This window comes from Dermacentor albipictus, unplaced genomic scaffold, assembly GCF_038994185.2.
Source record: "Dermacentor albipictus isolate Rhodes 1998 colony unplaced genomic scaffold, USDA_Dalb.pri_finalv2 scaffold_15, whole genome shotgun sequence".
Lineage (NCBI taxonomy): Eukaryota > Metazoa > Arthropoda > Arachnida > Ixodida > Ixodidae > Dermacentor > Dermacentor albipictus.
The window spans coordinates 14,952,418-15,096,596 of record NW_027225569.1 but is presented as its reverse complement, the minus strand read 5'-3'; the positions used below and the strand labels follow the sequence as shown (position 1 = coordinate 15,096,596).

The following is a 144,179-nucleotide window of genomic DNA, read 5'->3' as shown; positions in this document are numbered from 1 at the left end:
CCTGAAAGCCATAAAAAACCAAAGCAGGAAGCAGTTCTACAAAATAATGTTTGTGGATGAAAAATGCACCTGATAATTGGTTTGCACATTTACTTGTCAGTTAGCAAAACATGTGTTACACTGAAACATTTCTCCTACAATTTGGCAATTCTGTGGACTTTGTTTATTGCTCGGGTCAGTTGGTTGCTGTTGTTACTGCTGTTAGTGTACGGTGAAGTGTAATGTAGATGGGCAAGTGTTGCTGACAACTATGAAAATTGGCAAATTGTGCTGCACCACGATAATGCACGCATTGTCCTGCTGCAGTGAAACTTTCAAGTGAACTTTCACAGTTGTCTGTAGCACTTTCCCACCTGTCTCGCCTCACACTGTTCCATCTATTGCTTCACCATACTGTAATATGCACTACCAACTGATGCAAAATTCTTCCCTTCTGAAGCACTTACTGCTACTTCGAACTCGTCACATTCAGGCCGCCAGCCGTACTGAGCCCAATGTAGTATAACTGCATGGACTGGCAGCTCCTGTCATGGATTTATTCTGGTGTAAAGGCACCACAGAAGCAAACAAGGACAAAGACATGCAGGGCACAAGCGCCTCACCTCAACTCTGGCTTTAATAAGAAAACAGACATTACATACAACACGCAGTGACATGAAGTGACGTCATTATTTCAAAAACAAATTCTTCGTGCAATGTAACTGAGAATGACTGATGCATTTGTCCTATTCGTGCTAATCTTCCAAAGCTTAATTATCTCATGTACGTCTGCTCATAATTTCTGGCTACGAGTTTTGAAGAACACAGGAACGAACCAATCTATCTTGCAGTGCATCACAATGTGCGGATGAGAGCTGTTGCACACAAACTTCATTAGCCTCAATCTCAAATTATTACAATGTGTCTCTATGCAACGCAAGCGTGACTGGACGAGAATGGCAAACTGTACATAACCTCCGTTGCACAGTGCACCGCCTGCAAATTGTGCTGCACGCAACAAACAAATTGATTTGTTTTCCTGGCTTCAGTCTTTTCTTCTCATCAGAGCAAATCTCTCCACATGTTTCATACAGAAAAAATTTCGCCCATAGGGACCAGCTACACAATTACCCATGCAAATTAAAAATGCATACGAAACAACTGCAACCACATTTTTACTTCATCATCTCATTCATTATATTCCATATTCATGCCTAATTTAGTTGCGCAAATCATTGTTTTCTCAGGCCCTTGCTAGGAGAGTTTTGAGCTGTAACAAAAGGCAGAAGCCAAAAAAAAAGGAAAAGGTTGGTTGTGGCTTGAAGCACAATATGCATCTAGTGAGCTAGGCCGCAAGCGTTGTGTAGTCTGCTACCATCATAAGGCCGTGCCTGCATCGGACAGATGGGATGCTCTATTAATGCGAAATGAAGGAGATTGAGGGAGTATGAGTCATCTGTGTGAAACAACCCTCCTTCACACAATGTTAGATACTGCAAAGAATGTGACTGCAGTCCTGTGTTCCACAAAACTTGCGTTGTAACCAGGTATTACAACCTGACAACATGAAAGGTAATTGTGGCTTGCAACATTTAAAAAGAAGGACAATTGAATCACTGATCCATTAGTTGCACTGCATAAAGAATTTCTTTTAACAGGTATTATCACATCATGTCTCCACCTTTTACTAAATATTGCCTGTTTCCTTATGTTAAAGCTTCAAGTGAGATCCGGTGCTTCTGTCGTTTGCGTACATATCTTTCTTCATTTACTTTTTGTCGTGTCATTACACCAGAATTTGCATAATCAAATGGCCACACACTGCTTTTGTCACGTTATAGTGGTGCTTGCAAAGCCTCGCAAACAGCAGCCTATGTGGTCAAAACATGCTTTTGTACGTATGCTTTTCCAAAAAGAAAGCTGCCAAGAAGGTAACAAGTATCAAGAGCATTAGGTTAAATCCACTACAATGCTTTGCTTTTTTGCCTTTATTCCTTACACCTAAGTGGATAAGCCAGAGTGTGAATGTTGCAGAAATGGTCCAAATGAGTTGTTAAAATTATGCGAAAATGTTAACGCAACTAAGCGCAGATTTATGTGTAATAATAGGCACGAGTCTCAGTTTCTTTCCTTCTGACACAAACATAGTATATCTTATTCCTTTGGCATGAAGAAAAGCATATGTAGAGCAGACAAGTCTATATTTGAATGAGCCTTAACGATTAAGCACCGCTATAATGTGACCATTACGGTACATACACTATAAACGGTGCAGATGACGGCCCGAATTTCACAAGTGCAACATCTTAGCAAAAGCAGTAACCATTAACCCAGAAACTAACCAAAACCCACAAAATAACAACAAAAAAAGACGAATGCGTCAGCACAGCACCTGTTTTTTGAAGTTACAGGAAAGTGGCATGCTTGTTAACAAACCTACAAACACGGCACATTTGTATGTGACCACCTCCTGCCTCTTTATGTGCTTTCGTGCCTTTGACAAGGCGTTACTGGACATTTATTTGCTTGTCTGTTGCAAAAACACATCAATTATCTGTCAGTTCACAGTGCACCATGCCATTTATCTATGTGGACTCACTTTGTGTCCTTAGCGTTCGTCTTACCTGTTCAGAACTAAGAATCGCAAAAAGACTTGTTCTACTGAAATCTACATGCCTGAACATGTGGGTTCTGCAGTTGAAATAGGGTAATTATAAGTAAAACGAATGACGTGTTTTGAAGAACTTTGTTTTCATAAACTAATTGTTTATTTGGGCACGTAACCAGTCAGATCATTCATACTGAAACAAGAAAACAAATTCAACACACTCTTTTATACCGGTTGGTGCTCTATTGACTTCAGTACACACATTGAACAAACGACAGGCAGTGAGAAATGCCAGCCGCCAATAACTTCCAGACGGCATTAGTGGTCACATGTGCGCATGATGTAGCTATAAAAACCCAAACAAAAGTAAACAAAGAAAAAAGTTCATTTTAACATAAAAAGAAGAAGACAAAACAAAGAAAACTTCTTTTGGAAGCTGAGTCACAATCAAGGTGCAAATGACAACTATAGTTTGGCAAGCACACATTTAGTTATTTTGCTCAGTCTCTCGATATCACAATTTCTTGTTTGACAGCAACACCAAAGGGACATCTACGCACATCTTTATTCAACATGCCATTTTTGCTCGCTCCAAAATCCTTTTGTGGTTATTCATTTAGTACCTGCTTCGCCTGTCCTGGCATTGCAGGGGGGTGTACATTCTGTGTAATGTAACTTACATTGAAATCAAGCACAAAAAGCAGGGAGGGAATTATCTTAAAAACTATGCAAACATTTGCAGGCGGAAAAACCTTGCAGTCACTTTGGTCCAAGGAAAAAACAAATGTGAGGCATCACCTATAAGTAAAAGGAAATTAATAAACCTGTTTAGTCTAATCTCTCTCTTGTGAGGTATGATGATAGCCTGATATGAATTTCTCTCTCTACATGTTTTGAACAGTATATGCTGTGAAATGACTTTAACTGAAGAGATTCCCTAGTCTTTTAAATCCTGCCACTGCAGCTTACTCTTACTATCACTAATACAAAGCTTTTTAGAATGACTTCCTATTACAAATCTAACTGCCATATTTTGAACATTTTCAAGCATACCAGCTAACTCAATAATATGGGGATCCTAGCAAACACATACTTATTTGATTAGTGAATGCACATAAGCAAAATACAGCTGTTCTTTGACGTTTTCGGGTCGCCGACAAAATGTGTATGGGTGGACACACGACAGCTACTACACCGATAAACATCGTGGCCAACCAAAATTAAGTTTATTCCTACACGGGCGGGCGCGGCGGAGTGTGAGCAGAAGATGGTCGGCTTTTTCTGGAGGCATTTACAAAGGAAACCCAACATAACGAATCCACTAAAATCAGCAATTTGGTTTGTTGTACTGTGATTCCACCTTTTAGTCAAATAAGTACATTTGCAAATGGATTGTTTTCCCATGAAAAGGGCTGCAGTGAGAAAAATGAAACCTGAATGAGAAAAAGAATTTTTGAATTTTAGATTCAGCGACCAAACATATGGTTTCACGGTGTGTCAACGATACCTTCGCATAGGTAGTATGAAGCAAACCTAGCCTTGCTTTTGCATCTACTCTGTCCTCTTTGATACTGCCACGTGCAATGGGACGACACCATCATGAAAAGTGGTGGCAGTGGAGGCGAACGCTTTGTCTGTCTCTCACTTCAATGCATCTCCGAAACTACAGATTATGCATCCCCCAGTACTAAACACGTGGGAAGACTGTGCACATAGTACCACGCCATATCAGCACGTCCACCCTTTCCACACGCCGCAGTTCACCTATAGAACAGGGTGCGCAGGCTGCAGATGTTCTCAGCTGTACTCACAGCCATGTGCAGCAACGACTGCGCTAGAGAAAAAGACACGCACGGACTGGGCTCCTCTGAGGGCCCCCTTAAAAGCTGTTCGTCATTTTTGTTTCTGTAATAGGCTAGTGCAAAAAGTGAATTCGCTTCATTCCTATTAAGAAATTTTGTACTCATGGTAGAAAAATTATGAAAGTAGAACTATTTAATTCTTTTCACCCCTCTCAGATGGAATATCGTACAAATGCATAAGCAGCCATTTTTGCCTTATGATCTTTTTTCATGCTGAAAGAAAGGCATGTGTTTAAAAAATGGGCTTGGTTGCAATATGTAAAGAAATTCTGTAATGTCACAAGAGTTGCTGAAATGAAAACATATTCGTGATTTCCTTGCAACTGAAACACTCGAAAGGAAAACGACCTCTTAAACAGACTAAAATATAAGCCACAGCACATGCACCCATACTAAGCCAGGGACTGTATCAAGCTGATATGAGAAGACTTCTAAGAAAGAATCTTTCCCTGTTTGATAAAATTTTTACACAATAGTTAACACCTGGCCCACGCCTTAAATCTAGAAGGAATGAAGTTCTTAAGTTACTCTGTGTTCTTTCTTGAATCCAACAAATGTGCCTAGAAAAATGGGCCAAGTCTACATGTGCGGCAAGGCGTGAACAAGAAACTCGCTTTAGCTGGCTGCAGTGCTCCCTGCGATGAATATTCAGGCAGAAAATTGTTACCCCAAATATGACTGTGCCCCCAAGAAAACCAAATCTGGTAGACTACATCAATGCATATGGAAAAATCTTTAGTCCATGCTTGCTGGCACCCTGTGTCTGTATTGGCCTCTAGGAGAATTGTGGCCCCCACATGCTGGAATCTTTCTGTGGCATAGAAAACAACATTGTTATACCAGCTGTGAAGTGGTATTCAGTTTAATCAGCAGTTTAATCACAGTTAATTCCAAGTGTTTGCATGTTTCAAGCATTGCTTGTGGGCATCTTGGCTACAAAGCAAACTAGACCTTACATCCCCGTCTGGTGTGTAGCGTAACAAAGGCTTTTATTGGAGCAACTTGATGCTTTTATATTGGTTATTCAGTTGGCATGATCTTTCACAAAAGAGCTATAGGCAATTTTGCTGCAATAACAGTACCGTTTTTATAGCATTCGTCGTGGGCAGTGCGGCATGCCGCTTTTGCGAGAGTTCTTGCTGAACGACGATTTATTATCGGTCTCTTATATATGGAACTTGAACAGCTTATATTTTTGTCTCCTCAATCCACACTTCCGCTGCACTTCTGCGAGCATCTCTACACAGGGTGTTTTGACTGATGCCCTACCAAGTGAGCATGCTACAAGCCTTGTGTGCATCGTTTTCATGACTCTTTCGATGACCAAATTTCATTTTCAGTGACTTTATCAACTAAGTATCCAGTGGCAGCTTGAACATGGGTAGTCATGAGAATTCGCACCAGGCTTGGTCGAATATGTCCAGCACTGCGGCACTGAGTAGTGAACCATGCTGTAAGAGTTGGCAACTAAATTGACACCTTGGAATTGAAACGTTTCAGCCTTACAATCAAGGCTTCAATTGCCCAGCCAGCGAGCTGCAGCAAAGGTGTGAACTATAGTTTTCTGATGTCACATAATATGTCATAGCAATAGCAGCTGATCCCTGCAGTGGTGGCCCTCAAGGCCAACAGGCATCCCTTTCTGTGCACATGCTTGTGTAGGACTAGGCAGATGGTGCCAGTTTGTTCTTCAGCATTAACACTATATTCACGCTGTATCGGTAACACATTTTCTTACTCAGTGCGATAGCTTTGAACCTACATAATTGCCACCAAGAGTCCTTATTCCGCCAACCTTTCCTTTGCCATGTCATTTGCTTCTGCCTTGATGTCATGGAGCAACTTCAGCTATATGAAGCAATGATGGTGTTTGAGTATCCACGCAGCCTTGCAGTTTTCCAACCTGAACCTTGGTTCATTAAAAGCTGACATGATTTGGTCTCAGCTGACAGATCAGAGTTAAAAAAGAACTCTCAGACACTTCTTTCAATGTCATTCTAACCTTGAAAATATTCCCGTGCCTTTTGATGTGTTATTCAACATTGTCCAAAGCAAGTTGGCCCCTAAAAATCAAGATAACTTTGCGAGGCCAGCTATTAGGCTACCACTGTCTCTTCAGCCAGCCTGAAGTGTCTCGCAGCCATCAAAGCAGGAGTGCAAAAAAACGACAAAGAATAGCGTGGCAGACAAAACGTTCATGGAAATCCATAGGTTTATGGAGTGTTACACTGACTGAAAAAGATGATGGCTTCCCAATACAGTCTTGAAGTACGTAGTTGTTTCAGTCAAGAACAAAGACCCAGTTGCCCAGTCCTGCACAAGCACAGTGTACAGATGCTTATAGATTAAAATTCGTTGTGTGTGCATGTGGTGCAGTGTACCACATATCACTTTCCTGAGGCTGCAGTACACTGGGAAGACTGGTTGCTACTTCAATAGTAGGCTCTTAGAGTATTGCAGCCCTTTGTTCACATTTTGCTGCAGATTGTATCAAATGTGAATGCACTGTTTTGCAGGACATGTCAGTTCAGTTCAAGCAATTAGAGTAACCCAAGAAATAGTTTAAGCCTCCAAAACGTCTTAATGCAGTCCCTAGTTTAGTACAGGTTTTCGCCTGTTTCGGCTTCTTCCATGGTATAATGCTGTTGCTTGCTAGGTAACGGTGGTTTGACGAGCACACTCTCTTGTGTTGCTATAATGACAACTTGTGACAAAGATTTTCCTTCCTAACAAACGTTTGGATACAGTGCCTCTCAGCTCATCTTTTAACCTGTTTTTCATTCGATCTGTGCACTTACATCGAACGTAAACTACAAAATATCACTACTGAGAATCACAAAAAACACACCTGTGTAACGATTCTGCCGAGATCATTGGAGTGGTCAGCCACAGGATGCAACGCAGGTGGAAAGGGATCCTCAGTTAAAGCAAAACAACAATCATTGTAAGATGAGGGTAAAAATTTTATTCTGTGAGGCTTTTGGCATGTATACTAATTACCAGATTTGTATGTAAAATAGTTTTCCATAATAGCGGAGCAAGGTTAACGTCTTGCCCTGTGACTGTCAGCCAGTGCTACTCATGGCAATGGTGGCAAATATGGCAGATCCTTTCAAATGGAACTTTTGTGGGTTACATGAATTCAAAAGAACTTAGGTTCACATAATGCATGACATCTGGGGTTAGAAGCATGTGTTGCATGCAGCACCAATGCCATGAGTGGCACTGCCTAACACTTCCATGGCCAGACTTAGTATATAAACAATACAAATGTGCAATAAAGTGAACAGGTGGATAGCTGCTGCTATAACTCAAAGATTGCATGCATCATGCAGATGTGAAGGCAGCTCCCATAAGGAGCGACTTGCCCTTTGGTGCACTTCACTTCTCTTCGTCTTTTGCCTTCATTGCATGCTGGTGCCATATGGTAATACTGAACAAAAATTAAGCACCTCAGTTCCCATTCTTGTTTTACTACATGCTGTAAAGTCATCCAAATGCACTTAAGACTCTTAAGGATGTACTTCAGCCATTTTGTCTTAACAATATTTTTCGCTTGGCTTCACTACACCTTAATGTAGCGCAAATTCTAGACAATGCTTATAAAAAAACCTACTCCACACAATAACACATTCAATTAAGATTACACAGTCTATGGCTTCGAGATGTGTACATACATACTTTATACATCGTTGCAATGAAAATATAAGCGACTGTTTTAATACACACACTTGGCATACTGCATAACAGTCACCTGGTTCCAAAATGGTTTCTTGTTATCACACATAGGACGGCCACAACTATAAATTTAATTCTGGCAGTGACTTAAGTCACGGCCAAAACTTTCACAGCGCAATCAATAAAAATTTTCGAATTTAGAGCAGCTAGACATAAACAGGGCAAATAATGTTAAATAATGAACTGTTATGGAATGTGGCGCTAGAAAGCCATGCGCCTGAAAGATAGGTACTGTTTATTATATAAGCACATTCTTATATATTTGCTTACTTTCCTAGGGATCACATCAAACAGTTTGCTTATGTGTAAATTTTGCTACATGGCTGTATCGTATTAGCCCTTATCTTTTCCCATTTGGCTTACTACCGCTTTATGCGCATGCAAATGGGCCACTACTACCTTCAGCTGAAGGCCAAACACTACGCTGTCCAACAAACATGCCTTTTACAACACCGAACAGTAGACTTAGAGAATGAGCAACTCTTATAAAAAGTGCACTTCTTTGGACACAGATTGATATATATCTGTAAAACAATAATTTTTGCTAAAATGATAACTTAATCTAATTCGTACTGAGCATAATACATCATGCATGAAACTTGCATTTACCGGACACCACTATAGATGCTGCGACCTCTGCGGCTTCTCCACAATCTGGCATAATGTACTCAAGTTGCCTGTAAACCCTGGAAGGTGCCTGTGATACTTTAAGAAGCTCAGCAAACATGAGAAGGACCTAAAATGAAGGTCAGAGAAGCAAGGCAAATTTTTACCCATTCCTCTCTATGTTGCTATGAATGTGAAGGTGCTACCAAATGATGTATTTGAACTGTACCTTTAATCGTGCAATAGTAGAGAGCACATTCTTGAAATAATTATGTCATAGAGAAGAATGACAGAAATCAATCTAATTAATATTTTTCTAAACTTGCATGAAGTTTTCGTCATTATGCTGATGCGCACACCTGCATACCTCTACTGTGAAGTCTTGTTTCAGTTTCTTATTTTATTGTTACATAGTAATTTACATCATACACTTGTCCTAAAATACATCACTTTCGGCTCCTTCAGTATTTTTCTTTCTTACTCGAACACACATGCCTATACAGGGCAAGCAGTCAAATATGTGCAAAACTGCCACGGGACTGGCCACTCGAGGTCGACATGATTGTGCAGCGCAAAACACGAGGTCTGAAGGAAGAACACAACACAGGCGCTGTCATACACACTCAAGGCACTTTGCGAGATTCTCAGGCTTCTTTCATGCTCCTAAAAACATTATGTAGCACATATTGAGCCACAGAAAGCTGTACTGAGAAATTTTCACGTTGCTCTACAATTTTATAATTGAGACTTCTTATCTAATTATAATATTTGATAAGTTTATTAATTGATCAGTGCTAATTAGGTAATTAGGCAAAATGCAGAAAATCCAAGCATTTCCAGGAGACAGGAAACAGCATTACCTAGGTTCTGTGCAGCTAGGTGGCATTTGCATATTTTTATAGGTTTCCTAAAGTTACATGGCATAACCTGCACACGTCCCATGGAACAGGTGTCACACCAATCACTCTAAGTGATGCCACTAAACTAGCCATTGCACGTAAAACATACAGGGTAAAAAAAGTTAACTCTAGGTAAGAGCATACCAAGGCCTCTATTGCTGAAAAGGGAAACTGATTGGAGGCGTCTGATCTCCCGCTATGAAGCTGCTTCATCCTCACAGCTGGCAATGAAACGGCCGCAGCCGCAGTCCTGAAATAAAATAGAAAAATTTGACACTACAATGATCACACAGAATACGAAAAAGCTGGTTGCAAGTTTATCTTGGAGAACATCTGCTGCTACATTAGGTTTTATATATTGGTCAGCTTATTGTTAAACTAAGCTTGCCAAAATTTTATATCTTAATGGCTTTGCTCTTTAAAAAGTAAAAGCTTTGCCCAACTCACGCACTACTTAAGCTATTAGATGTTTACTGATCCCTTACAATGAATGCCTTCTAAGACAAATTATTTCACACAAAAGGATGCATAACTTATGAGTGTTACTGACATTAAACACCAAGGTAGTATCTCTTTACAATAGATAATGGTGGACATCAAGCACATTTTTCTCACAGATACAGGTTGATCGGTCTGCCTTAATTTTTCACCAGCAGCAGAAATTTTGTTATTAATACTCGTGCAAGATAGGATGACGCTGTGATGTGTGATATGATCCTGAGTTGATATGATATGATTTGATATGATCCTGATTTGGCACCTAGAATTCAAAACTGAATATCTGTACCCAATACGCAATGGCAAAGCAGCAAAGTAATTAAACATTAAACAAGTCCAGGTATCCAGTGCACAGCGCCAGCTGTTGAATACCAACATTGCACAAGCATCGACTATATAGATATATCGTAGTATGTGCACGGCAGGCGTAGTGGCGGCCTCAGCAAAGAACACAGCCATGGAGCGACGCGCCCGTATGAGCCATTGCCGGCAATTCTATCGCGTAAATTGATATATCTAGTCACGGCACAGGCATCGTTTTCTGGCCGCCGAGGTGCCGGCCCCACTGATACTCACCTGCTCCGGCCGTCGCCGTTCAAGTGACGGCGTATCCAGTAATCTGAACCCAAGCAGGACACCTGTTACCGCCAAGCAGTACGCTAACAATAAAGAGGTTCTTATACTCTGACCGGCAGCTCATGCGGCGTTGACCCATAGTGCCGTTGGAAGCTCACCACACGCTTTTAATACCAAAAACGCGCAGCCGACATTTGACGCCCGCAGATCAAAGTCGACGGGCGCAGGCTCTACATGCTACGCGCGGCAGTCGCGCACTGCCTGCACAATCAGCGATCTGGGCGCGAAGAGACACAGACGATAGCGCAGAGCGTACTGGCAAATCTGCACAATGCGCGCTCAGATAGCGACCTACTGCACACAATCGCGCGAGCTAGGGGATTGGCGCCACGTACGCGCCAGCTAGCAGCTACCGCGCACAAAGAAGCGCCGCCGGTACTCGCTCAAATGATCGCTGTACTAACACTCACACACGCGCACCGCAGTAAACCCTTAACGAGCAGCCACATTTTTCAGGCCGCGGTTAGGCGGCGAAGCTTAGCTCACCTCGCACTGCACGTAACTATTATGGTAGTGGCTTGCGCTTCGGGGAACATGTCGAATGCTCACATCCACCCAATTAAAGACGCGGCAAAGCCCGTCATCATGTAAAATACCCATTTTCAAGTACACTCGCTTGACTCTAAGCACTCAAGTCGCCTCGATTACGACAAAGCTCGAAGAAACACAGTGATCGTGCAAAATGGTTCTGGACGGCCACCTGTCGCGCCATGTTGTACTGAGACCTTCAATGAGTCATATCAGCGCATCTCCTCACTTTGAATACATGCACACTCATAGAACGTGTAATAATCGTTCGATGTCACTTACCGTGGAGTCTTGGGGGTTCAAATCTGTGAGAAACAACAACCACGGTAGAAGAATGCGCCGTCGCTGACAATGGTTGTTGCTTTGCGGCTTTCAACGCACGCGCGCGCGCTCCGAAGGCTTGTGCTCCTCTGCGCGTAGTTCCGACCGTTCCGACTTTCGGCGTCCTGTGCAGCGCCAAGGCGCGGCTACTCCGAACAGAAAAACAGCGCCGACACACATTGCGCCGGACATTTCGAATCTGACTGCAGAAATAATCCTACAGAAATTGTCGCTCGGCTCACTGTCTTGTTGGTCACGGCTGAGTTATTCTTTTCTCTATTTGGCTCGTCTCAGATATGGGTGTATTTCAACACTCCCACATTCCCGTACGCCACCGTTATTCCTTGAAAACCCCCATTTTACAACCGCAATGCCCCTGCAAATTGGGTCGGGGGTATAATAATGGTTCTAGCTTATTTTACTTATTCTCGTGGGAGTACTCATTTTAGGCTAGGGGAAAAAAATGGCATACCAACTGTTAAAACGCCAACATGGGCTCATTTGTGTTTACAGTGTACAATTGACACCGTAGTTTCATCACAACTACCGTTTTTGTCTCGAAAACCAAGTACAAATTTCCGTCGTTTCCATAGGCTTCCATTGCTGAATCGTTAACCATTCTGGGAATAAAATTCTTGCTTGCAACAGCGTGACCACTGCATTTGGCTCGCGTGGATTGTCTTCCAGAACATGTCTCTCACCAGCCTTTTTCAATAATTGGCCTCCACCTCTTTTTATTTGAGAAAAACCCGCTCGTTCCATTGAAAACGGGCTAACTTCGTGCCGGGGCGGCTTGGGGTGCTAGTGGCGCTGGTTGGTACATTCGCTCACAAAATATTGTGAGGCGCGCAAGCCCGTGGCGAAACGGAACTCCTCCGCTTCTAGAGGCCGACCCCAGGTCCGGTGTGCTTCCTTCTTCGTTCGTTGTCGTGTGCGCGGTTACATTGTGCATTAAAATGCCGAGACTGACGCCTGCGCCCATGCGCGTCCCTCCGAGACTGCAAGGGTGCATGTTTCTGAGGTTCCTCCTTGCGCGCCGGCGATAACCAAGTGCAGCCGCGAGGTGTCCCTCTTGCGATTGGCGCTGTGGCGGCTTGGACGGGCAAAACTTCGTTTATGTAAAACGGAAATCAAGAGTTCATTTTCGTCTTGCCTGTCTCCTTCTATAGAGCGCGTTTTCCGCCACGCTCTCCTGCGGGAGAACAACCTGTTCATAAAAAGAAACAACGAAGATTGGATACGAAAAAGTGTACGGCAGAAAAAAAATGACGCGTTCGCCACCGGGCCCTATGCGTCAGCGCTTGCGGCTCTAAAGTTGCTTCACATGTTTAGAGCCGCCGCTGTGGCGAAGCCGCCACAGCGCCAATCGCAAGAGGGGCACATCGCGGCTACATTAGGATATCGCCGGCGCGCAAGGAGGAAGCGCGAAAACATGCACGCTTGCATTCTCACGGTACGCGCATGTGCGCAGGCGTCGGGCTCTAGAGGATGGGTGCGCCGTTAAAAGTAAAGCAGGGCCGTTTCTCCACGCGCTCGCACGCTCCGCAATATTTTGTGGGCGAGTGTACGCGTCCAGAAAAGCTAAATATGAGAAAGATTAGAAGATTTATAACATCACAATATAACTGGTAGCATGGTTTAATCCCTAATGGGTTAAAAAAACGTTTCAACCATAGTTGCAGACAGGTATGTTCATATTGTCATGAATAGGTGACAAGGATAAAAACAAAATCAACAAAAGAATCAAGATAATGGGAGGGTGGTATTTACACTTGTATCTGAACAGGTAGACCCCAATCCAGGATCTCTTTCTTTCATTTTCTTAATTGACTGTTGTTCCTTCGAGATGAAGCAATAGTCATTCTGAATGTGTCTTCTTTTGTATCTTTTGTATGCTAAACTGTAGTTAAAAAAGAATAACCACAGACGCATCAGTTAACCTGAGGTTCACGCATCCTTAGTTTAGTGCATATTGGCAATAATAAAATGAAGCATGTCAGTGCAATGCTCTGTATAGGTTTCTACATTTTTGAAAGAAACAGCGACCACCAACATGAAGTAGTGTCTCTTTGTTGTGTGCAGGTGCATGTGGGTGTTGCGTACGTGTTGTGTGTATGTGTGTGTTTGGCACGTGCAGTATGCGTGTGTGTTGCGTGTGCGAGAGGCGTACATTTTGTCCCATGGTGAGTGATGTTTCCTTCAAAGTGCATCCGGTGCCACTTACCAGCCACGCATTAATACTGTGCAGTTAAATGAAACGAAGTAGTCGTCTGGCTGGTATACACATTATTTGGTCGTGGCCTCCCACCCGTATATTAAAGCACCGCTGTTGTTTTTCAGGTCAGTCGCTGCATGACGCCCTGAGAGAGGAAACAAGGTGCAGCGCCCAAGCGAGTAGCACGGCCTTACACCAAAAGTTCTCTCCATAACGAGGGGCGCTATAACGTAAAACTATTCAAAACTTCTCTATTCAAATTGTGCAATCAGCCCTTCGCGATTCATCAAAAACATTTTGGACCACCCCACTTCACCTGTATGTCCCACGACGTCACGAAAACCGCGATAGCTCGCCATATGATATGACGCGTACACAATGATTATGCGTATGTCCGAAGAAAAGAAAAATTGTTATTTCTTATTCGACGCCTTTTCGCCATTAGCCCTCGGCTATTAGTCAAAAGTTTTCTGGCTGCACCCACTTCACCTGCCTGTCACGCGACGTCAGAAAACCGCGAAAACTCCCCGCGTAAAAGTTACCTGTATGCGTTAAAGATGCATTAATATGCCGAACAAAACTGAATTTCCTTAGGAATAGCCGCAGGCTGCCCCGATCACTGGCTACCATCGATCGCTCAGGCACTGGCTACTCGCACCTGCCGGAGAGCATGGGTTTATTTGCGTGTATTAAAACTTTCTGCGTGGCGTGTAACGTTTTCGACCACTTCCGGCACGCCTACCAAGTCTTCTTTGCTTAGGATCCGTTTTAACGTCATTGTTAAGCTTCCGTTGCATGCTGCCGCAATTTTCGAGCAGCCACCGCCAGCTAAGTAAGGGAAAGTGGACCAATCGCAGACGCCGGCACCACCTTCTTCATCCGGCTATCCATTTTCAGTCCAGTGGCTCAGCCCCGTCGTGTCCCTCATCACTTGAGCGGGTTCCTCGCGTCTTATAAGCTGATTAGATAAGACAAACCGCTAAGTGTAGGCAATGTTATTCGTTTTTCAAGCAAACAATTATGACCTCCTATGAATGTGGAGAGCGTTTGATTGGTCTGTTCAGACAACCTTGCGGATGACCGCCCGATGCCTACGTCGGCAGTTACGCATATTTGACGTCAGCTGATTGGAATAAAAACATATCGGAATAGTTCTACGTTATAGAGCTCCAGATTTGCTATTTTATCAGTCAGCTACGATGGCTAAACCAATTTCTGACTTTACACAACAGTTCCTTTTTACACCAAAAAAGCATTCCATTGTATCTGCATTTTGAACATTCGCATATCCCCTCAATCTGTACTTCACATTATCTGGACAGTGGCATAATACATAATGCACGCCTACCATGATGCCTCATACACACTGATACCCACCTGGATGTTATTGTGTGTTGAAAATTCGTACATGAATACATGCCATGACTAATTCAAAACAAATTTACTTACAAGGACGGTTGAGTTGTGTAAATTGGCGATCAGTGACAATTGTACATAAATATGGGTGTATTTATTTACTTCGGTCGCCTTTCTTTGAGAGGGCATGTATTGTCTCCTGTTTTTCCTTATTTACGTACGCGTGTGATCCATGCCAAGCGGTAGCTTATCTACGGCGGGGGAAATTGACCTTTAAACTTTTATAACACCTGGAGGAAAAGCGACGCTGCTTGCTTTCAAAACCTATGGCGCATAACGACTTCTATTAATATTCCCATTTTCATATTTATCTGTCCAGTGATCTTCTGATGTATAATAAAACAAAACTTCATTTTGTTCTACAATTTCCTAAACTACTAGTAATTTCTTACAACCACTGAGAGAAAATGTAGTGAGCATATTTAACAGCCACGCAAAAACAAAAAAAAACAAAAAAAGACGACTAAACAAAAATGGAGACACACTCGAGGGTTACGAGTGGCCTTTGTCTTGTTGCGATACAGTTCCACATATTTAGCTTTGGCTACGCATCCTAATTTCCGTTTTGATACCAGCTGCATATTGCATAATATTTGTTATCTTATAGTGATTATGTGAGACACGATAGAAAACTCAAACAGGACAGAAGTTCACATTGTAATGAAGAGGAGGACGAAGAAGACGGCTCTTGTGCTGCTGTGCTCGCGATCAGCGTTCGTGTACTCAGAGGGCGACTAGGCTGTGCCTAGTGTCTCGTAATTAATCCACATATTACATTTGGTGGAGGTGCTGCACTTCCCGACCTCATCCTGGAACTTGGCAGCCAAACTATGACACCTCCTTCAGCCACTACCATGAACGAGGCTCCCTACAATCCGCTTGGAGCATCCGCCGCTCCTATCATGTGCGGCGCCGTGCAGCGGCAGCGGAACCCTCCTGTTTTTAGCGGATCAGGTGAGACTGACGTCGAAGATTGGCTCTCTACCTACGAGCGCGTCAGTGACCGCAACAAGTGGGATGACCCGACGAAACTACGTACGGTCATCTTCTATCTTGCTGACGTAGCGAATATCTGGTTCCACAATCATGAAAGGGAACTTCAAACTTGGTCCGCTTTCACAACAGCATTCGGGAAAGTCTTTGGTCACCCAGCCTTGCGAAAACTCCGGGCTGAACAGCGCCTACGCCAGCGCACTCAACAGCTCGGAGAGACTTACACCAGCTACATAGAGGATGCCATGGATATTTGCGCCCGCGTCAATTCCACCATGAGTGAAACAGACAAGGTGACGCACATCCTCAAAGGCATCGAGGACGACGCATTTCAAGTGCTCCAGGCGCGAAACTCTCCTTTTGTCGCTGCTGTCGTCACTCTTTGCCAGAGCTTCGATGAGCTGCGTCGACAGAGGGTCCTTGCGAGCAGCGCTGTTACACCTGGCGACTCTCTCTCTCTCGGGCCTCGCGCTTCGCTCCAACTTCACGCCAGCAGCATAGCTCTCTGTTGAGATTAAAGATTTTATTCGTGAGGAGGTGGCGCGCCAACTGTCTATGCTGCCTCTCAACAATTGACCTCCCCAGCCTGACACATCTCTGGCTGCTCCCATTAGGCGGACCATTCGCGAGGAACTTGCTGGGTCTTTACCTTTAGTTTAACTCTGCCCGCCCGTGGCTGCACCTCTGACCTATGCCGAAGTCGCCGCGCGACCTGCGCATCTGACGTTCGCATTTCCTGCGCCAATGCGACTGAAAGCTGCACCTCCTCCAGCGCCGCCCCCAATTTTGTCACGACGCCCACTTCAGACCCCATGGCGTACACGCGACAACCGGTCCATATGCTTCGCTTGCAGTATCGCCGGCCATATCGCGCGCTTCTGCCATCGTCGCATGCCACCAGCTAACACTGCTGTCGCAACGCCTGGATATGGCTATTCCGATGATACTACCGGGCATGCGATGCTTCCCAACCTAGAGTTCTCGCCGCCTCCACGACGCCATGTCAGCACCCATCGGTCGCCATCACCGCGTCGTCGCTCGCTTTCCCCTTACGTCGCCGCCAGTCACCTAGCGTGGGAAAGTAGTTGCTGCAGCTCCACAGACACAAACTTCAAGCTTCGGGACTTCTACAAGGCCTGCACAGTCACCACGCAATTTATTGGACGTTTTGGTTGAAGGAACAGCCGCAATTGCGCCTTTTGATGTGGTGGCTGCAGTTTCTGTTATCGACGAAAAGCTTTGTCGTAACCTCCACAAGGTCACAACGCCGTTGTCTATGCACCGTATGCTTCTATGCACCGCGTCTGCGCAGCATATAGCCCCGCTTGCTCAATGTACTGCAAGGCTGGTCATAGACGGAATTGCCTATGTTGTTGAATTTTTCGTGCTGTCTTCATGTTCACATGACATAAATCTTGGCTGGGGCTTATTTTCTCACCATCGCGCCATCATCGACTGTGCCCGGGCCGAAGTGGCGCTTTTCCCGCTTGCCGATTCCCAGCTGCCTGACCCTTCTGAAGACAAAGCCTCCAAGCTCACCGTTGTATCCGATACGGACATACCACCCGAACTTTCTGTGCTTGTGCCCGTCTGTTGCTCTACCACGCCAAACGCTGCAGTACTTTTTACACCATCGCCTATTTTTCTACGTCGCCAGGCCCTACCTTTCCCGTTTCCTGTCCTCACCGCTGTATCTGGATTATACTCTATGCTTGTGTGTAACCCGTCTCACTACCCTGTGACCTTACTGCGCAGCGAATCACTCGGTCGTGTTCAGCCCCTTGACCCGCTTCACACTCTCGACGCTTCCCACGACACGGCCTTTTATGAGCTCGACGCCCTCACTTCTCCTGTGCTGTGCATGTCATCATCATCATTTGTGTCGCCGTCGTCAGACGTTCTTGAATCTGTCGTAGACGCTGATCTGCCAACTCCGTATCGCCACCAAGTCCTCGCGCTTCAGAATTTTCGCTCGTCGGTTGATTGTCTACAACCATCTCTGGGGCGTACGCCAACCGTCACTCACAGTGTCCGCACTTGTTCCCGTCCTCCTTTATGCCAGCGACCATACCGCGTGTCGGCAGCCGAGCGACAGACAATCAACGAGCAAGTCGACGATATGCTGCACCGTGGCGTCATTCGCCCTTCCCACAGTCCTTGGGTGTCTCCTGTAGTATTAGTGCGCAAGAAGGACGGGTCAATACGCTTCTGTGTGGATTACCGTCGACTCAATAAGATCACTCGTAAATATATCCGCTGCGTGGGATAGATGATGCTCTCGGCTCCTTACAAGGTGCGGAGTACTTCTCATCTTTGGATCTTCGCTCCGGCTATTGGCAAGTGCCGATGGCAGAAGATGACTGTAAGAAGACAGCTTTCATCACGCCCGATGGTTTGTGCGAATTCACCGTAATGCCATTTGGACTCTGCAACGCACTCGCTACTTTCGAGCGTATGATGGACACCATCCTTCGTAACTACAAGTGGAATAAATGCCTGTGCTACCTTGACGATATCGTGGTATTTTCGCCAGATTTCCCGACGCACCTCGTTCGCTTGCGCGACATCCTGACCTGCCTCACCTGTGCTGGCCTCCAACTCAACATCAAAAAAGTGCCGTTTTGATGCCCGCAAGTTAACAATATTGGGACACGTTGTATCGAAGGACGGTGTGCTTCCTGACCCAGCCAAGCTTCGCGCGGTCGCAGAGTTTCCGATTACCACTACTATTAAGGCACTCTGCAGCTTTATAGGGCTCTGCTCTTACTTTCGACATTTTGTGCGCAATTTTGCAACTATCATCGCACCACTGACGAATTTGCTTACCGCTACCAACGGCATCTCCGCGTGGTCTACTTCCTGTGACGAAGCCTTCAAGCAACTACGTCGCCTACTTACTTCGCCACCGATTCTTCGGAACTACGATCCCACAGCACCTACAGAGGTACACACGGACGCCAGCGGCATCGGACATGGTGCAGTCCTCGCAGAAATGAAAGACGGCTATGACGAGTACGTGGTGGCGTATGCGAGCCGCACATTAAAGAAGGAAGCAGCCAACTACTCTGTAACAGAAAAGGAGTGATTGGCCATTATTTAGGCTCTCGTCGAATTTCGCCCATACCTCTATAGTTGCCCTTTTGATATTGTCACCTACCACCATTCCCTTTGCTGGCTGTCTTTGCTGATTCGTCAGGTCGTCTAGGCCGATAGGCACTTCGCTTACAAGACCATGACATCCGGGTTGTCTACCGATCGGGCACAAAGCACCCTGACGCCGATGCGCTTTCCCGATCACCGCTATCTTCTGATGTGGCTTCACTGTCCCCGCTCTTCGCATCCACGTCAGCCTTCAACGTCGCGGATATGCCGGACGAGCAACGTAAGGATTTTCCGCTTTCAACTATGCTGAATTTTTTCGACGACCCACCCACCACACCCTCTTCTCGAACACTTCGTCGCCAAGCCACTCACGTTGCGGTAGGCGACAGCGTCCTATACCACAGAAATTATTTACCTGATGGTCGCAAATGGCTCCTCGTGATACCACGACACATGGGTTGTGACATATGCGCTTATTTTCTTGCTGCTCTTCATAATTGTCACGCCGGTGTTCTGAAAACTTATACTCGGCTAAGGCAGCGTTTCTACTGGCACGGTATGTATAACTTCGTCCGCCGGTACCTACGCGCTTGCACGTCGTGCCAACGACGTAAAATTACACAGCGCCCTCCTGGTGAGCTACAGCCGCTGCCCTGCCCGTCTCGGCCCTTCGACCGCGTCGGCGTAGACCTATTGGGCCACTTCCATGCAGCTCCCCGGGAACCGTTGGATAATTGTAGGTGTTGACCACTTGACGCGCTACGCCGAGACTGCCGCACTCCCGGCAGCCTCTGCGCGCGAAGTTGCGTTTTTGAGCTTGCGGAACTTCGTGCTTCGACATGGTGCACCACGCGAACTGTTCAGCGACGGGGGACGTGTCTTCTTGTCCGAAGTAATACAAGCCCTTCTCGCTGCATGCAGCATCGTTCACCGCAAGTCTACAGCCTACCACCCGCAAACGAACGGCTTGACAGAGAGGTGCAACGGCCCACTCGGTGGCATGTTGAATATGTACGAATATGGAGAATTGAGGTGATAAGCAGTGGTCGAAAGAGGAATAGCGGCTACAGTCAACGTTTCGACAAAGAACATTCTCTTCGTGAGGGCGGCAACTGCCTTCACGAAGAAGAGAGAGAGAGAGAGAAAACATTTATTTTTCATGAGTTTGGGCAACTTCCTCGCAGGGTGGAGCCCTTAGTTCAGGGCCCCATTGGCTCGTGCCACTTCGCGTGCCCGCCGGATCAGCCGTCGCTGCTCTTGCGGGTCTGAGCTGGTCAGCGCAGTCTCCCAGGAGGAAGGTGAAGGTGAAGGAATAGGGGAGTAGCCCGAAGGGTGTGGGCACTCCCAGGTGCAATGGTATACTGTGGGCTTTGCTCCACAATAGCGACAGTATGAGGGATATTGTGTGGGGTGGAAGAGGTTCAGATAAAAGAGGCAGGGAAATGAATTAGTTTGCAGCTGTCGCCACGCGACGGCATCTTCTCGATTGAGGGAATTATGTGGTGGAGGGTAGTGGCTCCTGGTATCTCTGTAATATTGTAGAGTTTCAGTGTAGTTCAGTGGTCCTGCCGGTGCGTCGTCTGGGTTGGACAGCTCTTCCAATGGCGCCCGGTTAGCGAGCTCTCGGGCTACCGCATTAGCGCGTTCATTAGCATGGAGAGAGGCGTGTCCAGGTGTCCAGACGATACGCACCCTGTGTAACGCTGAGGGGTGTAATGATGTAAGGCTGCGGTGTGTGTAGGGTGTCACCCTCCCTTGTGCCAAAGTCCTGCAGGCGGTCTGAGAAACAGTGACCACTGTGATAGGTCCATCCGGCGCCGGCATGGTTGAAGCGTGTACGATGGGTAGGGCAATAGCAGCCTCTTCCGCCGTGCCACTGTCCACAGTGCTGAGCGTGGCCGAAGCTCTCAGAATGTCTGCACTGTCTAGTACGACTAGACATAGGGCACGTTTTTGTGGGTAGCGGGCCACGTCGGTGTATAGGACTGGAGTGTTTGATTTGTCATCGCCAAATAGGTGAGCCAGGGCTTGTGCTCTTGCCTTCCGCCGACCTTTATAACGGTCAGGGTGCATATTCCGGGAACTTGGGGCCACGTGAATTTTGTTGCGAATGCTAAGCGGAAGAAGGTTGCGGTTTTCCTGTTGTAATTTTCTTGGTATTTGGTATCCTAGCCGGGATAGAATGTGGCACCCTTGCATTGTTCGTTGCAGACGTTGCAATTGGCTGTTAAAGTCAGCTTCAAATAGTTCGCGGATGGTGTTGTGCACCCCCAGTCGTAGTAGTAGCTGCGTAGACGCATGTTGGGGTAGTCCCAGCGCTGCCTTTAGTGCCGTGCGGAGGAGGGTGTCCATCTGGTGCATCTCAGTCCGAGTCAGATTATGATAGGGGAGGTGGTAGGTTAATCGGCCAATTATGAGGGCTTGCACGATTCGGAGTACATCTTTTTCTTTCAGTCCTTGTCGGCGGTTTGTAATGCTCTTTACCATGTGCGTTATTTGGGTAACATGTTGGCGGAGCACGTGTAGGGTATGTGTGGCCTTCCCGTTGTGTTGTATGTGAAGTCTTAGTACACGTAGTCTGTCTACCCTTGGAATAACATTGCCATTGAGATGCAATGTGATAATCATCATCATCAGCCTGGTTACGCCCACTGCAGGGCAAAGGCCTCTCCCATACTTCTCCAACAACCCCGGTCATGTACTAATTGTGGCCGTGCCGTCCCTGCAAACTTCTTAATCTCATCCGCCCACCTAACTTTCTGCCACCCCCTGATACGCTTCCCTTCCCTTGGGATCCAGTCCGTAACACTTGATGACCATCGGTTATCCTCCCTCCTCATTACGTGCCCTGCCCATGCCCATTTCTTTTTCTTGATTTCAACTAAGTTGTCATTAACTCGCGTTTGTTCCCTCACCCAATCTGATCTCTTCTTATCCCTTAACGTTACACCTATCATTCTCCTTTCTATAGCTCGTTGCGTCGTCCTCAATTTGAGTAGAACCCTTTTCGTAAGCCTCCAGGTTTCTGCCCCGTAGGTGAGTACTGGTAAGACGCAGCTATTATACACTTTACTCTTGAGGGATAATGGCAACCTGCTGTTCATGATCTGAGAATGCCTGCCAAATGCACCCCAGCCCATTCTTATTCTTCTGATTATTTCTGTCTCATGATCCGGATCTGCCGTCACTACCTGCCCTAAGTAGATGTATTCCCTTACTACTTCCATTGTCTCGCTGCCTATTGTAAAGTGCTGTTCTCTTCCGAGACTGTTAAACATTACTTTAGTTTTCTGCAGATTATTTTCAAACCCACTCTTCTGCTTTGCCTCTCCAGGTCAGTGAGCATGCATTGCAATTGGTCCCCTGAGTTACTAAGCAAGGCAATATCATCAGCGAATCACAAGTTACTAAGGTATGCTCCATTAACATTTACCCCCAATTCTTCCCAATCCAGGTCACTGAATACCTCCTGTAAACACGCTGTGAATAGCATTGGAGAGGTCGTATCTCCCTGTCTGACGCCTTTCTTAATTGGGATTTTGTTGCTTTCTTTATGGAGGACTACGGTGGCTGTGGAGCCGCTATAGATATCTTTCAGTATTTTTACATACGGCTCGTCTACACCCTGATTCCGTAATGCCTCCATGACTGCTGAGGTTTCGACAGAATCAAACGCTTTCTCGTAATCAATGAAAGCTATATATAAGGGTTGGTTATATTCCGCACATTTCTCTATCACCTGATTGATAGTGTGAATATGATCTATTGTTGAGTATCCTTTACGGAATCCTGCCTGGTCCTTTGGTTGACAGAAGTCTAAGGTGTTCCTGATTCTATTTGCGATTACCTTAGTAAATAGTTTGTAGGCAACAGACAGTAAGCTGATCGGTCTATAATTTTTCAAGTCTTTGGCGTCCCCTTTCTTATGGATTAGGATTATGTTAGCATTCTTCCAAGATTCCGGTACGCTCGAGGTCATGAGGCATTGCGTATACAGGGTGGCCAGTTTTTCTAGAACAATCTGTCCACCATCCTTCAACAAATATGCTGTTACCTGATCCTCCCCAGCTGCCTTCCCCATTTGCATATCTCCTAAGGCTTTCTTTACTTCTTCCGGCGTTACCTTTGGGATTTCGAATTCCTCTAGACTATTTTCTCTTCCATTATCGTCGTGGGTGCCACTGGTACTGTATAAATCTCTATAGAACTCCTCAGCCACTTGAACTATCTCATCCATATTAGTTATGATATTGCCGGCTTTGTCTCTTAACGCATACATCTGATTCTTGCCAATTCCTAGTTTCTTCTTCACTGTTTTTAGGCTTCCTCCGTTCCTGAGAGCGTGTTCAATTCTATCCATGTTATACTTCCTGATGTCAGCTGTCTTACGCTTGTTGATTAACTTCCAAAGTTCTGCCAGTTCTATTCTAGCTGTAGGGTAAGAGGCTTTCATACATTGGCGTTTCTTGATCAGATCTTTCGTCTCCTGTGATAGCTTACTGGTATCCAGCCTAACGGAGTTGCCACCGACTTCCATTGCACACTCGTTAATGATGCCCACAAGATTGTCGTTCATTGCTTCAACACTAAGGCCCTCTTCCTGAGTTAAAGCCGAGTACCTGTTCTGTAGCTTGATCTGGAATTCCTCTATTTTCCCTCTTACCGCTAACTCATTGATCGGCTTCTTATGTGCCAGTTTCTTCCGTTCCCTTCTCAGGTCTAGGCTAATTCGAGTTCTTACCATCCTGTGGTCACTGCAGCGCATCTTGCCGAGCACGTCCACATCTTGTATGATGCCAGGGTTAGCGCACAGTATAAGGTCTATTTCATTTCTAGTCTCGCCGTTCGGCTTCTCCACGTCCACTTTCGGCTATCCCGCTTGCGGAAGAAGGTATTCATTATACCCATATTATTCTGTTCCGCAAACTCTACTAATAACTCTCCCCTGCTATTCCTAGTGCCTATGCCATATTCCCTCACCGCTTTGTCTCCAGCCTGCTTCTTGCCTACCTTGGAATTAAAGTCGCCCATTAGTATAGTGTATTTGGTTTTCACTCTGCCCATCGTCGATTCCACGTCTTCATACAAGCTTTCGACTTCCTGGTCATCATGACTGGATGTAGGGGCGTAGACCTCTACAATCTTCGTTTTGTACCTCTTAATAAGTTTCACAACAAGACCTGCCACCCTCTCGTTAATGCTATAGAATTCCTGTATGTTACCAGCTATATTTTTATTAATCAGGAATCCGACTCCTAGTTCTCTTCTCTCCGCTAAGCCCCGGTAACACAGGACGTGCCCGCTTTTTAGCACTGCATATGCTTCTTTTGGCCTCCTAACTTCACTGAGCCCTATTATATCCCATTTACTGCCCTCTAATTCCTCCAATAGCACTGCTAGACTCGCTTCAATAGATAACGTTCTAGCGTTAAACGTTGCCAGGTTCATATTCCAATGGCGGCCTGTCCGGAGCCAGTGATTCTTAGCACCCTCTGCTGCGCCGCAGGTCTGACCGCCACCGTGGTCAGTTGCTGCGCAGCTGCTGGGGACTGAGGGCCGGGGTTTGATTGTTGTGTTCATAAGGAGGTTGTGGCCAAGTACTGCACCATGGTGGCCAATCCTGCTGTGGTGAGGGAGTGCGTTACCGGTTGTGTTCACCGGGATCAGGCCACACTCCAGGCCTGTTTGTGCAATTTTATCAACACGCGGATTTTTTTTTTAATCCGGTGGAAAATTGCCGGCACCGGGATTCGAACCACGGACCTCTTGCACGCGAGGCGGGTGTTCTACCTCTACGCCACCGCTGCACCCGCTGCAATGTGATGGCTGGTGGAATATCGGCCTTGTTCCGTTTTTATGCGAAGCATATTACGAGAGCTCAACCGAGCTCCTCAGGCGCGGCGGTGTCGCCTTGAATACCAAGTGACACGGTGACGTCACGACAGAGGAGAAGTGGCTTTGGCTCAACTCTTGCAAGATGGGCTGGGTGGGAATCGAACCAGGGTCTCCGGAGTGTGAGACGGAGACGCTACCACTGAGCCACGAGTACGATGCTTCAAAGCGGTACAAAAGCGGCTCTAGTGAATGCGGTGTTGCCTTAGAGACGAGCTGTTTCTAAGGCTCAGGCGTGCGTCGCTTGGTCAGGCGCACATTTCGTTGCCGCGCCGAACGCTGCGTTGCTCGACGCTCACCGCGTCCAATGCGGGGCGTCCAAGGCGAAGCAGAGTAACGCATGAGTTGTTTCTTCGTCTAGCCGAACCAAATATAGCCAAGCAACAGCAGTTCACCAGGCTAAACAGTGGTTCAACAACTAAAATAAAGGCTAGTATGCTTCGCATCCTGGGCTTAACCTTAGCTAAGCCACAGCCATTTTTTTTAATACAAGCAGGAGCTCCGACTTCTCAGCTGCGCATGTGAGTCCTCCGGCTGTCGCATACTCGAACTATATTTACGGCTTCCTGTAGTGCATCTTGAATGGCGCCGTCTGACCCTGTGGTCACCCATATTGTAATATCTTCGGCGTACAGGGCGTGCTGCACTTTCGGAAGTTTGTCGAGGAGCGCTGGTAGCTTTGCCATCACCACGTTGAACAGGGTGGGTGAGAGAACCGAACCCTGGGGAGTCCCTCTGCCGGAAAGTTTTATGATATCCGACCGAATATCACCTAGGCCGATGGTGGCTGTTCGGTCAGATAAAAAGGCTCGGACATAATCATACATGCGCTTTCCGCATCGGGAGAATGCAAGGTTGTTTAGAATGAGGTCATGTGAGACGTTATCGAAGGCTCCTTTGAGGTCCAACGCCAAAATGGCTCTTGTTTGAGCTTTACTTGGACCATCCACAACTTCCTCCTTAAGTTGTAGGAGTATGTCCTGCGCAGACAGACCTGGTCGAAGCCGAATAAGGTATTGGGAAAGAATTGGTTCGCTTCGAGGTGAGGCTGGAGGCGATTTAGAACTACGTGCTCGAAGAGTTTGCCAATACACGAAGTCAAGGAAATGGGTCTGAGATTTTGGAGGGACAGCGGTTTCCCGGCTTTCGGAATCAAGGTGATATCGGCGTGTCGCCATTCCTGTGGAAGCGTTCCGTTTTGCCAATTGTCGTTGTAGTATGCAGTGAGTAGCCGTATGGCCTGGTCGTCGAGGTTGCGTAGCAGTGCATAGTGAATGCCGTCTGCTCCGGGCGCCGTGTTTCGTCTTATGCCGTGTAGGGCTGCTCTCACTTCTGTCTCTGTAATATCGTCGTCCAATTGGGTTGCTTCCTCGAAGAAGAGAAATGCTCTTATAAAGCGTTGGCTTCAGCGACATTCCTGGTTCGCCCATTATTCATCACGATAGAAAATTGTCCTTACACATCAAATATCTGTACAGAGAAAAAACAGAGAACCGAGAAAAATGTCAAGTAACAGAAAAAACAGCAATTTTTCTGTGTCTCAAAATGTATAATTGTTTGACGCATCCATTTTCTGTAACTAAAACAAAAAATATTATTGAAACAACAGAAAAATTTAAAACAAGAAACAGAACTTTTTCTTTAATACGAAACAGATAACTGTCTTCTAACACAATATTTTGGTTAACGTAAAACTGAAAGAACTTGTAAAATAACAGGAACAGCACAAATCGAAAGTGAGCATCACAAACATTATCTTCTTTTTATTTATATACTTTTGTACAGTGTACGCTTGCATGCCCACTAAGAGCGCCGAGCCATCAGGCAAAGTTTTGGCCACAACTGGTTGTGGCTTTGTAAATGCTACATTACGCAGTTGAGTTAGTAAAATTCGTTTCTATTACGATGTTTGTTATGCGTGTTATACTCAAAAGAATACTGCCCTCAAGTTAAATTAAGCAGGACCACATGTTTGATGGAAACCATCTTGCGACGTAGATGGTAGTGGTGGGTCAGACGCGTCTTCACAGAAGTCACCGCTCCCATACTTCAGACCTGGCTGACAGTGGCTGTACTCTGGGACTCGTCTTAGCTGGCATGATCCACGTTGTGAAGTTGAACCTTGGTTGCCGGGACGCCTGCGCCACCTGCAGTGCCTGTTTGGCTTTCGTCGCTTGACGGCCTGCGCACAAGAACGTCTAAGCTAACGGGTTCACTTTAACTGCCGTGTGTCGCACGTGACATGACTTTTTGTCCACACATCACTTGTAGATCCCCCTCTCATAAAACCAGTGCAGTTCAGCAGAAGCTAAAGCGTGGCGTCAGTCAGTTTGAGTTCAATGTTGAGGTACTGACGGTTGTATGAATTTTAAGCAAGCGCTGACTAGAAATTGCACCTCTACTTTTTAAAGAGGCTTGAAATTGCTTGTATATGTCACCGCGGGTATTAAAGCACTGGTTATTCAACAAAATGCAGGACTACATTAGCTAAATGACTGACTAGAAAGTGTCATAAGTTTGTCTTTCAGAATCTGTTTGCACCATTAAAAAGCGTTTTGCAATACTTCTTGTATTCATTTTCAAAACAACTATGAGACGTCTTGCAAATTGTCTTAGATTTCAAATTTCGCAATTCATTTGAGAGTCTTCACGACGGCTACAAGGCAATTTAAGACATCCGGCAAGGTTGCGACAAGACGGCCACAAGATGTTTTAATTATCTTGCGAAAACATCTAGAAGACGCGTTGTATATGTTATGAGGTTATCGGCAAGACGGCTTGCTAATCTCGTCAAGACGCGCTGGATGGGAAAACCCTCGGATATACGGTGTCGCCACCTTGAAGGCCGGGATATCGAGGCACCCTACCCTATTCTATCGAACTCGGGTGCCTCGTGTCATATCTGGCGGAGGCCGCGGCAGTTAAGTGGCACTTCGCGAAGGCATGGCATTGGACGACAGCGACCCAGGCACTCACATCCCACCCCGTTTCTACAAATTATACATTTTTTAAGATTTTATTCTTAGTTGCAACTATTCCTACGCGTTTTCGGCATGACTTGGCATAAGAGGATACCATTTTCATGTTCATACGATATCTACGAATCACCTAATGCGGACCGTACTTTTTCTGGAAATGTTTAGAAGATAGCCAGATCCTAGATATGCCATATCTGTGTAAACTCAGCTAAGACCTTGCTTTTAAAAATGTGTGAATCAACCAAAGAAATCGCTCACAGTGTGCGCAGGCATTCCCCGTAAGTGTCGCAGTGGTACTGCTTCTGTAACAGCCGCCGGTGATTCGGGGACCACGGAATCTGCTAACCGCAGCCATCGTCGATCACGTCGGCACCGCCAAAAGTCCGCATAGTGGCCTCTAACAGCAGCGAGCCCAGGAGGCCGTAGTTGAGTTCGGGCGCCCCGCACTCGTCTAACACAGGCCATACCAGGGTGACGGCCGGCGCGCCCACCTCGTTCGGTGCGCCTTGTGGGATACTCAGAGCCTATAGCAAATGGTTCATGCAAACAGCTTTGCGACGTGGTTGGCTGTGGTGGACCAGACGCGTCTGCACAGAAGTCACCACTATTCAGGCCTCGCTGGCAGTGGCGGTACTCCGGGACTTGTCCTATTTGGCCCAATCCACGTTGTGAAGTTGAACCTTCGCTGTTGCGACGTCCGTGCCTCCTGTGGCGCCCATTTGGCTTTCGTCGCTCGACGGGCTGCGAGAAGAAGAACGTCAAAGCCAACGCTTTCAGTTTAACGGCCGTGTGTCGCATATCTGTAAATCATCACCTGTAGATCTCCATATCCCGAACCCGGTGCAGTTCAGCGGAAGATAAAGGGTTGCGTCAGCCAACAAAAAAATTTACCCTATTGGCCCTTCTGCCCCTAGCTGCTGCCCTGAGGGCCGACGCCTCTGAAACACAGTAAATTAAGGCTGGTTTTACTATAACAACAAAAATATGTGTGAAGCCAAAATGAGCTCCATTTCAAATTCCGGGACATGCAGCCAATCGCCAACCTCCGGTGATATATTCACTGCCGCTCTTGGAGTAACACCCCGCGCTAATATGACTATCGTAAAAACGAAGTCATTCGTCACTCCACACGAGCATTGATAACTTCATGTGCACAACACCTCCCGACCGGTCTCTAATGCCACAAGAAAGTTGCGCTAAGAACATACATGTAGCTGCTGCGTTGACGCCAGCTACAGAAAAGTATACGCTTGGGCTGGTTGGTAATACATGGTTACGCTGGAAGCATAGCGCGGAAAGGACGATCGACAAAGACTAGAAAGGACAAGCGCTAACATGCCGTCTACAACCTGTATATGGGCTCCGGACCTCCAGCCAGCCTTCACCGCGACCTGTCCGCATACTGCCCTCTCACAGCTCCGCTCGCTCGCAGACCCACACACACACACACACACACACACACACACACACACACACACACACACACACACACACACACACATATATATATATATATATATATATATATATATATATATATATATATATATATATATGTGTGTGTGTGTGTGTGCGTGTGTGTGTGTGTGTGTGTGTGCGCGCGCGCAAAAAGCGTTCCCGGATGTACCCAGGGTTACCTGTCACCGAAACACGACCTTTGAGGACATGATAGTGCACGCAAAACTCAGCCAGCAGCATTCCCCCGTAATAAAAGCATGTTGTCGCCCTAGGTGCAAAACCTGCAGGCACCTTCAAAGTGACATTAATATTAAAAGCACCGCAAATAGTTATACACATGAAGTCAAATCTAGCTTCACTTGCACAAGTTCGGATGTGATTTATATGGTTGAATGTAATTCTGTAAGAAACATTATATCGGTGAAACAGGACAATCAGTGAACGTCAGATTATACAGACATCACCCAGACACAGCTAAAAGCTTCCCAAAGCCGTCGCCGAACATTTCAACCAACCAGGTCATCACTTTGATGAACTGAAACTACATCTTACAGTCGAATTTCCGTTCTGAACGAGAAAGAAAATACATAGAATCATACCTTATCTATAAGTTCAAGACATTGCAACCAATAGGCATAAACGTTTCAAAGGGAGCTTTAGAATCTATTCGCTGTGCTAAACTTCAAGCTATAGGCAAAAACACTCAGTTTGATTGCTAGACGTATCCCCCCCCTTTTTTTATGTCAGCCGGCATGTCAGACGCCGTGGACATGCCGGCTAACGCGCGTGTGTTGACAGACAGCGGGGGGGGGGGGGGGGGCGCTGCCCTGGCTTTGACCTTGTATACAGCGTTCCGTTACTCTCAATTCGACACGCTAACACATTTTCCATCGTTTCCGCGTCCTCTCGCCTCACACCTGCTCCCCTTTAGAAGAACCCCACCTATATATCCTGTGGCGAGGAAAACATATGCCGCCTTGAAGAAGACAAATCCACTTGTCGAAACGTTGGCTCCTGCATTCACCTCGTTCACGTTTTGCTCATTGTACAGTATACTGAGATATATATATATACTTATATATACTATTTATATACTCTAAAAAGCTATACATATTATATATATATATATATATATATATATATATATATATATATATATATATATATATATATATATATATATATATATATATATATATATATATATATATGTATATATATATATATATATACACTTGCATATTTGTGTAAAGCAGTATTCCAGCTATTAAACCGCGAAAGCTTAGGAGTAAGGATCGACGGCAAATATCTCAGCAACCTTAGCTTCGCCGATGACATTGTTCTATTCAGCAACAATGCAGACGAGTTACAACAAATGATAGAGGACCTTCACAGAGAGTGCAAGAGTGGGGTTGAAAATAATATACAGAGCAAAAAAGGTAATGATGAATAGCTGGTCAAAGGAACAAACGTTCAGGATCACCAGTCAGCTTCTAGAGTCTGTGAAGGAGTACCTTTACCTAGGTGAATTAGTCACAGGGTACTCTGATCATGAGATGGATATTTATAGAAGAATAAAAACGGGTCATATTGCATACGGCAGACATTGTCAGCTCTTGACAGGAAGCTTGCCATTATCATTGGAAAGGAAGGTGTACAGTCAGTGCTTTTTACCAGTGGTGACATATGGGGCAGAAACTTGGGGGCTGACAAAGAAGCTTGAAAACAAGTTAAGGACCACGCAATGAGAGATGGAACGAAGATTGCTAGGCATAACGTTAAGAGACAGAAAGACAGCGGTTTGGATCAGCGAGCAAACGGGTATAAACGATATTCTAACTTACATCAAGAGAAAAAATGGAGCTGGGCAGGTCATGTAATGCGCCAGTTCGTTAGCCGATGAGCCATTGGGGTTCCAGAATGGGTACCAGGAGAAGGGAAACGCAGTCTAGGACGGCAAAAAACTAGGTGGAGCGACTAAATCAGGAAATTCGGGAGCACTAGTTGGAATCGGTTGGCGCAGGACAAGGGTAATTGAAGATCGCAGAGAGAGGCCTTCGTCCTTGCAGTGGCCAGAAAACAGGATGATGATGATGATGACGTTGATTATGATGATGATGATGGATATATACTTTTATAGTGTATAAATGTGTAAAAAGGAAACGCATATGCTCTGGGAAGTCTGGAATGGAACTCCTGATATTGGGTTCGATGTATGCCGTACAAGCGCTTCCCTACATGGGTAAATGTGGTTCTACGTAAAGTCGGTTTCCTCAAGTCTCATAGGCCAAAGAAGTTGTGTTTGGGACGTACACCTTTCGTTTACTTCACTGACGCTGAAGAAACCCAACTTCAAGCTGTGTAATGAAGCCGACGTTCTCTAGAGTGAAACAAATTTTTATGGGTGCTCTGAAAACAAAGATGTTTTTGTGAGTATATTTCGCTCATTTATTTCATGTGCAGATTCAATCAAGCACTTTGAATAAAGTTGGCATTTTGGAAACGTTGTTTTTTCTTTCACAAATAGCTCGGAAGGTAAAGGGTTAAAAATATGTGAACTCAAAGGAAATGAGTCTATCTACAACACAGCACATGAGTTGGATATATGACGGCCTCAGGCACTACTGCAACAATATATGTTATGGTTTCCACACCTACCTACTTACGAATGTAGAGAAAATTCATGCGTCTTTTGTGCAACACAGTAGTCAAGAAGCATAACTGAACGAACGAAAATGAACTGCTAACCTAAACAAACTAAGCTGAACCTTCACCAATACACGAGCAGGTAGCTTCACGCTCAAGTGGCTCAAGGAAGAGTACGCTGTTCCAAGAACCTTAGTCGATCAAGGGTGGTGAGCATCATGTGCTGTTCAGCGGGGAAATGCATGCAGCATTACGACAATACCTGTTTTCCTGTGTTTGATCATGCCACATTAAGTTAACCTATTACGCCGAATAAATCATTAATCGAAAAAAATTCAAGTTATAGTGGTCCCGTGCAAGGCACTACGTTTAATAAGATGGCCTCCCGCGCTTTGTGAAATGGGTGTCAAGTTGACCTTCTGAAGGAGGGCCTCGGTCCTCCTCAACAAATAAATCCCCCCTCCCCCTCGGGCCCCTTCTGACATTAAGCAGTGGCAGCTCTCCGTTAAGGGATCACGGCATCTGCACGTACCCTGTCGTTTATTTTGCGAAATGCGTTGATGGCACTGTTGTACGGTAAAAAGTGCTTTTGCATGCTAAGGCGAAAGCAATTTGCGGTGACTGGAATGAATGAATGAATAAAGCCTTTATTTTAAGGAAGGGGACGGCTCTAGGCCGCTGATGGGGATTAGGAGGGAAGGGAATGTGGGTACCCAGACTGTTGGCTGAAACACTTCATCTCAGTCTGGGATCTTCCGCTTTATGCAGGCTCAGGTGCATGTTTAGTTCCGCCGCTCTCACGTGGGCTGATCGACCCCTTCTACACTACTCGAAACAGGCCACTTTGTCTGCCATATGTCGCAATGGCTTTCTGTGTTTCAGGGTTAGTTTGTATGGCAATTCCTAATGTTCTAATGTCTCCGTGTAGTAGATGCTGAATGTTGGATCTCCCTTGTGAAAAAGCTGCACAGCTCCAAATGAGGTGTTGCAAGTATGCTCTGCATGACTCCTGGCAATGTGTACATCGGGTGTAAGTCTTCGCAATCGTAGCTTGTCTGGGTTGATGCCATTTCTCAAGTATGTGTGGTGTGTACGCAGCGTTTGCCATAACCTTATTCAAGAAAACCTCTTCCGTGCGGGTAAGCCCTCCCTTGTCGTCAAACACATGTACTGGTGTAGCTTCTAATAATCTCCGTTTACTGTCTGCTTTTATTTTAGTACGAATGTAATGCATCAGTGCTCTGCTAGGAGAGCCTGCCGCCAATATGTTTAGGTATGGGTTTTGGTCCGCGGGGTTTGGCGAGGAAATGGAGTGTGGGGAGCTGTACGTGTAATCAAGCCCACCTGCTTGCGCGGCAGCAGCGTGAGCGGCTGCGTTTCCCCCATCCGTGCCGGTGTGCCCCGGTGTCCATAGGATTTCAACATTTGTCCCATTGTCCTGTATTCTCTTTAGCTTAAAAACGCGACATCACGTCAGCAGTTTTACCATTTCAATGTCGAAGCGCAAAAATTTCCTCGGCTCGGCCAAATTTCCATTTTCTCATAAACAAGGCTTTAAAAAATTCCTCACAGTTGAAAGCATTGCGCCTAACCATAGTTATACATCAAGGAAAATTAGAACAATATTGTCCACCTTTAATTCTGGCCACTGAAAGTACATTTCTACAAGCCAGTCCAACTAAATGTATAGTTAAAACCTAATTAGCATAGTAATTATTAGCAACTGAATTGTTGAGCTACTGACAGTCTGAAAACATCAATCAAGCGTATAAAAACACAACTAATGAAGTTAGGTTAAGCTTCCGACGTCTAAAACGGCATCTTGAGGCATGAAATTCGGCGTAGCTGATACGGTACTTTGGCCGCTACAGGGTTAAAAGAACCAACACAATTGGCTCCTCCATCGTCCGTCTCCAATCAACTTCCGCGGCTCGAGTCACAGAAAGATTAGTAGCGGACAATGAGTAACCCCTCCTTCCTTCTCTGGCTCAAACGATCCCTAGTCCTAACTGCACTTCACGAAGTTGGCGAGACGCTATACATTTGAGTTGAATGACACGCATGGGGAAATGTGGAGACCATGATAGCTTGCCCTTAGAAACAGGGCCGTGGAGTGGGCCACAACACAACTCTGTGTACAGTTACAGCTCTTGTTCAACCTTATTCCCAATACAGGTGCAAAACTGGAATCTTTGTTGTGTAAAGACTGAACACAGTAAACCGAACATTGAGGGTCAATAATCTAATACAACGAAGTATATTACCTTGCTCTCGAATATCAGCGTGTAACGAATATTGATGCTTATAGTGAACGGCGATTACAGCGAAGGTATTTTCTTTTACGATACGACATTGTTATTTAGAGGTTTGACTAAGTACTAACCAGTGCATGGCCAGCACTACTGCCATGCATCAACTGTTATGTGATGTCACACTCACAAGCCTGCTTCGTGTGGTGCGAATTGTCTACAATTCCAGCCGCTGCGGCCGCAGGCACTAGACGTATACACAATGTTACTAATCCTGCAAATGACTATAATGCTTTCACACAACACTGAATAAGACCGACTTGTCTATGACGCACCTTTGTCAAAATTATTTCATTGCTGCCAAAGATGCCGCAGAATGAGGACTCTGGGGGAGGGCCATTTTCACTTGCTGTCTAGAATGCAAGAGATGACAGAATGATGCACAGTTACAAATTATTGATTCTGGAACTGAATGTGCTTGTTACAAGCTGCATACTGACTGCCTTAAGTCATTCAAGAAGGATGATCTACTCTAATTTTTTTCAATGTTTTGTCGTTACAGTTTTACTAAGAACGCTGCGTGAACCAGGTAAATAATGTTAGTCTAATAGGTGCTCTACGGTACTTGGCAAACACGAGTGCAAACACTTGCCATTCATGTGCGCATTTACCCATAATTTACCCATAAACTAAAGCGCGCAATGATCAGCAAGACTCTCCTACTTTGTATAAATGCCGAAACAAACCCAAGGTTTCGTGTTGCATGTTCCCAAAATGTGCTGTGAATATTTACATTCATATTACACAAAACTATCCCACATTGCTCCTTGCGAATGCATATATGAAAGCAATACACCAATTATTTTGAATAATCTGATAGCATTCAACAATTCGATAATCCGACAGCCTACTGATTTTTATAGGAATGCTTGCCAGGGCTGCTATCTACTCCGTAAACGGTTGCGAAATGTTACACGTCAGTGATAGTTGTACTGCCCACCTGTGTTTGAACTATGTCAGCATTACCGAAGACGTCCCTTTGCCGAGTAAAAAAGCTGCTGTCACTGGGCTCATGAAATAACAAAATAAGACAGTTCACCACATTGGTTGTAATAACTTAGCCCATGGTGTACATTGTTGTCGAGTATATGCCAAGTAAAAACATTAAGGATGTACGACTATTGGACACTTTCGAATAACGAATTGAATATTCACTATTTACAAATGCGAATATTTTTCGAATCTGTTCGAGCACTTGAAAGCCTAAATTGCGCCTATAAAAACGGAAAATTGAACCAAAAATACGGTAAATTTTAGCCCCTGCGGGCATAGTACAGACATAAACATGAGAACGTGCGTAGTGGAGCAGGGTAGGTCACTTATGGCGCCATACTTTACAGATTGCGATCATACGCACTCACTGAAAAGCTCTCTGCATGCGAAGAAACTACCTGTTTGCTTCTAAAGCTCCATTTGTGTTTTATTAACAACCGTTCATAACGTATCATATAATGACAGAAAGTTGCGAACTTTAACAATACTGGCATGTGAACATGCTCTTCTTTAGCGAGGTGTTGCCACTTTTTCGTATCGGGTCGCCTGTTTCTAGCCTATTTCGTGGGCTTATCCTGATGATATTGCAGTGTAGAATTGTGACCAAGTTTATGATGATGACGATTACGAACCAATTTATTCTGAATGTTACGCTGATGATTATTACGATGGCAATGATGCCGCTGATCATAACTGATGAAAAAAAGTCGGATGGCGATTCACCCTTTACATGGCGCCGATCAAAGGTTGTCGCTCCACCATGGCTCTCATAATAAATTAGGAGCACATTAGCTTTAAACATCTAACAGTGTTTCCTGAGCTTCATGGTTTCCTCGACCCCAGGCACCATGGATTTCTTAAAGGGCCTTAAACCACTACTTAGCTTCAGAAATCATTAAACATTTGGCAGCTATTCTGGATGAGCATGGCCAAATTTATATTATTTTTCTAGATTTCGAAAAAGCATTTGACCGGGTATCAAACACCAAACTCATGATAAAATTGAAACCTATACTTAAAAAATGACTCGCTTCTATCTTGGATTCAAGAATACCTTACTTCGAGACGGCAAACTGTAAACATAAACGGAACACATTCACGTTCAAGACCTGTACTATACGGAATCCCACAGGGATCAGTGCTTGGGCCCTTATTTTTCTTAATTTTCATCAATGACATTGCACAGGAAATGTCAGGTAAAATAAAATTGCTTGCTGACGATTGCGTTTTATACCGAGAAATCCGTAGTCCAGCTGACCAATCGCTGGTAAATGCCTCGCTGTCTACAGTGCAATCATGCTGCAGCAAATGGCAAGTGAAAATCAATGCGAAGAAAACTGCAGTGATGACCGTGACGTGCGAAAGACACCCTTTAAACAATCAGTAATCGGTCGATGGGCAAATTTTTGACCATGTGACAAGCTACATATATTTGGGCGTAGTTATCAGCTCGGACTTAAAGTGGAATGAGCACGTCGCATACATAGAAAAGAAAGCCATGCAGAAGCTTGGTTACTTGAGGCGTTGCGTCACCCCGCGAGATAAAGCTACTAGCTTATAAAACGTTCGTCCGCCCGATTCTTGAGTATGGGTCCGTCGTCTGGGATCCACATAGCGATATTAACATAGAGAAAGCTGGAAAAAACCAAGCGAGGCGATAAGACTTGCATTCAATTCCCTTTAGCCCATATGTATCACTAAGTGCTATGCTCGAAACAGCAGAATTAGTTACCGTACAAAAACGGGGATATAAAGAACGATTAATGTACATGTATCTGCTCTATCATGAAAAATTAGGCACCGACAATGACAAGTATACCGAGCTTCTCGCTCTTCGATCAACTCGGTCCATCCGCGCTAAGCAGCTTAAAGATTACTACTGCAAGACACAAGCGTTTAGAAATTGATATTTTCCCCGAACCATTAGGGAATGGAATGTAGTTCTTGCTGCGGTGGTTGCCTGTGACACCACTGAATAATTCTTAAAACTGCTCATAGAAATTGTAGAAATGAGCGGGGCACATCTCTGCCCTCCTTTCCTTTTTGCTGTCCTTATTTTTCTTTTATTTTCCGGCTGTCCTTCCACGAACCTGAACGCACGTGCTTTCTGATGCGTCTGCCACTGCTACAAATTTTTATACACACTACTACGTTATGTTTGTCTGATAGGATATATGTTCTGAAGTCGTTTGCCACGCTTTGTATACATATGTGCTATTTTTGTTTTTCTGTCTCTTCAGTGTTCGTCTACTTAGCGCTAAGAGTAGTTGGCACTTACTTTTTCTGGAATGGTTTTACATTGTTAGCTCTCAATGCTACGTTTTTGAAAATGACACGCTCTTCACATTTTCAAATTCAATGCTATTTTATTTTGCTCACGCTTCGCACCTTGTGCTCAATGTATCGTTCGTTATGTATATAACCACTCCTGCTTGAGGCCTCTAATCAGAGGCTGGCAGTAATCTTCAAATAAATGAATATATAAATAAATAAATAAATATTACGGTTAATACAGCAAATTTTCACCCACGCCTCACCTTGGAAGACAGCATCTTTCATGAACTTCAACTAGAGGCTGAAACGCCTTCAAGCATTTGTACGGTATTGCCACGTACATTCAACAAATGTAACTCACTTACAGCGGAACTTGTAGCTAGTGAGAGTAATGAGAATTTTCGCGATGCAGTATCTCGTATTGTGAAAACCTAAGAATTTGTACAAACTGGCGTTAACTGCTTTCTATGCTGCTTAAGTTAGGATGCGTCACGATGCCGCGCCTAATTTCCAGCAAGATAGGGTAACGTGCGCACTACCACAATTAATGCGTGCAGCGTAACATTATTTTTCCGAGTTGTTTCTTCCGTAGTCCACTCCCATTTCCATGCTGAAAGGCAAGAAGATAAATTAAGCGAATATACATAGCTCGCCCCTGTCACGATTATCTCAACAATGATGCTACGTAAGTGAGCGTGAACAAGTGTATTTCTACAACAAGGTGGCTCTTTAATATACCGGAAGAAATGATGAAATGATCAAGAGATGCGATTTCATACTGCGGAAACGAGGCCGGTTGCTAAAATATCCGCACTGGCGCCAAGTAGTGCACATAAAATGAGTTGCACACAGCTCACCTCTGTGTCAACCACGTCAGTATTATCCAGAATGTCGTCGTTCTCAACGGGAAGTGTGCCTTCACATGGTTCCTAGCATGCAGAAAAGATAATCCACCATTAATGGCAAGACTTATACCAGCAAAAACGAAGTTTGCGTAGCGTCACCAAGCATAAACAGCTATTACCTCATGAGACGTGCAACCACTGAACAGACACTGAATGATAGGCCCGGTTCGATCACAAAACGAAAACAAAAAAAGACAATCTAGCAGTCATTTTGGTATGTTGTAACAACCAATCTTGCCTGTGCTATAATATAGTGGTGCCAAGTAAATATGTATGGTTGCAGCATACGTTGATAACTGTTATACATATACATAAGCGACGTACTATGAACAAATCACCTCTGGCGCAATCCCTGATTATCTGCATAGCTCATATTGCCAAAACAATCAGTGGAAACAGTGCCCTGACTGGGTTACTAACATGCGAAAAAATTGACAATCACTTTAGGATATGCCAAACAGTGTGAAGGCGAAAGCCTGCTCGCTCAAGAGGCATCTACTAAATTACTTGACAGACTCATTCGAATACGTTGTGTAAAGAAAAAAAGAAGCCACTTTGAACGGCAATACTTATTCCAGCAAAAGCAATGTTTGTCTACTGTCGCCAAACATAAACACAGGTAATTACCTCATCAGATGTGGTACCCCTGAACGACAACTCCATGGGAAGACTGCGTTCATCCTGCGATGCAAAAGACGAACAATCATTTATCGTGTTTTATCGCAAAAACCAATCTTGTGTATGGTGTTCCGGGTGAAAAGAGACCGTACAGACGCGGGCGCCTGGTGTCTGGAAATTATATTTTGACAGGGCCCGCTCAATAAGGCGGGAGTGGGACCAAACGCCACTCGCCCTCGTTTTCATAACCGCCGATTCCTTTGCTCGTGCACCGTCAGCGAACTTGGCGTGTCGTCATCGTCTTTTGTGATCGGATCCCTGTGGCACATAGTAGTGCACTACAGGGCCCCCTTGTAGCGAGGGAGCCGTGAGCTAAACGAATGGCGAAGAGCAGATGGTGATATTGCGAAACGCACGCGGCCAGTAGGACTGGCCTGTCGCAGTGTCGCAGTGCAGTGTCGTGCGGATGACAGGATGAGCCAATGAATGGAGGGCATCAAAGGGCGAGGCGCGTAAGGACGAGGACGTCCAAATGACGTATCACAAAAGAGGTGCCCGCTGCAGTGAGGAAGCAAGATATCTTTAACAGCAGAGAAGTGCCGCTCGCGTGAGGCAGCTCGAGCTCTGCGTCGACACCCTGGGCGGTAGCCATGGTCGTGAAGTGGATGACCGGTCAGCGGTGGTCCGTTGCATGGATGGCGGTGAGAGGAAGTGCGTCGCCAACGGCGTTGGATTTTCAACTGACGTCACGAATGTCGCTGGTATGCTCGGAAATGTAGGCGAGCAGTCTGATTTCGCAAGGAGCGTAGGAGGTGCTGCGGGAAACCAGGGCGCGATAGTGGTTTATGGCCAATGAAAGTGAAATGTGAAAAGCCCTTCACATCAAAATATATGACAAGCAGCTCTCTGCTGAACGCGCTGTAGCGGCGCTCAGGGGCGCAAGCTTCTTGGAAAAGAAGGCGACGGGCTGCCATGCACCAGCAACGAATTGCTGCAAGACTGCGCCGACAACGGTGTCCGATGCGTCAACTATGACAAAGGTTGAGGCGTCGCATTTGGAGTTGACGAGCAGCGTCGCGCTGGCAACTGCTTCTTTGATGCCTCTAAACACACGGTCAGCGGTGTGGCTCCAGGCCATGGGAGAATTCGGTGTCTTGATGTCCGAAGGAAGGTCGTGGAGAGGCTGCGGTATATTGGCGCAGTGAGGAATGAAGCGTCGGTAATAGCTTGCGAGGTCAAGAAATTCGGGCATTTGCATGGTGGTAGACGCTGAAGAAACTCACGGATGGCTGTGACGCGGGTCGAGAGTGGACGAAAGCTCTGTGCGTTTATGCGGTGGGCAAGAAAATCCAACTCCCTAACACCGAGCTCGGTCTTCGGACGGTTAACAACAAGACCAAATTTGCTGAGTCTTGAACACTTGACGTAGATGGAGCTTGTGAGCTTCGGCGGTGGTGCTGTAGACAAGGATGTCAAGATAGGTAATGGCGCTCGTCAAGCCACGTAATACCTGGTAAATAAAACGCCTAAAAGGTGTGGGCCGCATTACGAAGACCAAAAGACATGTGCAGGTATTCGAACAGGCCGTAGGGTGTTCTATTGACCGTCTTCAGAGCATCTGAGCGCTCCACAGGAACATGGTTGTAGCGTTTGACCAGGTCGACCTAGCTAAAAATGGTGCAGCCGTACAATGCTGACGTAAAATGCGGAAAGTGAGGTATTGTACTAGTGCGGCACAGTGAGAGCACGGCTATCGCCGCAGGGGCGCCAGTCACCGCACATCTTAGGCACCATGTGGAGTGGCGAGGCCCAAAGACTGGAGGAGGGACGAATGAAGACAAGGTCAAGCATGTGCTCAAACTCCTCTTTGCGGACAGCTAGATGATCCGGCGCGAAGCGACGAGCCCGAGCAAACCTGGGAGAGCCAGTCATGGCGATATTATGTGTCACGCCGTGAGCGACCGAGGACTGAAAGGAGAGGGGTTGGAAGACGGTCCGGGAACATCGAAAGGACGACTGACCAAGGGTCGGGAACGGCATGTGCGCCTGGACAAGCCGGAGCGGTGGAGCGCGACAGGAAGCGCCTTGGACGGTTAAGTTTGTCTCGGAGTCCAAGGCGTGGCTGCGCCGCACGTCGACGACGAGCTTGCAGTGCCAAAGAAAGTCGCCTTGCGCATGGTCGATGCTTTGACCGCGGTGAGAATTGGCGAGTCGGAAGGATGGCGGCACTCAGCCAACGTAGGAGGAAGGACGCAGATCTCGGCGCCAGTGTCGGTGAGATAGCGGCCTTTGGTGACACGGTCGGTGACGTGGAAAAGACGATTGGATCTGGGGCCGGGAACAGCGGTTCCTGTCCGTGTCCGGCCCAACTGTTCTCCGCGTAGGAGGAGGGCTGACTGCACTAGTTCGAGCGAGAGCCGTAGCGACGGTGGTACCAGAAAAGCGTAATAGGAGTAGAAGAACGGTGTTCAGAGTGACCGGGGCTGGCGCGGCGAGGTCGTGATGAAGAACATGGTTTACGTGTTCGGATAGCAGCGACCTCCGCTGTCAATCGCTTTACTTGCCTTGTGTGCTCATCGTTAGCTTCGAGGAGATGCTCATAGCTGTCGGCAGCGGTTTCGCCATGGGACGGAAAGTCAGGAGGACGATGGGCTGTGGCAACGCAGGGGAAACCGACATCCATAATCTTGTCGGCCAACTGAGCCATACTCTTTCAGTGTCGAGGATGAAGACACGGTCAGGATCATGCGCACCTGTGTTGGAAGGCGCTGCAGAAAACGTTCCCGGAGAAGTGAGTTGTCGGTTGGAGGAGCCAGCTCTCCAGCCAGGGTGTGCATGTGACGGAATAAGTCGGTAGGTTTGCGGTCGCCGAGCTCGTCCAATGCAAGGAGTTGCTATAATCAATGCTGCTCCGTTTCTTTGGTGCGCTGGGTGAATGTTGCTTTAAGGTGGTCATAGCGGCAGTGGACGGGTGTGCAGCGTAGAACATCGCAAAAAATCGCAGCAGTATGAGGTGGAAGCGCTCCAACGACGTGATCAAACCTAGTCAACTACGAACTCAGGCGGTGGCGACGGAAAAAGGATTCGACGGTAATGAATCAAAGTTCCGAGTCCAACGACCAGAACTCTGGGAGCTTGAGCGTGGAGACCTTGGGATCGCTGGGTGGTAGCGCTGACGGCAGTACTTGATTGGGAGAATCCGAGGACATGACTTATTTGTTAGCCGGTTGACTGCGAAGACAGCAGGGCTCGAACTCCTTGCGGCGCAAGGTCCAGGGAAGTGGCTGAGTCACCAATTTGTAGGTGAAGAAAAACCGCACAGAAAAACCGCTTGTGCCTAGCGTCCACAAATTATATTTTAACAGAGCCCACTCATTCAGGTGGGAGCGGGACCAAGCGCCAATGGCCTTCGTTTTCGTAACCGCTGATTCCACTAATCGTGCAACGTCAGCGTGCTGGGCATGTCGTCATCATCTTTTGTGATCGGATCATAGTGGGACGTAGCAGTGCACTACAGTGTATTATACTGCTACAATGTAAAAAGTGCAGTTGCTACATTCGTTGATAAAAATTATATAACTGACATCAACACACCATAATCAGCTCACCTCTGTCTTAAGAATGTCAGCATCACCCACGATGACATCGCGATCAGGGAGAATAGTGTCCTTTCTTGGTTCCTAACACGCAAAAGAAACAATCCACCGGGAATGGCATTACTTACTAGTAAAAATGGAGTTTGCTTACTTTCGCCAAACATGGACACATCTAAGTATATTATGAAAATGGCTGCTATAAAACATGGGTTGAAAGGGAGGACTGCTTTGAAAAAATGCAGAAAATAATCCACCAGAAGGCTGTGTTATCTCACAGCAACAGCCATTTTTCCTATGCTGAAATATGATTTGACAAGTAAAAGCCAAGTAAAGACAGCACCAACAGATGTTCTCGTCAAGGACACTGTCGAATAAAGGTTGGATGAAGGCCGCGAAACAGCACATTGTTGTGATCTTACATTACAAAAAGAAGTGTGGTTTCCACGTTTGTTCAGAAATGTTATTCATAAGTGACGTATGCTAAAAACACCTCCCCTCTACCTTCATCATGTCAGCATTATCCACAATGCCACAGTACTTAGCAAGAAGAGTGCCTTCACTGGGATAATAAATTGCAAAGCAAGCACTCCCCCGGAAAAGGCGCGGTTTACCCATGGTGACAATACATTTGGTCAATGTCGCCAAACATAGAAACAGCTAATTATCTCATACCTAAACGATACCTAAGCGGGGGAACATTCTCGACACGTGGTGTTGTCTCGTGGTAGGAACCACTCTTGCCCATGCGTTACTACAACGCTGCCAAGTACATATCGAGTAACGGCAGCTCGCAGAAGTGTTTTAAAGGAGGCAAGTTGGTTTAGCACTCAACACATCGAACGGCTCAGACGACTCGACAATAGAAACGGACAGCCCCATATGTACACCCTCCCACAAGATACTGCAGCGCGCACGAGTATCTGGCGATCCCCTTCTAGCGTCGCACCCATGGTGTCGAGACCAACACCTGCGCGCATGCGCGTCCCTCTGAGACTGCAAGCGTGCATGTTTCCGCGCTTCCTCCTTGCGCCCCGGCGATATTTGAATGTAGCTGCGAGGTGCCCTCCTTGCGATTGGCGCTGTGGCACCTTCAACGAGCAAAGCTATGCGAAACGTGAGCTTGCGCGCACCGATGCGGCAGCTTTTTGTCTAGTCACGAGCGCGTACGCATAGGGCCTGGTGGCCAACGCAACAAGTTATTTTTTTTTCTTCGCTCCGCCTTCTTTACGCCGATCTTTATTGTTTCTTTCTCTTTCTTTCTAGGTGCGTGGCAGAAAACGCGCTATATAGAAGGAGACAGGCAAGACGGAAATGAACTCTTGATTTGCGTTGTATATAAAGGAAGTTTTGCTAGTCGAAGCCGCCACAGCGCCAATCGCTAGAAGGACACCTCGTGGCTGCACTCTGTTGTCGCCGGCGCGCAAGGAGGAAGCGCGGAAACAGCTTGCAGTATCGGAGGGATGCGCATGCACGCAGGCGTCGGTCTCGACAACAGGGGTCACCGCTAGCAGGGGAGAAGCGCCGTTTCGCCACGCGCTCGCGCGCTCCGCAATATTTTAACGCGATAGCGTTAAGGAGCTCGTGTAGCAGAAAAGCCGGTGTCGTCGGCGTCGGCGTCGGCATCCGCGGCGCTGGCCGTGAGCGATAAATCGCGGCAGGCACTTCAGGTACAGTCTGAAAACATCACTTAAGCGTATAAAAACACAACTAATGATGTTAAGTTAAGCTTCCGACGTCTAAAACGGCATTTTGAGGCATGAAATTCGGCGTAGCTGATATGGTACGCTGGCCGCTGCACGTTTAAGAGAACCAGCACAGGTGGCTCTTCCATCGTCCGTCTCCAATCAGCTTCCGCGCCTCGAGTCACAGAAAGACTAGTAGCGGACAATGAGTAACCCCTTCTTCCTTCTCTGGCTCAAACGATCCCTAGTCCTAACTGCACTTCATGAAGTTGGCGAGACGCTATACATTTGAGTTGAATGACACGCATGCGGAAATGTGGAGACCATGATAGCTTGCCCTTAGAAACAGGGCCGTGGAGTGGGCCACTACACAACTGTGTGTACAGGTAAAGTTCTTGTTCAACCTTATTTCCACTACAGGTGCAAAACTGGACTCTTTGTTGTTTAAAGACCGAACACAGTGAACCGAATATTGAGGCTCAATAATGTAATACAACGAAGTATATTACCTTTCTTTCGAATATCAGCGTGTAAAGAATATTGATGCTTATAGTGAACGGCGGTTACTACGAGGGTATTTTTTTAGGATACGACATTGTTATTTAGAGGTTTGACGAAGTACTAACCAGTGCATGGCCAGCACTACTGCCATGAATCAGCTGTTATGTGATGTCACACTCACAAGTCTGCTTCGTGTGGTGCGAATTGTCTTCAATTCCAGCCGCGTCACAGGCACTAGAAGTATACACGGTGTTACTAATCCTGCAAATGACTTTAATGCTTCCACACAACACTGAATAAGACCGACTTGTCTATGGCGCACCTTTTTCAAAATTATTTCATTGCTGCCAAAGATGCCACAGAATGAGGACTCTGGGGGAGGGCCACTTTCCCTTGCTGCCTAGAATGCAAGAGATCACAGAAAGATGCACAGTTAGAAATCATTGATTCTGGAACTGAATGTGCTTGTTACAAGCTGCATACTGACTGCATTAAGTCATTCAAGAAGGATGATCTACTCTAATTTTTTTCAATGTTTTGTCGTTACAGTTTTACTAAGAACGCTGAGTGAACCAGATAAATATTGTTAGTCTAATAGGTGTTCTATGCTACTTGGCAAACACGAGTGCAAACACTTGCCATTCATGTGCGCATTTACCCATAATTCTTTATATTTATTTAAGGATTTCGGTGCACACGATATAAACCAAAAAACCAAAGCCCGCAATCACCAGCAAGGCTCTCCTACTTAGTATAAATGCCGAAAGAAACACAAGGTTTCGTGTTGCATGTTCCCAAAATGTGCTGTGAATATTTACACTCGTATTACACAAAACTGTCCCACATTGCTCACACCCAATGCATATATGAAAGCAATACACCAATTAATTTGAATAATCTGATAGCATTCAACTATTCGATAATCCGACAGCCTACTGATTTTTATAGGAATGCTTGCCAGGGCTGCTATCTACTCCGTAAACGGTTGCGAAATGTTACACGTGAGTGATAGTTGTACTCCCCACCTGTGTTTGAACTATGTCAGCATTACCGAAGACGTCCCTTTGCCGAGTAAAAAAGCTGCTGTCACTGGGCTCATGAAATAACAAAATAAGACAGTTCACCACATTGGTTGTAATAACTTAGCCCATGGTGTACATTGTTGTCGAGTATATGCCAAGTAAAAACATTAGGGATGTCCGAATATTGGATACTTTCGAATAACGAATCGAATATTTACTATTTGCAAATGCGAATATTTTTCGAATCTGTTTGAATATTTTAAAGCCTAAACTGCGCCCATATAAACGGAAAATTGGACCAAAAACACGGTAAATTTTAACCCCCGCGGGCATAGTACAGAGATAAACATGAGAACGTCGAAGTGGAGCAAGGTAGGTCACTTATGGCGCCATACTTTACAGGATGCGAACATACGCCCTCACTGAAAAGCTCTCTGCATGAGAAGCAACTACCTGTTTGCTTCTAATGCTCCATTTATGTTTTATTAACAACCATTCATAACGTATCATATAAGGACAGAAAGTTGCTAACTTTAATAATACTGGCATGTGAACATGGTGTTCCTTAGCGAGGTGTTGCCACTTTTTCGTATTGGGTCGCCTGTTTCTAGCTTATTTCGTGGGCTGATCTTGAAGATACTGCAGTGTAGAAATGTGACAAGGTTAATGATGATGACGATTACGAACCAATTTATTCTGAATGTCACGCTGATGATTATTACAATGACATTGATGCCGCTGATCATAACTGATAAAAAAAGTCGGATGGCGTATAACCCTTTACATGGCGCCAATCAAAGGTTGTCGCTCCACCATGGCTCTCATAATAAATAGGAGCACATTATCTTTAAACATCTAACAGTGTTTCCTGAGCTTCATGGTTTCCTCGACCCCAGGCACCATGGATTTCGTAAAGGGCCTTAAACCACTACTTAGCTTTAGAAACCATTAAAGATTTCGCAGCTATTCTGGATGAGCATGGGCAACATTATATTATTTTTCTAGATTTCGAAAAAGCATTTGACCGGGTGTCACACACCAAACTCATGATAAAATTGAAACCTATACTTAAAAAATGAGTCACTTCTATCTTGGATTCAAGAATACCTTACTTCGAGACGGCAAACTGTAAACATATACGGAACACATTCACGTTCAAGACCTGTACTATCCGGAATCCCACAGGGATCAGTTCTTGGGCTCTTATTTTTCCTAATTTTCATCAATGACATTGCACAGGAACTGTCAGTTAAAATAAAATTGCTTGCTGACGATTGCGATGCATACCGAGAAATCCGTAGTCCAGCTGACCAATCGCTGTTAAATGCCTCGCTGTCTACAGTGCAATGATGGTGCAGCAAATGACAAGTGAAAATCAATGCGAAGAAAACTGCAGTGATGGCCGTGACGCGGAAAAGACACCCTTTAAACAATCAGTATTCGGTCGATGGACAAATTTTGGACCATGTCACAAGCTATAAATATTTGGGCGTAGTTATCAGCTCGGACATAAAGTGGAATGAGCACGTGGCATACATAGAAAAGAAAGCCATGCAGAAGCTTTGTTACTTGAGGCGTTGCTTCACCCCGTGAGATAAAGCTACTAGCTTATAAAACGTTCGTCCGCCCGATTCTTGATTATGGGTCCGTCGTCTGGGATCCCCATAGCGATATTCACATAAAGAAAGCTGGAAAAAATCAAGAGAGGCGATAAGATTTGTATTCAATTCCCTTTAGCCCGCATGCATCACTAAGTGCTATGCTCGAAACTGCAGAATTAGTTACCGTACAAAAACGGGGATATAAATAATGATTAATATATATGTATCTGCTCTATATTGAAATATTAGGCACCGATAAAGACACGTATACCGAGCCTCTCGCTCTTCGATCAACTCGGTCCATCTGCGCTAAGCAGCTTAAAGATTACTACTGCAAGACACAAGCATATAGAAATTGATATTTTTCCCGAACCATTAGGGAATGGAATGTAGTTCTTGCTGCGGTGGTTGCCTGTGACACGACTGAATCATTGTTAAAACTGCTTAAAGAAATTGTATAAATGAGCGGGGTACATTACTGCCCTCCTTTCCTTTTTGCTTTCCTTATTTTTCTTTTATTTTCGGCCTGTCCTTCCACATAACTGAACGCACGTGCTTTCTGATGCGTCTGCCACTGCTACATATTTTTATACACACTACTACGTTATGTTTGTCTGATAGGATATATGTTTTGAAGTCGTTTGCTTCAATTTGTATACATATGTGCTATTTTTGTTGTTCTGTCTCTTAAGTGTTCGTCAACTTAGCGCTAAGAGCAGTTTGAACTTTCTTCTTCTGGAATGGTTTTACATTGTTAGCTCTAAATGCTACGTTTTCTAAAATGACACGCTCTTCACATTTTCGAATTCAGTGCTATTTTATTTTGCTCACGCTTCGCACCTTGTGCTGAATGTATTGTTCGTTATGTATATAACTACTCCTGCTTGAGGCCCCTAATCAGGGGCTGGCAGTAATTTTCAAATAAATAAATGAATAAATAAATAATTATTTATTTATATTAGGGTTAATACAGCAAATTTTCACCCACGCCTCACCTAGGAAGACAGCGTCTTTCATGAACTTCAACTAGAGGCTGAAACGCCTTCAAGCATTTGTGCGGTATTGCCACGTACATTCAACAAATGTAACTCACTTACCGCGGAACTTGTAGCTAGTGAGAGTAATGAGAATTTTCGCGATGCAGTAACTCATATTGTGAAAACCTTAGAATTTGTACAAACTGGCGTTAACTGCTTTCTATGCTGCTTAAGTTATGATGCGTCACAATGCAGCACTTAACTTCCAGCAAGATTGGGTAACGTGCGCACTACCACAATTATAGCGAGCAGCGTAACATTATTTTTCCGAGTTGTTTCTTCCGTAGTCCACTCCCATTTCCATGCTGAAAGGCAGGAAGATAAATTAAGCGAATATGCATAGCTTGCCCCTGTCACGATTATCTCAACAATAATGCCACATAAGTGAGCGTGAACAAGTGTATTTCTACAACAAGGTGGCTCTTTAATATACCGGAAGAAATGACGAAATGATTAACAGATACGATTTCATACTGCGGAAACGAGTCCGGTTGCTAAAATATGCACACTGACGCCAAGTACTGCCCACAAAATGAGTTGCACACAGCTCACCTCTGTGTCAACCGCGTCACTATTATCCAGGATGTCGTCGTTCTCAACGGGAAGTGTGCCTTCGCATGGTTCCTATCATGCAGAAAGGAAAATCAACCATTAATTGCAAGACTTATACTAGCAAAAACGTAGTTTGCGTACTGTCACGAAGCATAAACAGCCTCTCCTCATGAGACGTGCAACCACTGAACAGACACTGAATGATAGGCCCGATCATAAAATCATAAGGTTCTATCATAAGGTTCGATCATAAAACGAAAACAAAAAAGACAATCTAGCGGTTATTTGGTATCTCGTAACAACCAATCTTGCCTATGCTATAATATAGTGGTGCCAAGTAAATATGTATGGTTGCAGCATACGTTGATAACTGGTATCCATATACATAAGCGACGTACTATGAACCAATCACCTCTTGCGCAATCCTTAATTATCTGCATAGCCCACATTGTCACAACAATCAGTGGAAACAGTGCCCTGACTGGATTCATCATCATCATCATCATCATCATCATCATCATCATCAGCCTGGTTACGCCCACTGCAGGGCAAAGGCCTCTCCCATATTTCTCCAACAACCCCGCTCATGTACTAATTGTGGCCATGCCGTCCCTGCAAACTTCTTAATCTCATCCGCCCACCTAACTTTCTGGCGCCCCCTGCTACGCTTCCCTTCCCTTGGAATCCAGTCCGTAACCCTTAATGACCATCGGTTATCTTCCCTCCTCATTACATGTCCTGCCCATGCCCATTTCTTTTTCTTGATTTCAGCTAAGATGTCATTAGCTCGCGTTTGTTCCCTCACCCAATCAGCTCTTTTCTTATCCCTTAACGTTACACCTATCATTCTTCTTTCCATAGCCCGTTGCGTCGTCCTCAATTTGAGTAGAACCCTTTTCGTAAGCCTCCAGGTTTCTGCCCCGTAGGTGAGTACTGGTAAGACACAGCTATTATACACTTTTCTCTTGAGGGATAATGGCAACCTGCTGTTCATGATCTGAGAATGCCGGCCAAACGCACCCCAGCCCATTCTTATTCTTCTGATTATTTCCATCTCATGATCCGGATCCGCAGTGACTACCTGCCCTAAGTATATGTATTCCCTTACGACTTCCAGTGCCTCGCTGCCTATTGTAAATTGCTGTTCTCTTCCAAGACTGTTAAACATTACTTTAGTTTTCTGTCGATTAATTTTTAGACCCACTCTTCTGCTTTGCCTCTCCAGGTCAGTGAGCATGCATTGCAGTTGGTCCCCTGAGTTACTAAGCAAGGCAGTATCATCAGCGAATCGCAAGTTACTAAGGTATTCTCCATTAACTTTTATCCCCATTTCTTCCCAATCCAGGTCTCTGAATACCCCCTGGAAACACGCTGTAAATAGCATTGAAGAGATCGTATCTCCCTGCCTGACGGCTTTCTTTATAGGGATTATGTTGCTTTCTTTACGGAGGACTACGGTGGCTGTGGAGCCGCTATAGATATCTTTCAGTATTTTTACATACGGCTCGTCGACACCCTGATTCCGTAATGCCTCCATGACTGCTGAGGTTTCGACAGAATCAAATTCTTTCTCGTAATCAATGAAAGCTATGTATAAGGGTTGGTTATATTCCGCACATTTCTCTATCACTTGATTGATAGTGTGAATATGATCTAGTGTCTATCACCTGATTGATTGTGTGAATATGATCTAGTGTTGAGTAGCCTTAACGGAATTCTGCCTGGTCCTTTGGTTGACAGAAGTCTAAGGTGTTCCTGATTCTATTTGCGATTACCTTAGTAAATAGTTTGTGAGCAACGGACAGTAAGCCGATCGGCCTATAATTTTTCAAGTCTTTGGCGTCCCCTTTCTTATGGATTAGGATTATGTTAGCGTTTTCCCAAGATTCCGGTACGCTCGACGTTATGAGGCATTGCGTATGCAGGGTGGCCAGTTTCTCTATAACAATTTGCCCACCATCCTTCAACAAATCTGCTGTTACCTGATCGTCCCCAGCTGCCTTCCCCCTTTGCATATCTCGCATGGCTTTCTTTACTTCTTCCGGCGTTACCTGTGGGTATTCTAATTCCTCTAGAATATTTTCTCGTCCACTGTCGTCGTGGGTGCCACTGGTACTGTATAAATCTTTATAGAATTCCTCAGCCACTTGAACTATCTCATCCATATTAGTAATGTTATTGCCGGCTTTGTCTCTTCACGCATACATCTGATTCTTGCCAATTCCTAGTTTCTTCTTCACTGTTTTTAGGCTTCCTCCGTTCCTGAGAGCATATTCAATTCTATCCATATTATACTTCCTTATGTCAGCTGTCTTACGCTTGTTGATTAACTTCGAAAGTTCTGCTAGTTCTATTCTAGCTGTAGGGTTAGAGGCTTTCATGCATTGGCGTTTCTTGATCAGATGTTTGTTCTCCTGCGATAGTTTACTGGTATCCTGCCTAACGGAGTTACCACCGACTTCCTTTGCGCACTCCTTAATGATGCCCACAAGATTGTTATTCATTGCTTCAACACTAAGGTCCTCTTCTTGAGTTAAAGCCGAATACCTGTTCTGTAGCTTGATCTGGAATTCCTCTATTTTCCCTCTTACCGCTAACTCATTGATCGGCTTCTTATGTACCAGTTTCTTCCGTTCCCTTCTCAGGTCTAGGCTAATTCGAGTTCTTACCATCCTGTAGTCACTGTAGCGCACCTTGCCGAGCACGTCCACATCTTGTACGATGCCAGGGTTAGCGCAGAGTATGAACTCTATTTCATTTCTAGTCTCGCCGTTCGGGCTCCGCCACGTCCACTTTCGGCTATCCCGCTTGCGGAAGAATGTATTCATTATCCTCATATTATTCTGTTCCGCAAACTGTACTAATAACTCTCCCCTGATATTCCTAGTGCCTATGCCATATTCCCCCACTGCCTTGTCCCCAGCCTGCTTCTTGCCTACCATGGCATTAAAGTCGCCCATTAGTATAGTGTATTTAGTTTTCACTCTACCCATAGCCGATTCCACGTCTTCATAGAAGCTTTCGACTTCCTGGTCATCATGACTGGATGTAGGGGCGTACACCTGTACAATCTTCATTTTGCATCTCTTATTAAGTTTCACAACAAGACCTGCCACCCTCTCGTTAATGCTGTAGAATTCCTGTATATTCCCAGCTATATTCTTATTAATCAGGAATCCGACGCCTAGTTCTCTTCTCTCCGCTAAGCCCCGGTAGCACAGGACGTGCCCGCTGTTTAGCACTGTATATGCTTCTTTTGGCCTCCTAACTTCACTGAGCCCTATTATATCCCATTTACTGCCCTCTAATTCCTCCAATAGCACTGCTAGACTCGCCTCACTAGATAACGTTCTAGCGTTAAACGTTGCCAGGTTCATATTCCAATGGCGGCCTGTCCGGAGCCAGTGATTCTTAGCACCCTCTGCTGCGTCGCAGGTCTGACCACCGCCGTGGTCAGTTGCTTCACAGCTGCTGCTGGGGACTGAGGGCCGGGGTTTGATTGTTGTGGTCATATAGGAGGTTGTGGCCAAGTACTGCACCAGGGTGGCCAATCCTGCTCTGGTGAGGGAGTGCGTTACCGGTTCTGGTCACCGGGATCAGGCCACACTCCAGGCCTGTTTATGCAATTTTATCACACGCGGTTTTTTTTTTAATTTTAATCCGGTGGAAAATTGCCGGCACCGGGATTCGAACCACGGACCTTTTGCACGCGAGACGGGTGTTCTACCTCTACGCCACCGCTGCACCGCCCAGTCAGGTAATTACCTGACTGGATTACTAATATGCGAAAAAATTAACAGTCAATTTAAGACATGAAAAAGAGTGTGAAGGCGAAAGCCTGCGCGCTCAAGAGGCATCTGCTAAATTACGTGACAGTCTCATTCGAATGCGTTGTTAAAAAAAAGAAGCCACCTTGAACGGCAATACTTATCCCAGCAAAAGCAATGTTTGCCTACGGTCGCCAATCATGAACACAGGTAATTACGTCATCGGATGTGGTACCCCTGAACGACAACTGCATGGGAGGACTGCGTTCATCCTGCGATGCAAAAGACGATCCATCAATTATCGTGTTTTATCGCAACAACCTATTTTGTGTATGGTGTTCCGGGTGAAAAGAAACCAGACAGACGCTGGTGCCTGGTGTCCGGCAATTATATTGTGACACCGGCCGCTCAATGAAGCGGAAGCGGTACCAAACGCCCCTGGCCCTCGTTTTCATAACCGCCGATTCCATTGCTCGTGCACCGTCAGCGTACTCGGCGTGTCGTCATCGTCTTTTGTGATCGGATCCCTGTGGCACATAGTAGTGCGCTACAGGGCCCCCCTTGTAGCGAGGAAGCCGTGAGCTGAACGAATGGCGAAGGGCAGATGGGGATGGTGCGAAACGCACGCGGCCAGTAGGACTGGCCTGGTCGGGAGTGAATGTTGTAGCAGAAGTGGCTGAAGCGTCAGAGTCCAAACAAGGAGGCTTAAGACGGCCGACCGTGACCGTGTCTTCCCCGCCGTTGATGAACAAAAGAAAGTTTTTAGGTGCACGCTTGAGTACTTTGAACGGACCAGGATAAGGGGGCCGTAAGGGAGCACACACATCATCGTGGCACACAAGGACGTGCGGGCAGTAAGGTCAGGGTTGACGTATCGACGGCGGGAAGAACGTCGTTGTCGGGGAGGAACGACAGTACGCATAGCGCTGCGTACACGGTAGGCATGGTCGGAACCGTGAGTGGGTACGGTGGGCGAGCTGCCGAAAAATTCGCCAGTGTCTCGAAGAGTTGTGCCAAACGTAAGATCGGCGGCGCTGGAGGCAGCGTCACTACGAAACGCGGGGCGCATGCCAAAGCATAACAGATGGAAGGCGGCCGATTAATGGTAAAAGAAAAGTCAAATCCATGAGTGAAGCCTTCAGTTGGCGGTGAAAACGTTCGATGATCCCATTGGATATCGGGTGATATTAGCTAGTCTAGATATAGGCACCGCATCCCCGTCGCTGCTGATAGCCAGCGGCGAGCAACGAGACGAGAGAGATTGTTGAACAATGTTGAGGCGAATTTACGGCCCCTCTTAGACCTAATGATGGAATAGTGGCTAATCCAGAGTGTGATGAGTGCTCGAGCTATCGACTTGGCGCTTGTGTCCAGAAGGGGCATCGCTTCAGGCCACCTGGTGAACCTGTCAATGCAGGTTAACAGGTAGCGATGTTTCCCGCAGGGAAGAAGGGGGCTAACAATATCGATGTGCAGATGGCTTCGGCGAGTGTGTAGCGATGTACTTTAGAACGTTTGCAATTGAAGCATGCGTGTGACCAGCGACGGACGTCTGCGATGATACTGAGCCACACATAACGAGAAGTGACGAGTCGCAGTGTCGTGCGGATGACAGGATGAGCCAATGAATGGAGGGCATCAAAGGGCGAGGCACGTAAGGACGAGGACGTCCGATTTACGTATCACAAACGAGGGGCACGCCGCAGTGAGGAAGCAAGATATCTTTAAACAGCAGAGAAGTGCCGCTCGTGTGAGGCAGCTGGAGCTCTGCGTCGACACTCTGGGCGGTAGCCGTGGTCGTGAAGTGGATGACCGGTCAGTCGTGGTCCGTTGCATGGATGGCGGTGAGAGGAAGTGCGTCGCCAACGGCGTTGGATTTTCAACTGACGTCACGAATGTCGCTGGTATATTCGGAAATGTAGGCGAGCAGTCTGATTTCGCAAGGAGCGTAGGAGGTGCTGCTGGAAACCAGGGCGCGTCAGTGGTTTATGGCCAGTGAAAGTGAAATGTGAAAAGCGCTTCACATCAAAATATATGACAAGCAGCTCTCGGCCGCACGTGCTGTAGCGGCGCTGAGGAAGCGCAAGCTTCTAAAGAAGGCGACGGGCTGCCATGCACCAGCAACGAACTGCTGCAAGACTACGCCGACAGCGGTGTCCGATGCGTCAAATATGACAGAGGTTGAGGCGTCGCATTTGGAGTTGACGAGCAGCGTCGCGCTGGCAACTGCTTCTTTGATGCCTCTAAACACACGGTCAGCGGTGTGGCTCCAGGCCATGGGAGAATTCGGTGTCTTGATGTCCGAAGGAAGGTCGTGGAGAGGCTGCGGTATATTGGCGCAGTGAGGAATGAAGCGTCGGTAATAGCTTGCGAGGCCAAGACATTCGGGCATTTGCGTGGTGGTGGACGCTGAAGAAACACACGGACGGCTGTGACGCGGGTTGAGAGTGTGCGAAAGCTATGTGCGTTGATGCGGTGTCCAAGAAAATCGAACTCCGTAACACCGAGCTCTGTCTCCGGACCGTTAACAACAAGACCAAACTAGCTGAGTCTTGAACACTAGACGTAGATGGAGCTTGTGAGCTTCGGCGGTGGTGCTGTAGACGAGGCTGTCAAGATATGCAATGGCGCACGTCAAGCCACGTAATACCTGGTAAACAAAACGCTTAAAAGGTGTGGGACGCATTACGAAGACAAAAAGGCATGTGCAGGTATTCGAACAGGCCGAAGGGTGTTATAGTGACCGTCTTCGGAGCATCTGAGCGCTCCACAGGAACATGGTTGTAGGGTTTTACCAGGTCGACCTTGCTAAAATAGTGCAGCCGTACAGTCCTGACGTGAAATGCTGAAAGTGAGGTATTGTACTAGTCCGGCACAGTGAGAGCACGGCAATCGCCGCAGGGGCGCCAGTCATCGGTTTTCTTAGGCACCATATGGAGTGGCGAGGCCGAAAGACTGGAGGAGCGCTGAATGAAGACAACGTCAAGCATGTGCTCAAACTCCTCTTTGCGGACAGCTAGATGATCCGGCGCGAAGCGACGAGCCCGAGCAAACATGGGAGAGCCAGTCATGGCGATATTATGTGTCACCCCGTGAGCGACCGAGGACTGAAAGGAGAGGGGTTGGAAGACGGTCCGGGAACATCGAAAGGACGACTGACCAAGGGTCGGGAACGGCATGTGCGCCTGGACAAGCCGGAGCGGTGGAGCGCGACAGGAAGCGCCTTGGACGGTTAAGTTTGTCTCGGAGTCCAAGGCGTGGCTGCGCCGCACGTCGACGACGAGCTTGCAGTGCCAAAGAAAGTCGCCTTGCGCATGGTCGATGCTTTGAGCGCGGTGAGAATTGGCGAGTCGGAAGGATGGCGGCACTCAGCCAACGTAGGAGGAAGGACGCAGATCTCGGCGCCAGTGTCGGTGAGATAGCGGCCTTTGGTGACACGGTCGGTGACGTGGAAAAGACGATTGGATCTGTGGGCGGGAACAGCGGTTGCTGTCCGTGTTCGGCCCAACTGTTCTCCGCGTAGGAGGAGGGCTGATGGCACTGGTTTGCGCGAGAGCCGTAGCGACGGTGCTACCAGAAAAGCGTAATGGGAAGAGGAAAACGGTGTTCAGAGTGACCGGGGCTGGGGCGGCGAGGTCGTGATGAACACCGTTGTCGTGTTCGGGTGGCAGTGACCTCAGCTGTCAATCGCTTTATTTGCTTGTGTGCTCCTCGTTAGCTTCGAGGAGATGCTCACAGCTGTCGGCAGCGGTTTCGCCATGGGACGGAGAGTCAGGAGGGCGATGGGCTGTGGCAACGGAGGGGAAACCGACATCCATAATCTTGTCGGCCAACTGAGCCACAAATTTCAATGTCGAGGATGAAGACACGGTCAGGATCATGCGCACCTGTGTTGGTACGCGCTGCAGAAAACGTTCCCGGAGAAGAGAGCTATCGGTTGGAGGAGCCAGCTCTCCAGCCAGGGTTTGCATGCGACGCAATATGTCGGTAGGTTGGCTGTCATCGAGCTCCTCCAATGCAAGAAGTTGCTGTAATCAATGCTGCTCAGTTTCTTTGGTGCGCTGGGTGAATTTCGCCTTAACGTGATCATAGGGGCAGTCGACGGGTGGGCAGCGTAGAACATCGCGTAAAATCGCAGCAGTATGAGGTGGAAGCGCTCCAACAACGTGATCGAACCTAGTCAACTAAGAACTGAGGCGGTGACGACGGAGAAAGAATTCGACGGTAATGAATCAAAGTTCCGAGTCCGACGACCAGAACTCTGGGAGCTTGGGTGTGGAGACCTTGGGATCGCTGGGCGGTAGCGCTGACGGCAGTACTTGATTGGGAGAATCCGAGGCCATGACTTATTTGATAGCAGGTTGACTGCGAAGACAACAGGGCTCAAACTCCTTGTGGTTGAAGGTCCAGCGAAGTGGCTGAGTCACCAATTTGTAGGTGAAGAAAAACCGCACAGAAAAACCGCTGGTGCCTGGCGTCCACAAACTAAATTTTAACAGAGCCCACTCATTCAGGTGGGAGTGGGACCAAGCGCCACTGGCCTTCGTTTTCGTAACCGCTGATTCCACTGATCGTGCAACGTCAGCGTGCTGGGCATGCCGTCATCATCTTTTGTGATCGGATCACAGTGTGACGTAGCAGTGCGCTACAGTGTATTATACCGCTACAATGTAAAAAGTGCGGTTGCTACATTCGTTCATAAAAATTATATAACTGACATTAACACACCATAATCAGCTCACCTCTGTCTTATGAATGTCAGCATCACCCACGATGACATCACGATCAGGGAGAATAGTGTCCTTGCTTGGTTCCTAACACGCAAAAGAAACAATCCACCGGGAATGGCATTACTTACTAGTAAAAATGGAGTTTGCTTACTTTCGCCAAACATGGACACATATAAGTATCTTATGAAAATGGCTGCTATAGAAGATGGGTTGAAAGGGAGTACTGCTTTGAAAAAATGCAAAAAATAATCCACCAGAAAGGGTGTTATCTCACAGAAACAACCATTTTTCCTATGCTGAAATATGATTTGACAAGTAAAAGACAAGTAAAGACAATACAAACAGATGTTGTCGTTAAGGACACTGTCGAATAAAGGTTGGATGAAGGTCACGAAACAGAACAGAGTTGTGATCTTACATTACAGAAAAAAATGTGGTTTCCACGTTTGTTCAGAAATGTTATACATAGGTGACGTATGCTAAAAACGCCTCCCCTCTACTTTCATCATGACAGCATTATCCACAATGCCCCAGTACTTAGCAAGAAGAGTGCCTTCACTGGGCTATTAAACTGCAAAAGAAGCAATCCCACGGAAAAAGCGCGGTTTGCCCATGGTGACAATACATTTTGTTCAATGTCGCCAAACATAGACACAGCTAATTATCTCATCACAGGTTCTGATACAGAACAACATACAGAAAGATACCTAAACGGGAGAACATGCTCGACACGTGGTGTTGTCTCGTGGTAGCAACCGCTCTTGCCCATGCGTTACGATAATGCTGCCAAGTACATATCGAGTAATGGAAGCTCGCAGAAGTGTTTTAAAGGAGGCAAGTTGGTTTAGCACTCGACACATCGAGCGGCTCAGACGATGCGACAATTGAAACGGACAGCCCCATATGTACACTCTCCCACAAGATACTGCGGGGCGCACGAGTATTGGCGGCGAGGAGTTACGGAGTCGCCATCTATCGGAAGCGCCTCGCTGGCGTAGTATGAGGGATCACGTGGTGCGCTCCTCATAGGTTTTGCTGTCGGCGCTCACTGAAAACGCCACGCGCGAACTCTCCCGGACCTTTGTGCAAGTACTTTTGAAACAAGAGAAGTTGTTTACTGTCTAAATAATGGTCTTGGGCAAACTGAAAGCACACAATCGTTTACTGACGCTATCTCTTTACCTAATACGTACAGTGAACGCCACTGCGTGCGGTCGCCGTGATGGAGTCTCCCGAACCGGCTTCTTGCGTGAAAGGTAGGAAAACGCTGAGAGCAAGCTATGTGAAATATGTTCTTATAGTGTTTGTATAACTAAATGGAGCCTAATAGAACGAAGCCTCAATGCAGCGATCGCACAGATTCGCAGCGACCGACTGCGCGTCCGCATGCTTGTCCGCGCACTGTTTCGCTTTCGCCGCGCGCGCGTTTTCGCACCGTGCCATGAGCTTTAGGCCGCAGAATGTGAGCATTTGACAGTATACAAGCAACCATTGCTGCGTGGGCGCTATCGGAGCTGTTCAAAAATAATTTCATTGTAGAGACTTCGACGCCTACAGGGACTGTGATGTGCCATCGCGACGATTCAATATTTTTTTCTTCAAAATTCTTTGAACTTTCTATATTATTTCTCAAATTGCGTCACACTGTATGTTTATCGGTGTTCTCAGCGTGCAATTTCCCGCTGCTCCTTTATTGTAATCCAGTGCATTAATTCCTAACATAAACATGACCATATGCCATGCTTTTTTTAAATGTGCTTCTTACCGCTCCCTTTCCAATCCACTGAACTTGCCAGTATCTATAGCACCGACAAGTTCATAGACCAAACCATCATGACATTCAGCGGACTGGGGCGAGCGTCTCAGCGCGCGTTTTCAGAATATCGCAGACCGGGGGCCGTAGCAGAAATCTTCCTCGCGTCTGTGCTTGCTGCATACCCGAGTTGTAGCCGATGACTGTTTGCCGGTTTTATGTTTCGCGAGCCAAGCTTCACGCAGCTTCTTGTCCTGCGGCTACGTGTGAATAAGGCTGACACCGGCCTCCGTTACGTGCGTCCGGCCCAGCGGCACCGAGCAGTAGCCTACCATGTTCCGCGCCTTGAAAGGCAGCCACTACCTATTGTAGTGCTTTCAATTGTTGTAAAGGAGACACTCGAAGGGGGAAAATTTCGCCACTAAATAGGACCGCAGCGTACGCGGGAATTTAAACTCGTTTTCAGCTCGCTTCGGAGCTCCCGAAGCAGCCGACGCGGCCGCTATGTCCACGTGGTCCCTCCTAGCACGTCATATCGACGGTGGCGCCAGCTTTTCCAGTGGTGGAGCTCGAGGCCAATATGGCGATCCCCTTCTAGCGTCGCACCCATGGTGTCGAGACCAACACCTGCGCGCATGCTCGTCCCTCCGAGACTGCAAGCGTGCATGTTTCCGCGCTTCCCCCTTGCGCACCGGCGATATTCGAATGTAGCCGCGAGGCGCCCTTCTTGCGATTGGCGCTGTGGCGCCTTCAACCAGCAAAGCTATGCGAACCATGAGCTTGCGCGCACCGATGCGGCAGCCTTTTGTCTAGTCACGAGCACGTACGCATAGGGCCTGGTGGCCTGCGCAACAAGTAATTTTCTTTTTCTGCGCTGCGCCTTCTGGAGGCCGATCTTTATTGTTTGTTTTTTTCTTTCTAGGAGCGTGGCAGAAAACACGCTATATAGAAGGAGACAGGCAAGACGAAATTGAACTCTTGATTTCCGTTGTATATAGAGGAAGTTTTGCTCGTCGAAACCGCCACAGCGCCAATCTCAAGGGGGACACCTCGTGGCTGCACTCTGTTATTGCCGCCGCGCAAGGGGGAAGCGCGGAAACACCTTGCAGTATCGGAGGAACGCGCATGCGCACAGGCGTTGGTCTCGGCACCAGGGGCAAGGTCGATCCAAATAGCGGTGCTATTCTCGACACGCATGGCTGCTACACGGCCGCCATCATCCGCCATGTTTACTCTCTGATTGGCTGTGGAGAGGTCACGTGTTTTGAAATTTGTGCCGGGAAGCGTAATTATTGCAAAATGCAATTTTGCGTTTTCATCAAGATGACGAAACGTGACGTGGAGCTGCAAATTTTGTGGACTAATACATTTTTTGGGTACTTGGCAGATATATTGTGATGTTAGCGCTTCAAAAAGAATGTGAGCGGTAGCGTGCAGAAGCCAGTGCAATGCATCTGCAATTGCGCGAATATGTGGTGGCGATTCAAGATATGCGCCATGCCAGCTTGCTGATTGGCTGAAGGAATATCTCATGAGAGAGAGAGAGAGAGAGAATAACTTTATTGAACCGGGGAAATGGGGATAGGGGATTAGGAGCTTGATAGGTGGTGCCCCAAGTCCAGGGCTCCACTGGCTTCTGCCGCTAACCGAACGTGACCAAGAAGGGCATTCTGCACCTTCGGGTCTGAGCTGGCGAGTTGTGCCTCCAATTGCTCCAGTGTGTTGGTTAGATTATACCTAACTAAGTAGGCATTTAAATTTGGCGGTCTATTTTGGCATCCCCATGAGATGTGGTACAAAGACGGTGGTGAGTCGCTACACCACGGACAGGCACGCCCGTACATCGTTGGGAAAATTTTGCTTAATCTTAATAAATTTGGGTAGACCCCCGTTTGAATCCTGCGGAGATCTATTGCGTCTTCCCCTTGCAAAGATGTGTGGGGGGCGCCGTATTTTTGCCGCATGCCGCGCTGGTGAGCAAGAATATCGCGTGGTGCCATACGTGCCGGATCGTTATTCTCCTCCTCGCGTCGGCTCTCCTGTGAAGTGGCGGGTTGTGAATGGGAGGGCGATGGTTGCTCCGCTCGGTTCGTGAGCTCTCGAGCTAGAGCGTCAGCCCTCTCATTCCCCTCCAGGCCTGCGTGTCCCGGACACCAGACCAGTCTGTATGTATTCTTGAGTTCCGTTCCCAGGAGGCGGCTAACCTTGAAAGGGAGACGGCCGTTCATAAAGAAGCGGCACGCCTCCTGAGAGTCCGAGATGATGGTGTTGTACGACGGCCCCGTCCGTTCCCGGCCCTTGATTGCCAAGGCGATGGCGAAGCATTCTGCCTTGGAAATAGAGGACGTGATCAGGGAGGCGCTTGAGATTAGGCTAGTCTTGTCATTGCCTACGACAGTGACTACTGCACGCTTCCAGTTCTACTGAGAGGCGTCAACATAAACGGTGTTCCCATTTTTTCTGACTAGTTTGCCTAGCCATTTCACTCTCTCTTCTCTTCGCTTTTTGTTTCTGTCTTTGTGCATATTTCTTGGGACAGGAGCGACCGAGATTCTGCTTCGGACGGGACCGGGAATATCCACCAGTACCTCGTCCAAGTTTTGGGGGTGTGGTGGAATACCCGCCCTCACCAGGATCTCTCTGCCCGATCTCGTCTGGCTAAGTCGGCTTCTTTGTGAAATTAAAGTTGCCGCCTTGAGCTCGGAGTATGTGTTGTATATCCCAAGGCCAAGGAGCTTGTCTGTCGGGGTGCCTGCCGGTAAGCGCAAGGCCACCTTGTAGGCGCCTCTGATAATAGTGTCAACCAGCTCCTCCTCACTCTTGTTGAGTGTGTGAAAAGGGAGGCTGTATGTTAGTTTGCTGATAACAAGCGCCTGTACTAAACGGACAGTGTCGCTTTCCCTCATGCCTTGTTTGTGAAAGGTGATTCTTTGAATCATCCTTGCCACTTGTTTTGTTGACGACTTTAGTAAATTGATGGTGTGGCTGGCCCTGCCATTGCTCTGAACCCAGAATCCCAAGATCCGAGCAACAGTGACCTCTTTGATTTGCTGATTTTCGATTTCAATTTCTATGTTCCCATTACTTTTATATCGTTTCCCGTGGATGCGTATTATCTCCGATTTTTCGGGAGCACAGCTGAGACCGCTGGCCCTGGCAAAGTTTTCAACTGCAGTGGCCGCCTCTTGTAGGGTCTGCTCTTTCCCTGCTAGAGAGCCGCGCGTAGCCCAAAGAGTGATGTCGTCCGCGTAAATAGTATAACCCAGTAGCGGGACACCGTCTAGGGTCCGCGCAAGTCTACACATGGCGATGTTAAAAAGTAGAGGAGACATGATCGCTCCTGAGGCGTACCTTTGTTGGGCATTTGAAACGGATCGGATTTGACATGTGATATTCCTATCGTAGCCTTCCTCCCCGTGAGGAATACTCTAATGTAATTGAAGACATTTTCTCCGCAGCCAATTATATTAAGCTCGGAAAGTATAGATTCATGTGATATATTGTCAAAGGCGCCCTTCAGGTCAAGAGCTAACAATAGGTGCTCCCCACCCTTGGGTACGCCTTTAAGTACCTCTTCCTGTAACAAGAGAAACGCGTCTTGTGCCGAGAGGCCGTTGCGGAAGCCCAGCATGGTGGCCGGGAACAAACCCCTGTCTTCAATGAAATTTTGAAGCCTAGTGTGTATGACCCGTTCGAAGAGCTTTCCCATGCAAGACGTCAGTGAAATGGGTCTGAGCGCCTGCAGGGATGGCTTCTTTCCGGGTTTTGGTATTGTAATAATTGTTGCAGTTTTCCACTCTTCGGGGATCTCTCCCTTAAGCCAATAGTTTTCATTAAATTGCCTAGTGATAGCTTCTATGACTTTATCGTTAAGGTTTCTAATCTTAGCATTGGTAATCTGATCGGCGCCAGGGGCTGTATTTTTCTTGGCCGCCTGGGCTGCCGCAAAAACCTCTTCCGTGGATATTGGGGCGTCTAGCTTCGCATTTTGGGCGCCCGTATAATTAATTTGGCCTGTTGACTGTGTCGCGCTCCCTCCGACATATCTCTCCTTGAGAGCCTCTATTAATGCCTCATTCGTGCCTGGAAATTCCTCCGCGATCCTTTGCAGTGTTCGGCTGGTGGCGGTTTTAGACTTTTCTGGCTCTAGGATATTCCTCAGGATGGCCCAGGTTTTTGCGGTGCTCAGTGTGTCCTGTAGCGAATTGCAAAACTCGATCCAGCCCTCAGTTGCCAATTTACTGGCATACTGATTTGCTTCCTCTGCCAGAGCTGCGATCCTACGCAGAAGGTTTCTGTTCAAGCGCTGTGTTCGCCACCTTTTTAGCAGCTTACGCCTGCTTTCCCACAAGCTTAGGAGGTGGCTGTCCACCGCTGGTATTTCCACCGTCCGTGTAATCTTTTTAGATGCCCGCCCATGTGCTGCTTTAATGAAATCGGACCATTCCCCCATGGAATCCGGCTCAGCATTGGGTGGAGGTTTGTTTAGTCGGAATTTTGTCCAGTTTGTCAGAGTCGTTTCCCCCGCCGCCCGGCGTAGTTTGGGAGTCGATAGAGAAATGCTGATGAGGAAGTGATTACTTCCTAGATTTTCATCTAGGTTGGTCCAGGTAGCGTCCGTGATGTTAGGTGGTCAGTGTGATCAGGCTCAGCCCCAGCCTGGATGCAGCGTGTTCGAGACGCGTTCCCTTCGGTGTGTCTTTTGGGTAGCCCCATGCGGTGTTGGGAGCGTTGAAACCTCCCAGCACCACGAGGCGGTCCTTGGTACCCGAGATTTTATGAGCCTCCGCAAGGAGTTCGCTAAAATCTTCATTCCTGTTTTTGGGGGGACTGTACAAATTTAGTATTACAGTTCTTGCCTTGCATCTTTTTAGAGGGAATAAGCTTATTATCTGATGATTGATCGGAAGATTTTCTATCTGTTCTGCTTTGGCCGCGATAGTCCTGCTCACCAGGGTGGCAACGCGGGGATAATTTGAATTTTGCAGGGTGTAATATCCCTGCAGCTTGACCACTTTTGGGCCAATTTCCTGCAGGCATATTACATCTGGTCGGATTGGTGCACTGTTTATATAATTTTTGAGTGCGGCTGCGCGCTTGTGGAAAGTGCGGCAATTCCATTGCCAAATCTCTAATTGTTCCGCACTTTTCAATTTAGTTTGAGCCATGATGTACGAGAGCCTCCGCGTCGTCCCGACCCGCCTTTGATGGTTTATGGGTGATTGGGGTAGCAAGAGGACGCTTATTAATTGCTCTCTGCAAGCCCCCCACAGCCTCGTTTACATATTGCTTCTGGATTCTTAATTCCTCGCCGATGAGTGATTTTGTCTGACATGAAATTTGTTAAAAGGTCGTGGAGATTCGCAATGCTACTCCTATTTTCTTGGACTTGGTTCTGGATTTGTTTTATAAGGTTGTTCGTGTGCGTGGGGATGCCAAGAAGCTCATCACCTCTTCCCCCGCCTAGTTCCATTTCCTTTTCTTGGGTGGGATGTATTTGTGACTCCTGCCCGTTAGGGTTGACCGCCGAGCCAGAGACCTGCAGCGTTTTAACTGTGTTTTCGAACTTCTTTTGCAATGAGGAGATTGCCAATTGGAATTCTTGGCGCTCTGCCTCCATTTGGATCTTAAGCTGTTTAATTTCTTGCGTTAGTCTTTTGTTTTCATCAATTATTTTTCTATATTGTTGATTGTCTGTTACTGGAGCACTGGGAGACACGACCCCCGCCAAGCTCACCTGATTGTTTGGTCGGTTTGCAGCTGCTGCTTCTGCTCCGGTTCCGGTCTGGGGGGACGTCTTCCTGTCGTTTTTGTTGGTCGAGGTATTCTTGAGGTTTGTTTTCCAAGGGTTGTCCTCGGGTTTGTTGGCTTTGGTTTGGCGTGCCCTCGATGTTGGTCTTGATCCTGATCGTGATCTTGATCGGGACTTCCTTTGACTCATTGATTCCTCCCTTTCCGAGCTGAACCATCGGGGGTGCCTTTGTTGCTCGAGTTCGGGGAAGTCCTTTTTCGAATTAACCCACTCCGATTTCCGTCGAGGCTGCTCGATCCTAGACGTTCGGGGGGCGATGTTCTTTAGCTTCTTTCGGCATGAACAGTCGCCCGTCGCGTGTTCGTCGCCACAGATGGCACACTTTGGTGAGCACTCGTGCCCCTGATTAGGTTCAGTTGCCCCACATTTGGAACACATGCTGATATCGGGTGGGTATTGGGCACACATCGGTACGATGACCCGTTGAACGACATATTTTGCAAACCTGTATTGTGGGTTTGTATGGGTAGCAGATCGCTTCCGCTCCCATAAAGTACACACACCTTGGAAGCACCTTTCCGGTGAAAGTCACTATCGCCGATTTGGACGAGCCCAGCATGCGGGCTCTTTCAATCTTCACACCTTGAGAGCGGATCCGCAGGTTCTCCATTAGTTCCGCCTGAGGTGTTCCGGGTGGTAGCCCATGAACAATGCCTCGCAGAACATCTTCTGGGTCTGCCACATATGCATTGAAGGAGTGAAGTTGCCCCCTGATTTTTAGTTGTCTGATTTCGCGCAGCCTTCCCCCCACTTGTTCGTGTGGTGTTGATAATATTGTTACGTAGGAAGACGCAGACGACAAGCTATGTACAAATATATTTACAAGGAAAATACGCTGCGCTTGGCCAAGAGGCAACAGCCCGCGCTAGCTTCTAAATCGTCGTCGTCGTCTTCACACTGCTGGCCTTTCGTGATCGCACATATTGTGCCGTAGCACTACCCCCGGCTGCAAAAGCGCCGTCCCGGAGCGACTAAAGATCGGACTCGGAAGCAGTGTAGTAGGCCTTGAGCCTACTGACGTGTACGACATCACTAGATGCCACAGGAGAGGACGAGCTTGAGCCCACAGGAGCAATTTCGCAAGTCACAGGCGTCACCTGGCGCAGCACGCGGCAGGGCCCTGTGTATCGCGAAAGAAGCTTCTCGGAAAGTCCGACGTGACGAGAGGGCGACCACAGGAGCACGAGCGCACCAGGTGAAAACTGTACGTCACGATGGCGGGCGTTGTACTGACACTGCTGAGTGGTCTGTGAGGCCGTAAGTCGAGCACGGGCAAGCTGGCGTGCATGGTCGGCGAGGGCGATGGCGTCGCGCGCATACTCGCTTGTTGAGACCGCAGCAGGAGGAAGTGCCGTGTCTAGGGGCAAGGTAGGTTCGCGACCGTACAGTAGATAAAAGGGAGAAAATCCGGCGGTGTCGTGCCGGGAAGAATTGTACGCAAATGTTACGTAAGGAAGGGCAATGTCCCAGTCGTGGTGGTCCTTGGAAACGTACTTGGCCAGCATATCGGTAAGAGTACGGTTTAACCGCTCTGTCAGGCCATTGGTTTGAGGATGGTATGAAGTAGTCAGTTTGTGTTGAATGGAGCAGGAATGCACAATGTCAGCGATAACTTTCGAGAGGAAGTTTCGACCACGGTCAGTAAGCAGCTGTCGCGGGGCGCCATGAAGCAAGATAATGTCACGCAAGAGAAAGTCCGCGACGTCAGTGGCGCAGCTGGTAGGGAGAGCCCGAGTGATAGCGTATCGGGTGGCGTAATCAGTCGCGACGGCTACCCATTTGTTCCCAGAGGATGACGTGGGAAAGGGACCGAGCAGGTCTAATCCAACACGAAAGAACGGTTCCACAGGGACGGTGATCGGCTGGAGATGACCGGCAGGTAGCACCTGAGGTGTCTTCCGACGCTGGCAGGGATCACAGGCAGCAACATAGCGTCGAACGGAGCGAGCGAGACCAGGCCAATAGAAGCGGCGGCGGACGCGGTCGTACGTGCGGGTTACCCCAAGATGTCCTGCAGTGGGTGCGTCATGCATCTCAAAGAGCACAGTCTGTCGTAGATGTTTTGGCACGACAAGAAGAAGATCAGGGCCATCAGGGAGGAAGCTCCTTCGGTACAGAATGCCGCCCTGGAGGACATATCGGTGAACGGATGCGTCGGTAGGTGTAGAGCGCAGACGCTCGATGAGTACTCGCAGCGATAGGTCTCGGTACTGCTCATCGGCGATGTTAGCGAAGGCAGACACAGAGAAAATGCCGTCGGCGGTACGACTGTCGGCGTCGTCAGGCTCGTCTACCGGGTAGCGAGACAGGCAGTCAGCGTCATTGTGTAGTCGGCCAGATTTGTAGGTGACAGAGAAGGAATATTCTTGGAGGCGTAAGGCCCAGCGACCAAGTCTTCCTGAAGGGTCTTTCAATGAGCATAACCAACAAAGCGCGTGATGGTCTGTGACAACGGAAAAGGATCGGCCATATAAGTATGGGCGGAATTTCGCAACCGCCCAAACTAAGGCCAGACACTCACGCTCAGTGATGGAATAGTTGCGCTCCGCGGGTGAGAGGAGCCTGCTGGCGTAAGCGATAACACGGTCGTGGCCACGCTGGCGTTGTGCCAGTACTGCTCCAATTCCGTGACCGCTGGCATCAGTACGGACTTCGGTAGGCGCAGAAGGATCGAAATGGGCCTGAACGGGAGGCGTTGTGAGAATGTCGATTAGATGAAAGAATGCAGAGGCCTCGTTATCGCCCCACTGGAAAGGAGCGTCTTTTTTCAAAAGGTCGGTTAGTGGTCGTGCTATGGCGGCGAAATTCCTCACGAAACGGCGGAAGTACGAACAAAGGCCGATGAAGGTGCGCACATCCTTGACACACTTCGGAACAGGGAAGTGCGTAACAGCATGGATCTTGCCTGGGTCCGGTTGCACTCCGTTCGCGTCAACGAGATGTCCAAGGACGGTAATCTGGCGACGGCCGAATTGGCACTTCGATGCGTTGAGTTGCAGACCGGCTCGCCGAAAAACGTCCAGGACTGCTGAGAGGCGCTCGAGGTGCGTAGCGAACGTTGGGGAGAATACGATAACGTCGTCCAAGTAGCACAAGCACGTGGACCATTTGAAACCGTGAAGAAGGGAGTCCATCATGCGTTCAAAAGTGGCAGGAGCGTTACATAGGCCGAACGGCATCACCTTGAATTGATAAAGACCATCGGGTGTTAAAAAGGCAGTCTTCTCGCGGTCGAGATCGTCCACGGCAATCTGCCAATAGCCGGAGCGAAGGTCAATAGAGGAGAAATAGCGAGCACCGTGGAGGCAGTCAAGGGCGTCATCAATCCGAGGTAGGGGATACACGTCCTTTTTGGTAACCCTGTTAAGGTGCCCATAATCCACGCAAAAGCGCCATGAGCCATCCTTCTTTTTTACTAGCACAACCGGTGACGCCCAAGGACTACATGCCGGTTCAATAATCTTCTTGGCAAGCATTTTGCGAACTTCCGCGTGAATAACTTGACGCTCAGCTGGTGACACTCGATACGGGCGGCGATGAATAGGAGGGGCATCGCCGGTATTAATGCGATGTTTGACAGCTGTAGTTTGGGCTAAAGGACGATCGTTAAAGTCAAAAATATCGTGGTAGGAAAACAGAACGCGGTAGAGTTCACGAGCGTGCTCGGAGGGCAAGTCGGGGGCAATGATTTTCCGTAAGTCAGCGATGGTACAATTTGTCAACTGCGATGGGAGAGGAGTATCGGATGAAGTGTCGTCTACTGCAATGGATGCTACTGAGTGATCCTCGAATGAACAAAGCTGGGCCAAAGACATTCCACGTGGCAGCACTTGTGTCGTCAAGCCAAAGTTGACCACTGGCAGGCAGACGCAATTCGCCGTAGTAGATAAAACTGTATGGGGTACTGTGATCCCGTGTGTAAGGAGGACGTCTGGCATAGGAGCCGCGATGTAGTGACCGTCGGGGACTGGTGGGGATGACACTAGGTCAACGTAGGTCAGTGCCGAAGGTGGCAAGCGAACGAAGTCGGCGGAACTGAGGCGACTGGGGTGTGGTTCAGCAGGATCCAGAACAGGCAGGTCAAGGCGGAGAGTACTGGCGGAACAATCGATGAGAGCAGAATGTGCGGAGAGGAAGTCTAAGCCGAGGATGATGTCGTGGGGACAGTGGGCGATGACTGTGAATAGCACGATTGTTGAGCGATCGGCGAAGGAGACGCGGGCGGTACACATACCAATGACGGGGGCTGTTCCGCCATCGGCGACACGGACAACAGGCGTCGTGGCGGGCGTGATAATTTTCCTGAGCCGGTTACGAAGGTCAGCGCTCATTACGGACAAATGCGCCCCAGTGTCTATGAGGGCAGACACAGAAACACCGTCGACTTGCACGGCAAGAAGGTTCAGATGAGTGGGCAAAGTCACTAGAGGATTTGGCGGCGTAGGGGGCAATGCAGCGTCACCTCGAGGCGCTGCATCGTCTAGTTTTCCGGCTGGGAGCGGCGGCCGAAGGGAGTCGGCGAATAGGAGCGACGGGGCTGGGGAGAGCGAGATTGTCGTCGTAGGGGCGAAGGCGAACGAGAATAGGGGCGGTTCGTTGCAGGAGAATCAGTGGCGGCATTATCGGAGCGTGCGGCATAGGGACGAGAAGGGCCACCTGAGGGGCGAGAGTAGGCAGTATAAGTAGACCGGATCGGGGAACTCCAGCGACTACGACAGTGCCGAGAAATGTGCCCGATGCGATGGCAGTGGAAACAAATAGGCTTGTCGTCAGCAGTGCGCCATTCAGATGGGTTGCGGAAACGTGGTGGGTAAGAAGATGCGGCACGGGGCGAAATCGAAGAAGCCGGGCGGGTATCAGGGCGATGGGCCGAGCAGATGGTGTGAAGACCCATGTTTTCAAACTCCTGGCGGACAACTGCCTGGATCAGTGAGACCGTGACTGCAGATGTGGTGGTGGGACTGGAGTCGAAGGCAGCCGGATAGGCGGCCTCGATCTCACCTCGGACGATCCTGGTAACATCGGCAGTGTTGTTGGGACGAGGAGCGTCGGCACAGGAAGATGTCGCTGGGGTGTTGGGCAGACGGGCAAACTGCTGGTCAATACGTCGGCTTTTGGCGAGTTCCAGGCGGCGGCACTCTTTTATAACAGCATCCACCGTGGCTACGTTGTTGCAAACGAGCAAGTTGAAGGCGTCATCGGCAATGCCTTTGAGGATGTGGGAAACCTTGTCTGACTCAGTCATGTGGGTGTCAACTTTGCGGCACAGAGCCAAGACGTCCTGAATGTACGTGACGTAGGGCTCCGTTGACGTCTGCACACGACTGGAAAGCGCCTTCTGCGTGGCAAGCTGGTGACCGTAGGGGTTGCCGAACAAGTCTCGAAGCTTTTGCTTAAGCGAATCCCAACTGGTCAGCTCATCTTCGTGCGTCCGATACCAAACTCGAGGTGTGCCACCGAGGTAAAAGACGACGTTGGCGAGCATGATAGTTGGGTCCCACCGGTTATTGCGGCTGACGTGTTCGTAAAGGCTGATCCAGTCCTCGACGTCTTCCCCATCTTTTGCCGAGAATACGCCAGGATCACGGGGGGCGGAGAGGGTGATGTAGGTCGTCGAAGTGGCAGCAGGTGTCGGAGCCGGTGGAGTCGGGTTGGCGTCGCCGGGAGCCATGAAGTGCTGCTCGACGTACCGTCCACTGCGAAGCTCCGTGACGAGGTACAGGGAACGTCCACCTCCACCAAATATGTTACGTAGGAAGACGCAGACGACAAGCTATGTACAAATATATTTACAAGGAAAATACGCTGCGCTTGGCCAAGAGGCAACAGCCCGCGCTAGCTTCTAAATCGTCGTCGTCGTCTTCACACTGCTGGCCTTTCGTGATCGCACATATTGTGCCGTAGCAATATGACAATATTAGATCCGGGATGGATCCGCAGCAAAAAACTGCTGCCTCCAAAAGTATTCTGGCACGCCTCTATCACTGCCATAGCGAGCTCCGATCCAAGCAGATCTTTAACCATGAGGCCCTTGTGTGGCCTCAAAATGACCTTGATGTCATCCTTCGGGAGAGGCGGAGGTCCACGGCGTTTGCTACGTCGGAAGTCGCTGTTAGCCTGGCTCTATGTTTTGTCGAGTCACCCTCGAATTTCTTGATATTCATTTCGGTTCCCTCTTCGGGTTCCTTTTCGCTTTTCTTACAGTTCTTTTTCTTGCGACGTGATAGAACGGTGTGCCACCCGTCCTCCGTCCATGTTTGAGACGCTGAGATATCCTCGGCGTTCTCGAGAGACGCGTCGCTATTTCCCCGCGCCTCATTATTTGAGGTTACATGTTGCAGGATGTCCCCCGCTTCATTTGGTTGAAGGTCTGACGCCCGAGAGGGGCCCAGAATCGGCTCATCTACGTAGATATGGCCTTGAGAATTGTTAAGCCCTGTCCGACATGCTCGGTTACCAAAGGAAAAGGATCGACCGCGGCCGTCCGCAGCAGTGAACCTAATCCTAGGCTTGGGCTTTTCCGTCAAAACGTGAGTCTTTTCCCACTCAAAAGTCTGAAAAGAGGGGGGAACGGCTCACCTTCGACTTTCTTGGCGTTAGGAAAACTCCGTAGAGGCCGTAAAATGTTGATTGGAGTCCTGCGAGCACACACAAGCACCGCACCCGGCACAGGTGAGAGTCTTCCCGCGCCGCGTCGCTGGCCAATGTCGACTAGCGCTAGTACTTCCACATGTGCGTCGAATCTTCTGGAGACGATAGTCCTTCGTGAAGTCGTCGTAGGTCCAAGAATTCGGTATCCTCGGAAACCTTGTGACTTTACGAACACGATGATGTAAAATATTGGTAGTGTTCAGCAAGATTTCCGCATGATAACATTTTAAAAACGGAGCGTGATGCGATCTGGTACTCACTGCTCTCAGACGCTTGGAGCGTCCTATCTCATGAGGAGCACCACAGGAAGGGCTGTTTCGTAAACGTCATTTTGACGATGCGTGGCGTTGCGCTGGGCCGCCATTGCTGAGATTTTCCGCCATAATTTTTGCTGCGACGAGCCGCGCGAATTATGCTAATGGGCAGCCATATGCAATGGCAGCTGAGAGGAATGCGTATAGCCACATTTTCCCCGTCGTTTGGCACCACGAAAATCTTTTGTTCATAGCGCGTGCTCATAGTATTTGCATCACTCTCGGGTGGTGTTGGCATTTGTGTTTGGAGCCATCATTTTTTAAAAGGACGCGTTTATACGAAATAATATTGGTTGAACATAGCAAACTTTCGGCAATGTTGTCCACTGTTCACTGCTGCATTTGTATTGTAATCAAGATTACAATACAAATGCAGCCTTTTCGCACAATCAAAAGTTATGACAACGGCCTCTTTCTAATTTACAAAAAGAAATGTACGCAAGGCGGCGCCTTGAAGTTCCCTCCGTCGGTGCGAGTAACTAGCGAAATGAACAAGAGATGGCAGCGTCGGCGCTTGCGTCGCTCTAGTGGATATCTCTGGCGTGCGCAACGCTATCGGTGATATTCGGCCGTTTCTCAGCCAGCCGAGTCGGGCTGATTCACTTGCGTTTCACGAGATAGCGATAACGTCGCCTAGAACGTGCGCGCATCACCACTGGTAGGTCGCGTATGTTGTCTTAAGCAAGAAAACAAGCGCGTTGGCGCCAACATGCGATGACTCATTCCGTTTTCCGGGGACACGCGTCCTAGCTATTGAAGCAGACGATGGCTTGTACGCACCAGACGACGGAAGCGAGAAGCGTTTTCGACGGAATAATCATACGCTTTGAGAAAGCTGCTTTATTTTTACTGCGGAGGAAAACCATTTTGCTTTACCGATAACGCTATATTCAGTGCCTTCATTTCAATTTCTTAGGCGAAACGTCAAGTTGGCGTCACGTTAAGTAAGCAAAACTGGGCCACCAGCGCCATTTTGTTTGCGTTGCGCCTACGTCACGCACCGAAGAAAATGGCGGAATGTCCAGAATAGCACCCCAGTACAGATTGTCACCTACATCAGCATGGGGGGTTATGGGAGCAGCGATTGAAGCGCGACTATGTTTGGAGGGAAGAAACATTGGTAAATAAAAATGCGTTTTTTAATTCAAACGAGACACAGTTAGTTTCATTCAACGAAAATAAAATTCCTAGTCAATTTTATATATTCCTGATGAGCTAAGAAAATACGTTTAATTTTATTATTAATAATAAATGGATTTCTTTTCAGCGCTCATCGCTACAGGGGGCGTTGACGCCACTATCGCTCGCAGTGCAATGCACGTCTTGAAATGGACAGAAAGGCGCACTCGTATCACTTGTTGAAATACGCCCCCCTCACAAATTGTGCGTTCTTGCTTGTCGAAGTTTGTCTGAATTTGGTGACGCGGGTAGCTTCACTGCTTATTAATCTGTCCAGTCAAAAGTAGTGAGTTACGACCGCCAGATAATTGTGTAGCTGTTTTTGTGCGACTGCGCTGGCCGACGGGCTTGGCATCCGACAATAGGATCAGCATTCTACACCTAAAGATTTCGTCGGCCTCCAAAGAAAGTATGTTTCATATGTTCTGTGCAGGGATCTGATTTCGACAACCGTACGGCTGGCCTTTTCCTGCATCGCTTTCCACGCTGAAAGCTCGAAACGCCCATCAAGTCGAATGGCGGGGAATTTGAATATATAGCTCCAAAGGAAGAACAACAAAACAAATTTCGCGCCTTCGAAAGCAAAATGACGTCGCTTCTGCTTTTAATGGACATGGCGTCATGTTATTTTATCTTCCGCCGGAAGTGTTCCCGCCACATACAGATAGCGCTAAGCCCCATGAACCGGCGATGGACCGCCATCTTTTGAACGAATGGGCTCCTATGGAAGCTTCGCTACCAGGTATATTTACCTTGCCAGGGGTGCACCGCTAGCAGGGGAGAAGCGGCGTTTCGCCACGCGCTCGCACGCTCCGCAATATTTTGTGGGCGAGTGTACATGCCCTGTACATTTACCTTGGCCTGTATATACGCTGTTTTCCGTGTTCAACAACACACAAGCCCCATCTCCTTTACATTTCCCAGCAAATGTATTATTAAATTATCGGATATTCCTTTCTTAAACCAATCAGTTCCTGATAACAGGGCTTTGTTGAAAAAAAGGTAACATCACTAGCATCACTAGCCAGTGAAGACATCGCGTTAATTAATATAACAAACGATAAAAGCAACCCCCATATAAGTCATTTAACAGACTAAGAAGAAAAGGAAGCGATTGTACGATGCCGTAAAACACGCATGCACTACATCATGTAAAGTATACAGTGACTTTTTGAATAGCTACTTGTCAGCCGTAGACACTGGCAGAGAAGTTTTTTTCTCACAATTTGCCCGCACTACTCACCACTAACGCACAGAAAAAATGTCGGGATCAGTGTGTCCGAATCGACACGAAAGCAGCATCACGTTGCATGATGGCGATCGCATTAGTATTCTAGACCATGACTGCCTTAACGCGTTGAATAAATTCCGTGTATGAGGTAGTTGATCTACACTAACCTATTTTGCAGCACATCAACATGACTGTCGACAGCATTGCATCCATATTAAATAACCTGAGATTGTCCGCAGCAGCAGGCGTTGACGCGGTTAACTCATACATGTTAAAAAGCCATACAGTTTCAACTTAATTATTATATCGTGTATTCCGGCAATCTCTATCGGCAGGAAATCTTCCCCATGACTGCAAAATCACGAAGGCGTTTGCAATCCCTAAGAGTTGCAATAGAAACTCACCCATAAATTAAGGACCAATTTCACAAACTTCCATCTGCTGCAAGTTGCTAGTGCATATCATCACCTCCCATATTTACGATCTAAATTGCAGACCAACATGGATTGAGGAAGGGTTTATCATGCGAAACCAAACTATTTGAGTTTCCAATTGACTTACATTTTAACGTAGACAAAAATCTGCAAACTGACTGCCTTTTGCATGATTTTTCTGAAGCCCTTAGTCGCGGAGCTCACTGCTAAATAATTTCTAAACTATCTTATTTGTGCTTAGATTCACTAACGTTATCCTGGATTCCTGGATGCCGTTCAGCAGCAGTTCACCTTTGTTAATAATTTTTCCTTCCCCTTTCTTTTGTGCCCTCTGGTGTGCCGCAGGGCATGTCCTCAGCCCACAACATTTTCTCATACAAATTAATACCTTACGGAATGACATGTCTTTTCATGTGCGGATTTTTTGCTCACGACTGTATTGTGTACCCGGTGATTGCTAGCAGTTATGTTCCCGTGAAAATACAAACTGACCTTGTCCTTACTGCAACTATAGCACTTGGTGGAGCGATTCATGCCTATAGCAGCTGGTGCTGCACGTGGCTAATGTCGCTTAATCCAAATAAATGTGAAGAAATGTATTTCCCTCGCAATTATTTCATTTCCAACTTTTCAAACTGTACAAATGATATCCCTGTGTCAGGAGCTACTTCTTTCGAATATCTAGGCGTAACCCTTACATCAAACCTTTCCTCGACTGCATATAATCAACATCTGCAGCAAGCCCTACCGGTCCTTGGGCTTTATGCGCCGGAACCTGCGTAAGATGCTGAATAAGGTACGAATATTAGCCTGTCTAAAATCTTTCGCCCTAAACTTGAACTTGCTTCTTCATTAAAATCCCCTAATCTTGCTTATTTAACCACTATGCTACAATCAGTTCACAGTGGAGCCGCTCGATTTACCTCACAAAATTGCAACTACAGCGGAAGCATTATGCAAACTGAAAACAATTTATCAATTCTTTCTTTGAACACTCGTGATGATGCAGCACTCTTTTCGCTGCTTCACTCACGGACGAAGGCCATCACCTATGACTCTGGCCAAAAAAATAGTTTGTCTCCAAGCGACAGCAAACAACATTACTTTTGTTCTGTCCAGCTACGTGGCATTTTTATATATTTAAACTCTAGCTAAATATAGCTGGGATATCCTGTAAAAGTCGGGTTACAGACTTTCACCACTAATATACAGACCCATTTTCTCAACTAGCATTCCCTAGAAAGTAATGGAGCATATATAATGCCCGCAACCATTTACCATTCTTTTCACATTATCACAGCATGGATTTCGGCGCTCGTTTTCCTTCGAAACGCAACTTCTTTTCACGCCTTCACTGCATGCTATACTAGACCAGCGTTGCCGTGCTGATTGAACTTTTCTTGATTTGTCCATGGCAGTTGACAAAGTAAATCATAAATTACGAATGCATAAGCTGGCCTTGCTTAATTTGGACCCTAATCTACTACGATGCATAGAGTGTTTTCTTACTAATCGCGTTCAGTGTGTTACTATAAACGACCACGATTCACCACTATATGAGGTAGCATCCGGTGTTCCTCATGGTTCTGTTTTAGTTCCATTACTTTTTTAAATTTATGTTGATGACTTACCTAACCAAGTGTCTCCATTAATGCATTTATATGCAGACGAGTGGGTTTTTTTAACGCGAAGTGCATGACCTCAGTGACGAGCAGGTCTTACAAGCCAACCTTAATTTTGTCGCAATTAGGTGTAAACCTTGGAAAATGGAACCTAACCTTAGCAAGTGTAAACTAATGCGCGTGTCACATCAGAACATTTGTCTCTCCGTCTTACAACTTAAACAATATTTGACTAGAGACAGTAACTTCCTTAAAGTACTTAGGAGTTCTCATATCTGTTACTCTGACTTGGATACCCCACATTCACTCGATAATCTTTCATTCTAACCGCACGCTAGGGTTTCTCTGGTGCAACTTCTGTAAAGCCCCTGCCCCTCTAAAGATACTCGCATATAAGACACTTCTTCGATCAAAACTAGAATAGGCAGCTTCAATCTGGTACCCTTACCGAGGTAATCTATCTGAAACATTTGAACTTGTCCAGAATAACGCAACTCGCTTTATCCTTTGGAATTACAACAGCACAACCAGCGTAACAGTAATGAAAAATAGCTTATTATTCTCATCGCTGCCATTATGGCGAAAGCCTTTCCGTCTGTGCCTTTTGCATAAAATTTACAATCACGCGTCTTTGAGAGGCCAGCTCATTTCAACACCCACCTACTATTCGCCTCGGGTTGAGCACAAAAATAAAGCCGGCTGCATCCACTGCAATGCGAAGACGTTATCTTATCTTTTCTTATTGACGCTTTTCATCTAAGTAAAATATTTGAAAAGCTGATTGATTAGTTAATACTAATTATCCAATTAGGTGGAATGAAAATAATATAGTTAATAGTTTAAGTATCTCCAAGTGATGACAAAGTAACGGAGCATATATTATACTCGCAACTATTTACCTTTCTTTAAAGTAATGCGTTTTCCACATCATCACATCATGGATTTCGGCGCTCGTTTTCCATCACAACGTCACGCGCAACTCACAATGTCAAGCACAACTAAAGACTGGAACGGCCTGCCGGCTCTATCACCTACCGGCTCTATTGCATCTATCACCGATAGCGCGTTTTTCTCAAATGCTTATTTGATTATTTTTCTTGTGATACTAACGCCTGATATTTTTTTTTTCATGTTCTTATACGTATCGTATACCTCTTAATTCTAAGATCTTAAAGAACACCATCGCTGCCTCAAGCAAGATCTTATGCCATATTTTTCAACACTCCCTAGCACCTGGAATGTCACCCACGGTTGGTTAAAAGGAAAAATAATACCAATTCACAAATCTGTAGATGTTCATACACCTGACAACTTACGGCCATATCTTTAACCTGCATATGTTGCAAAATGCTCGAGCACATAATCACTTCCCACGTGTGCAGCCACCTAGAAGCTCACAATTTCTTTTTTTCTACTCAGCATCGTTTTAGGAAGGGATTTTCTTGTGATACGCAATTGTTTGAACTAATGACTGTCTTGCACTTTAACATAGACTGCAACCTTCAAACTGACTGTATCTTTCTTGACTTTTCTGAAGCTTTTGACCGCATGCCCCACTATCTCCAAATTTCTAAATTATCTGCCCTACGACTTGACTCCTTTACATTATCCTGGATTCGTAATTTTCTTTCTTTTCGAGAACAGTTTACTGTTGTTAACAATTTCTCTTCCCCGCCTTCTTCTGTTAGCTCTGGTGTGCCACAACGCAGCGTCATCGGCCCCTTACTCTTCTTAATCTACACTAACGACTTACCCACCCAGATTACTTCCTGCATGCGCCTTTTTGCCGATGTCTGCATAATCTACCGTCCTATTCACACGACTGACGATCACTTTAAACTTCAAGCAGATCTTAACCTTATCGCTAACTGGTGTAACAAATGGCTCATGACACTAAACTTTACAAAGTGCCAGGTGATGTGCTTCAGCCGAAAATCTGTAAATTCTAAATATTCCTATCATCCAAATAACACTATGCTTTCCAACATTTCATCGTATAAGTACCTTGGTGTTGTTCTTACAGAGAATATTTCATGGGCCCCACACATCACTTCTACATGCGCCAAAGCATCATGTTCTCTTGGCTATCTACGACGTAACTTGCGAAATCCCCCGCCAAACATTCGAAAACTCGCTTTCCAAACATTCATTTTGCCACATTTAGAATTAACCACTCCAATTTGGTCCCCTCATCAAAATTACCTAATAAATACGACGGAAATGATACAAAACAGAGCAGCCCGGTTCATATCCCGTAACTGCAGTATAAACTCAAGCATTAAACAAATTAAACTACACCTACTGTTGCCGCCATTGGATATCCGGCGCAACATCGCTCTTCTGTGCTTATTCCACAAATATATTTACACTAATAAACGAACCCGGTTACAACTACAAATACCCCACTCTTTTTCACGCAGATTACATATTCAGTTCAGTTTCGTACGCATATACGGTAAAACAAATGCATTTAATTCATCTGCACTGCCACGTGTCATTCGTCTCCAGTAACAAGTGTTCGTGTGCGTTCAGATATTGCTTTGTATTCCTAGTGCCTTCAATCTTGTGTAACACGGTAATCTTTGTATAGCAATGTTCCTGTTGGAAATTTGTACTTTGCTCTTTAATATGCCCCCCTTACTTTATGCGCTGCCGCAGGGTCTGTAAGGCTCTTTTGAATAAATAAATAAATAAATAAAGATATACATATGTTCGCGTGATGCACATTCCCTAGGCATCTCACATTATGTACGCATCTGGCATATTGTTAACCACTGGTGTTTCTCTTTTCAGTTTTTTCCCTTCCGGTTTACTAGATACATACTTGTTTAATGTCAGGTCATTTTTACTGTTTGTTACAGTTAATGTTTTTGAGTGTTCCTGTATTTCTTAACACTTGTATAATGTTGCCAATCTTTTTGTTTCTTTTCTAAGTAGCCAATTCATTTTTCAATTCTAACTTAACTCCCCTTTTTTCAAACTTCGGCGATTGAAGGTATTTATAATTAATAAATAAATAATATAAATAAATAAATAACTCCAGCAAATCACACTTCAACTGCCATCTATTGAATGAGGTTTGAATACGAGCAGTGACACCACTGGTAGCCTATTATGCACGAAAACTCACGAAACGGTGCAGAGTTATGACTTTAAATTGCAGAGGAATGAAGTACGGTTACTACATTTGCTGATGATCATTATAGATTATCGAGGTACTACAAGTAGGTCACCTCTGTCTCAAGTCAACTATATCAGTGTTACACACGACGGCGCTCTGTTCTGCGTAAAGACCACCTTCGTTCATTTCTTATAACGAAAAAGGCACGTTCCACCAGGTATGGTATTCTTTTTTTATCAATCTATTCTACGTTGAGATGCAGTCTTGCCAAGTAAATTCCAAGTAAAGAAAATAAGCATATACTCTTTCACAGCTACCTTGTCGAAGATATTGAATCGTGGTGGAATGTCAACGCTGCTACTACTGGTACTTTATAACGCAAAAAAAAAAGTTTATGGGACTGCCGAGAGTTATCATTTAGAAGTGAAGGCAGAGGGCCTTCACTGGGTTTCTAAGCTGCATAAGAGACAATCCACCGGGAATTGTGTTACCTCAGTAAAGACGAACTTGCCGTACTCTCACAAAAGCGACATCTGAAAATCTCATCAAAGCTTCCACTGAAGAACGGCTGAATGGCAGGACTGCTTTCATACTAAACCGCAAAATACGATCTAAGGCCTGTGGGGATGTCTCGTAGTAGCAACTAATCTTACATGTGCTAAACTATAATGTAGCAAAGTAAGTGCCAGGTAAAGACAATGCGCACATGACACTTCTTTTCTAAGCATCTCGTTCAAAATACCACTAAAATATATTTGAATAGTTGCACATGTACCACCTGTTTTTTTATATGCAGGAAGATAATGAAATCGACCATAGTTGTATACACTTGCAGAAAGGAGTATAGTTCCTAAATTCTTTGATCAAAGTTACACTTTCGTGAGATACTAAAAATAGTTCACCTCTGTGGCAACCATTTCAGTATTTCCCGCGATGATACCGCCCTCAGTGGGAAGGGTGCCTTCACAGGGCACCTAAATTGTAATAGAGACAATACCTTAGAAATAGAGTAAATGTAAATGTGAAGTAAATGTGAAGCAAAGACAATGGACATATGCAACCTTTTATAAAAATCTCATCAAATATATCGCGCAGTGTTTGAATGGGGACATTGGTACTATTGGTATTATATTATGCGGAAAATTCTATGAAGTGGCCGAGAGATAAGTTTTCAAGTGATGGGAACATGGTCGGTACAGTCGATAAATGTTATCCATGTAAGTGACGCAGTAAAATCAGTGCGCCTTTGCATCGATCTTCTCTGCGATATACAATGTGGCACAGTGCTCAGCGGTAAGTGGGCCTTCACTGGGTTCCTCAATATCGAGAGAGAGAATCCACCGGGAGTTGGGGTTTTTATCCTTGTAGAAACGAAGTTCGCATGGCGTCACCAAGCTCAGGTAAAGCTAATTATCTGAAAAAAGGCACTGCTACTAAACAAGGGCTGAACGGGAGGGGGGGGGGGGGGTGTAGGGTACTGTTGTTATGCTAAATGCTTAAGACAATCCACCAGGTACAATGTCATTTTGCATTTACAACCAATCTTGTCTACGCCTAACTATAGTGGCACCAAGTATATGCAAATGAAAGGCAATGCACCACTGCGCGCCTCTTCCAGAGTCATCTCATGGAAGAAACTATATTTAATGATGGTTGAGTAGGAATACTGCTGCCACTTGTATTTAAAAATGCAAAACAAGATTTAAAATAACTAAAATTTCGCGTTTCCACATGCGAAAACAACGATTGGGGTCATGATGCACGCGGTAGTGGGAGGCCCCAGATTATCTATGGCCACGTGAGGTTCCTTAGCCGGGCACCCAATGCACTGCACGCAGCGTTGTTGCATTCCGAGCCCGTGCGAAGGCGGACGCCGCGGCGGGGATCGAACTCACCACCTCGAAGTCACAGCACAACGCCACAGCCATTGGGGGTCACCGCGGCGAGTACAGGAAAAAAGCATAAAACCCTCCAGAGATATGATATTATATCGGATAAAGAGGTATGCTTGCCACATTTGCCCGATAATCGCTGCACACAAGGGACGCAGTGTAAATCACAGCTCACCTCTGCCTCAATAATGTGCGCTTTTCCCACAGCGCCACAACCTTAAGTGGAAACATTGCTTTACTGGGCTCCTACATTTACAAAAGAGGCAGGGCACCGGGGCAGGCCTAACTTACCCAAGCAAAAAGAAAAAGAAAGAAAGAAAGTACGAACTGGTCGTCAAACGTAGACACGGCTAATTATCTCATCAAATGTGCCGCTAATGAAGAAAGATTGAATAGAAGGACTGTATTTATCGTAAAATAAAAAAAATAGTCCACCAGGCCTGGTGTATTTCATAGTCGCATCTGGCTTTTTCTATACTGAAATATCTTGCAAATGATATGCCAAACAAATATACATAGCAAATTTATCTCATAATAATCTCATCAAGGGTACTATTGAATGAGGGTTTAGAGTAAACATTTACACTTCTGACATTTTAAAACGCGGAAACGTATATGAACCGGCCCAGCGTTACAATCGACTTTAATTTGTAGACAGTAGTATGGTTGGCATATATTTTCTCACACATAAGTGATGTGCTATAAATAGCGTACCTTTTCCTCATCATGGCATACGATGTCATCGGGCTGAGTGCAAAGAACACTTTCAGTCGGTTCCTATAACGCAAAGAGACAATTGACTGAAAATGACATTGCTTACCCTAGTGCAAAATATGTCAGTTTCACACGAAAGACTAAGCATCGATTGCCATTTTAAACTATTACAACTATACAAACTAAGGAGAGCTGTTTTATCGGCCGCATAAACTTGTAAACATTCCTTTACTAATTAAATTTAGAAGCAAAGTGTCAGGCGCGCATACGCAAGCAAGAACCCGTCTAGCTCGATGACCGCGGAAGCTTTCTGCCACAACGTTGGCGTGAGGAAGAGCGACAGCAGCAGCGAGCGCATTGCCCTTCGGGCTGCCTCGCCCTTCAACGCGAACTAAGCGGCGAGAACACAGCGCCCACGACGTCATCAGCCTTAATTAGGCGCCTAGACTGTGCACCCACCGCAGATCACTTTCAAGATAGTGCCCGCGTCGCCACGCTTAGCTGCGCCATATGCGGCCGCCGCCGGAGTAGAATGCCCAACTTCTGCCTTGCGCGCGATGGTGTACGGCGCGCTTTCTCCCGAATCTTACTCCCGTGCGCATGCGAGATCGAGACACCATTCTTCTCGGCTCACTTTCGCAAGCTTTCATTCCACCCTAAATGTACTGCGCCCGGCCACGACGTTACCGCACTTGAACTTTATATGGTACCTCCCCGTGACGGCGACGACGATGGTGTAAATGCGCCTAGAATGTCGATATATTTGCGCAACAAAACGAATTCAGCCCAGTGCCGCCAAAATAGACATAGGTCAGTCCTTTCAAACTTACTTCATCAAAGGTGCTTTATTAGTTAATTTATTTATTTATTAACATACCTACATTCGCTCCGAGGCATTGTTGTAGTGGGGTGTTATACATGAGTGAACGCAAAAAGTTGCAAGCACGGCATAAAAAAAATGTTTCGCGTGATTACAGCAGTGGACACAGATTACAGTGGAACCAGCAGATGACAGCGCCACACTCAATGAAAACAAATGAACTCATGTTGCACTCATGCGCAAATGCTGCCAGAGCGCAGCAGAAAACATTTAATTAGGGGTGGTGACAACAGTGTCGGGAAGGGCGTCCCACTCTTTAATAGTTTAGCGAAAAAATGACGCTCGGAAAGCAGGCGTACGGCATGAATATTCGCTCATTTTATTGCTGTTGTCCCTTCGTAGGCTATGTACAGGGGGGGGGGGGGGGGCTGATGGTACACATGTCCATTTATTGCCGCCTCTTCACGCTCAATCTGTTTCTACAATAACCACCTAAAAAAGGTGCGCCGCAGTTTTAGAGTGTCCCACGAGGCAGTGTGCTTTAGACCCTCGATTGCGGGACAATCTGAGGTACTGAGGGACAATCTAAACAATGTGACAAGGTACTTAGAAATAATGGATGCACATGTTTTGAGGACATAGGACGGCATGAGATCAGGTCCAGTAGCAGAGTTTGGCTTTTGGTTACACAGACGTTTATGCACGCTTTCATAGGACACTGAGATTTCGGGCATGTCCTGGTTAAAGTTATGATCGGGCAAAGCATGGATGTCCGCAATAGCTGCAGAATATACTGACTTAAAGTAGTAATTGAAATGATTAGCCTTCTGAATGTCATCAGTGATGTCACCCTGAGGATCTGATATTGTCGGTATTGAAACTTCCTCTTTGCCATTTCACTTAACAAATTTCCACATCTCTATGGGACTTTGTTTGAGCTTGTTTCCCAATGATTAAAAAAACGAATCTTTTGCTACCCTAATGTTTAGCCTAATTTCTTTTCCTAACGTATCATGAGTGCTGAATAACTCTTCATTCCTGTCAGTTATATAACTGGAAAAAAGCCATTGTTTTTTTATTTATTAGAGCTTTAATTTCTCTGGTGAGCCACGGGTTGTTGTTGTTTCTTTAGATGTATTAGGAGATCCTTTTGGAAGGGATAGAAGAATCAATGAGGTCAGCTAACTTACCTTTGAAACATTTCCACAGCTGTTCAACGTTACATGTTAAGCTTAATTCAGAAAACACTTGAAAGTACTCCTCTAGGGCCTGTATCATTGGATTGCAGTTTCCTCTTTGGTACATGAACACTTTCCGTGGCCCTCCGATAACGGGTAACGGATGCTTAGAAGAAATTGTTTGGTTGCTGCCGAAAAGCGGCTGAACTGTAGCAATGGAAATGGTCCGCTTTTGTCCATACAATGAAAATATCGTTGAATAGGGATGAAGTTTAAAAATTGTTACAGCGAAAACACCAATTGCAACCACAAAGCAACAAGGACGAGACACAAGCGCTGTTACTTGTTACTCCCTTTTACTCCTTGTTACTTTGCGGATGTATGTGTTTGCGCTTTTACATATTTTAAGTCAAGTAAGCACCAACTCGCCCAGAAAGAACTTTTAATGAGGGATGAGGTATGTGCCGCTTACCTCTCCTATTTCATTGCCACCATAGATGCCATTGTAAGGATGCTCAGCTATCGGACTGTTTTCATTGATCTCCTAAGATGCAAGAAGGAAGTAATCTTTAGGGTTCGCCAAAAGCAGTTTTCATCTTAGATATGCTATGGTCGCTGTACTGTTGCACACAGCTGCCAAGCGCTGGAGAGCAGTATAACAATCTGCTCACCTCTACGATGATCATATCATTAATATCAATGGTGTCGCTGTCCAATGGGTCGTGAAAAACGTAGTTCCGTTTTCTTCCTAGAATAAAAAAAAACGACAATGGAGTGAATCTGCCGATATGACTTCATCAATCCTGCTATCACTGGCAGGTAAAGAATGTGCTTGTCTAACACTGAAGTATAGGGAAGCATAGGCTACTCAGGTCTAATATAATCATATCATTGTTATCAATGGCATCGCTTTCCCACAATGAATCATGAGAAACTCCAGTTTAACTTTCTTCCTAACATAGAAAAAAAGCGCTATCGCACTTCGGTTTACTCTTATAAGACCTGAAAATTGTGCTCTTTTTCATGAAGCTTTGAAGACGAACTAGGCTGTCAAAATAAAGAGAGAATAGGAAAACATTAAGTTGTGTTTCGACTGATCAGAATAATTTTCTTTAAAATTACGGTCAATGTTCTATTTTTTTTTAGTTTCAAGCTGGAACCCGAGCACCGGCACATTATTGTGACGTCACAGATGGCAAAGTATCTTGTCATTCTTGGGTCGTTATTTGTCAGTAAAATTCGAGAAACTTGCGGAGCATAGTCTGATTCTTTAAAAACGTACTGTAGTCCATTTTTGCCGATAAAAAGAGTAACTGTGCCCCAAGCAGACACCGCCAAAATCCATGACCTCATTGTAAGCTAGTTCAGGAATTTCAAGGAAGCCTCCTCACCGCCTTTCTATCATTCACTCTTTTCTGGCTTAGAAAGCATCTTCTCCCGGTATTACCAGTGTGTTGGCGGGCCCGTGTGGTATTATCATTTTTTTTTTACTGTAGCAGGGCAATTTACTAATGGTAGCTCAAATATTTTTGTCTTTTGAATCTCTTAAAAATGCTCTTTAAGTGATTCACAGCCTTAAGACTTGCCGAGTGTGCGTCATCCTTTGACGTGAACGAAGCTAAAGTGAGAAGAGGATCCACATATTCGAAAATATGTGCCAGTGCGCCTTTAAAGCCAGAATTTGCTTCCAGTGTTTTTTTTTTGCAGTTTTTAGAAAAAAAAATATGTAAGACCTCCATAAACATTTGCTCCCAATAAAATTGCGTTTTAACCTCCTTGTTAAATCAGAAGCCTCACCAAAGCTGCCTTTCAGCGACTGACATAGAAACAGCAACCTGGGGCCCTATAACGTAAAACTATTCCAATATGTTTCTATTCCAATCTCCCGACGTCAAATTTGCGTAACCATCGACGCAAGTACCGGGCAGTCTCCCACAGGGTTGTCTGTACAGTCCAATCAAACACTATCCTCGCTTATAGGAGGTCACTTTTGTTTGCTTGAAGAACGAATAACATTGCCTACACTGAGCGGCTTGTCGTATCTAATTGGCTGACAAGAGGCGAGGAGAACGCTGAAGTGGAGGGGGATCCGCTGGGGCAGAGCCAGTGCACTGAACATCGATAACCGGATAAAGAGGGTGGTGACGGCGTCTGTGATTGATCGGCTTTCCCTTACTTAGCTTGTGGCGGGTCGTCGAAAATCGCGGCGGCATGCAACGGAAGCTTAAGAATGACGCTAAAACTCAGCCTCAGCGAAGAATAGTTGGCAGAATGAGGGGGTAAACGTGCCGAAACTGCTCGAAAACGTTACAGGGCCACGCAAGAGGTTTTATTATACGCAAATACACCCATGCTCTCCGGCAGGTGCGAGTAGCCAGCGTCTCAGCAATCGGCGGCAGCAATCTTTTATTCCTTTCGGAACGGGGCAGCCTGCGGGTATTCCGAAGAAAATTCAGTTTTGTTCGGCATAGTAATGCATCTTTATCCCGTACACGTGCGGTGAGTTTGTGCGGTTTTGTGACATCGCGTGACAGGCAGGTGAAGTGGGTGCAGTCCGAAAACTTTTTACCAATAGCCGAGGGCTAATGTTGAAAAGGGGTCGAATCAGAAATGAGTGTTTTTTTTTCTTTTTTCTGTAAAATCATGCATAATCAGTACGTACACATTATATCAGATGGGGAGCTATCGCGGTTTTCGTGACGTCACGTGACAGACAGGTGAAGGGGGGGTGGTCGAAAAAAGATTTTCACCAATCGTGGAGGGCTGATAGCAGAATTCGAGTAGAAATAGTTTTACGTTATAGCGCCCCTGATCTCACTTGATGACGGCCAACACTCACTCTCAGTGCTCTGGCATGATGAAGGGCGTAAACAGAGGGGAGGGAGCGCTTCTACTTCCTCTCGCTTTAACGCGTCTCCGAAGGTTGAAGTAACGCTACCTGCCGTGCTAGGCGCGCTGAAAGACAGCGCACATAGAGCTACCAACCATCTCGGCTCGCCTAGAGTTTGTGCCCACCGGAGATTAGCTCCGAGATAGCGCACGGGCGGTGTACGTGCTCAACCGCGCGAACAGCCACGTGCGTCGACGACAGGGCTAGCGGAGACTTTCGCTAGCCCCGAGCCTCGCTAGTTAAGCAGGCGCATCGAGGAACGCCGCAATCTGTTGAGTGAGATCTTTGAATGGTGTAAATGCCTGCATAAACTTTTTCTTCCTACCTTCAACTTGCCCTGACTGGCCCGGCACGACACCAGCTTGTGATCACATCCGCCACGCAACCCCTGTCCAAACAATATGCGCGCGCTTTGCACCATTGCGCTTGCGCAACCGTACGATAGAGGTGATCCCACAGGTTATACACTGTTAGCAAAAATGATCCGAGATGGGAGTAAATGACTTGTCCTCCAGCGCATTCCCTGATGGGAGGTAAATTTACACCGGGTAGGCGGAGTAAACGCTTTACTCCGCTGCTGAGCGGAGGTTGTGGAGGTACTTATGGGAGTATATGTTTACTTCCATCGCGGAGCTTCTGCGGGGAACTATGGGAATATATGTTTACCTCCATCGCGGAGCTTTTGCAGGGAAATATGGGAGTAAATGTTTACCTCCATCAAAGAGCTTTTGCAGGGAACTATGGGAGCACGTGTTTACCTCCATCGCGGAGCTTTTGTGGAGAACTATGGGAGTAAATGTTTACCTCCATCGAAGAGCTTTTGCAGGGAACTATGAGAGCACGTGTTTACCTCCATCGCGGAGCCTTTGTAGGGAACTAGGGGAGTAAATGTTTACCTCCATCAAAGAGCTTTTGCAGGGAACTATGGGAGCACGTGTTTACCTCCATCGCGGAGCTTTTGTAGGGAACTAGGGGAGTAAATGTTTACCTCCACCGAAGAGCTTTTGCAGGGAACTATGGGAGCACGTGTTTACCTCCATCGCGGAGCTTTTGTAGAGAACTATGGGAGTAAATGTTTACCTCCATCGAAGAGCTTTTGCAGGGAACTATGGGAGCACGTGTTTAACTCCATCGCGGAGCTTTTGTAGAGAACTATGGGAGTATATGTTTACCTCCATCAAGGAGCTTATGCAGGGAATTATGGGAGCATGTGTTTACATCCATCACGGAGCTTTTGCAGGAAGCTATGGGAATACTTTTTTACATTGATCATGGAGGTTTTACAGCAACATATGGGAGTATCTGTTCACATGACTCGGCTAGTATGCCAATTTAAGAATTTTCAATATTGATTTTCCACACTGAGAAATACACAATATATTGGTTTGCAAGCTAGAAGATCCAAACAAAAGTAAGCAAAGTAGTGCTTTGGAGAAAATAAATTTATTACATAAGCAGAGGCAAGGAAGAAATGGACGACGCAAGCACAATCTCTCAACTGGTTTTTGATTATTTCTTGCCCATGTGTTATCAGCACAAACCAAATAGTAAGAATAGAAAGCAACTCATCCAGCTGCAGGTTTAAGCCAAGACCTTATGAAGTACATAAAAAATTCATGGAAATCAGCGACAAGTGCCTAAACAAGGTGCAATACAGTCATTGTAGAAATAACACAGCTATAACAGTGCATTCTCCGACAAATATAGACCGTGGTACTACAAAAGGTAAAGAGGACATCATTTCTCATTGATATTGACATGTGCAAGAGTTAAAGCAGCAAAAAGTTGAGAAGACGCCAAAACACTTATTGCACTTTAAAATTAAATGATTAGGAGAATGAAAGTTCTGGTAGGCACTAACAGAGCCATTTTTACTGTGACAAGCTGGCAGAGTGGACTAAATAAAGCAGAGTTCAGCTTTGCTTTTTTCCCCCATATTACCGAAAGGCAAACATAGTGGCTAAGAGAGAGTCGTAAGGGATGGTAAAATGTTCATTGTATTGTACCCCGATTTTAAGAGCGGGTGAAAGTGAATGCCCTTAATAGCAGCACCGCCTCACAATTCCTTGCTCAGACTGACTCTAGGAACTTTGAAGCCGGTGGATCAAGTCCTTAGCTCCGAACATACACCATGCTTAAATTTCTTAACACAATACAATAACATTGAAAAAAAAGCAGTCTGAAGAAAACCAACAAATGTGGCAGAATAATGACAAGTGGGCTTCTGATGGCCATCATCCAAGCTTCCTTACTGATATTCCACCTGGACAATGCTGCTGGTGCAAGAAGGCTTACAGAGCCTCAGAACCACCACCTGGGCTCACTTCTGATGATTAAAGGCAAAAAACAGGCAGTGCTGCAGACCGCATCATAAAAGAACATGTGGACTAGTTGAGATGACAACTTTTGGAAGCTTCATTCCACAACATCTTGGGAAGGATAAAAAGTAAAAAAAAAATCTTTCAGAGAAGTGCGCCAATCTGAACTTAACGTTACAGCGCAAACACCTAAGACAAACCACAAAAAGACACGATACACACTGGCGCTTCTTGTGGTTCGTCTTAGGTGTTTGCACTGTAACGTCAAGTTCAGAGTTATGTACCAACTAGGCCCAAATGAAGTTTTAGTGAGCCAATCTGACAACATTGTTATAAGAGATTTCTCACACCCTTTAGAGGAATAAGGGACCTGATTGCTGGCTCACAGCCTTGATTACACACAGCAAGTGCTGCTGCGCTCGAGTATGGTCAAGGCTGGTTGTATTAGTGATAGCCTGCATGCACACTAGCAGCAGCTTGGCATCTGCTTTTACGGCAGCAGCCATGCAAGGTCCTTGCTTACTTAACACAAAGCCAGTATAATAAAATGCGAGCAACAAAAATTATGAATTATTAAGAAACCGTGCAAATAAGCTACGTATTCAAACAAGGTATATGCAGGTAACTTTTATAATTGTTGATAATTATGTTTCAAAACAAGTTCAAGGCTCCGAACCAGCATTGCATTTACATTTAATGCAGCTGCATCCACAGTGTAACTTTTCTTAACAGCATCCCATAAGATGTTGGAAGCCTCAATGGCACTGCATATATTGCACATAAATAAAAATGTATATAGACTGTAACCATTGTGAAACACCTCGTAACCGTGTCGCTGTTAGACAATGACAATGCAGATATTACAGAACTAATAAGTAAATAAAAGGTACATATAAGCAACGAAATAAAAAGTGCACTAGTAGCAGAGAAGGAAGGCATGTTAAATATCACATTAAAATGGCATAAGGCATTTGAACATAATGCTGAGAACACTTGCGGTTTACGAGAATCATCAAGTGAAGCATGCAGAAAAGTGTTAGCCATGTTAGCCAATTCCACGGCCTTCAAGACCTACAATGCCATAAACTAGAGTGTCTCAAGGTGTACACACCTGGCCATTTGGGCAACTGAAGTCAAGGAGTATGCTTCCATTCAAGCCGGGGTACTATCTCTTTTCCGGTTTGCACTGCACTCTTTTCATATGTTCAATACAAACCACCTTGGCAAGGAACAGTACCAACAGATGAGATAAAACGAAAGACAAACACAGTGCTGACTGACACGTGGATATGTTTGCTGCCATGCTTTCCCTTTTCACACTGTCACGAGTCACCGGCAGAGCATGTGCGATAATGTGGAGCAGACGACATTGGTCAGTGAAATGGAGAATGGATACATGAGGTGAGGAAGCATGTGAAGTGTCAGAGAAAAATTGAAGGAAAAGGGGAGGAAAACCAAGCAGCGCGCATTGCTGACATGGATGAGAAGCACAGCAGTCGCATCTCTAGCTGTGCTTTGGAGATGGGAAGTAGTAGCTTGGGACCACGGACAGACGAGAGGACATCCAAGAGTTGGCCAACAACAGCTTCCAAGACCTGACTACATCGCCATGACTATGCTCTGCAACCCCGGCCCAACGCTACACTGCCGTAACCGGCCTTGTCCAGTGCCACAATCACCTGACCACGTCAGCCACAGAATGCCCGACTAGTCCAGACTGCGTCCTGTGCAATGCAAGTCTCGTAAGGGGGCTACAACCTCGTCACTCACAATGAAGGTCTATGTCTACGCTGTGTTGCAACTACGCAGACTGACATCTTGTACCACGCCATGCGGACGTTCACTGCTACTCTGACAGTCAGAACATTCAATTCTTGGGGACTGTGTCACTTGGCCAGTCAGACTATAAACATTATACAGATAATATCTAATTTGTTTTGATTATATACCTAGTTTTGCAAATATCTCTTTTGTGTACAGGGTTTATTCTGTGCGCATTTACTTTGCTGTTCATTTGTTTTGGGTTATGTTGTCTTGGGAAAAATATTTAACGTATTTTCATTGCGTCTCTGTCCATTCCTGGAGCGCTGAAATTCGTGACAGTTGGCAAGCCTGTCAGGATTTGTTCTTCCTGCCGTGCTCTTCCACATGAGCAAGGGTCTCGCTTATGCCACGGATGTACGGTATTGAAGCCCGTTTTTTTGGGGGGTCCAGGGTGGGTGGGTACTGCGTGAGCCAGTTGGCATCCTACTGAGTCAATGAAGTACTCAGGGTATCCCCAAGCCATCAATTCCCACTGCACAAGTGAATTGTCTGCCATGTGGTCTTCTGCTGTTGTGCACACATTTTTCACCCAACGAAGGAGAGAGCAGACAACAGACCTCTTTTGCGAAGCAGGGTGCACCAATGTGTAGTTGAGGTAGCGCCCTGTGTGAGTTGGCTTCCTAAACCCCTCGAATAACAGGTTTGGCCCTTCGCGTGGCACAAGGGTGTCCAAAAATGGCAGTTGACCTTCACATTAAACTTCTATGGTGAACCTAATTTTCCTTGCATATTGTTTAAGTGAGCCGTGAAGAGGTCGAGGTTTAACTCAAGGTTAATTCGTTTAATTGACACCTAAGGTCTTCTCCAGATATGTCGACTGTTTCAGAGTTTTGCAACAACAGAATGTTCACCTCTTCACGGCTCACTTAAACAGCAATGCAAGCAGCAATTAAGTTCACCATAGAATTGGAATCTTAAGGCCAACTGTCATTCTTGGACAGCCTCGTGCAACGTAAAGGGCCAAACCTGTTATTCGAGGTGTTTAGGAAGCTAACTCACACAAGGCGCTACCTCAACTACACACTGGTGCACCCTGCTTCGCAAAAGAGGTCTGTTGTCTGCTCTCTCCTTTGTTGGGTGAAAAATGTGTGCACAACAGCAGAAGACCACATGGCAGACAATTCACTTGTGCACTGGGAATTGATGGCTTGTGGATACCCTGAGTTCTCCATTGACACAGTAGGGTGCCAGCTGGCTTGCGCAGTACCCACCCACCCTGGACCCCCGAAAGATGGGCTTCAATACCATATGTCCCCTGCATAAGCAAGGCCCTTGCATGCGTTGTGGTCATATGAAGTGGAGACTGTGCACATTCCAAAATTTAAACACGAGCTCATGCATGTGAAAGACCGTACGGAAAAAAACAAGTTCCCAGGCGTAGTGTAGGGCCTTTGGTGTGCGAACTGTCAGTATGTCTACATCGAAGAAACCAGTAACTCCAACAAAAGACTTAAACAGCACAGGAATGATGTCCAGAAACAAAACTTTGCATCGAATGCCCTGGCCGAGCACTGCGCAACTACGTCACAATTAGCTAGGAAAAATATCGCTCGATTGTTAAGGAATGAAATCATTTTACGTGTCGTTATCTTGAATCTCTAATCATCCGTGTCCATGTATGCCAAGTACCTTAATCGTGTTTTGAGCTGCATATAAGAACGCTACCTACTCTGCTGCTGGTTTCATTGTGAACAAGTCTCCCGTGGGAAGCCAAAACATAAATATATATTTTAAACCATTTTAGTTGCGTTTGCTTAGTCCTGTCATTTCGCATGGCCCCCACGATTTCAAATTAATGAGGTTTACTGCATGTACACATGTTTGAAATTACACGCTTACTTAATTTCTCTCAGCATGTCTGCTAGGCTACGGTCAGGGGCACCACATCTCGAAAGATATGCAACAAGTGCATCTGGAAAATTAATCATTTCACTGTTATACATGTATTGTTACAAACATAACACAAACAAATTTGAATCAATGTCGATGATACTGTCCACAGCTTCCAATTTATGGAGGCTCAATGCCGGCTTCTCAATGACATTGCGGTCGTTCAGAAGGCACCACCAAAGAGCCCCTGTGATGCTCCTATCCTGAGTGCCAGAACTCCCCACACCAGTTTCGCCAGTTCTTTGCAGAACACGGAGTCCTAGCCATGGTACTAGAGCAGGTGCCACTCCTCATCAATGTATACATTTCCTAGGTGTACCTGCAATAAAAGGGCAGATGCATGTTAAGACTGTTTACGTGTGGGAACGTGAAAGCATCTTTAGTGAACCAGATGGCTGCAATGTGACGTGCACAATATAACACACACAGTAGGCACACCTTAAAGGGACTGACAACCGATTTATAAGGACCTAGTTCTTGGCACAACACAAAGCTCACCCTCAGTAGCGTTTACATCTGCAACGGTTACTTCCAAAAGCACATGGATATTGTGGCATCACAGAAGTGTCCTTGTTTCACACCCCAGGTTCTATTCCCACCCAGTCTGCCAAAATTTCTCATTAAAGCAGCTAATTTGCTTTGTTTACAGGAACCTGAGAAATCTGACATCAAGCATTTTTTATGCATTTTTATTGTTTGTGCAATCGGCCATTGGTTTTATGTCAATAACTGCTGGCAGCAAGAAGTATGTCCAGTAGCATTAGTGTAGGGGCTCCACACAAAATTATATAACTTACCTCTGTTTGAAAGCAATCTTTAAAGAGACTACACAAGCAATACATAACCAGTTTCAGTGAGCCCAAGTTGACTTTCAGTTTTGTGAAGCGTAGAAAGTGGTACAGGTTGTACGGCATGGTGTTGCAGCACAAAGAACTGGAAAAAGAAAGGTTCTAAAGGACAGAAAAAAGGGAAAGACGGCGACACACTCAACTGTTTATTAGACACGAAACTTGCTACATATATATGCGCGCACTCTCGACATCAGGGGAAGAAAAGAGCAAGTGTCAGGTCATCTTGTTTGCGTCAAACCCAACAATTTCTTTTTGCATCATATAACAAAACAGGTGTTTGACTAACACACGCTTGACCAGTTATACGAATGTGATATGCCTCTAGCAGTTCCTGCGCAGTTTTATCGCTACTCTTACCTAGGATTCTCACCACAGAAAAACGTGGCTTACAGTACAGCAGCACGGTATACAATACGCAGAAAAAATGGGCGTTCATATGCGCTTTTAAGTTGTTTGCATGTTCCCTCATTCAGTCGTTCACACAACGGCCAGTCTGCCCAATGTAGGTTTTCCTGTAACTTAGCGGTATCTGGGAAACCACAGCAGTGGAACACTTTTCTACGTAGCACTTTGCATGTTTGAATGTACGTCTGCACTGCACACTCTATGATTCGGGGACATAGGCAAGACAGCTTGTTCGAGGAAGAAAACAACAAGTACCTCATACCTGTTCACCGCCTTGAGGCTGTGGCTCACCCTGTGGTAATAAGGTGCCACCTGAGCCTTTCTTTGGGAATCGTGCTTACTTCCCTCACTCCCCTTCAGATTATTGTTACATCTGAGTTGCTGCAGCGAGGTTTCTGCCACTAGGTGACGACCGAATGAGGAAATATGGAATTTTAAAAGCTGCTGGACATGATGCTTGAAACTAGACAAAAAAGCTATGTGGAAAAGCTGTCCACTGCTGTGGTTTACCAGACACCGCTAAGTTATGGGAAAACCTGTGTCGGGCAGATTGGCCATTGTGTGAATGAGGGAACAAAAACAATTTAGAAAAGGGTATGACCACCCATCTCTCTGCACATTGCAAATCGTGCTCCTGTAAGCCACGTTTTTCTGAGGTGAGAATCCCAGGTAAGAGTAGAGATAAAACCGCGTGGGAACTACTAGAGGCATATCACATTCGGATCAGTAGTCAAGCATGCGTTAGTCAAACATATGTTTTTATATGATGTGGAAATGAAAATGTTGGGTTTCACACGAACAACATGACCTGTCACTTGCTCTTTTTGCTGCTCCTGATGTCAAGAGTGTGCGCAATATATATGTAGCAAGTTTTGTGCCTAATAAACAGTTGTGAGTGTAGTGCCATCTTTCTTTCCCTCCTTTCTGTCCTTTCGTATCTTTCTTTTTGCAGTTTGTTGCACTACAACAGCATGGCATTTAGCAAAGACCAACTCGCTCAAGAGAAAGTTACTGTGGTGTTGTTCGGTTTGTACCATCCAATCAGAAGAGCTCTCTTAGTATCCGCCTCTGATCACCCTCTAAGCAATTAGTGATAGCCAAAATACAGCTTGTATCTCTACAACTCTTTGCTTGTGCTGTTAGGCTATTATTACATAAACTATAAATGCAGAAGTACATATTAGCATGCTTTATGAAAAGCCAGAGTAGTACTATACTGACTGGATGTGACATAAATGGTAAGAATGTTCTGGCTGGAAACATTTTGAGTTTATCAACACTGACTGACGAGTAACTGAGAAAGTTGGTGCATGTTCATGTTTAACTTTTGCGTACAACACAAGGAACAGAAGAGAGACCACAGGGCACAAAAGCTACCAATTCAATGTTTAAGTGTTTATTTTATGGGAAGGAATACAGAAAATATTTACACTGCATGTGCACTTGTACTGCACAAACGTTCTTTTAGAATGAGGACAAATGTTGCATAACAAATAGAATTAGAAAGCACAGAGTGATTGCTATTCTGTGTCATTTAGAGAGTGTTCCTCTTTTTCACGCAATCATAATGAGAGCGGACTGACACATCCCAGTATTTAAGTGATATTCCTTACTGTTATTGTTGGCCATTCAGTTACCAGAGGTGAACAAGACAGATGAACAATCTAAATCTGATGCATAGCATCAGTCATGTCAATGCATTGTCATGTGGGACATATGGTGCTCTCCTGGGTGCATGTTGAGGCACCAGCCAGTCTGCCCAATGTACATTTGACCAAATATACAGATGATCAAAGGAATAGACTACACTACTGCTAACGAACACAAGACAAATTTGGTGGTATCTTTAACTAAGCAAGCCTCCCTATCCCTAGCCTGGGTGCCTTTCTCAATTCGCTTGTAGATTGCTTGCTAGGGATACACATTTGTACACACATACATACGTATACACATGTACAACAGTACACAAGTGAATTGAGAAAGGCGAGCAGGCGAACGAGGTTTCCTTGGTTAAAGCAAGTTTGTCTAGTGTGTGCGAGAGGCAGTGTACTGTATTCCTTTCAAATGTGGTCAAATGTACACAGGGCAGACTGGCCATAGCTAAATGTGCCAAATGTGTGCCAAAACAATCACCAGTATGCTCGTCCAACTAGGCCGTGCATTACCGCGATAGGGCCTCAGGCTAAATTAAGATTGTTCATCTGTTTCCACCCACGGTGAAGAATTGACGAGAGAAATCAGTGAGGCGTGCCACATAAATAAAACGTGTGAGCCAGCCCTCATTGCCAACGCAAAAAAAGCGTCCTTTCTAGATGACAAGGAATAGAAATTATTCTGCACATATTTACTTTTCTTTTTATGCAAATACTGTTTATCGTGGTTTAATTCCTTTATATCACAACTTACATCTTCCCTCTGAAAGAACTTGTGCATAATATAAGCACATATCCAGTGATATTGTTATTTTTAATCCTTCCATGAAACTAAAGAGACAGTTGTTAGCAGCAGTCATGTTGTTTGGTCTCCCTTCCCTCCCTGTGCAAATTCTGTCCTGAAAAGTTACATGAACTGAACAGCAAACTCATAAGGACACTACAAATTTCAACTAGTGAACACAGCTGGTTCTCAGAAAATGCACGAATACGGTGATAGGTATGTGTTGGCATAGTGAAGCACGCTAACTTTGACACTACTGCAATACTTCAGCTGTCACACGACTACAGTGCTTAAGAGACCACAGAAGTGTAAGTGCACAACAAAAAAAGCAGGTGCATCAACCATAAATTTGACTTCAGCAAACACAACATAGGCTGCTTCGTGTGGCTAAAACACTAGCTAATATGTAGAAAGTATATGTATGCACAGGTATACTTAGCTATACATACTCACCCATCCAACTTAAAAAAATTGGAGGACGCTTAAGCTTCGCCTTCAAGAGTGGGACGCGACAGCGTTCCCGTCGACCCGCCAAGGGGTATAAGACAATGCGCTACGGCACAGCAATCACTTACGATGCGCCCCGCATCGGACTTAGCGCCCACCTATCACGCGGTGAACGTCGAGCAACGCAGCGTTCGGCGCGACAACGAAACGTGCGCCTGAGCGAACGAAACGAACCAAAGAACTCGGTGTCTCGGAGGGGAAACGATCTACGCCATGATCGGCACGGGCAGAGAGATAGATAGTAATCTAAACCGGGAGCCCGGCGAAGCGTCGTCAGGGGAGAGGGAGTCCCGCGACGCGCCTGGCAGCGGTCCCAATGCGCGCGCGGCGCGCCTCCTGTCGGGGCAGCGCCGTACATTGAGAGGAGGGGGTCTTCTGTGTTTGCCGCAAGATGGCTCTGCGTGTGCGGAAAGCGCAAAAGAAATGCAGCGGAAACGCACTTCGCAACTCGTGTAATTGTGACTTCTGTACGTTACATGTTCATAATTACCGATATACACCGCAGTATAACTTTCCACGGCTGGTTTCGAAGGCAACACCGCATTCACTAGAGGCGCGTTTGCACCGCTGGGAAGCATCGAACTCGTGGCTGAGTGGTAGCGTCTCCGTCTCACACTCCGGAGACCTGGGTTCGATTCCCGCCGGGCCAATCTTGGAAGTTGCTTTTTATTTATGAAGCGCCTGCCGTGATTTATCGCTCACGGTCAACGCCGCCGACGCCGACACCCGACGCCGACGACACCGGCTTTTCTGCGACACGAGCTCCTTAACGCTATCGCGTTAAAACTTATTATGAGTTGCTGTGCATATGATGCTTGCTCTAGACACTGGTGGTTACAACAAAGATACGTTTAGAATGAGATAAAATGCTTTCATCTGCCCAGTAATCAAAGTTTTACGGATAGCATTATAATTTAAACTTGCTGGTTGAAGATATTCTGACCTCAACAGCACCAAGCAGATTGAATAGAAGAATGCCCACTGTGCTGACCAAATACATAATGTGAAACAGAACACATGAAAAGGGACCCAAAGTATTAGAAATTATTCATGACAGCTGTTGAATTAGGGCTTGTTGGTTGATTATCACTATTAAAATTACAGAAGTGCCAATCGGAATGTTCTATGTGGTGGAGTTGAAATTCAATTCATTTTATTAGCAACAACGAGCAAATGCTACAGCAAAAGCAACGAGACAATTGAGCACTATGTACGAAATAGTGTTCTTTAATGATTGAGCATCAATACACAATCTATCGGCTAACTATGTGATCTATACTGTGTTTACTTAAGGTGAAATATAATGTAACTGGACATAGACTCTTAACTGCTACAATGCCTATTTGCATGAATGGGCATAGCTTGCCAAAATTTTTTTAATGGGAGAGAAAAAAATCAAGCTTACTAGAAAACACCTCAGTACAGCAGTAACGTCATCAATACTTCCTTTTGGGAGAGTTGGTTCATCTCGAAACATATGGGTAACAGCACAAACAGACCACAAGAAGGCAGACACGTACACACAGTGCTGACTAACAACTGATTTTATTGGCAAGGATAGCACGCCTTGCGTGTCTCAGCACACCTTGTGGGTGTCTCACATAACTTGAGCCAAGAATTTTTTTTTTAATGAAAGGCACGTTGGAAGTGAACTGAACCGAATGCATACTATTCGCAATAGCCTATAGCAACTCCTACAATCCTTTGTTTTCCCCATAACTCACCAATTAATTAAATTTGATTACCCAACTCTTTAATTATTGGCTGAGGACCCCAAGTATGGCACACAGATTTGTAGAGCCCATTCAGAAACCACCAATCGAGTTGTTTGCTTTATGATATGTCTCACATAGTCATTTCTTCTGAGTTGCAAAGAAAGCCCGCAAAATATGAAACAAGGCACGTGACAGAGTGCTTGCGCAGTGGTATTGTGCTCCTCTCAAGCGTGCCTTCGGTGAACAAGGTCGGCTCCCGTCGGATGATGGCGAAAATGCATGCTGCAGGCGGAGCGGTGCCAATGAGATAAAGAATGCCCTGCCACTTTCTTGTCACCAGTCACGATGCAGCCAACCTTGTTCACCGAACACACGCTTGAGAGCAGCACAATACCATTATGCTCCATCACGTGGCCTTCTTCATATTTCGTGGGCTTTCTTTGCAACCCGGAAAAAAAGGACTACATGAGACATTTAGTAAAGGAAATAATTCGATCGGTGGTTTCTGAAGGTGCTCTACAAATCTACAAATCTGCGTACCATACTTGGGGTCCTCAGCCAATAACTAAATGTTCTGTAATTAAACTTATTTAATTAGCAAGTTATGGGGAAAACAAAAAAATTGTCTGAGTTACTATGGGCTATTGTGAATAGTATGGGTTTCGTTCAATTCCCTTCACACGCGCCTTTCATTTTTAAATTCTTGGCTCACGTTATGTGGCACACCCTGTATATGCCAGAGTGAAGCAAGGGAAATGAAAGGGAAAATCATGTCGAGGGTGACAGCGTGCCAAGTTCACAAGCACAATGAAGCCAACCAAACACAACAAAACGCAAACAATTATTTTCCTTTTCCTTTGCAATCTGAAGCCCCAATAGCCACACCTAGAAGATCAGATTCAGCATCAAAGAGAGCAAAGTGAGGGGTGCTAAAACAGTTGCTACCGAATTTTCTAATGTGCAAGGCTTTTAAACTGATGCGCGTAGTCTTGTCACTGCTCTTTCCTAGAATCGTCGTGACTTTCAACTAGGCCACACAATCCGTATACTTGCTAACGTGTGCAACTAAATGTGCATATTTCTCATCTAGTGCTTTTTTTTCAGTTTTTGTGGGTGTTCCCCTGAACGGTCATTGATACAGCGAGCAATTTCACGGACAGAAAACATCCCACATGACATGGGGATGCAATACACCACTCCAGTGGAACATTTTACTAACGGCGGTTGGTGGTTCTTCTGGCATTACATATACATTGACACAACTTTCCCAGCTTATTTCGGGCATAGAAACAAATTGGCACACCGTGCCTACTTGCCACCTTAAGATTGTGGGAAAGATTGTGGATGTAAGGGACCACCTCTGCCTTAGGTGCCTTCAGTTGATCCTCAACCATTGTACTTCCACATCCACACTTGAACTTTTCTAGGAGGACTTTTGAAATGGCAGTCAAGACCGAGATGGGGAACCCTGCAGCTAAAAGACGGCTTACCTGATTATGAAAACTTAGAGCTTAATCTGATGTGGGCACGATTTTTGGAGAGCCTATTTTTTACGCAACGCCTGTATACTTCTCGTAATTGTCTTGGAGAGTGCCGAGTGAAAGGGCAGCAATTCCTTAGCCCGTGGGTTGGAGGCCCAGCCAACATGTCCATCACTGAACGTGATCTTTAGGTATAAAACCTAAAATTGAAAGGTCCGGGAGTTCAAGGATGAAAGGCAACTCACGTCCATGTTTGCTAAATATAGACAACACTTTGCCTACTGTAGAGGGGTAGGTGAAGGTGGGCTGCTGTTTATAAAAGCACCAAATAAGTGTCAACATGCCTAAAAATTTTTAAAACTGGCCCCCCATTAAACTCTTGTTCCAGTGTGTTGTCCACCTTGACCTGAAAAATTTCACAAAGAATAGGGGCTACGCAAGACCCTATGCAGATGCCATCGCACTGCAAAAACAGCTGCTTGTCAAATACAATAAAAGTCGAGTTCAAATAAAACTGCAATAAAGATAGAAAATTATGAACGGCCAAACCAACGGTGTTCTGGAAGGATACGTCGCCGTTATCTTCCATGCACTTTTTGTCACATGCTAGCAGTTGATTCTGTGGAACAGAATAAAACAACTCCTGCACGTCTTCCGAAAAACCAAAACCAACATGATCATTTCCCTCTAAAAACTGTACTACTGCGACTGATTTTTTTTAAAAGTAATGGGCCGTTTAAAGCTAGCGCCTTGGAACTTCTTTAGAAAAAACTGGCTAACACACTTCTGCCACGACCCTGTTCACTAACAATAGTGCTAAACGGAACTTTGGGCGTATGTGTCTTGGCTCTGAAAACCCCCCTCAAACTGTTCCCTCTGCTGTTAGATATGTCCCTGGCAAACTTTCCAAGGCATAATTGCTTACAAAACTCAACGTACTTAATTTTTCCTCGCACTTCACTTTTCTCTCCAGGGACACAGTTCTTATTAGCTGCTACCAAAAATTTTTCATTGAAAATTCCCTTGCATAACGTATGTGATTCCGTCTGGTCCTGGTGCCGACGTTACCCATCTTGGCATCGAATCATGACGTCTTCTTCTATCTTATAGTATGATGTGGGAGACAGGAAATGTTCCAGATTCTTGGAAATGCAGTCGCGTTGTAGGCCTGCTTAAACCGGGGAAATACCCTAACGAGCTCTCCTCCTACAGACCAATCGCCTTAGCCAGTTGCGTCTTAGCCAATGTCAGCGTCATGGGGGACGTCCATATACCAGAGAAGATTATGCAACATCTGCAGAAAGGATCCAAGTTTGGGCTCCAAGCTGATTTCCTGCGCATGATATCACTGCAATGAATCGAAAAGTGGCCACTCAGGAAAAGATGATAATCGGGACAGCTGCCTTCTTGAAGGTACTGACTGCCTGCGAAAGTTTGCTCCAAAAACCCCGGACTAGTACCGTACTAGATTCTTGAATGACATCTTTCTTTAAGGGTAACAACGTGATGCTTATGCAAGTTGACAAAGGGTGGGTTCATTGTTTTACCCAAGGGAATTTACAATGAAAAAGGTTTGGTAGCGGCTAATAAGAACTTTGACCCCGGAGAGAAAAGTGAAGTGCAAGTAAAAACCAAGTTCGTTGAGTTTTGTAAGCAAGTAGACCTCAAAAAGTTTGCCAGGGACATATCTAACAGCAGAGGGAACAGTTTGAGGGGGTTTTTCACAGCCAAGACACGTAAGCCCGAAGTTCCGTTTAGCACTATTGTTAGTGAAGAGGGATCGTGGCAGAAGTGTGTTTGCCAGTTTTTGCTAAGAAGCTCAAGACGCTAGCTTTGAACGACCCATTTCTTCTAAAGCAATCAGTCACAGTAGTAGATTTTAGAGGGAAATGATCATGTTGGTTTCGGTTTTTCAGCAGACGTGCAGGACTTGTTTCATTCAGTTCCGCAGGATCAACTGCTAGCGTGTGTCAAAGACTGCATTGAAAACGGCGACGTATCCTTCCAGAACACTGTCGGTTTGTCTGTGCATAACTTTCTATCATTATTGCAGTTTCATTTGAACTCTACTTCTATTGTGGTAATAGTTCTGCAGAAACCCGCAAGGTGGAGATAATTAATTATAGGAAAATTAGAAATTAGACATCCACCCAATCAGTAGGGTAGCAGATGTCACTCGTAGCAATTAATTGTTACGATTGACATCTGCTACCCTACTGCCTGCTAGCCACCGGGTTAGCTCAGCTGGTAGAGTGGCTGCCCTGGAAAAGCAGTGGTCCTGGGTTCGAGTCCCGGACTAGGACGAATTTTTCTTCAACTGCGAGGCTTTTCTTTAAGGAACCCGCATGGGTTTCCTTTGTAGCAATTGCTACGATTTGGTGGATACCTCATTTTCCCTAAATTAACTACATTTATTGTATTTGACGAGTAGTCATTTCTGCAGCGCGATGGCATCTGCATAGGCTTGTGCGTAGCCCCTATTCTTCCTGACATTTTTCTTGCCAAGGTGGAAAATGCACTGGAACAGATGTTTAATGGATGCCGGTTTTAAAGTTTTTTAGGTATATTGAGAATGTTTTAGTGCTTTTAAAAAAGCAGCCTACCTTCCCCTACCCCTCTACATTAGGCAAAATATTTTCTATTTTTAGCAAACATGCACATTGGTTGCGTTTCACCCATGAACTCCCGTACCTTTCAAGTTTACAGTTTTTAGACCTAGAAATCAGGTTCTGTGATGGACATGTTTGCTGGGGCTACTACCGACGGGCTAAGAAGGAGTTGCTGCCCTTTGACTCGGCACACTCCAAGACAATTAAGAGAGGTATAGCGGTATTGTGTATGGCATCAGCTCTCCAAAAATTGTGCCCACATCAGATTAAGACCACGTTTAATAATCAGGCAAGCCGCCTTTGGCTGCAGGATCCCCGTCTTGGTCTTGACTGCTGTTTCTGAAATCCTACTTCCAAAATTCAAGTGAGGATCAGGAAGTACAATGGCTGAGGATCAATGGAAGGCACGTAAACAGAGGTGGTCCCTTACATCCATAAATTTTCCCACAATCTTAAGAGGGTGGCAAGTAGGCACGGTGTGCCAATTTGTTTCTCTGCCCCAATTGAGCTGGGAAAGTTGTGGCCACATACCTGTGACGCCAGAAAACGTGGATGCCAGAAGAACCACCAACCGCCATTAGTAAAATGTCCACTGGAGTGGTGTATTGCATCCCCACGTCATGTGGGATGGTTTACGTCGGCGAAACTGGTCACTGTGTCAATGACCGTTTAGGGGCACACGCTCAAAAAGTGAAAAAAAGAAACAACCAGATGATAAATATGCACATTTAGTTGCGAATGTTGGCAAGTATACGGACTGGGTGGCCTGGTTGAAAGAGACGATTCTAGGAAAGGGCAGTGACAAGACCGCACGCATCAGTTTAGAAGGCTACCACATTAGAAAATTTGGTAGCAGGTGCTTTAGCACACCTTCTCTTGCTCTCTTTGATGCTGAATTTGATCTTCTGCATGTGGCTACTGGGGGGGGGGGGGGGGGGCTTCAGACGGCAAAGAAAAATAATTGTTTGCATATTGTCGCGCTTGGTTGGCTGTATTGTGCTTGCGTGGTTAGCACGCTATCACCCTTGACATGTTTTCCCCTTCATTTCCTTTGCTTCACTGGCATATATAAGGTTGCTATCCTTGCCAATAAAACCAGTTGTTTGCCAGCACTGTGTGTATGTGTCCCCTTTCTTGTGATCATGTTTGTGCTGTTACCCATATGTTAGAGCAGTAACTGCAGCACAGTGAATAATGACCTTCATGTATCATTTCAAAAAGTTCAGGCTCATCAAATGTGTATTTGCGAGTGGCAGTTATTCTGGGAACAAGAGATAAATAATTGCAAATATGAATGTTAAACAATGGTAAGCACGCCATGTGCTTAGACATGCAACATAGTTGGCCCACTACACTTTGAATTCTTATGTGCACAGAAACTGCACAAGCGTGTAGAATAAACAGAAAAGAAGATGGAAATAAAGGCTGCAGCATAGGAAACAGTTTCAAAACAATAAAGCCAAAATATAGAGTGAGAAATACACCGTGTACTAAGCAAAAATAATAACTTTTAGGCTTTTAGTGCACAAAAAGGGACGAGAGACAGAGGTACGACACGGACACAGCGCTAACTTCCAGCAATTGTTTTATTCTACAAAGCGGTACACATATGCACTGGTTTCTAATCAAATGAGACAGCAACGAGACATGTGTAATGGAAAGTTAAGATGATATCGAAGATGAAAAAGCGACCATACATAGCCAAAAAAATTTTGTAATTGCAAGATTAGAATGCCATCTCCATCAAGCCACCCTCTATGATACGTTCAAAAAGCTAATTCTTTTTTTGAAAGATCGAATGAAGGTGCACTAACACGAGCATTCCCCAAACTAGCGATCTTCGCTGCTTCAATAATCTGTGTTAGCACGCCCCTTCAATCGATCTTTCAAAAAAAGAATTAGATTTTTTGAACGTGTCACAAAGGGTGGCTTGATGGAGATGGCATTCTAATCTTGCAATTACAAAATTTTTTTGGCTATGCATGGTCGCTTTTTCATCTTCGATATCATCTTAACTTTCCATTACACGTCTCGTTGCTGTCTCATCTGATTAGAAACCAGCACATATGCGCATGCGTACGCTGTTGCCTGTTACCTATATGTATGTGTAGCACTTCGCAGAATAAAACAATTGCTGGAAGTTAGCGCTGTGTCCGCATCGTACCTCTGTCTCTCACCCCTTTTTGTGTGTCAAAAACCTAAAAGTTATGGAATACCAACATGCCCAAACCTACGCTCTTTCAAAAATTATAAAGGGAAAATCAGACAGAATTTGTCAGCTGTTGACAAATTTGACTTCGCCCTACCATTTGCTAGTTGCCTGGTTAGTTTAGATGGTAGAGCGGCTGCCCCGAAAAGGCAGTGGTCCCAGGTTCAAGTCCCGGACCATGACGAATTTTTCTTGAACTTCGAGGCTTCTCTTTTGAGGAACCCGTACAGGTTTCCTTTGCAGCAGTTGCAACGAATAGGTGGATGTTTGATCTTCCCTTTATTAAGTACTTCTCTCCACCTTGCGGGTTTCCGCAAGAACTATTCTGTCAAACGAAAATGAAATTTAAATTGCATCCAAGCAATTGATGCAAGAAAAAATACTTAATAACAGGACATGTTAGATCTAGTTTTATATAGAAAACAATATGTGCATAACAGCTATGAAAACAAATAAGCAGCAAGTTGCAAAAATACTTAGCCTACTTAGTAAGCTGTGTTGAGTAATATGTTGATAAACTTATCCACGAATGATACCGAGGTCCTACTCTTTGGAACACATACACATCATACATACCTGAACCAAGCAATCAGATTACACATTGCGCTATGGCAGTTATCCAAGATTTCCCTGCATTTCTGCTGGCTCCTCCATTATGTGGACACTGGTGTGGGTTACGGCCTCGCCACTACAAAATCAGTTCGGAAAGTTCGCAGTTAATTTATAGCAGTGGCACATTAACGCTGTCACAGTGTGAACGCATGCAAGGAGCATCTAAAAATAGTCACGAAAATAATGTTTGCAATAATGAAGGGTGGAAACAGCGGGACCCCTTCATCACCGTAAAATTTTTAACACACACACAGCAGCAACACATTACAAAGAAATCTTTGTTTACATACCAATTCAATTTTTTCATGACTTAGTTTAAGCAACTGTCTCGTGTCATGTTTAGTTACGCATAAGTTATGTCAACACATCTTGTCTTAAAAATTTTTAGTAAGCTGTACCAGTTGCAAGCTTTGACTGCTTACGTTTTTTTTTTCTTTCTAAAACTGCTCGTAAATTCAGGACCGCGTAAGCAGAGATTATTTACCACGTAGAAGCATTTATACGCGAGGAAACGTCATTGCAGTTAGAATCTATCAAGATGCAGATGAGCGTTGTTATGCAACTTAAGCAGAAAAGCGGGAGCTCACGCACAGGCGCACATAATGAACACGATTATTTCCGAACGTAATATTTCTCAACGGAAGAAAACGCTTATAATCATTTTCAATTTCGCATTAAGACAATAAACTTGCCTAGCTAAATTCTGACAACCAGCGCTCAGCAAGCATCAGCACGGGTTCCACTGTTGCCGTGGCAGTTCTATTGATTCTATTTTACGCTCGTGCACTCTGTGCACACACGAGAAGCACGCACAATACACGTGTAGTTAGCAAGCACGATTACTTACCTTTTGAATGGTACGACGCGGTCGAAAAGCGCTCTCCAAGTTGCTGGTGCTGCGTCGACAACCAGCCTACACGCCGTGACGTAGTGGACGAGCTGAGGCACGCTAATAATACACATTATTTCTTTGCGACGTCCAGCGAACTTCCCACAACCAGACACAAAAGAGAACGCACTCCAGGGCATGAAAATCGTTGGTCCCCATTTGCCTGGCACGCCACGCATATGGTGAGTTTTCAGAGAGACACAAGCTATCTTCTGGCACTTCTGTGTTCGCGAACCAAGTCACATTTCGTTACACCAAACACAAAACCACACGATTAGACAAACACATCACAACGGCTCCCGCAACCGACCGGCGACCGGCAGTTGCGAAATAGAGAGCAGTGTAGACGAATGAATGCTATGAGCGTCTCCTTTGAAACAGGGTGGTGGTTTGCGCCACCAACCGATCGCATGGGGCGAGCGTCATTTGTATACCTGTGCGGTTGTGTGGCCCCCGTGATGCATTAATAATAACCAGTACGCACTCATTTTGTGCCGTATTGCGCCCAACTACGTATAGTTGCGAGAGAAAAAAACATTGAAGCGTCTATATTGCCCGTTATACTTCACTGTAGAAAAAAATTTTATGGCATATTTTCGATTTTGAACAACTGCCGTGTGCAGCCAGCAAAAGTATGGCCTCCGAGATCTGCACTTCAAGTCAGCTGTATTGAAGTTTTTTCATGACGTTATGAGCTCCTGCCCGTGCTACGTGCGTTGTCACTTCGTTTTAAATAACTTTCTGCTGTCGTCAACATCAACTGTAGCCTCAGGAATTGTTGACACGGTATCAGATGTACGCTTGGGCAGCGTGCGATGTTTCCGTGCGTGTTGTAACTGTTTCAGTCGGAAAGCATCAAATCTAGCAGGGTTCATCACTCGTCTAGCGCAGGTTACGCTGGTGTCGTCCGCATTTGCTTTCATGCCGGTGTGTTCAATGTGCGCGGGTTGCGCGCCTGTCGCCCGTGCCTTCTGTTTATCGTGCGACTCACGAACATTCCTCAGAAAAAAACACATATCTCTGCAGCGTACATGTGTCCTACGTGGTGTGTGCTAGAAATGTGCGGTCGTGTACGATGTTTTTGCAGCCAAGTGGCTGCAGTGCGTTCCAGCGAATAAACGCGATTACGTAGTGTTTCCTCGTTATCTTTGTGATTTACCTGCATCTGCGATAGAACCCACGAGCCGTTTGCATGACCTTGCATTGTGATTGTGGAATTTTGTATTTTGTTTGCCTTCTTCAATGAGTGGCCTTTTATAGACGTTCTTGCTTGATAATAATAAAAAAAAGAAATATCTGTAATGGGGCTGAAATAATCCGGCTTTTTATTCCTTGAAAATTTGCGTGAGTGGTAATTTTACAAGATAATAGCAATCCAGCTCTGGACATCGAGCTGTAAAGCAAAATATTTAAACTTGTTACAGTATGTGAATCTTGCTATGATGTGTCAATATCTCTAGCATGTTCTCAGTGCTGAGGGCTGTGCACTATGTTAAAGGCAGATGTAATTGTCTACTCATCTGAAGTAGTATATATGATTTCTTCATATCATTTGTTCCAACTACAAAAATTTTATGGGTGCACTGTTCACTTCTAGAGTTAAAAAGACACCATGAGATATTACTCAACAGTATGCGTTACAATCTTTCGACATGAATTCAGGAGTATTATATGTTGTGCTGTGCATAGTTACTTTGTACGTACAAAGTATTTATATGAATACACAAAATCTGATTCCTCCATCGCCTGTTGTTTGTAAGTCATGAAGCAAATAAATAATTTCAGCCTGCACTGATTGCTTGCTGTATACTTCATATTCAAATGTTTTCTAAAAATCTGCGACAAGAATGATCTACCTTAGTTTTGCTCCTACTGCTGACATTGATATAGCAATTTCTGTAGAAAGATGTGCACCATGAGCAAAATACGGATGCAAAATAAATAGCTGATTTTGAATCAATTTTTCGAAAGCTGCAATACCATTTATACTTTGCACAATAAGTGCAATGTAAAGGCAATGAAGGTAACTGTAGACTTGTGTTTCGTCATTTGACGGGTAGAAACAATTTCTGGTACCCTATCTGAGCTGATGCAGCAACCTAACCCATACTTCACTGAAACATGGAAAGTTTCTTCACAAGTGACTGATTCACACAGGCTGGGGAATAGGACTAGCATATTTAATGAAATCATTCTGAAACATAATTAATCAGCATTCTAAAGATGAATGGATAGTGGTAACATGGCCAGTGGCTCACAAGTGGTTGTGTTATACTCCTGTCACACTGGAAATTTTATTGTCATTCGAATCGAATGGCATTAGCATTGAATGACATTATTCGGTTGTTACGCAGCGATATTTAATGCCATTAGAATCGAATTACTTCTGCAATCAAATGAATCTGAAAAAAATCAGTCAGCTTTGCACTCGTGGTGAATGACTAAAATGACATTGAGCATTCATAATTTCAGAAACAGTGATGTAAAGAGGTAATTAATTTTGTGTTATTTAAGGCATCTGCTATTTTACTAAAGGAAAGCTGCATGGCAGGCTTTCACAAAATGTTTTTTACTCTCCACCTCAGTGGCGTCTGGCGGCTGTCGCTTTACTAGTCAGTTATACTGCAAGCAGTCGGGCGCCTGTATGGATCTATTTGACAGTCTCGCTTCTTCCTCTGATTGCTTTGTTCGCAATGCAAAGCACACATCAACTAACTGCTTCGGCTACTGCAACCGAGCGTCGTCCAGCACTGCCATGTCAGTCGTATTGTTTGTCTTCAATTTATTGGCTATGGCTACTAAGCTGGTCAAGCCTTGTTTTTGCTTGTAGTGGCTAGAAATTCTGGAATTGGAAGTTTTATATGCGTGTTATTCTGGTGAAGTGACACGCCATATATATGTTAAAATAAATTGACTTTCTACATAGACATTCTACATATACCTTGCCCTTGTTCTCTCACCAATTTTTTTTTGCAATGATTGCCATTGATATCATGACCGAATGACATCAATTTTTGTTGTGTACCACCACCACAGGTCGAATGGCATTTATTGCACTGAATGTAATTTGCATCCTATGACATTAAAACGTCCAGTGTGACAGGTATTAGATATGGTATAGCAGCTTACACTTTAAAGGAGTTTCGGTAGGTTAGCATGTTCCATAAGCTAGGGTGAATCGATAAGTACTGGCCTACCTGTCACACGTGTAAAGCTGATGTTATTAAAGCTTAGCCTTAATTTTCTATGTTTAGTTAGATTAGGGCAGTTTGTCTTGGCGTTAGCTTATAGAGATTTCATTCAGCATAGCACATATAACTTTGGTAACGTGAGACACTAGGTTACACTATTCATCATCTCTGGTTACAGTGACGTGATTATGCGTGTGCTGCTTAAATATGTTGGCAGTTTATTTATGTCATGGCCAGACAATGTCAGCTGACGGCAATTTTTCTTGGTTCATTGGTTCTGCAACTGTGCTTAAAGACCACCTCGACCTATATAAGTAGCCAGCTCCAAAGGGCCCGGCGTTATAAAAGTGGCCAGCCTGACCCTGAGGCACGACGTTAATTAATTTAGTCACAACTCGAGATCCGCGATACAAGTTGACTCGTATATAGGCGGGCAGCACAGCGATCGTGAGTCGCGGTGGTTTGCGTGGCTTGCGTATGTGTTTGCTCATCGCTGCCAACCATGTCAAGACATTTAGTAAAGCAATGTCAAGCCAAGACAGCCAGTGGCATTTTCATCAGACATGACAAAATTGTAGAGACGTTATTGACCTGACGAATATAGGTTCTAAGCCTAGTGGCTCCCAGCGATATCAGCGGCTGCAAGGGGAGCCTAAATAGACGGCACTCCGCTGCGGCGACACTCGCGTTGATAACATCGGGTCGACATAACATCGACACTCGCGTTTAGTAAGATCGTTTTGTGTAAAACGAAGGAGTGCTGAGCATAGACGTTTGTTTGCAGCTTCTTGGCTGCGAGTATTCTGGTCGTGTTTGCAGGGGCTTGTTCCTATATACCACACGAATCGCCGCGGAAACCACTCCGACGCGTTGCAAGGCGGATCGCGCGCAAAGCAGGTGTTTCCCGAACGCGAGGGAGAGCGCCGCCGCTCAAGCATAGAGGCTCAAGTCTGTTGCTTCCAGAGCCTTCCAGTGTGAAACCAGCACGTTTTTAGAGCGCAGCTCTTTGGCGTCCGTTCCTGGGTTTCGCGTCGTCGTCGGCGTCGTCGGCGTCGTCGTCGTCGTCGTCGGCGTCGGCCTCGTAACCAGCTCGCCTCCGCCGCCGCGCTCCGCCGCCGCGCATGCGCCGCTGCTCCGCCGTCGCGCATGCGCGCTGTCGGCTCTCCGGGCGAGGGAGGATGATGGAAGGGAGGAGGAGAGACTGTGGAGGAGGGCTGGCTACACAAATGGCTCTTTGGCGTCCGTTCCTGGGTTTCGCGTTGTCGTCGGCCTCATAACCAGCTCCGCCCCCCTTTCATCCCCCCAGCGCTAGCAGCGACCAACTGATACCGCTTTCGTGAGTCCGCTACCGCACTCACGAAAGACGTCGTGCACTTCCTGCAACTCGCATTAACCGTCCATCGATCCACACCGATGTTAGTAGTGGGGGACTTTAATGTTGACATAAAGACAAACAGCAATTTCCTAACACTTATGCGGGAGAACATCCCGTTCCTCTCGCTCGTAACGCGTCCCACGGCTGTGACAACCTCGCGAGGCACTTGTATAGATCTCGTCTTTGAGAATCAAGCATTGGTGTACCAAGTCGAACATATATCAGTCTATTTCTCCGACCACAAAGCTTCCTTCATGACTGTCAAGAACTGTTAATGGAGTCTTTGTTAAAGGAATACGTGTGAAAAAAAAAAAATTCTGTGATAGCGCATACATGTGTTGCTCGATTTCTTTGCCTCAATCTATCGAAAAGGTGAAACAGCTTATTTGCTGCGCTCAAATTTCGCATTAGGAAGTAACGTAATCGTCGGTAATTTTTTTTGACACTGGATCGCACATGGGGACGCTGGCGCTCGCTAGGACTGACGGGACACCAGTGAGAACGCTGGGTCCCACTGGACGAGACGCTGGTTCCACTGCCATGACTCTCGGGCGCATTGGTTTGTGCTGTACAGGCGCTGGTTCTCGCTGCAGTTCGCTGGTTCGCACTGGAAACTGCGCTGGGTGTGTTTGTGCCGCGCTGGTTCCAGTGCGCGAGGACGATCGCTGCTGAATATGTAATGCTTTATACAATTTCATCGCATGATACTAGTCTCTTGTCCTAAATAACATTATATCTTGGGGTCATAACACTCTATTTCGTGTCGCAGCTTGGTGCAAAGGTGCGTAAGCTGCCCTGCTTATACATGCACATTTGACACTGAAGATCACTCTCGTTTTTTGCATTTTCCCTTTTGACTGGGCGGATAGCTAGATTCTTGAACGAAATCACGCAGACGCAGAGGACGCCGCGTTTTTTAGTGGTTTGCGCGTAACATATCACTGGGATTTGTCGCCGTTGTCGCAGTGTTGTGGAGTGGACATGAAATCCAGAAGTTGTTCAGACGCGCTCGAACGGGCCCCGAGTTCGAAGCCTACCGCTGATTGATATTATCGCACCGATGACGAAGTTGAGGCGATTCGCGCGCTTCCACTTTCCCTATTGTACTATAAGAAGGTTCTGGGGCTCAAACACACGCATTTTAGCTTTCGCCAGCTACCCGCGCCGAGATCGGTCCCCACCGAAGCTCAGGCGTATCCGCCGAGTCCGTCTGCACGCTATCGGCGCGTCTGGGCTCAGGAACCAACAAGTCTAAACAAGGATACATCACTCCATATTTCAACTTTCGCATCGGTGTTCTTAAGTAAACCGTTTTTTTCTTTCGTGTCTCCGGTGCCAGTACAAGAAGTGATGCGCGCCGATGTGACGCGTCATAAACACAAGCATACGTGCTGTCGCCGAAGGCTGCCATCACTAGCCTGCGCTTCTCTGACGAAGATATATGACTAAACGGACGTGTCAATTGAATCGCATCACTGAACTTAGAAAACGTTGCATATCCCATGCCTGAAGAACAAGAAACGGCTATCGAAATCAGTAGTAACAGCCCATACAACTTCCCGGGTCGGCGGTTAATTTAGGACTTTTTTCGTAGTTAAAGTACCTATCGCAAGTGAAAATCGATGGTGTGACACTTCCAAGCATACTACTGAATAAGAACAGCAACTTTATTTCTCTGGTACAGGCGTGAGTTTTAGTTGCTGGACGATAACGCATTTACTATCTGTACGAGATGTCTCTATATCTAACTAAAATTTAGTAAATTATTCATAACTTCGCACCTGCTGACATGGCGTAGTGGTGAAGTACCGCGCTTGGGGATCTGAAGGTCAATGGATCGATTCCCGATCCGCCTTTTTTTTTTTTCACTAGTACGTTTTTTATTGCTCTTTATAGAATAAAAATATATACACGTTTCCGGGAACCGCGTATTTAACGCGCTAGAGCTCTTTTTCGCACCAGTACGCCGTGTCTGACTACCGCCCCAGCATGCAGCGCGCGACACGGGCCCATAATCTGGTGTTGTTTTGGGTACTGGGTTTTGCAATAAGATTGCCAGGGAAGCGGCAGCGACGGCTGCAGACGACGCAACGAGGAGGCAGCGTGATACATTTCGTCGTCTGTTTCGATTAGTAATCGTCGCTGTGACGGAGAAGTCGCACTTTCTGCTGCAATTTGCTCAGGTTTGTGAACTGCTACCGACAGTTGTATACCACGAATCGTTTTGCGTTCAATGTACAAACGGCGCGATCTCGTTGATTGAGCGGCTGTACACAGCCAAAACATGCCTTGCACAGGCGCACGACATCTTGTCGCATTGGCGTTTTCTGGGACACCGAAAATATTATCGCGGATTTTCAAGCGTACAACCCAGGGAAGACGTCCAGCGCGTTTGAGCAGCGAGTGCAAATAACCTTGACACGTTCACACAAAACACTAATCGGTCGTTGCAGCTACTCGGTGCACTGATGATACGTTCTCTCGGCAAATGATCACATGAAATAACCAGCGAAGGCACTGGAGCTTCACAAGCTTCACACGCACGCGCGCTGACACACGCACGCACGTCGCTATTAACTCCGTGGAGAGTTTTCAACCACGTGACCTGAAACTCCGTGCGGAGTATAATCGTGTCATGTCGTTTTTATACTCCGTTCCTAACCTATCGGAGTATAATGAAGACATATGCCGTCTTCACTCCGCAATGACGGAGTAAATGCTTGGGGCATGGGAGTTATTGGGGCTGATAAGCCGATAAAACTCCCATTTCGGCTAATTTTTGCTTACAGTGTAGGCACGTTGGCTTGTCGACTGCAGTCTCACCGAGCCAATTGTAGCAGACCAAAATACATATGCCTGTCTCCACACTCTATCATTTTCAAGTTGCCCTTGTTAAGTACAGCTAGCTGCTGGCCGATTCTGTGCACTGCTGATTGATTCCCTGGACACAAAGGCGTGCGCACACGGACCAGAACTCCGCTACATATAGTGTTATATGGTCCAGCCTGTGCGTGTGATGTGGGCGCTCAATCGGATGACATTAACTGGCATAAACATAGCGACGGTGAGCTGCGCTTGAGAGCTTCAGGCCAGTCAGTGCACAAATCACCGACAGGATTCCGACATTGCCTAGGCCACTAGGCCTAACCAGTGCGCCGTTTCATCGGGAGTTGGCGGTAGCTGATGTGGTTTGTGGTGGCGGTGTGGTGTCGAGTTCGGCAACGTCAGCTTTTTTTTCTGGTAAGGAATACGCTTGCCTATGCTGTATATCGATGACCACCAAACATCAGCTGGGAGTGATCATGTACACAGCCTCACCTCGTTGACTTCGTAACCATGCTCCATGATGTGTCCATAACCGAGGGTGTCGCTGTATGCAGACTGGGTAAGACCACCGCCCTCGTTCGGCTCCTAGAATGCCAAATACAAGATCACTTGCCAGTTGTCCTAGTAAGGAATGAACATGTTCCCTCCCCTTCTTTTCTATGTTGTATAATAGAGAGTTCTACTCAGTGGGTTTACGGGTCAGCGGGCTCAGTGGGCAAGTGGAGATGCCACCACACATGTGCTGTACACTAGGGCGGCCAGCGTGTTTACGTAGCGGGCATGCAGCTTGCTCGCTGGTATCCTCTCCCCAGTGGACGCCCGCAGCGGACGAGCATTTTTACGAAACAAACATGCCGACCATCCGCAGGAACAGCGGCATGTCGTCGGCTTCGTCTTCAAACGCAGCAGTGGCTCGCCTGCGGACAAAAAAAAGCTACTGAGGTGCTTCCCCACTGAAGAGGACCTCTGTATCCTGCAAGAGGTTCCAGCAACGAGACCATTTGGCGACTTTTTGAAGTGGATGAGCGTGATCGAGAACGTGAAGCGAGCGTACTGTTCTTTTGTCTGTAAGTCTAACCTTATTCGATAGGTGGCCCAGCAGAGCGCTCCGTTTTATTGTCCCTGTATATGTATATATAGAGGAACACTACTTCGATCGACCGAGCGCGGGATCACTGATCTAAAACATCCTGTCGTGCGGCGCTACACTGCCGTCTCCACGTGCGCTCGCCTGCTGGCCCGTAAAGCTGCTCAGCTATAACTCCCTAATATTTCTCACCAAACACCACACACGAGTGACGTGTATACAGCCTCACCTGTGTCATAGCGAATTCTTCATAATCAAAGACGTCCTCGTACCAGCACTAGAATGCAAAACATTACAGGGTCAATCATGCTGCCTTACAATAGACTGTGGCTTCCACACGATCGATGTGCACAGAGCTTACCTCTTGTGGTGTTACTTCACTTCCAAAAATCTTGCTCTGTGACGATTCATCATAAAGATAGCTGCATTCTGCCCCTTCCTTCTCAGACACGTCATTGGCATTGCTTGAAGCATATTTCTCGCTTATAGTAAGGAAGCTGTCACTGAAGAAGAAGAATATGGATCAGGGAATGAGATTAAGATGTCACGTGGTGTAATGAGTGAAATCTATTTTGGACTGTCCGGTGCTGGGCTGTTAAACCCATAGAATTGCTGTTGAACCCATAGAGCAAGGAGATTTACTGCCATAGGAACAAGTGATAGCTTGGATTGGCGCCGCCGAGACTGTGCACATTACTTCATGACGGAGCGCACAGCTCCCGTCATACCTGATTAGGGCTATGGAATGCTTTGCTGCTAACCGTAAAATCGTATATACGAAGGCCGCCTCGACGGTTCAATTCGCAGGGCTCAAGGAGAGACCGCTCGAATGTCGAAACCACATATTTTTGATCGCCACATTGCGGCTCTTCTGTCAGACCCTCAAAACCTCAGAAACCAGTGTTGCAAACGAGGCGTCTGTGATTAGTTTGTAGGCGTGTTGCGAATAGCCTTTTGCCCTCCCGAATGCACATGGCAGCAGCGATTACTTAAGAAGAAATAATGGTCCCTATAACGTACAACTATTGCAAACTTTTCCAATTATGCAATCAGCTCACCGCGATTGGTCAAAAACTTTTTTTGGACCACCCCCACTTCACCTGTCTGTCAAGCGACGTCATGAAAACCATGACAGCTCCCCATCTGATATGTCGTGTGCACACTGGTTATGCATAATTTGCCCGAACGAAACAAAAAAATTGCTATTTCTGATTCGACGCCTTTTTCCCATTAGCCCTCGGCTATTGGTCAAAAGTTTTCGGACTGCACCCACTTCACCTGCCTGTCACGCGACGTCACCAAACCACGAAAACTTACAGCGTCAAAGTGACGCATATGCGTTAAAGATGCATTATTATGCCGAACAAAACTGAATTTTCTTCTGGACAGCCGCAGGCTGCTCCGTTCCGAAAGGAATAAATATTGCTGCCGCCGTTCGCTCTGGCTCTGGCTAATCGCCCCTGCCGGAGTGCATGGGCTTATTTGCGTGTAATAAAACTTTTTGCGTGGCCGTGCAACGTTTTCGAGAACTTTCGGCACGTTTACGACCGCGTTCTGCCAACTCGTCTTTGCTGAGTATCCGTTTTAGCGTCAGTCTTAAGCTTTCGTTGCATGCCGCTGTGATTGTCGGCGAACAACCACAAGCTAAGTAAGAGAAAGCGGACCAATCGCCGACGCCGGCACCACCCTCTTCATCCGGTTATCGATATTTAGTGCGATGGCTCGGCCCCATCGAATCTCTTTCCACTTGAGCATGCTCCTCACCTCTTATGAGCCAATTAGATAAGACAAGTCGTTCAGTGCAGGTAATGTTGTTCGTTTCTCTAGCAAACAAAATGGACTTCCTGTGATGTAGGTGAGCATTCGATTGGTTTGTTCAGACAACCCTGCAGGTCACCGCCTGATGGTTGCGTCCATGGTTATGCAAATTTGACGTCAGGAGATTGGAATAAAACATATCGGAATAGTTTTACGTTACACGGCCAAATACCATTATAACGGACGCGCTTGGCCTGGGAGTTGAGATTCGAAGACCGGCGATTTTGTTCAGCGCTGTTGCACGTGACCTTTTGTGTTGCTTGTTTTTCTGGGCATGAGTACGCGTAATAAAGAGTTAGGTCCTCACTTCAGAGCATTGGCGTGACTTCTTTGTTTCGCGTCGCCGCAATGTCGTAAAAGATTAAACGTTGAGGTTGCGGACAGATTGCAATTTGTTTACAGCATAGGGTTACAGCGCTCTAGACGGACATGATGGAGAAGACTGCACAGAGAACGTTGTTCTTCACTGCGTTGTACAGCATACGATGACAATACTCTTGAGCAATATTACAACTTAGGTTATTTGTGCGATATACTTTTCTTTAAAGCTGCCAATACTTAAAGTGAACACACACTTAAAACGAACGTTGCTCTCGGCGTTATGCCTCCAAACGATTTTGGTGGCATACGTGAAAGGAGTCACGCTGCCTAAAATGTTATACCTCTAGCGATCACAACTACAAGAGAACAGTAGCCGTCAACGGCAAATCACTTTCCTGACCAAATCACTTTTTTATATTGCAAAGTCATTTCATGAAGGACAAAGTTATTTCATGATGAAGATAGCTGGAATGAAAATCGGTATTGGCATCTCAGCGATTATGCACGCACAAAGATTCAATTAGGATCACTTGCCTGTTAGGTAGTTGCTTGCCCCATGACAAGACAAGGTGCGTCAGCGTGAGATTGGTGCAAAGACGCACCGCCACAGGATGCCAGTGAATACCGTCTTCAGCTCGGTATTCAATCATCATGCGAAGGTAGTAGTGAATGTCAACTACGTCAATTCCGTACTTCGCAGCGTTCTGTATGATACCCACAGAAGGAACTTATCAAGCTATGTCAGCAATATTGATATGAAGAAACAACTGTGATTTCTAAAGCGTGCTTTTGCTGAATGCCTGCTTTGGTATCAGAGTCATTATACATAACAGACAGACAAGCTAGAATGGAGCATCTCTAAAAAAGCAAAGCCTTCTTTGTGGATGAGACCAACTGTGTTTGCCGCCTACTGAAGAAGCCGCAAGTATTTTTTGTGCTTCTACTAAGTGCGAGTAGTAATTATTTATTTCAATCTCCACAACTTGACAGCTACAATTTATATGCAAGGTCAGTGGAGTAATTCATTTAAAAATATATCACTTTCATTTCTTTACGAAATGCAGCGTTTAGCATAGCTTTTTTTCCCGCAATAAAGAAAGCCGCTATGGCGTACAACAAATTGGCCGCAATGGCTTTTTAATGGTATTGCCGGTTTCCATTTAAGGGAGTCGAGGCACTTTAAAAATTTTGTTTATTTTTTACACAATTTGAGTAAAATTCGCACGGCTAATGTATTTTTACCAGCTGTTCTCAAAATTGAAATTTAATTGTTTTTATAATGAACATTTCTTACCATATTCAAAACAGTATGTTTTTTTGTAGCCTAGTTAGCTAAACAACTTCTACGGTAACATACAGCACACATAATCGATTGTGAATGTACGTAGTGTGATGTAAGCGATAACGGATGGTCTTAGGCCACTTTCAAGCGAAGATATAGGTTGTCAAAGTTAGCCATAAAAATGGCCACCTTGGCGATAGAAAAATATCAATAAGGAAATTTTTTTATGACGCATTTTGACAACGTATAGTTTTGATTGAAGATGGACCAAAACAAGACTTTGTAGCTTACGATACACTATGAACACTCACAATAGATTCCGTGTGCTGTACGTTGTCGCGCAAATTGCTGCTAATTAGCTAATTAGTCTCCAAACAATGAACATACTGTTTTGGATATCATCAAAAATGCTTATCATAGAAAAAAATAATTGCATTTTTGAAATCAGCTCGTAAAGATACATAACCTGCGAATTTCATTTAGATTCTTTCAAACATAAAAAAAACTTTTTAAGTGCGTCGTCCCCCCTTAAGCGTGATAAGAGAAGGTTACGCGTCACAAGAAATAAAAAATAAAAAAAGGAACTGAGACGTCCTTTACATGTACTCTGCCAAGCTTGCATCAGTATTATGACCGTAATGTTGTGAAACAATTTCTTATATATCCACTACTAATTATTCAATCAATGAGAACCACAGAAACAGCGCAGGCTTCTCCAGGAGGTTGCTAAGAAAAAACAACTAGTTTCACTCATACAAGAATGTATAAGTTTGCTTTCGTTCTTTCTTCGAAGCATGCTTCGAGTAAGTTGACACACCTGGTACATCAAAACCATATGTACTTCAGCAATGTTAGGTGCCTTACAGCAGCTACATGTAATCAACAACAAACTATGCTGCCAGCTTTCCTGCCATAGCAGTGATGATAGTGGCGATGACGTGAGCACCCTCAACGAGTCGGAGAAACACTCTCTTAAGCACCAAGGACAAAGCCGAGTTAATTAAACCTTGCTGGTGCATTTAAGTCCTCGAATGTTCGCTATATAATAACGACAATTCATAGTTCTGTCAATTACGCATTATGCCTTCCTTCGCGACAACGATCTTCCAGCCGTCTTTTTACTAGTTCTCCCCAGGCAAATACGTTCTCATTTCCCCTGCTGTCCTCAAAAACTTACCGCCTCGGTGAAGCCTACTCACTCCACATTTACTGATGGACGGATACTTGTTGACAGTCTAACTATATATGCACAATGGTTTCTGCACCACTTCTTCACCCTATGCATCACTCTCCCACTGAACATCTTCGTCTACGCGTTCTCGAATGCATTGATCTTGGAACGTATTCGGCGATAGTATCGCCTCGGCCGTCAGGCGCGCGCTGATTGGCTGCTTTACCAAAGTCGGATAAGCTGGTTGGCTGGTAGAGCACAACATCAAGCAAAGTGGATAGTATTGCCGAAGTGATCGTCGCAGAATACGTTGCCTAGCTTGCAACATTGGAGAACTGCCCTTCAAATAACCATAAAGATTTTCCTTTAAGCTGCAGAAGTTCTGCTTGAACAGCTGCTCGTTTCCCTTTCAAATAATATTTTTTCTGACGTCCGATATTTCTGATACCCGTACTTCCTCTCTGTTGCTGCTGTCTGCTGCTGTTTGTACATCTGACTATGTAAGTCCCTTTTCGGTGGCCACTGGCCACCCCACCAGCGTGTACCGTGTGTCCCAGCTAACACTAGTCAAGCTGTTCAACGAAAAAAAAAATACATTTAAAAAGATGGTCCAAAGTACAATTACAAGACCTACCGTGTTCGGTCGTCAGTGTTCTGACAATCGAACAAGGTCTTAAAATGGTACCTTGCACTATGTTCCTTTAATCATTCTTTTTTTTTCGTTGAACAGTTTCTCTAACGTTATCTGGAACATCCTATATGGTATTTAACATATAGTACTTTTTTTTCTTTTTCTACGGTTTTATCTCTATTTAACAAGAAAGGATGAAGAGACAAACGATCCTGGCGGTATCTGTTTTTAATTCGTCTTCACAGCGCTGAGTCCATTTTTACTCACATTTTTTGCAAAACAACGGTGCATTGCTTGAAGGACTCGATAGGCGTAGAGAAGCGAACGCTTAAAATGACTGCGTAGAGGCTTAGTGAGTGGGATTCGTCAGAATAATTAACTATCGCAGACGGTTGGCACGACAGGCATGGTTGGCGCCCAATGAAGCCAATAATTTATTTATTGCAACTTCAGAGCCCTGCGATGCATTACAGATGGGAGGGGCTCTGATAACATACACAAGCAAAATGCTGAAATGCTTCATGGCGCGGGAGAACGAAACGAGCACAAGCAATGTCACCTATTACGGTCATCGCAATTGGAGTTCACAATTTTGAGACGCAATTATATAAGGCAAAGTTGCAAGGAAAGGCCACGTGCGCAGACTAATAAAGCGGCGAATAAATGCAGGCAGTCATTTCTCTTGGGCAGCGCCAACAAAATTTGAACGAGACCACACACACCTGTTTGCAGAAGTAGTTGGCCTCGTTGACGTGAAATCTGAGTGAATACTTGAGGAAATCAAGCTCTGGCAACAGAAATCCACCGCGCACGTTGTTGGACAGTGGAGCTGCAGTCAGCCATATCACGAGGCAACTCTGGGGAAGGACGCACCTAAGTCTCCAGAAAAATCGGTGCAGATTTTTCTTGTAGTCGTCGACGCCCCTGGGTCCCCACCTGTGGATAAGTGCGCTTCGCCATTAACTTTTTACGCGCATGTTCTCCCGACTCTCTACGAACATAATTGCATACTACTTCCAATCCTCTTCAAAATTATTCCGCGCGTGATAACTTGAAATATTCATTCCCGCTACAAAGTCGGATGTTTGCCGAACTAGATTGAAGTGGTGGATGGATGGATGTTATGAGCGTCCCCTTTGGAACGGGGCGGTGGGTTGCGCCACCAAGCTTTTGCTATTATACTGCCTACTGTCCTACGTTTAATCGCATTTTTCGCGACACCTTTCGAGAAATTTGGCATTAATCCGATTCAGACCAGTGTGCGTATTCACGGGCCATGCAAAGCTTCCGTAAAGTGCGTTCCGAATAACACGAGTTGAGTTGAGATTCCAAGATGCAAGCGAAAGCTGTTTTTGGCATATCGAACATCAGAAGATTATTCTTTTGTTCCCGCAAATGGGTGTGTTGTTTCCACCATCTAGGCGATGTATTTAAACAAGCAGTGTGTTTACCATGGGCCCTATAACGTAAATCTATTCCAATACGTTTTTATTCCATTCTTCTAACGTCAAATTTGCGTAACCACGGAAGCAAGCGCCGGGTGGTGACCCGCAGGGTTGATTAAACAGACCAATCAAACGCTATCCTCGTCTATAGGAGATCACTTTTGTTTGCTTGAAAAATGAATAACATTGCCTATACACTGAGCGGCTTGTCTTACCTAATTGGTTGATAAGAGGCGAGGAGCACGCTCAAAGGGAGAGGGAACATATGGGGCCGAGCCAGTGCACTGAAAACCGATAACCAGATGAAGAGGGGGTGCCAGCTTCTGCAATTGGTCGGCTTTCCATTACTTAGCTTGCGCTGGCTGGTCGAAAATCGCGGCTGCATGCAACGGAAGGTTAAGAATGCCGCTAAATAGGATCCTCAGCAAAGAAAAGTTGGCTGAGTGAGGTCGTAAACGTGCCGAAAGCGCTGGAAAACGTTACACGGCCACGCAAAAAAAAATATTTTGCGCAAATAAACTCATGCTCTCCGGCAGGTGCGAGTAGACATTGCCTGATCCATCGGCAGCAGCCATCGTATATTCCTATCGAAACGGGGCAGCCTGCGGCTATTCAGAGAAAAATTCAATTTTGTTAGGCATATTATAGTATCTTTAACGCGTAGGCGTCACTGTGACACGGTAAGTTTTCGCGGTTTGGGTAACGTCGCGTGAACGCCGGTGAAGTGGGTGCAGCCCGAAAAGATTTGACCAATTGCCGAGGGCTAATGGCGAAAAGGCATCGAACCAGAACTAACTATTTTCCTTTTGCTCAGTCCAGCCATGCATAATAAGAGTGTGCCCGTCATATCAGATGGGGAGCTATCGCGCTTTGTCTGAGGTCGCGTGACTGACAGGTGATGTGGGGGTGGCCGAAAAAAGGTTTTTACCAATCGCGGAGGGCTGATAGCAGAATTGGAATATAAAAGTTTGGAATAGCTTTACGCTATAGCCCCCCATATTCGCGACCTATGAAATTAGAAATCATGTTTATTTTCTAAAGAACATATGGAAGGAGGTCCGAACAAAAAGTGGAAGCTAGTCCCCTTGACGAGGGTTCAGGCCCCCTTTTACAAGGCACAGCGAAGGTGACAAATCGACAAGCAAACAATAGAATCAAGTATGCAGAGCAAGATAATAACTAGTGCACAATAGCACAGGCGTGCAAATGAGAACATAATCTTATCGGTGGTAAGGGCACACTTGAAAAGCGATTACGCACCTGAGCGGTCTTCGGTAATCAGAAGAATATTCTAAGTTTCATGTACAGCACACACTACAAAGGCTAGTGAGACCTCTTACAGTTAGTATCCGCAACCAAAGAGTAGCGCGTGGCACATGAAAGAAATATATTAAGAATGCGCCATCTAATTATAAATAAAATTAATCCATGTCCTTTTACGTCACAAAACATGACGTATTTGTCACATAAAAGAATTTGGAGATCTAAACCTTTCTACGACCACACAAGGAAAACAACTTGTTTCAGCGACCCGCAAGCACAGCGCATCACATCACCTTGCGCCCCGCCCAAAACGTAGTGCATCGCCCACTAGACGCACAAATATGCACAATATCATAAGAAGCCAACAAACATTGACACCAAGGACAACATAGGGGAAATTACTTCTGCTTAATAAATGAAATAAAGAAAGGAAAAATTAATGGAAATGAAAGTGTATGAAAAAACAACTTGCCGCAGCTGGGGAACGATCGCACAACCTTCGCAAGGTTATTATGAAGCTACACACGGAATTAAAATACTTTCGTTATATGCCGATATCCACAAAGAACTTTATCTCTTTAATTCGTTATACAATACAATTAGTTAAAGAGACGCTCGTTATAGAGATGTTAGATTTTATAGCTTCCTGGTTGTTCGCTTGGTGCGTAAAGGTGGAGGTTTTGCCAAACGTTAGTGAATTTAACGAAAACACCAAAAGTACGGGTCAGCATGCTTGCGGCAGGCACTGTCTTTGCTGCAATATGCACCTACTTCCTGTTTGTTTTCTATTCTCCGTGATCAAAGACACCTCCTATCTCTCGCACTCAGCCCTCACTGCATCATTGCATGATGCCGTCGCACACCATTAGTAACGCGAAAGGTTGTTATGCAATATTGGCAGCTATGACCATTATAACCATTACTCATTGTTGTAATTACAATTCTGATTGCCTGCTGAGATAGCAATAATGCTTTCTGATATACATACTCAAAGATCCGAGGACACCTAAGCACTCCTTATGAGCTGCGAATGCGAAAGCGTCATTGTCCAATTGAACGCCGCTGAGCTTCGAGTTATGAGCTGCTCGCGGGCGAGCGAGCACATTCAGACGCTTGGCGCGTTTCGATTTGACCTCACCAAGGCGCAGCTAGAAGGCAGGCGAGAGCTTGCGCGGACAAGGAACGCACGTGTAACACGGGCTTCAGATGTTGAGGGTGACTTGGCGTGCGGCATCCTCTCGCACAACACTTGACGCGCTACTGCGGCAGCAGGTGTTCGCATGGAGGAAGGTAAACGCCAGGGCAGAGAGCGTTACGTCACGCAGCCAGCCTTGGCAAGCAAACGCTCCGTGACGCCAGTCCCTTTGCTCGGTGTTGGCCCAGTACGCGACCTCTTGTGTCGAGGACCCGGAGCAAGAATCCAGATTTGCCGAGACGTCTGGTTCCTAGTAGTTTTTAATCGGTGCGCACTTGTTTGGATGCCCTGACATGGCTCTAGGGTACCAAGCACTCCAGGGTAATATTAGCCAATTAAAAAGCTAACGAATGTGTTGCGACAAACATAAGCACCATTCAAAGTTGGAACGAAAGGACTTGAACACTGGAGCCTGTTGTGTCTGTGATGTCTATCTCATCTTTATATCATAGCACATCATTGCACTTACTGTTATTCATATTTCCGAGCCGCAATAACCCCCCAAAAAATACGAGGAAACCGAAGCTCTTATAACTTGTGCATGCGAAAGCATTAATGTCCACTTGAACACTGATGAGCGCTACTTCCACTTTTGCGCTGCGTGTAATGTACCATTAGCTGAACGTGCGGCCCGAGCCAGCAAGCAGCAGCAGCCTGCGGTGCCAACGCCGCATGCCACCGACGTCCTGTACGAAGAGAGACTCAGGAGGCAGCAGCGGTACCAAGGCCGGCAGGCGCGCGCTGCAGCCAAGCCCAATGGGGGTTAGAGAGAGAAATAATGACCGCGCGCTGGCTTGCGAGCGGGAGGTCACTACCTGTAAACAGGTCACTACCTGTCACTACCTACCTGTCACTACCGGTCACTACCTGTTTACAGGTCACTACCTGTAAACAGGTTACAGGTCACTACCTGTAAACTGCTGTTGACGCGCCATTGCAGCAACGCCCTCCCCTCCCGCAACGCCTGGAGCGCTACGGGTGCCAGCGACTCTCCCCCTTCACAGGCTCTGCTTCGTCGAGGCGCGCTCGCGACGCGCAGGTTCCATTTTGGTGCTCGAGGCGCCGACTTTCTCGGTCACATTTGACGCTTCCGCGTGGAAAAAATAAAACAATTCTGGTGTAGCTGAAATTCATTCCAAGCCTTGCAAGCTCACCGGCTAAAATTCGTAAATGACGATATGTGCAGTGAAGCAATTATTTAAAAAGTTAAATAGTAAATGTTTGTTAATTCGTTGAAAATGTTTTTCGATTTCTCTTGCGAATATGTCCGCCTCTCCCAATTATTCAGCTCAAGATGTACGATTGTGTTATCCGCAACAGCCTTTTTTTTATTTTCCCTCAAACTTAGAGAGCGCATACATGGGCTTTATACTACAGTTAGTCTTCAAGTTATTTAAAATGGGCGTTTATTTTTCAGACTCAGATGGCGGGGGGCGGGGGCTCTTAGGTTTGCTAACCGCGGCTTTTTTTCGTGTTTATATTAGCTATCATATCACTTCTTTCGTTGGTATTCAAGTGTTTCGCGCACATGTAATGTTTCCAACTTGTCTCCGTTGTGTCGCGTCGTGGTTCCGTCATGCTATTTTACGGTATCTTTTCTATTGCACAGCTAATTTATTCTATAGGTTGCTCCTTTTGTTTGTCTATCTATCGTTCTTTGTTCAGTTGTGCATGCTATCTGGCTGCCCCTATGTAGCGGGCACCATAGGAGATTTTCAAATACATGTCATGCGACCCACTTGACAAGGGGCAATTGGGCTTTTTGCCAGAAGCAATTCTTTAAAAATGCTTAAGCTAAGAAAGCGAAATGGTGCATACAGTAAATTATACCCTCCCATGTCGAGTAAGAGGCAGGTATTACCTCGGGGCTACCTATGATTTCCGAATTCAAGTACACGCAAAAAAAAAGTAGAAGGGCTTTTCCGAGACAACCACTAAGTAATAAACTTTGCTGCAATTGAGGGGAAATTTTACACTCTAGTAGCCTTATAGGCAAGAAGGTTTTGATTAAGCTAGGGCATATCATTTTTGTGAAAACTCATGAATTTGCAAGTTTAAAAGAAATAAAAGCGCGACGTTTACCAATACGTAATGCTACACCAAAAACAGACATCGCAGTTCTTTAGGCTGCATTCGTTGGAGCATTTAAAGCCGACAAATTTGATATATGAATTTACTGCTTGCCTATATGTAAACTTTGTACAATGTGTAAGAGGGTTTCGGAAAAGTCCTTCTAGAAAATAAGGTATATTTCAGAGTGGTACATAGTGCATCATAACTGTTCGCTTCAGAGGCGTTGTATTGATGCAGGCGCAGCGTTCGCTGAGCAAAACAAGTTCACCATTCTCAAGCACTTAGATTGAAGCTGCCAAGCTAAAACTTCCTCTTAAGTGCTGTATGTAGATTCGTGCATCTGAACATTACGGGCATGTTCAGCTGTGCCTAACGCGCCAATTACTCATTAAAAATGGGGGTCTTTGCATTCGGATGACTGAACTGTAACAAATTCATTTCTCGCTCTTGCACTTGGTGTTGCCGAAATACATGCTGGCACACATTAATCGCCGCGTCTAGCACACGATAAACTGGCACTTGGTGTCCGTACTTTGTGCCTCGACCAGGCCTCTGCGTTCACTCCAACTCAGTATTGTGGCGCCACCTAGCAAGAACTCAATGAAAGAGTGCTGTTGACTCCACGATTACGATACATGCTTTTAATCCCCCTCCGCATTATAGGTCGTTCATAAGTCAAACTTTTGTGTGATCGCCCATCTCAGAGATACATGTAACATACAAAATAAGGCTTCAGACAAGATGTTCTAACTAGCATGACAAGTAAACAAAAATGTATTGTGAAGACGGCGCGTTTGTGCAAGTGCACACACTGCGTAAATATCAAAGGGAGCAGGCGTTGAAACCGTGGTTCGTCAAAATGCACAAGGCCGAACTTTGCTATTTATTTCGGCTTGAAAAACCTTCCTGATTACATTTTTTCCATTACAGCTCAAGAACAAAAAAAATCATTACCGGCTTTAAACGTAAATCTACTGTTCCCTTTCACATTGACACTAAACATACGTGCAAATTACCTCGTGATATCCCAGAGGCACGAGCTGACGATGACAACGTCCGGTGGTGCATCAGTCATGCGTGCCATGATCGTCTCCACATACTGGCTATAGATCTTGGTCAGAAAGTAAAAGTAGATCGTTACTTCTGGATCGCAGAATATGCGCTCTTCGAGGTAACCTCTGCCGTTGTATTTCTTGCCATGGTTTACCAGGTGATCTCCATCATAACTTTCTTCCATCTGAAAGGTAGTTTTCTTGTCTTTTCTCACATTTTTCAAGCACATACCAGCAAAGCAGGGGCTTTCATCCCACTCATAAAAAAAGAAAGGATCAGTCACTCAACATACACGGCTTGTTATAATTCCAATGGAGCAGACCGAGAATGAGCAGTCGTGGTGGCTTAGCGGCTACGCTGTTGCGCTGCTATAAGCGTGGGATCGCGGGATCAAATGCAGGCCACGGCGGCTGCATTTCGGTGGGAGGCGAAATGCAAGAACGCCCGTATACCGTGCAATGGGTGCAGGTTAACGAACACCATGTGTTCAAAATTAAGCCGGAGTCCCTCACTGCAGTGTGCCTCATAATCAGATCATGGCTTTGGCACATAAAACCCAAGCATTTAAATAATCAAGCTGAATACGAAGCCTAGAAATGCATGGGCTGAATGAAATGTCGTATTAACTAAAATGTACATATAAAATAGGAAAGCGAAATGAAAAGCCAAACCCATATCTTAGGGTATTATTGCCTGTTTGCTTTGTATGGTTTTTGGTTTGCTCGTTTTTTTTTTATCCTAACAAAAAATCGAGTCCTTCGGTTCTTCTTCTTCCCGCTGGAGCTACCGGCTGAACGCTGGCAACATAACAATACGTCGACGTTCTCTGCATGCAACAGACGAAACTCCTTTTAAGGTATAACTGAAGATCCAAGTACAGCCATTGTGTAAACCATATATCACTGCCTTTGAGAAAACAGTCCTGGCTGGGTGGGGCTGCTGTAACACATAATAATAATAATAATAATAATAATAATAATAATAATAATAATAATAATAATAATAATAATAATAGTAATAATAATAATAATAATAATAATATCATACCTTTATTTCCAATATTGAAATCACTACATTCATGCAGGCCTGCCGACGCCTTTGCAGGCTTGAGCGACAGAGCCTGGCAGGCAGCAAAACCATACACGGTACATTAATAGATTATTTATATGCAGCAAACTCGAGTATAGCATACCAGAAAGAAAGTTATAATATACACAGTGTCTAATAAAAGAATTTCTATCGAGAATAATGAAACACAGAAACGCAGCAATGTGTGTGAACAAAATGACCATGAGATAACAATCATACACCAATCTGACCTTCATGCAAGGAATTGCACAATCACATGTACGAACACAAGCAATAACGCTAAACAAAAATTGGAGGACGCTTAAGCTTCGCCTTCAAGGGTGGAACGCGACAGCGTTCCCGTCGACCCGCCAAGGGGTGTAAGAGAATGGGCTACAGGGCAGCCATCACTTACGAGGCGCCCCGCATCGGACGCAGTGAGCGTCGAGCCACATGGTCGAGCAACGCAGCGTTCGGCGCAGCAACGAAACGTGCGCCTGAGCAAGCGGAACGAACCAAAGAACTCGGTATCTCGGAGGGGGAAATGATGCACGCCAGCCAAACGTCGTGATCGGCACGGGCACAGAGATAGAGAGATAGTGATCTAAAGAAAGGAAGGACGCTTGATTCTGCAGAGGGAGCAAGGCGAAGCGTTGTCACGGGAGAGAGTCCGAGCCGCGACAGCTCCAATGCGCACGTGGCGCGCCATCTGTCGGGGCAGCGCCGTACATGGAGAGGAGGGGGTCTTGTGTGTTTGCCGCAAGATGGCTCTGCGTGTGCGGAAAGCGCAAAAGAAATGCAGCGAAACGCACTTCGCTACTCGTGTAATTGCGACTTCTGTAAGTTACATGTTCATAATTACCGATATACACCGCAGTATAACTTTCCACGGCTCGTTTCGAAGGCAACACCGCATTCACTAGAGGCGCATTTGTACCTCTTGGAAGCATCGAACTCGTGGCTGAGTGGGCAATAAAGAAAAAATGGCTGTGGCTTAGGTAAGGTTAAGCCCAGGATGCGAAGCATACTAGCCTTTATTTTAGTTGTTGAACCACTGTTTAGCCTGGTGAACTGCTGTTGCTTGGCTATATTTGGTTCGGCTAGACGAAGAAACAACTCATGCATTACTTCTTCGCCTTCAAGAGTGGAACGCGACAGCGTTCCCGTCGACCCGCCCAGGGGTGTAAGACAATGGGCTACAGGGCAGCGACTACGCGCCCCGCATTGGACGCGGTGAGCGTCGAGCAAAGCAGCGTTCGGCGCGGCAACGAAATGTGCGCCTGAGCAAGAGACGCACGCCTTAGAAACAGCTCGTTTCTAAGGCAACACCGCATTCACTAGAGGCGCTTTTGTACCGCTTTGAAGCATCGTACTCGTGGCTCAGTGGTAGCGTCTCCGTCCCACACTCCGGAGACCCTGGTTCGATTCCCACCCAGCCCGTCTTGCAAGAGTTGAGCCAAAGCCACTTCTCTGTCGTGACGTCACGGTGTCACGTGATTTCATGGCGACACCGCCGCGCCTGAGGAGCTGGGTTGAGCTCTCGTAATATGCTTCGCATAAAAAAAAAACTCGTGGCTGAGTGGTAGCGTCTCCGTCTCACACTCCGGAGACCCTGGTTCGATTCCCACCCAGCCCATCTTGGCAGTTGCTTTTTATTTATGAAGTGCCTGCCGTGATTTATCGCTCACGGTGAACGCTGCGGACGCCGACACCGACGACACCGGCTTTTCTGCGACACGAGCTCCTTAACGCTATCGCGTTAAAAGGAAGAAATACGCCTTTACAATCAGATACGCCTTAGCAGTCTCTAACTTGTAATTCGTTTTTGCATAGAAGATGTTGGGGGGTAATTTTTGAAGTAGGTTGGCACATAATGGGCACGAGGTCTGGTTCAGCACCTTGTGGAACAACGTGGTCTCCAAAAGTGGTCTTTGGGCCTTAAGCAACGGGAATAAGTGTGCAGAACTAGGAATTCACTCAACCAGAAGTGTTTTAAAACAACCCTTTGCATTCAAACATCGTTGAAATTCGGCACCGAAGGTATTTTAAAGCGGTCTGTGTCAGCATTCAAGCTGACACAGAGAGGGAGTGCAGTATTGCATTTATTCTGTTGTGCCAGCGAACAACACAGTGCGCGTAAATTATCAGTCCATACCGCAGCCGACTGTAGCCTAAAGCGTAAGTTATTGTTTTCCTTACCGATAAAGGAATGTCATATCTCATATTGTACAGTCGACATGATACAGTGCGAAGTTTTTTGCAAACGTAAGCAAGGCGGCTGTTCCAAGAAAGGTCGCTATCAAGATATAGACGAAGATACTTTACAACAGTTGAGTATTGTAATGGTCTACAAGAACAACATAAACAATCTGAACAATGCAAAAGAAGAGGATAATCAAGGGCTACCTTCCTCAAAGGATTATGGAAGCAGAATAATTGCGTCTTAGATACATCTACATAAATTAGCTTATTTATAAACCAGTCCATAGCTTCTGTGGCAGCAGACTGTAAAGAATCAATCGCATCGTAGTAGCTATGGGCAGAATTACGATCATCGTGTCATCGACGTATTGATAGAGAGATGGGTATCATGCTATAGAGGTCATTTACAAAATATTAAATAATAACTGGCTGAGTATAGATCCCTGCGGAACTGCAGCATTAATAATGGAGAAGGCGAACTTGTCCAACCGAGACGACCTGACGCCTACGCCGAAGTAATTTTGCTAGCAACGACCAGGAAGTGCCCCGAAATCCTAAAAAGAAAAGTTTACTTAACAACAGACCAAGATGAACACTGTTAAAAACCTTGCTACAATCAAGAAGGAGAGCAGAAGCAATTTTATTATTAGAGAAAGCTATATTTAACTGATCGGAGAAATCTTTCAGAAGGGTCTGAGTGCTTTTGCCGGGCCAGAAGCCACACTGACTAGGCGACACAATGCTGTGGGCGTCCAGAAAGCTTGTCATCGTTAATAATAAGTGTTTTTCTAGTATTTGAGCATTAGAAGGTAGAATTAATATTGGGCGATAATAATGTATTTTATTACGCGCACCGCTTTTATATAGAGGTATAACTATTGCTGTTTTCAGTTTTACAGGAACTTCACCGCTTGAAATTATGCGATTGAATAGTGCTAGCAAAACCTCTTGGATATATTGATATGTTCTGCGCAAGTCATTAATGGAAATACCGTCAATTCAGGAGATTTATTACATGTTAAACTGAAAAAAATTTATCTTAGCTCTTCCTGGGAAATTGAAGGCAGATATGCCGATTCAATAATGCTGTGACGCAAAGTGCACAAATCTACCTGCAAGTTTGTTTCTAATTACAGGATAGAAGTGGTTGTTAAACTGATCAGAAATATTTTGTCTGCTCTGGATAAACTGGACGGAAAGTAATTCATTATATTAGCTCGCGTATTATCACCTCTAAAGCTCCTAATTAAAGACCTTGTTTTCTTACTACTGTAACTAGCAGCTTAAAATTAGTCTCCAAAATATATTCGCTTTGCGGAGTGGATTATGATAGTAACTTTATTTCTCAACTGCTTAAATTTTATCTGTAGGTCTGCAGAATTTGGAACACGCAAAGTAAGTATTTTTCTTTTATTGCAGCAAGTATGCCATACGACGTCCACTTGCTATCCACGTTTCGTTGTTTGATATGTATTGTTCCGGTAGCACTTTCTTTTAAGTTCCGGAACACTTCTACGAGCTTGTCATTAAGGTCAGCCGGAAACACTATTGCTAAAAAAGATTTCCAGTCATATTGACCCACCAGCTTATCAAATAATGGATGGATCGATCTGGATTAAACCGTTTAGTGTGTAGTTACATGATAATAAGACAGCAGATATGCATTTGATGGACGGCATGCCTTCAATCAGCGCTATTTGTAAATGTACGCGAAGGCAATTAATCAAACAAAGCTCCTGGAGGGGTATTCTGTAAGTGTCCACCTAATGGACATGTCCACATCTGCTGAAGTTCTGATTGACCGGGCTGAGGTATGCGTCGAAGGAGCCAGGTGTCCCTAGCCAATCAGAACTTCAGCAGCAGACAAAATGGACATGTCCACTAGGTAGACATTTACAGAATACCTCCCCTGGTGCCATGGTGCGGTGAAGGGAAGTTTTCAGTGACGTTAGTTTTAGCGCATGCCGACTTGATATATAATCAGCGGCGCTAAGTGTTATGATTCCAGGGCATAGACACTTCTTGCAACGGTTATCGCGTTCTGTATAGGCGCAGTAACTCGCACAATTTCACGCGTTTTCATTTCCTAGAGTGCCAGTTCGCCTGCGTCGACGAACCACTCGCCGGCACTCGTCGCGAGGAGACCAAAACAGCTTTGACATGACGTCACGGATGTAGTTTCTCACCGCACTGTTTTTCCAACGTGGCAGCTAGGATGACGTCAGTATAGCATGTTCACATAAGCGGGTAACCTGCTTCAGTTTCATAGGGACGCGGTCGGAACACTACTGGCGTCTGCGCCAGAACCACGCAAGGACTGAGAGAACAACCGCGCGAGATGCTTATAGACAGAGCTTCCCATCGCGTGCTGCTGCTAATCCTGCACGGCGGCAAGGATGACGTCAGCGCAGGCCACCTTAGGTTGGTTTGGATTATCTTTACGCTCCATGAACCGTGTCATAACTATCATAAACCGAAACGCGAAGAGCTATCCTGGAAAATTACACAAAGTCTGCCATGTAGTCCTTACGCAAATGCATGGATTGCTGGAAAACTCGCATTTACGTGAGGCTTGCCTGCACCTGTAAAACTGGAGAAATGCAGCGTCTCTTGATCAATACTGGAAATTCAAGCACGAGTGCATATGAATTGATAGGGATATCAAACTTGTTAACGAACGCACATGAACGCTGCATCTCACGCCGCACAGATCGTATGTGCAGAGCCAATTGAAGAAGTCACGAATGGACCGCTTCTCTTACTGCGACGCTTAGCGTTCCCTTTTAATCGATCACAATGCGCGCGAACTCAACGGTGGCAGTGGCTGCTTAACGGCTCAGCAGTAGGGTAGAGGTCACTGACAAAACCCTTTACGCAAATACGGCCCTTGAACTTTCTGCAAAAGCTGTGCTGCTAGGCTATGGGAAGATGGCCGGTTAGACGGCGTCATTTGAAGGGCGCTGCAGTGCCATGCGCTTCGTTAAGGCCAAGTTGCGAATACGAAACCACAGATGATGCAAAAGAAAGTATACGCTGACGCGCTCTCAAAACGCAACTGAGGCGCACTAAATCGTTTACGTTTACATCCGCTATAGCATCGGAACGTGCAACAACGCGTTGGGTTTGAATTAACGTGTAACTGAAACCGCCTACCTTTTGCTTGAGCAAATCATTTGGGACGAGCGAATTCCTATGATACAAACATATTAGGTCCTTGTAAATGGCTCGAACGTCTGGAAGGTCGAAGACAGAACATCTTTAGCACGTGTACAAGAAAATGAAGTAGAACGCCTGCACTTACTTGAGCATCCCAGAAATACAAGGCGCTTTGACCTTAGCAGCGAACGCACGCGTTCACAGGTGAATACGTGTGGCATTACGAGGCGCGAAATCGCACAAATTAGAAATCAGACTGAGACATCGTACAAGAAATGCAGAGTTCGAAAGGCATACTACAGCTTCCAACCGTCGTCTTCTGCGGCCGAGCGCGTGAGACTCATTCGAACGCTTTCGGACGCGTGTTGATGACGACGATGAAGCCTCAATAAATTGCACAAATGGGGCATAGGCCACAAATCGGGTGGTAATATGATTGAATAATTAAAAGAATTTGGTTAATAAATAACTAACACAAAAAGTAAAATAAATATATAATCCAAGATGAAAAATAAACTGTGTTGCGGGCGTGAATATCACTCGCACACACGAAAATAAGGAAGAAAACAACCCAATAAATAAGAACGTAAAATATTTCTTATGACGCTGATGATGAGCGGGGCTTGGCCTTATACTAGTTGTCGCGCAACCTGAATATACGCATTTCAACTAATAATAATGGAGTTATTTAAACGTTCAAGGAGTCATTCTTTGATTCCGTCCTTACGGATGACGCGAATACAGTTTAGCTATACTTAATCTCAGTATTTCTTTGCAGCACTAGGGAAGCTGCGGGGCTCCTTAACCAATAGGAATGCTGAATGCCCCTCACGATTTGTTCATCCGGGCCGCGTCGTCTGTTCAGCGCTTAGCACGTGTCTTCGTTTCTTCTTGTGTCCTTGTTTTATTGCGCTATACAGATACCTTTCAATGATGACCGACCAACAAGCCCACACCACCACCCTCGTCTGCTCCGCGTTCGCTTTCCATCCTTGGAATACATCCACCATTATTAGTGCAATGACACAACAAATATTATTGTGTTCTAACTATAGGCTGCGTTTCCCTGAATTCCACAGCGTGTCTTCACTTCATTGATACGCTTTCTTAGCAATTCAATGCAGCCTCCTAAGCCACCTTTAGTTAGAGCGAACGCCCTGTTCACATGAGTCTGCTGGGCGTCTATTTGGCGTTTTCTCGCCACCGTCTACACGTACCACATAGAGCTGAGTAGCAAATTATTGATAATAATAATAATAATAATAATAATAATAATAATATCTTTTATTCACTTCAATTCGTACAACGTGTTCCAGCCTGCATAAGCGTTGCCGCTTGTGTGCTGAGCTGGGCAGCCAGGTTAAGCACATGAAACAACAGCGAGTAAATCATAGTTGAAAAGTGGGGAAAATAAAATCAACCAAATACTCAGCAACTGCTTGTGCGACATAAGAACAAACAAGCAGTGATGCAGTGCAGAATAAGGAATTCGTAGCGTTCCGTATCGTCAACATATCACCGTATCGTCAGCGTATCGTCACCAATCAAACCACTATTACGGCTGAGCGTTGCCTCTGTAGCGTGAGAACAAACCACTTTTATCAATAATAGTGAGTTTCAAAATAAGGGCCACAAAGAGCTTCGCGGATATGAGCCTGGAGGCACGCAGGAGTGAAGAGCTTAAGAATAGAGATTTGCGTCTGCGGATAGTTTCTTGCGTTTGCAGCCCCACTACGGCGCCAGCGAAAAGCTAGTAGAAATAAGCACGGCTGAGCTAGAGACGCGGCGCGCATGCTTTTTCTCACGGCCTGCGCGCCCGACGAGGTAAGATGGGGGGAATTCTTGCTGGCTGGTTGCAGCGCTCACCTAGTGGGCGCAAGTCGCAACCATACCTCTGTGGCAAATGGACATGCTTTTCGGGGCTCCATGGCGGCGACGAAATCATAAGTTTTCGTGCATGCTTTGAACTTGCCTCTGTTTTTGATTGGCTGATTTTTTAGCCTTTAAATAATAATCGGGTGGTTTTTATTTTTTTTTTTTCGCTCGTATTTCGTGTGCGCGGGTGTGTTTCGTGTACATTTGGTTTTACAGGATGGTTAGAGCATCCTTTCGCACCACGTGCTGCAATACGTGAAGCCGGGTGGGACGTTGAGTGTTTGTAACCTCCAAATAGTACCTTGGAGATGGCAACAGTAATAGGTATTAGTAGTTTTACTGCGTGTGTTTTTGGTAGCAAAGTGAGAGCATGGCCGCGTGATTGTGCGCGTGTGAGAGCGTATAATACCTTGGGTCTCCGCTGCATTAATTGCTTTTGAAACAGTGGTGAGAGTTGCTTTGCGACATTTTGAGGGTTTGGATCCTGTGCGTGTGGGTTTTTGCTAAAAGGCACATACTCTGCAATATTATAGTCTTATAGTATTTCCATGAGAAAAGCCGGGCAAAACATGGCAAGAAAGCCGGGAAAGCAGGCAGTGTGCGGGGAGTCCCTCATGGCAGATGAGGGGCACGGATGAGAATGGAGAGGAAACCGAGTCAATCAGCACACACTGTGATGTCGATGCGAGGCTGAAGAAAATGGAGACTTTCCAGGAGGAGCTTGCCAAACAGATTGAGGAGCTAAAGAATGAGCTAAATAGGGAGCGTGATGCACGGAAGGTAGTGGCAAAAAAAAAAACATGAAGCAGCCGAGGAAAAGCTGAACAGGACCGCCATTGTGAACGAGAATGGTCGTGATAATGGAATACAGTCCCCCGACGCGAAAAGAGAGGAAGTGCCAGCAAATTACTTGAAATGCGTGCAACGGGGTGAGGGGTTAGCTGGAAAGAGCGGCACCTGCCTTGAGGCCGCCATGCGGAAAAATCAGGAGCGCACAGGTCAATGCCCCTTGTCAAGCCCGAATCACGCGGAAAAGGACAAAGGGAAGCCGGGAGAGGTAGAAGAGAGTGAAATGGTGATTATCGCCGGTGACTCAAACATGGATAGGTGCTCAGAAGCAATTGTGGAGAGGGTGAAAGGCAATAAAAGAGTAGCGTTAGGGACATCTCTGGGGCGGACGCTGGGTTCTGTCATGGAGCCAGCCACAGCAAAGCTCGCGGAAAATGCCCACGTGCGCAACCTTGTAATAATAGCAGGTGGGCTAAATGATGTTCTAAACAGGCTTGGCTAAGCGGGTGGACGACTTGCGCGAGCTGTCCCATGAGGTGAAGATCGTGGTGTGTACGGTGCCGGAGGTGCCTGTACGTGATAGTCACATGCAAAGTGCCGTAGTGGCTGCTATTAAGCCGATATAGAAAATGAGCCGACAGAAAGGCTTCGGGACTGTTGAAGTAAACAGGGAAGTGAGAAGGCATGATGGTTTTCAATGAGTCGGGATCCACTTCAATCCGCCTCTTTGATGGCGTGGCAGCGCATGCGCCCAGCCCTAGTGGATTAGTCGCGAAATATTTTGGAAGCGTCGCGCGCGTGGCCGCGGCCCGGAAGGTCCGCCGAGAAAAAAAGCACTCGGATCGACGCGCGCTGCTGCAAACACTCCAGCCGTGTACCGCGTTGAAACCATACTGGTAGCTCGACGTCGGTGCGGTGCCGAAAACGTGCGTAGCGTAAGACCACAACTCCACTTAAAAAGAGAAAGCGGCCAGGGCATCGAGTTGTCCGAGTTGTCCGGACTGCACCGTGAGCAAGGTAGTTGCCACCTTTTATGAAGGGTTCTTTAATTTAACGAAAAACCCGTGCGTTACACTTGGGCAGCACTCGTATAGATCACGTTGCTGATGAAGTCTTCTTGCAGCATTAGTCCTCACTTGCTGGTGGTGGCAGCGCTTTACTGACAGCACGTACTCGTAAGGTACGGCAACAATGGGTCGATACGAGACCGGCAAGACGCTCACTCCAATGATTGACCGACTATTGTGCGTCACTGAAACCTTTTTATCATGCCAGGGGCGTTATAACATAAAACTGTTCCAAACTTTTCTATTCCAATTCTGCACTCAGCCCACCGTGATTGGTCGAAAACCTTTTTGGACCACTCCCACTTCCCCTGTCTGTCGCGCGACGTCACGAAAACCACGGTAGCTCTCCATCTGATATGACGTGTACACACTGATAATGCCTAATTCGACGGAACTAAACAAAAATAGTTATTTCTGAATCGACACATTTTTGCCATTAGCCCTCGGTTATTGGTCAAAAGTTTTTGAGTTGTACCCACTTCACCTGCCTCTTACACGACATCACAAAACCGCAAGAACTTACCGCGTCAAAGTGACGCGTACGCGCTAAAGATGCATTAATATGCCGAACAAAACTGAATTTTCTTCTGAATAGCCGGAGGCTGCCCCGTTCCAAAATGAATAAAAGATGGCTGCCACCAATCGCTCCGGCACTGCTAATCGCCCCTGCCGGACAGCATCGGCATATTTGCGTGTAATAAAGCTTTTTGCGTAGCCGTGTAACGCTTTCTAGAACTTTCGGCACGTTTGCGAACTCGTTCTGCCAACTCTTCTTTGCTGAGTATGAGTCTTAGCGTCATTCTTAAGCTTCCGTTGCATGCCGCCGCGATTGTCGACGAGCCACCGCAAGCTAAGTAAGAGAAAGCAGACTAATCGCAGACGCCGGCACCACCCTCTTCATCCGGTTATCGATATTAAGTGCAGTGGCTCGACCGCATCGAATCCATCTCCACTTGAGCATGCTCCTCGCCTCTTGCGAGCCAATTAGATAAGACAAGCCGCTCAGTGCAGTCAATGTTATTCGTTTTTCAAGCAAACAAAATTGAACGAGGGGAGCATTTGATTGGTTTGTTCAGACAAAATCTGCGGGTGGCCGTCCGATGCTTGCGTTGGCGGTTTCACAAATTTGACGTCAGGAGATTGGAATAAAAACATATTGGAATAGTTTTATGTTAGAACGCTCCAGGTCGACAATGACGCAATTGACGAGCGCGAGGTGTACTGCGACAGGCTTTCTTGTTGAAGGGACCGGCAAAATGAGCGTGCTGACCATCGTTCGACAGAACCCCGCGCGATCGGCCATCGAACCTACAACACAATAGCGACAGCGTCTTCGTTTGTAAATGTAATAAATCATGCTTAGAATGAGTCAAGCACGCCCACCAAGTAGAAATGCACAAGCTTTAACCCTATCAAGCCGAGCCCACGAAGTTTGAGCCAATGTTGATTCTGTTCAGCGAAGCGTAACCTGACGCCGTTGAATTCATGAACTCGCTACCGGCGGATCTGAACTGAAATGTCAGCAGTTAGGTGAAACGAAACTGCTTTTATAGTTCAATTCTGGCCTTTTTGAAATCAGCCACACTTCGCACGGCGCGTGCACAATAAGCGGCACGCATGGACAAAGCACTGTGCCAACATCTGTACGTCACTGTACCTCAAGGCTGTCGCCCGCATTCGTTAGGGATATGAGTGGGCCTGTACCTTTTGCTTTGCCGACAAATTTATCTGTTTCAGAGATGCACTGTTTGCCTCTGCATCAAGCGGCAAAGAGACGGTGTATTCGGTATACAGCAGCATAAACAACCGCCTCGCTCATTTATACTAACGCCATGTGAGCGATGGCATCCGCGCGTTTTCGTGAGAGAACAACATGTTCTACAAATGAGCACTTATGCGAGCACAGTTTTCACTAATAATGCTCTATGGCACGCTAAAACTAGGTATGATGGAGGCAAAGAAAAACGAGAATGAGTTAATTAAGAGCGCCTAATATAAGTATCTGGATCACAGTTGCCGTTGTTTATGTGGTTCCGCCACTCATATTGACTCGTCTCAGGGTGTAAGAACATGGCACATATGCGCAGATATGCGTCTTTTCCTACATTTTGACCCTATTTCGTATCAATTATGGACTTTTTCTACAACATTTGACGATAACAACGACCAGCGGCTGCAGATGTCGATGTAAACAAGTGCACCGCTTTAATCGACGCCGAAGACTGCCCTCGAATACTTTTGGAATATGTGAAACGTCTAAATTATGTGTAAAAAGAATAGAAAAAGTGATGTCCAAGTGCAGAAATCAGGGACGAATTCCAAGACAGCCATGCCGCCAAACAGAACTCAGCGTGCCTTTATCGGCCGCACTGTTTGCAAACCAGCGCACTCAGGCCTGCTCACCCAGTAGTTCTGCAGTGCTACATGGTTTCCAGGAATTACCTGCGGTCCCGAATAAGCCATTAATAATGATTCGCGATTCACGAAACACACAACTGACGCGCACTCAACGTGAACGCAGGCACACAAATCAACCTGTGAAAGCAGCGGCACCGTTCTAAAACGTTTTCAGCGGCGTGCGGCAGAGGGCAGCACAAGGAAATTAAAAAGGGGGATTACACGCTTGCACGAGAAGTGGTCTGGCGAATTGCTGGTCGCGCAGTTGCTTCTTTAGGGGGCCCACGGGTGCTCAGGAGGCCATGGAGAGTAGGTAGCAATAAAGAAAGTCCCATAAGGGAACCTCAGTATAGCATCGCCGTCAACCGATTATATCGCAAATATTGCACATGCCCGGATTCCGACACGTATCTTAAGATGAAAGACCTAAGCAAGACTATCAACAAAGAGATGAGGAACGCTGAGGCTACATACCTGCGCACATTAGGTGATAAAATAAAATCTAATCCGAAAGATCTCTGGAAGTATGTCAAAAGTAAAGGGAACAACAATGTAACTGTGCCTGATACTATAGATGACGTAAATTACGGTGATGACGTAACCAGCAAAACTGAGCACTTCAATCACTACTTCCAATCAATATTTTCCGGCACTGCTGCTATTGTGAAAGACTTACCAATTCCTACCGACTTCGAACAAATGGAAAACATAGAAATAACAGAACAGGGAGTTGCTGCACTGCTCAAGAACGCTAAAGTTAGCTCCGCATCTGGTCCTGACCACATTCCAAACTATGTCTTAAAGAACTGTGCTGCATCTGTCGCCCCATTTTTAGTAATTCTTTTTCAGGCATCTATCGAAGAGGGGTCCCTGCCTAAAGATTGGAAAAGTGGTAACGTAGTACCTGTATTCAAAGGCGGCGACAAGACAAAGACAAAAAATTACAGACCTATTTCACTAATTAGCGTCTCATGTAAGCTACTAGAGCATATAATTTATACCAACTTAATGAGTCACTTACACAGCAACGGATTCTTTTGCCCCACGCAACATGGGTTTCGCCGGGGATTCTCATGTGACACTCAGCTAATCGAGTTCACCCATGATATCGCATCATCAATAAATAACGGACACCAGGTCGACTGCGTATTTCTGGATTTTCAGAAAGCTTTTGATTCTGTTGCACATAACCTTCTACTCACAAAATTGTCTGCCATCAAAATTCCAGCATCACTGATGAAATGGCTTGAGGCGTATCTTACTGGTAGAAAGCAGCGTGTTGTGCTTGAAGGACTGACCTCATCAGAGACTGAAGTCTTATCGGGCGTTCCACAGGGGTCCTTCTTGGGCCCACTGTTATTTCTAATATTTATAAATGACATAGGAACGCATCTTTCCAGTCACATACGCCTGTATGCTGATGATTGTTGCATATATCGCACCATTACGTCCCCTGCCGATTCATGTATCTTACAAAATGACCTTCTAACAGTGTCCACGTGGTGCGACAGCTGGAGCATGAAATTAAACTCTGCCAAGTGCAATGTCATTCGCTTCACTAACAAGAGGGTACCACTTGCTAAAGATTACTTTCTAAACAGTGAACCATTGATCGAGGTAAATAGTTACAAGTACTTAGGCGTTGTCTTTAAATGTAATCTTTCTTGGAATGACCATATAGAGAGCGTGGCGTTAAAGGCTAGTCGTATGTTACATTTTCTAAAACGTAATTTCTGGAGAGCCCCCCATAAGGTAAAGGAAACGCTTTATTTAACAAACGTTCGTCCGATGTTAGAGTACGGCAGCTCTGCCTGGGACCCAGAGACAAACACAGCCATTAACCAACTGGAACGAATACAAAAACGCGCCGCCCGGTTCGTTACTACCAACTATGATTTCACTCAGAGCTCATCACAAATACGTGTTAACTTGGGATGGCCACTTCTCGAGAACCGACGGAAATATTTGCGGCTTAAACTTTTCTTCAATATTTACACAGGCAAGACTGGTTTGTGCAGGGACACATACATAAAGAACCCAAGCTACATATCGCCTAGAACAGATCATTCGCTAAAGGTGCAAGAGTACAAATGCCGTATCAACCTGTATAAGCATTCCTTCTTTCCAAAAACTGTACATGATTGGAATAAACTGCCGCTCGAAATTGTTACAGCAACGCCATCTGTGTTCGTAACTTTGTTGTCGAAACATTTATATCTTTAGTTCTAAAATGTGTTTCGCTTCGGACAGAATAGGAGATTAACCTTTCCTGTCCGCGGCTTTTTGGCTTACTCGCTGTTCTTTTTTTTCATTACATTATTCTAATTATGATAATTATTAATATTATCATTGCGTCGTATTATGTACTAAAGTGTATTTATATTGTATTTCATAATAACCTCTAGTGTAATGTTGTGTTAAGTACTGTGTTTTCAATATCAATATTTTGTTGTATTGTGTATTAGATCTATCCTTTTGTAACATCAATCATCTGTATTTCCATCATTTGTATACTCCTTCCCCCTACTCTAATGCCCAACATTGGGCGCTGTAGGTATGCAAGTAAATAAATAAGTAAATAAATCACATAAAAGGGAGGAAAGCAAGAAGGAGAGCTCGCCATGCAATACGCTACATAAACATGCAGGGCGGCAGAAGAAAGGAAAAGTGGGCAGAGATGGAGGAGCAGTTAAACAGCGAAGAAATAGGGGTGTATGCGTTTACAGAAACGTACCTTAGAGACTCGGAAGAGCCGCCAGTGATTCGGAATTATGTTTGGGAAGGGTGCAACAGAACAAAGTCGGAAAGAAAGGAAGGGGTAGTCGGAATGCTCATCCATCAGGGAGCCAAATGGAAAAGAGTAAATTCAAAATGTAACGAGCGTCTTTGGTTATCAGGTACAATGAGGGGGAAAAAAACCTTGGCTGGGCGTTACGTATTTGTGGACTGGAAATAATTGCACAGAGAAGAATAAAGAGTTAGTGGAATGCATAAGCGCCGATATGAGGGGTTTCGGCAATGGTGCTGAAATTATCCTATTAGGTGGCATGAATGCCCACATAAAGGATTTAGGTGGCTGTACCGAGAACGACAGGAAGTAAATGCCAGACCATTGTGAGCAACATAACCTCGTTATCGTGAACACAGGGCCTAAGTGTGAAGGGCAAACCATGTCGAAAGTGGGAAACCGGCAATCAACCATTGATTACTGTCTGATGACAGAAGGAATTCATGATAAATTTAGAGAAATGGGCTTTGGTGAGGAAGGGCATAGCAGCATAGGGAGTGACAATAAACGCATCATTTTGAAAATGGGATATGTAGTAGGGAAAAAGAGCAAGGAGTGTAAGAAGTCCAGTCCAAATTTGAGCGCTGAACAAATAACAAATATAGTTACTAGAGTTGAAGAAGAGCTTGGCAAATGGCCAAATAAAGAGTCGGTATATAGGGAGCTTCTAAGTGTAATAACGACAGAAATATGGAGAGAGAAACAAGATGTTCGTTGGAAAGGAAAAAAGAAGCCGAAAAGCTCGTGGAACAGGGAGATACGACAAGCGATCGCCGAACTTCAGAAA

General features: G+C 45.8%; 2 protein-coding genes across 2 annotated transcripts; both read right to left on the bottom strand.

Moving 5' to 3' along the window:
* Positions 1-27,169: 27,169 nt before the first annotated feature.
* Positions 27,170-115,290, bottom strand: LOC135921651 (uncharacterized). The gene is made up of 15 exons (XM_065455925.2): positions 115,204-115,290; positions 85,355-85,431; positions 85,156-85,227; positions 82,686-82,748; positions 80,982-81,053; positions 57,975-58,046; positions 53,451-53,504; positions 49,466-49,537; positions 45,576-45,653; positions 43,083-43,154; positions 39,484-39,537; positions 38,809-38,880; positions 34,960-35,037; positions 28,530-29,012; positions 27,170-27,475 (listed from the first exon to the last, which is right to left on the bottom strand). The coding sequence occupies exons 2-15, from the start codon at positions 85,367-85,369 to the stop codon at positions 27,248-27,250; spliced, it is 1,485 nt and encodes a 494-aa protein (XP_065311997.1). The 5' UTR covers positions 85,370-85,431; positions 115,204-115,290; the 3' UTR covers positions 27,170-27,247.
* Positions 115,291-115,320: 30 nt separating this feature from the next.
* Positions 115,321-134,842, bottom strand: LOC139051854 (PC-esterase domain-containing protein 1A-like). The gene is made up of 8 exons (XM_070528883.1): positions 134,622-134,842; positions 134,474-134,553; positions 128,014-128,234; positions 121,744-121,957; positions 118,472-118,641; positions 116,160-116,301; positions 116,028-116,075; positions 115,321-115,628 (listed from the first exon to the last, which is right to left on the bottom strand). Exons 1-8 carry the CDS (start codon positions 134,695-134,697, stop codon positions 115,608-115,610), a joined length of 972 nt encoding a protein of 323 aa, XP_070384984.1. The 5' UTR covers positions 134,698-134,842; the 3' UTR covers positions 115,321-115,607.
* Positions 134,843-144,179: the final 9,337 nt, after the last annotated feature.

Excerpts from the sequence above, each read along its gene's own strand:
- LOC139051854 (XM_070528883.1), bottom strand. The coding sequence starts at position 134,697 with ATGCCACACGTATTCACCTGTGAACGCGTGCGTTCGCTGCTAAGGTCA. Across the intron at positions 121,958-128,013 it reads TGCCTCTGGGATATCACGAG|GTGGGGACCCAGGGGCGTCG; the intron begins GTAATTTGCACG and ends ACTTATCCACAG. Across the intron at positions 116,302-118,471 it reads GGCAAGCAACTACCTAACAG|TGACAGCTTCCTTACTATAA; the intron begins GCAAGTGATCCT and ends CTTCTTCTTCAG.
- LOC135921651 (XM_065455925.2), bottom strand. Across the intron at positions 58,047-80,981 it reads CTGAAATGGTTGCCACAGAG|GAACCAAGCAAGGACACTAT; the intron begins GTGAACTATTTT and ends TTTGCGTGTTAG. Across the intron at positions 49,538-53,450 it reads GGGGTACCACATCCGATGAC|GAACCATGCGAAGGCACACT; the intron begins GTAATTACCTGT and ends TCTGCATGATAG.